Here is a 144179-nt window from a genome sequence, read left to right as displayed (position 1 = left end):
AAAGGGATCCTATTCTGGCTGGCTGCCGGCTAGCAGTGGAGTTCCACAGGGGTCGGTGTTGGGACCTCTGCTTTTTACAATGTATGTCAATAATTTGGACTATGGGATTAATGGATTTGTGGCTAAATTTGCCGATGATACAAAGATAGGTGGAGGAGCCGGTAGTGTTGAGGAAACAGAGAGCCTGCAGAGAGACTTAGATAGTTTAGGTAAATGGGCAAAGAAGTGTCAAATGAAATACAATGTTGGAAAGTGTATGGTCATGCACTTTGGTGGAAGAAACAAACGGGCAGACTATTATTTAGATGGGGAGAGAATACAAAATGCAGAGATGCAAAGGGACTTGGGAGTCCTTGTGCAGGTTAAAGGTTAACCTCCAGGTTGAGTCAGTGGTGAAGAAGGTGAATGCAATGTTGGTATAGAATATAAGACCAGGGATGTGATGTTGAGGCTCTATAAAGCACTCCTGAGACCATATGTGCAGGATTGTGCGCAGTTTTGGGCTCCTTATTTTATTAAGGATATACTGACATTGGAGATGGTTCAGAGAAGATTTACAAGAATGATTCCAGGAATGAAAGGGTTATCATATGAGGAACATCTGGCAGCTCTTGGCTGTATTCCTTGGAGTTCAGGAGAATGAGGGTGGAGTCATAGAGACATTTTAAATGTTAAATGGCCTGAACATATTCAATATGACAAAGTTCCTTCCCATGCTAGGAGAGTCTACGATAAGAGGGCACGACTTCAGAATTGAAAGACATCCATTTAGAACAGAGGTGCAGAGAAATTACTTTTGTCAGAGGGTGGTAAATCTGTGGAATTTGTTGCCACAAGAGGCTGTGGAGGCCAAGTCATTGGGTGTATTTAAGACAGAGATAGATAGGTTCTTGATTAGCCAGGGCATCAAAGGGTATGGGGAGAAAGCAGGAGAATGGGGATGACTGGAAGAATTGGATCAGCCCATGATTGAATGGCAGAGCAGACTCAATGGGCCAAATGGCCTACTTCTGTTCCTATATTTTATAGTTTTATGGTCTATGGTCTTATTTTTGATGCAAGATTGTTCCTGCAACAAAAATGTGTCAAAAAATCTTACAAGTGGCATCATGACCAGATTAATTTGTTCCAATGCTGTTGATTGGCAGATAAATAAAAGACACAGCTCTAACACAGCAGCATTCCTTTACTTTGAAAACCACCAGTGCCCCACTGGGCTGTGTCTGCAACTGCTGCTCTTCTCCCTGTACACGCACAACTGTGTCACCAGACTCTGCCCTGACTCCAGCTACCAGTGTGCAGATGTGGGCTGTACCCCAAATAATGAAAGCAGATAGCACATATCATGACACGGGGTGGTGACAGCAACCTTTCCCTCAACGTCAGCAAAACAAAAGAGCTGGTCACTGACTTCAGGAAACTGAGGGGGGCAGGACAAGTGATTCACATGCTCCTGTTTACATTAATGGTGCTGAGGTCAAGAGGATTGAGAGCTTCAAGTTCCCAGGACTGAACATCACGAATAGCCTGTCTGGTCCAACCATGTAGATACCACAGCCAAGAAATCTCACCAGATTCTCTAATTCCCCATGGTGCTGAAAGAAAGTTGGCAATGTCCGCTTTGTCCAGCACCAGTTTTTATCAAAGCAGCCTATCAGGATGCATCACTGCTTGGTAGGACAACTGCCCTTCCTGTGACTACAGGAAATGCAGTGTTGTGGATAAAACTCAGCACATCACAGAAACCAGCCTCCCTTCCGTGGACCCTGTCTACATGTATCACTGCTTCAGCCGACATCATCAAGATCCCACACACCACAGATGCTCTCTCTTCTCTGCCCTTCTATTGGGCAGATGATACAAAAGCCTGAAAGCACACATCACCAGCCTCAAGGACGGCATTTATCCCACTGCCAAAAGACTATGAATGGTCCCCTAGGAAACCGAATAGACTCTTGACCCTACAATCTACCTTGCTATGGTCTTGAATCATTGCCTACGTGCACAGCAATTTCTCTGCAATCATAACACATTCTGTTATTGTTTTACCTTGTACTGCATTGTTGTAATGATTTGATCTGTATGCACAGTATGCAAGGCAAGTTTATCACTGTACCTCAGTCCATGAGATAATAATAAACCTATTTAACAATTCATGTGCACACAATGTACGTTCTAGACCCTCCATTAACCAAGAAGGCTCAGCAGCATCTATACTGTCTGAGCAGATTGAGGTGTGCAAGGCTCCATGACCCCATTCTAATAACTTTCTATAGGAGCATCCTCGAGCGTGTCCTGTCTGGCTGCATCATTGTGTGATATGGTAGTTACAAAGCATTGAACCACAAGACCCTGCAGAGGATAGTAAAAGTTACTGAGAGGATCACCAGGGTCTCCCGCGCCCTATTGGTAACATTTACTGGGAGCGTTGTATACGAAGGGCCCGAAGTATTGTTGAAGATCTTTGCCACCTATCCCACAATCTCTTTGGCCCACTACCATCGGGGGGAGGTACAGGAGCATCAGGACTAGGACTGCAAGACTGGTTAACAGCTTCTTCCCTCAGGCTGTGAAACCAATGACTACCCTGTCACCACTGAGGTCTCATCACGAGGACAGTGAGCTGTTTACTGTTACTGCACTGTTTATTGTTCACCTGTGCTACACATTTCTCAGGCATTTTGAATTATATTTTATTAACTTAATTGTGGTAATATTTTTGTTTTATGTGCTGTGTGTAATATATGTATTGTTGGTGCATCGTGGTCCGGAGGAAAGTTGTTTCATTTGGTTGTATATACATACAGTCAAATGACAATGAACTTTAACTTGAGGTTAAGATGATAGAGAGCAGCTACAGTACCCCAGCAGTGGATGACATGAATGTTTAGGGTAATGAATGGGTTGTTATCATTGCAAACTGTTTTGTCCCAAAGACAGTGTTGAGCTTACAAACTATAATTTAATAAATTTGTTTAAAGTAGGTTAATGTAGTTGAATCAGCAATAACACATACTGGAGAATTTGTATTGGTTGGGCAACACAGCAGTCCACATATTGCTGGAATTATTGTCCATTGGAAATGCAACAGGAATCTGCTGGCCTCCTTCAGAAAGAAAGCCTTTGTCCTCCCAACCCCAACCCACCACCATTCCGCACCCCCCCCCCCCCCCCGTGTTGTCTGTTGTTCAGAAGAGAGCCTTGCTGTTCTTCATACATGATCTTGATGGTCTTCTCCGTGGATTGTCACCTTGTCGTAATGGAGAAGATCCCAAGAGCGATGCCGCCTGGAGCTATGCTCCTGGTAGGGTCACCCATGGCAGTAAGGTCGAGGGTGAGGTCCCTGACAAAGAACAATCCAACCAAGACCTCAACCGTGGAACAGGCAAACAAAATTACTTCGAACTCAATGGCTGTGAAGGCGGATGAAGGCTGCAACAAATCCATCAGCTCCAATTGTTGTGGTTTCCATGCCATTGGAATCAGTTGGTTGATTTGTGAAGTATCGTGTGCTTCTTGGAGGGCAACATCAAGTACACGTTAGACAAATAGGTGTCTTCGCTCTGCAATAGATCAACGGAACGATGACCATCATCCTCGACCTCAAGGGATAGCCACGACGACTAAGATGGTGCGGTCAGAGCCCAGAACTTCTGGGCCACAAGCTGCTCAACTCATCCTCCGAAACCACCTGCAGTGTCCTCAACTGAGTCAGAAACCTTCCAGCAGCCTTGCTAATCCACACAGAGAGCACTCACTAGCTCACAAGCAATGTACAAAGAAAAAAGCTCAAGGTTAATTAGTTGGCTCTTGCCAGGAATATAGCACAAATCAGTTTATAAAATTATTTTGGAATGGTCACGGTATGTTTGACTTTTGGATTGTAGGAAGTCTAAACATAAAACAACTGACAAGGAATCATCTTCCTTTGAATTCCTCCTTGACCTGCCCCTCAGCTGGGTATCATTGAACACTGAAATGGAAGACTGATGTTAAAGCGTTGTATATTCATTGATATCATAATCTCCTGACGCTGCTTTCTTCAGAGCCACATTCACATCAAAATAGTGTACGTATAGTCATGGATTTTGTTTTGCAGGTACACGTTCACCCACCATTCAAAAAGGGCACTCCCAACAAAAATTTCACATCAACAAAATCTTCAAATGTAATGAAAACCCATGTATCTGCAAAGTGTTCTCCAGTGTGACTAAGCTACCCTAAAGCATTCATCATTTGGAAGCTTCTATTAACTGGAGCAATACAGAGGTGATTCAACTTTGAGCAATATGGGAGTGCCCAGCTCAACCTCCGCAAGATTTGGCTTTGATTGAAATACCTTTCATCTGAATCTAACAGAGTTCCCTCCTTTCCCTTTCACAAAGATGAACTTGTGCATCTGACAATAATTAAACTTTTCAAAATATAGTTTTTTTTCTTAAATTTCTGAGCACATTATTTGATTTGGAAGTTTAATACTTTCCTTGTGATTGGTTCAAAATCTGGGAAGTTACAACCAAACATCTTCACACTGAAACTGCAGTAATTCGTGAATGTAACTTCTCAAGTACAATTAAGACTGGACAATATATGCTGGCCAATCCTAACAAAACCTATGACCTACGAATCAGTAAAACAATCAAGAATAGTGATTGCACTTTCCAGCCTCATAAGGTAAGAGCACATTTCAAATGATCCCTGAAATTCCTGGACTTCAAGCTTAATTGATGTTGCTTTCCATTTTGCATGCTTTTGCTTTCTCCCATGAGGTATTCCAATGTTGAAGACATGGTTAATACAAGTGAGGATACTGGCTTCTTACTCAAAAGTTTCCCCAGATAATGTGCACTTGTAAAGGAATGTATTTTCTGTGTGATATGCTGTTTGGACAATTGAAAAAATATACTGGAATGGCAGGGTGTCGAGATGGGAGGCAAGAGCCGATTTCGCTTGCTCTCCCGTGATCTTCACTCCTCTCTCCATGGGCTCAGGTTATGAAGACTGCCTCTGGTTCCAGTGCTCCATGCCTGCTAGTATGATGGACTGATACCAAAGCCCGGGCCTACTCCAGGCTGCTCTGGGGTTCAGATCCAAGGACTCATTTTGGTTCAAAATGTTGTTGTTCTCTTCTACTGTTTGCATGATTTGTGTTTTTCTCTCCCTCTTTCTCTGTACATCGGATCTTGGTCTTTATGTTTTTTTTAATTATTGGGTCCTTTTGGGTCTCTTGCTTTCCTGCTGCCTGTAAGCAAACAAATCTCAAGGTTGTATAATTTCTACATTCTTTGATAATAAATTACTTTGAAATCCTTTGAAGTAGTGGTTTGCATAAGAAGAAATGATTTTAAAACCTGAACAATTCTGCTAAGGTCCCTCTATTTGCAATCAGTCAGGGAGATCCAGTGATTTGGCTAAGGTAGATAGTTTCAGTGAAGTTGGGGAAAGAATCACTGTAGTTACTCACTTGACAGTAAAGAAGAGAATCAGCCTGGTTTCTCCCTTCCACAAAGGATGAGGACAGCGCGTTTGCAACTTGGATAACGTGGAAGGAAATACATGGTCCAGACACGTACCAAAGGCAAGCAGGTTATCGACGGTCACGCTGAAATTGGACACCTGATTAGCTTAGGCAGCTCACTATTCTGTATTATAGTAGCACATCACTGAGGGGTGAAAGTGGAAGAAAATAATCACAGGAGGTGAAATATCTACACAATCTACTTCCAGATTCGAGATTGTTTGATGTCATCTCCTGTGCAAAAGTGTACCGGGGCACAAAATAATTGTTACTCCAGGTGTGATGCAGCACAAAAAAAACACAATAAGATAAAGAACACAATAAATATAAATACCTAGGATAGCTTATCAAGTCAAGTCAAGTCAAGTTGCTTTAATTGTCATTTCAACCATAACTGCTGGTACAGTACACAGTAAAAACGAAACTAAGTTCCTCCAGGACCATGGTGCTACGTGAAACAACACAAAACCACACTAGACTACGTGAAACAACACAAACCTACACTAGACTATGTGAGACAACATAAACCTACATTAGACTTCAGACCTACACGGGACTACATGTGCACAAAACAGTGCAAGACAGTACAATAATTAATAAACATGGCAATAGGCAGAGTAAAGGGCAAATTACAATATAATAATAAATGATGTAAATGTAAATGTAAACAATGTTTTAGCAGGAATTGAGAAAGAAATGAGCAAAAATTGCAAAATTAGTGGAGTGGAGTATTTACATAGATTGACTGTATGTCCATCAGTGACACTAGGCTCAGGAGGGTCTGTACATAAGGTGAATGACAAGAAAAAAATAAAGTTGAAGTGATTAGGGCATGGAGGGGTGGGTTAGTAGGTGGAGGCTTTACGCTTGGGGGTAGTAACTGTTTCTGAGTCCAGAGGTCCTGGCGTGGACGCTACATCGCCTCTTCCCTGATGGGAGTGAGACAAACATTCCATGAATAGGGTGGGTGAGACCCTTCAAGATGTTACCAGCACTTATTGTATCTGTATATATGTCCTTGATGGTGGGTAGGCTGGTACTGGTGATGTGTTGGGCAGTTTCGAATGCCCATTGTAGATCCTTCCTGTCCACTACAGTGCGGTTTCCATACCAAACAGTGATGCAGCTTGTTAAAAGCTCTCAACTGCGCATCTGTAGAATGACATGAGTATAGATGCATAGAGTTCAGTTCTCTTCAGCCTCCTCAGTAGGTAAAGGCATTGGTGAGCTTTTATGATTGTATAGAATATGTGCTAGGACCATGAGAGTTGGTGCAAGACCAGCACTACCTGGAGTTTGAAACTGCTCACAATTTCCACTGTGTGCTGCCGATGTAGAGTAGTACAAATTCTCCTGAAGTCAATAAGCATCATTTGTCTTGTTGACATTGTGGGAGAGGTTATTTGCATAGCACCAGGCCTCAAGCTTTCCTATCTCCTTAAGAGCCGAGAGGTAATGTTACAGCTATATAGGACCCGGGTCAGACCCCAATTGGAGTACTGTGCTCAGTTCTGGTCGCCTCACTACAGGAAGGATGTGGAAACCATAGAAAGGGTGCAGAGGAGATTTACAAGGATGTTTCCTGGATTGGGGAGCATGCCTTATGAGAATAGGTTGAGTGAACTCAGCCTTTTCTCCTTGGAGCAACGAAGGATGAGAGGTGACCTGATAGAGGTGTACAAGATAATGAGAGGCATTGATCGTATGGATAGTCAGAGGCTTTTCCCCAGGGCTGAAATGACTTGCATGAGAGGGCATAGTTTTAAGGTGCTTGGAAGTAGGTACAGAGGAGATGTCAGGGGTAAGTTTTTTACACAGAGAGTGGTGAGTGCATGGAATGGGCTGCTGGAGGCAGAAATGACAGGGTCTTTTAAGAGACTCCTGGATGGCTACATGGAGCTTAGAAGAATAAAAGGCTATGGGTAAAGCCTAGGTAGTTCTAAGGTAGGGACATGTTTGGCACAGCTTTGTGGGCCAAAGGGCCTGTATTGTGTTGTAGGTTTTCTGTTTCCTCTCTGTAGACTCATATCATTGTTAATGATGAGCCCACCACGGTCATCGGCCCAGTCATCGGCGAACTGATTACTTGGGAGTTTGGCCATGTCACCTTATGTGATCAGAGCGTACAGCACTGGGCTCAGCACACAGCCCTGGGGACACCTTGTTGAGGATGATGGGGAGAGAGGAGTGATTGTGCATCCTCACTTTCTGAGATCTGTTTGTTAGGCAGTCCAACACCCCATTGCACAATGGAGTATTTTAAAGCAAGGAATAGGAATTTGTTCACCAAGGTCTGTGAGGTCATGGTATGGAATGCCGAAGTGAAGAGGATTTTGCTGAAATCCAGAAACAGCATTCTGACATTGGTGTCATTTCTTTCTAGGTGTGTCAGGCCCAGGTGCAGTTCTGTCAGTAAGCATTTTGGTAAGTGTCCAATGTGGCTGGAATGGAGATTTTAGAGTAGACAATGAAGCTACAGAAAATAAGGTAAGGCCTTACAGTTCTCTGCTTCTTCCTTGATAAAAGGATCAACCTGTTCCCTTCCACCACACCCCTCCTCCGTTTTGTAGAACTGGTCTCCACCCTCATTTTTTTCTTCAGCTCTTCCCACTTTATCCAGACTCCAGGGGCAGCCTTGTGCACCTGCATGGGCCCTAGCCATTCCTGCCTTTCATTGGCTCTATAGAACAGTCCATGTTCCAAGTCTTTCCTGGTAATTCTCCCCTATTCTTCCTTGACTACACTGAAGACAGCATTGGTGCTGCTTCATGCACCCATGATGAGCTCATCAATTTCACCAACTTTGCCTCTAACTTCCACCCTGCCCTTAAATTCACTTGGTTCATTTTTAACATCTCACTCCCCTTTCTCAATCTCACTGTCTCCATCTCTTGGAGACAAATTGTTGGCCGACAGCTTTTATAAACCTACCAATTCGCATGGCTATCTTCACTACAACTCTTCCCACCGTATTCCTTTTTCTCAGTTCTTTTATCTCTGCCGCATCTGTTCTCAGGATGCAGCTTTGCTTTCCAGGACATCAGAGATATCCTCCTCCTTCACACAACAGGGTTTCCCTTCCTCCACCATTGGTGCCACCCTCACCCACATCTCCTCCATTTCCCGAACATCCAAGCTCACCTCATTTTCCCAACACCCTCTTGTCCTTACCTACCAACCCATGAGCCTCTGCATTCAACACATCATCATCTGCACCTTCCATCATCTCCAAAGGGATCCTACTATCAAGCATATCTTCACCTCCCTCCCCCCACCTGCTTTCTGCAGGGATCGCTCCCTCTGTGATTGCATTGCCTATTTGTTCCTCCCCACTAATCCCCTTCCTGTCAAGCGGCCCACGTGAAACATCTGCTCCCTCACCTGCATTCAGAGCCCCAAATAGTCCTTCCAGGTGAGGCAGCATTTCAACTGTGAATCTGCTGGGATCATCTATTGTGTCCAGTGCTACTGATGCTGCCTCCTCTACATTGGTGGGACCCATCATAAATTGGGGGCTGCTCCATCAAACATCTCCACTCTATCTGCTGAAAGCGGAACTCTTTGGTGGCCAAACTTATTAATTCCAATTCCCATTCCCGTTCCAACATGTTGGTCCTCAGGGTGGAGGAGAAGCATCTTTTATTCCATCTGGCTAGCCTCCAATCAGATGGCATGAATATCCATTTTTCCTTCCATTTAAAAAAATATTCCTTCCCCCCCTCCCCCTTCTATTCCCCACTCAGGCATCATACCTCTTCTCACCTGCCTATCATCTCCCACTGGATCCCCTCTTCCTTCTCCTTCTCCTGGTCCACTCTTCCCTCCTGTCAGATTCCTTCTAGTGTCAGGGAGCAAGAGTGAGTGCCATTGCTATTACAAAGGAAAAAGTGATAGGCAAACTCAAAAGTCTTAAGGTGGATAAGTCACCCGGACTAGATGGACAACTTCCTAGAGTCCTGAGAGAGGTTGCTGAAGAGATAGTGGATGAATTCATCATGATCTTTCAAGAATCACTTGATTCTGGCATGGTCCCAGAGGAGTGAAAGATTGCAAATGTTACTCCATTCTTTAAGAAGGGAAGAAAGCAAAAGAAAGTAAATTATAGGCAGGTCAGCCAAACCTCAGTGGTTGGGAAAGTGTAATATTAAGGATGAAGTTTCGAAGTACTTGGAGAGTAAAGATAAAACAAGATAAAAAGTTGGTTTCTGCAAAAGAAAACCTTGCCTGACAAATCTTCGAAGCAGTAACAAGAAGGGTGGACAAAGGATGTCATTTACTAGGATTTTCAGAAGGCATTTGATAAGGTGCCACACATGAGGCTGCTTAACAAGATAAAATCCTGTGGTGTTACGGGAAGTATGTTGGCATGGGTAGAGGAATAGCTGGCAGGCAGGAGGCAGTAAGTGGGAATAAAGGGGGCCTTTTCTAGTTGGCTGCCAGAGACTAGTGGAGGTCAGTATTGGGGCTGCTACATTTCATATTGTTTGTCAGTGTTTGGATAATGGAATTGATAGCTTTGAGGCAAAGTTTGCAGTTGAAACAAAGATAGGTGGAGGGGTAGGTAGTGCTGAGGAAGCAATGTGATTGCAGCAAGACTTAGACGAATTGGAAGAATGGGCAAAAAAGTGGCAGATGGAATGCAGTGTTGTGAAATGTACGATAATGTATTTTGGTAAAGGAACAACAGTGCGGATTATTATCTAAATGGGGTGTAGGTTGAAATATCAGAGGTACAAAGAGACTTAGGAGTCCTCATGCAAGACTCCCAGAAGTTTAATTTACAGGCTAAGTCTGTGGGAAAGAAAGCAAATGCAATATTGGCATTATTTTCAAGGGGAATAGAATATTTTTAAAAAGGAGATAATGCTAAGGATTTACAACACTAGTCAAGCTAAACTTTGAGTATTGTCAACAGTTTTGGGCCCCATATCTCAGAAAGGATGTGTTGTCGTTGGAAACAATACAGAAAAGGTTCACAAGGATGATTCCAGGAATGAAGGGGCTAATATATGAGGAGCGTTTGACAACTTTGGGCCTGTACTCACTGGAATTTAGAAGGATGCTGAGGATCGCATTGAAACCTACCGAATGTTGAAAAGACTAGATAGGGTGGACGTGAGAGGATGTTTCCTACAGTGGGGTATCCAGAACTCGAGGACACAGCCTCAAAATTGAGGGGCAGCTTTTAGAATAGAGATAAGAAGGAAGTTTTTTGGCCAGAGAGTAGTTCATCTGTGGAATGTTCTGCCACAGACTGCGGTGGAGACCAAGTCTGTGGTATATTTAAGACAGAGTTAATAGTTCTCTGATCAGTCAAGATTTCAAAGGATATAGCGAGAAGGCAGGTGTATGGGGTTGAGTAGAATCCAGGAACAGCCATAATGGAATGGCTGAGCAGACTCGATGGGCTGAATAGCCTAATTCTGCTATGTCTTATGGTCTTATGGAGAAGGAAACGCATCCTTCTTTCACGTCACATATAGACAATAGTAAAATTTAGTCAATGACAAGCTGATAAGTACAATAGAAAACAAAAAATGTTGAACTGAAGGTGCTTGTTATGTCTTTGATATTTCAGGGTGACTATAATCAGTTTAAATCAGGGGTTGCTAACCTGGGGTCTTGTACCCCTTGCTTAATGGTATTGGTCCATGGTATAAAAAAGATTGAACCCCTGGTCTAAATACTAATCAATATTTGGAGTATTGTGAGAAGTTTTGGGTCCCTTATCTAAGAAAAGAAGTGCTGGTTTTGGAGAGGTCTGAAGGAGGTTCATGAGAATGATCCCAAGAATGAAAGGGTTAACAAACGAGAAGCGTTTGATAGCTCTAAGCCTCTAATCACTGGAGATTAAGAGAAGTGGGGGGTGGGATCTTTGAAACCTATAAAATATTCAAAAGCTTAGAACGAGTGGATATTGAGAGGATGTTTACAATAGTGGGGGAGTTTGGGACCAGAGCGCACAGCCTCAGAATACAAAACTGTCCCTTTAGAGATGAGGAGGAATTTCTTTAGCCAGAGGATGGTGAATCTGTCGAATTCATTGCCACGGGAAGCTGTGGAGGCCAAGTCATCAGATATAATTAAAACAGAGGTTGATAGGCTCTTGATTAGTAAGAGCTTCAAAGGTTATGGGAAGAAGGCTGGAGAAGGAGGTTGAGAGGGGTAATAAATCAGCCATGATCAAATGGTGGAGCAGACTTAATGGGCCGAATGGCATAATTCTACTCCTATGTCTTATTGTCAATACATTTAGCAAAGTTTTCCAGAGAGAAAATGGGGGAATAGAAAGCCTTGCTCCACCTGAAGTAATTAAGATCTCAGAAAGGAACTGGGATAATATCAAAAAACAGATGTATTTAGTATTTCACTCAAAATTACCTTGGATATTTTGAGCTACTTAAAAAGCCATCGGGAGCAATAAATAATTACAAATTGCTTTGCGATGCATTACCTGTATATCTGAGTCAAAGGAAATATGATCCATCAGGAGTATTCTGTATTTATGAGCAGATGATTGCAGTTTACTAAGTTAATATCAGCAGCTGAGAGTATTGCTGTAAATGCTACGCAAAGGCACCTAGCAAAATAGCTCTAATTGCAGAGAGCTGACGGATCACAGTAGTAGTGAAGAGAAGAGTCACCCAATAAAAGGGGAGAAAAATTATACGTGGACACCAACAGAGCTACAGTGAGGCAGTGGGAATCCCCAGATACTGCTCCGAATCTGCGCAAGTGATCTCGGTGAGCTCAGCAGCAGAATTACAATGTTTGTCTTTGCCACAAGTATGCATGGGAGGGAGGAACATGTAGCAGAAGCAGATATTAGTCCAGCAGTATCTGGAGAGCCTCAACAGTTGTACTAATGAATGGCAACTGGCATTTAAAGAGGGAGCCTAACCATTCAGATCGCTTTTAAAAAATAGGGTTACAATAGGCGAAAAGATCACATTAACATCTTTTATTTTGCTTCTGTCTATTTCAGCCTGATCCTAAAAAATCTGTTTAATTTGTCTATATGGAATTATTGTTGAGAGAACCAAATAGAAACAATTATACAGTCCACCAGTGTAAGAAGTTGCATTAAAACACAGATTAAATGGCATAGTAAGTGTAACACTTGGAGTTAATGATTGTATCCCTGCTGATAGTAATTCTTTTCCCCAAATTCTGATAATTCCTCCAAGCCATGTACAACAGGAATGTCAGAGCATAAACAGAAATATTTAACAGCGGCAGACAGAAAGAAGCAAAAAAAAGGACATAAAATTAATTAGAATCTCTGTAAATATTGCTAGTTAAAAGGAGTGCTGACGGTGACTATGCCTCTTTTAAAGGGGTGTCAACTTGATAGAAGAGTGTCTGGCAAGCATTCAATTGTTTAGATCTGTACAATGCACTAGTTTAAACCTTTGGTAAAAATGTCTCACCATGTAACTCATGTCATGTCATTACGATGGAGATGACAGCGAGTAGTTCTCCCTTTGAAATAAAAGGTTAGCACAGTCAACCAGTTAACAGCACAACATATTTATTTATATGTTCGTTATCTTCTTAGGCTCTAAGAAAAGCTTTGTATGCAACCAAGTACCCCATAATTGTGCTTTAATAGACTGAGTATAATTTGAGAGGGTCACTGGCCTCAGGCAAATAGAGCAAGGCATCCTTATTCTTAAACTAAAACATGGTACAATGTAGGAACCAATGAGGCAGATGAAGGAATTTAAGACATTTGATGCTTACAAACCAAACTTCATCAAAATGATAACACCATTAATTGCAATGGCAGCGCAACACAAATTTGATGTTTCACAAGAAATTTTTATGTAACCAATATTTCCACTTAAATGATGAAAATAGCATCTCAGCAAAATCATTCATAGAAAAGGAGAAAATCTTGATTTATTCATGACATTCTGGCTTCCCTGAAATAGTCTGGCCAAGGCACAGAACATCTCCATTGAAAATGAATAGAGCAGAAATTATTTCCAAGAAACTTATTAACTGATTCATTTAAATGGTACATGTCCCACATTGACATATTTGAAAAATAATTATGGATATTTTCAGAAGTATGCAAATCCATAGATGTAAAATAGCTGTGTTCATTGTTCTAATTCTTAACTTTCATAAAATTAGCCATGTCTGAAAAAGCAAAATACACAAAATTAATCAGTTAAGCCAAACAAATGCAAATGTGTAACATGCACCAATGTATGTATTTCCATAAATCTATTATCTGAAAATCAAATTATACAACTATTATTTTGATGTAGGCATTTATGCAGTTTCACTTCCTAGTTTGCAATTAAAAATTGTGCATTGGCTAGAGGATGGAGATCATCTTCAAGTACAGACACCTTCTCTATACTGCAGCTCACACAGGAAGACCACCACCAGGTTAGCATTAAAAGGAATTGCATTGCCCATATTTCCCCTTCATATCATTGTGAATAAATAGTCCACTTTTCTGTCACTATTAATGGTGTGCTACTGTCTTGTAAGAGATAATCCCTCAATGGATTTTCTAATCTATTGGTGAATCACCTAACTAAAGCTGAAGGAACCACTCACATTTAAAGTGCAGTGCAGCCTGTCCCCTGAACTGTTACAGAAGATGTACCTACACTGTGAGGCAAAAATTAAAGGCCAATTAAGTATTCACTGTGCTTATACAGCTAAATGTGTCTTTACTTGCAAGCAGTAAACGGTACTTCTGTTAATGTTTTAAATATCTCTATTTGATGGATTTTGATGAATGTGAAATTTGAACTAACCAACGTATGTACAACGCACACACACATACTGCAGATATTTTATCAAACTGTGCTATCATGTTGAACATATGCCAGACACAATACATCAATTATATAGCTAGGAGAGTGAAAGTTATTTTATTTATAAATAATTTGTTGATGGAGTTTCAGTATTAATACATTAATGATAATTAATATAATTATATTGCTGTAAGATTAGATTTCAAATGTTGTTCATGTGAAATGTAAGAATTGCATTGTTTATGGGATTAACTTGTCATACATGACTCTTGGTGCCATTCTTATCTCTTGGTCTAAGTTTGCATTTTCATGTCCTACTCCAATAGAGTTGAGCATCAAATTGCAAAATAGTAAGACAACATGTCAGTGCAGTAGCAAGAGGGTATTACAAACTTGAGGTGATGCTTTTCAGATGAGATAGTAAATCATCATTCTATATGCTTTTTAGTGGAGGAAGGCGCTGTTAATGACCCCCATGGATCAATTTCAAAGAAAATTAAGAGAGTTTTTCCAAGACCAACGAATACTATTTATCTGTCACTCAACATTATTTAAAAACAGTTTATGTGGTCATGGTCACAATGTTCTTTGTGCAGAGATGGGGGTTTCCTTAATTACAACAATAAATACAACTCAGAGAGAATGTCATTGGCTATAACCTACCTTGAAGTATCCTGAAAGGGACTGGAGTATGAAAGGGATAAATACAAGTCTTTATGGAATATTGTAGGAAAATAGATGAATCATGTTAATAAATTGACTTGTCATTTTGATTACTTTTGTTATATTGTTATCAGTTTAATTACATGCCGCATAGCTTAAGTTTATATATTTTTCAAGATAAGCTGTTAGTATTGAAGTGTTTGATTCTATTTCTCTTAAATTAATGTACCAAACAAGAATATGTTTAGCACGTTATATTTATTTGTTTTTAAATTATTTCTTTATTTAGACATACTGCACAGTAACAGGCCCTTCTGGCCCAGTGAGCTCATGCTGCCCAATTATACCCATGTGACCAATTCATATACTAACCCGGACATCCTTTAGAATGTGGGAGGAAACCGGAGCACCTGGAGGAATCCTATGCAGTCACATGGAGAATGTACAAACTCCTTACAGACAGCAGTGGGAATTGAACCCAGGTCACTGGCTCTGTACAGCAAATACTACCCACTACGCTACATTGCAGTGCATTATAGGCTTTTGACTAATTTTATCTTTAATTATAATGCTATAGTGTACAGAGGTACTTTTATCATGTATTCGACTCACAATGTGTTTAATCAGGGAGCATCTTATAAAATGGTTTGGGGATATATTGCTCTTGGTCTAACTGAATCGAAATTGTGTCACTCTTAATCTGAAGGACTTGATTGTATCACTTGTCAAAACTATAATGCGTTCTTTGTGCCTCTGCTAGGTTTTTAGAGCACTTGAATTGGTTAATTGTTGTTTAATAATAGTTATTAATCATTTAGAGTTCCTTGTGTTTTTCTCAAGTGACTTGCTCTTTATAATGTGGTCACCTGCTTCCTTCTGTTTAAGTTTGTTAAGTTTAATTTGATGGCTTAGCGATTCCACCTTACATGTATTATATAAGCGGATACCCAACTAGTACTAATCACGGGGTCCTAGTTTTGAGAATATTACTTCTAGCAGTGTTACTCGCCTGAGCCGCTGATGTTCTTTTGGAATTATTATGAATAAACTCTCGTCGCCGTCTCAACATCAGAGTCTGTTGTTCTTCTGCACTTGGGTTCCAATATTCCAATATAGCGAGTGTGACAGAAAACGGGGATTAACAAGTTTGAATGTTCCAAGCTAATTTCTTGCACGTATAATTTTTGCAAATGTTTGAAGTTCCTAATATAGATTTCCTTATAGTTTTGATTCAGTTTGAATCAGTTAAGTGGCTTCCACCCTTAACAAAACATCCTATGTATAGAATTGTGACAATGAAGCCCTCTTTAGCCATTTTAATCTGCTAGAATGTTTTGAATACTTTCCACTGATCCCACTCCCCTATTGTCCATCTGGAAGAGACTGCCAAATTAGTTCCATTCACATCAATCCAGATATAGCACCATCTGCAATTCTTCATCTTCCTGGTGTTACAGAAATTACCACTGGGGTCACCCAAGATTTATGCAGACCACCAGTCCCACACCACCTTTTTATTTATTGTGATCATTGCAAATCCATCCAAAGAATCTATGGGTTCCACATTTACAGATCTATCTCCTCATCACACCTGGACCTTCCATGGTCTCTGATTTGTTGTGCTCTTTATATAACTTCTAACCAAGCCAAGTACTGGAAAAATAACATCCTTTGCCTTTGGTTCCTGCAACAATGTCCCTTCACTTCCACTGAATCCATTCCTCTCAAAACCAGCTCCTCCAAAACTGTGCTGTCCAAATCTCAAAGCAAATCCTATTCAGTGGCTTTAAACATAGTACGTTACCACTGCACCGCTGCAGTTAGCATGGCGCTAGTACAGCTCGGGGCTTCGGAGCTCAGAGTTCAATTCTGATGTCATCCTGGAAGAAGCTTGTACGTTCTCTCCATGATCACATGGGTTTCCTCCAGGAGCTCTGCTTTCCTCCCACATTCCAAAGAAGTACCAGTTAGTAGGTTAATTGGCCATTGTAAATTGTCCAGTGATTAGTCTAGGGTTAAATAGGTGGGTTGCTGGGTGTTGTAGTTGGGTTGGAAAGGCCTGTTCTGTGCTGCATTTGTAAATAAAAATGCTTAAAAAAAATAACCTGTCAGTTTTACAACGCGCTCTGTGTTGACTACTTCAATTCCTCCTCCAGTTCAACAGTTCTCAGAAACATGCCAATACTGGCTTCTTGCACACTTTGAGAGAACCAGGAGTACAAGTAAACAGTTCTCTGGAAGTAGCAAGACAGGCAGGCAAGGTGATGAAAGAAACAAAAGGCATACTTGTCTTCATGATGCTAAGTACGGAGAACAAGAGATGGATGTCACATTACAGCTGTACAAGACATTGGTGAGACCAAACGTGAAATAGCTGCAGTTCTGGTCACTATATAATAAAAAAGACGTGAATAGAAGTACGGAAAAGATCCACAGGGATGTTCCCAGGACTGGTGAGCTTGAGTTATGAAGCGAGACTGGTTGTTTTTACTTAGAGCAAAGGAGACTGCGAGGTGAAATAGAGAACTTAATAAAATCATAGATAAAGTGGATGGTCACAGTCTTCTTTCAAGTGTATAAGTCTTAACAAATTTCCATAAACATTAGGTGTAAACTTTTTTGCAAGGTATTCTACTTCAGAGGTTGGCTTTGCCAAGACATCTATCCCACTCTTATTTGAACGCACAATTCAACCTTTTTCATTCTCTTATTAAAGCGGACTCTTGTCTGCTTTGCCGTCTTATTTGAAAAGTAACACCTCTTCTCAATGCAGCGCTCTCTGTGATAATGAGTTCTTACTTCTGGCTCAAAGAGGAGAAAGAGCTATAATTGACGGCTATCTCGTTCTAAACATCATATGTATTATCTATTTTTCATATATTAATTTCCTTTTGAGGATATTTGTGCGTATAAAGTTCAGTAGGCAGTGCAGGTTAGGAAGCGTGTGAAAAGTCACTCCGCGACCATCTGGAGAGTGTGAAGAAGCTCTGTGTAATTGTGCTGATGGGTACACAGCTCTGCTCTCTACTCGCGCAATTTTTAAGAATCCATACAAAAGCGTTAATGTCATAAAAAGGAATGTTTAAGTTTTGTAAGAACACAGAAGGTCCAGGGAAATAACCGGAGAGATTTGAAACATACGAGACGGGGCTGCTGGAATTTTGCTTCATACAGCATTGAGCACTGAGCTTGCTGCTGGTATCTCAAACTACTTGTTTTTTCGATGTTTACAGTGGAATTAATATCTGATGCTGAAGTTAAGCAGTCACTTTCGCAAGTTCAAACACCCTGTGACCAGGAGTGGCAACTGAACACATGCGAAATCAGTTCAATGGTCAATGAGATAAATTAATGAAATAGGGTTTATCATTAACCAAACGTATCCAGCAAATATATGAGGACTTAAGCAATAAGATCGTGATTGTGGTTTGTGTTTGTTATATAAATACAACTCCCTTCGGTCTTCATCATGTATCAATATCCACGATGTTCTTCAAGAGCACCGACAGTGAATCATTGCAGAACCAGAACATTGTCCCAGGATTTGAGGGATGAAGGTTGCATTTACAATTTGTCCCTTTCGCCCGATTTTTAATCCAGCGGCAATGCTCTATCTCGGATGGAAGGGAACGGTCATCTCGCTCGCTGCCTTTTACCTCTCGACGACTCAATAGAATCCATTTAAAAATAAGTTTCCCATATCTCGTCGGTCACAACTTGAGTGCGCCATTTCTAGGAAAGGGATTCGCGATACCTGAATTGCGAGAAGGGAACGTTTCCTTCCTGAATCGTTATAAAATAAAACGTTCTCCAGCCTTACCATGCAGTGGCTGAAACATCAGTGACTGAAGTGCATCGTCTGGATACACATGAACGCATGCAATAAAAATAGGTTTGACCTTTTCACGAAGGTGTCTTATTCGTTTGTGCAGCCCTAGTTTTCTAAGAGGTTATCAAGGTAACATTTCAATTTAGCTTTAAACAAGGCGATCATAAACAGATAAAAGACATTCGCGCTTCCCACGGGATTAAAATAGTTAGGATATAACTGCAATAGCTCTCATTAACGATGTGGGAGGAGTGTGGAAGTTTTCATTAAACCTGCTTTGTTTCCAGCCCACTGATGGTGGTCGGTTCTGAAGAAGTGTTTACCAAACGCTTGGACTGTACTGATACTCTCGTTTATAACCGTGCAATCCTGCCCCTTACAAAAAAAATGGCATCCAGCTTTCTTGCTAAACCTGTGCTAACTGGGAACGGAGCCATGTCCCATGGGAGGGGAGAACTGACGTCATATGTCAGACAGTGAGACAGCTGCCGACCTGGAGCAGTCAGCCGTATGAACCTCCGACTGAATCCCGATTCAGCACTAAATCCAAAGCGGTGCAATAACAACGGTTATGTTTTTTGATGTTGTTTTCACTAATGTGGAACGGTGCGCTTCAAGGATACCAACGCTTCAACAGACTCAGATGAATGGTGAGTCCCGAACTTACTCCCGAACACATAAAGGAGGAAATGAAACACGTGCGTTTGAACTGGTGTTGCAATTTCGTGGATTTAAAATGAATCAATGCGTAATCACTGAAGGGAAACAAAAATAACCACACTTCAAAATAATGTCATACGAGGATTTGCTTTCTCGATGTCGTTTTAGGGGTGTAAAGAGAGCAAGAAAATCAAGCTCAGATCTATTCAGCCTTTACTTCTCTTTATGTGTTTAAGATGTTAGACTTCGCAGATGGTACTTTGTCAATGAAAATGGTTATTTTTAAAGTATAACATTTTAGGCTATAGCTCTGCCACTAGACTGGCGATGCCCTGTGAGATTCCGACTCGTTTCGCACCGTGTATAAATCACACAGAAACTCGCTAATCTGCGCTGCCGCAGACACAAAGTTGAAAATACTATCCCAGAGGCTTAACGTCATAGAGAAGCGGACAAGACTCTGATTAGCAAACAAGGGGAGTAAATAATTTCTTGCATTGCTTTAACCATTTTTTAAAAGTTAAACTTTGTTATTTACTGTTTTACATAATTTGTTACAGACCAAATCGGATATTCCGGGATCAAACCTGACCAAGATAAAATCAGACTTGTAGGGCTGATATCATTATTTAAGAGGTAGACAAACTTCTCCAAAGATCCACATCCACATTATAGACATTCAATGCGTGCTTGGAGTCAACCTGCGAAGCTTGGCATGGTTCGCCATGCGCTTCCATTGGTAAAATACAAAACGCAAACAGATAAATTAACTTCCTGGAATAAAAATATAGAATGCCTATACAGATGACAGAGCAGATCGGAAGCAAAGAGAGATTCTGATACAAAAACGAAAAAAGGAGAATGTAGTTATAACCCGAGACAGGTCCAACTGAACAGGGGTTATTTTTAGGCCATTGGAATTCTAGAGCTTTACCCCGCTCGGAGAGAGGAATGCTGGTTCTATCTCCACAGGAGGCAGGTCCTGCGTATTTCTTAAACCAAGACAACTCCTCGGTATTGAGATGAAGGGAACTTTATTTGGTTATAAATTTCTATATAGATGTAACCCGGGTGAATGTGGCTATCCGAGAAAACCCCTCTGTTTGATCTCACGTTGATGCCATTTATTTTGCAAATTTATGCTGAAGTACGCGTTCAGTTATTTTCAGTTCCCCACGACCAAAGCTTCTGAAATCGAGTGTTCTAGAACTGACACGGGAAAATTGTTATTTCAGTTTCACAGCACTTAATGGAAAACATAATTTACCTGTGTAAGACGTGTTGTACACTGCGAATTGCATCTTGCCAAGTCCCAACTCTGAAGCAGAGAAGTTGATAATGGGCGACTTAAAGTTATTCAAAATTTGCCTTCTTAAAACACGTAATATACAATTAATGGGCTGATCTTATTAAAGTTTTCCCAGTAGGGCTCGTTTAATGATTTTGCTTTAATTTATATTTTACAGTATTAACCCATGTATTTCAGGTACTTTAAACATTGTCGTTTAAAAGAAGCAAGGGTCTTTATTTTCTGCCTCCGGTTAAAAGAAGGCTGGTCATAGCACTTCTTTTTTAAAAAACTAGTTGTTTTGGAAGAGTACATAAGACTCTGAGCATGTATACATTTAAACCTACAACGAATTATAAGTGACAGCTTTCATAATTTTTTAAATCGTTGCTACATTTTAACATAACAAAATAATTTTATACATTGAAGGTATGCATCCTTAAGACCCAGCAATAAACGACGGGGTAATTTGATGAAAGTGCTTGCAAAATGTGCAGCATTGGTAAAACACCAAACGCGAGGCACACAAGTAATGATCAGATATTTTTGTGCTTAAACGACTGCAGTTTTACGCCACAAGACAAAATATACTGCACAAAACTATAATTTTAAGCTTAAGCGATAACACAACCGATCGACACAATATATAAATTATTTAAATTTGATTAGTAACAATTATGAATTTAAAATTTTAAAGCACTTGGGAAATTGAGCATACTTCGATTAGGTACAGTTTCAAAAACTGCAGTGTTGTTTTAAATTATATTTGCAAATTATCGAATGTACTCACAAATCCAGTAACTTCGTTTTTTATAGATTTTACATAAAAAGAGGAGTCAGTACATTTTAAACGATCAAACTTGTTATATAAGTTTTTTGATATCAAATGTTGAATACATGATTATGTAATGATAACCGAAAGTGATAGGGTGGCGTTTGTCAGCTTTCAAATATCGTTTGGGTCTTGACAACAATTCTGTAATGAAAAAGGGTGCAAAAAGATTGATTATCAGACAACTATCTAAATCTTGTGGCCAGTTTCTTTTTGCAGGACGTGGGGTTAGATCAATTTATATTTAAAGTTCATGACTGGGTGAATGCATTCTTAACTTCCTCGTGTGGAGTCACCAAAACAGATAAAATATATCGGTGCTCTTTCTACCGTTTCTACATAGTACATGGACGAAGCAAACTTGGATCTGTGCAATCAGCTGTATAATCAGCTGAAGAAAATAATCTGATATTGTGAAATTCGTTTGGATTATTACTGCGGCTTCGTTATGCTCCTCCTTACATGGGAACTCGGGGCAAACAGCTTACGATATGACTGCACGATTATTGAACCGTCATTCGTAAGTTTCGGAGAGAACGGCTGTGATTTTGTTCTGTTTGTTGCTCGGAAAGAGGAGTTTGTACCGTCTGAGCTGAGAGGGAACCAATGAGCAAAAATATATTTAAGAAATCGCAACGAAATGAATAAAAATCGGGATCCGTGGACAATATTCAGTGTTGGAGGCTTAAAATCCGACCAAATACCCACAGGCCCTTTTCCCGATAAGGTTAAAAACTAATCTAGTCCTCCAGGTTGTCGGCCCAATGTCCACTGTTTATTCCTCTCCGTGGATGCTGCCTGATCTGCTGAGTTCCTCCAGTATTCTGTGTTACTCTGTTAAAAAATATCATTACACTTATCTAAACTAAAAGAGATTTACTTCCACCTAAACATCGTTTCCTTGTAGATTAATTACAGTCTTCTCCGTCCAGGAACCTCTGTCTCCACCCGGTTCAAAATATATTGATAATGTTTCACAGAAAAATGATTGTAGCTATGTCATACAGGAGGAATTTACTGAATAAACACTTACATCGAAACCTCGATCGAACAAGAAATTAATTAATTTGCTGTTTCTATCTGTGAATTAGCCAGATTGAAAACACGAATTGATGCTACAGAATATTTAATAGTATTTCACGTTTATGTTTGAACCAAATGATAATCATTTTATTGTTTTAGCAGAGATCCAAATCCCGGGCGAGAGCGAGACCTCACTGGAAACTTCAGGCCTCTGGCGCAGATTCAGGTAAGAAAAACGGTTTCAGGGGCGCTTAATATGTCGGGAGTAAGTTCATTATCGTGTGGCTTTGAGGGAAATTTTAAAAACATCCCTGACTGGCTTTGATTTTAAAGGGAAAACGTAAAATATTATTCGGGAATTAAGTGAGGTGAATCGATTTCTTTGCAACTAGAATTCAAAAACGGATTTGTTTGCAGGTCGCCTTTCCGATTCACGGCTTGGGCTTTAACTGCTCATTGTTCGTAATCAGTGGTATCTGTCGATCTTATTTTGTTCAAGTTACCGACATCTACACTAAGTATTCCTTTGGAATATTTTAAATCTGGCCCACAAACGTGCAGATAAATTATCCCGATTTCATCTGGCAAATTAGACGTTAGTTCCCGCTCTGCTTTCACGATATCCAAAGTTAACTGGAACGTGAACATAACTTCCTCACGCTTCTTTTACGTTTTCGATGTGAAATGAAGATTTGGGATACACGTAGGAGAGTCAATGACTAACTGGCATCTTTATGGAATAAAAAGTAAGATCATATGTGTTGAGGCACTGCTATATAATCTCTCTCGATCAAAGCATAAAAACCAAATCAGATAACTCGCTTGTATAAATTGAACTATAACTTCTGGATAATCACTCCTGGATAAATCCTGAAATTTGGTTCTGACAATATTATTTTACTGCTGCACAGATCGATCCATAATATTAATTATTTTAAAAAATTAACGACTTCATTCTAATTTGAATAACACAAACAGTTAATTCTTTCTCTGGTTATGGTAACTACAGAATTACTGAGTTACACATATCTGCCTCTGTACAATGGAGGATGTTTTTTTTAAAAAAAACAGCTTGAAAAGTGAAATACAGAGGAAAGTTTGCGACACCAATTATATTTTAAAAAGAGAGAATCCAGTCTGTATGTTTTCAGTTATTGCAAGTAATGAAGTTCACTTCATATGTGTGGCCATTCATGTCTTATGTGTTCTGAAGTTTTCAAATTGCATTCTTGGGTTCAATAGTAATCACTTTCACCATGCACTTTGCTATAATGGTCACAGCTGTAAAAGTGCTTGAAGATCAAAGAAGCCAAACCAAATCAGGTATCTGGAAGAATATAGCTTCCAACTCGAAAACCAAGAATTTCAATAAACAAAATTAAATTGCTCACTACAATTTACATACTAACTAAATTGCCTGTCATAGTCAATCAGCTGGACTCTTAACCAGTGTTAGGCTAGAATGAATTAAAATTTACAAAAAAAGCTGGAATTGCGAAGCTCCAATGCAGATGTAAAATATATTCATACTTGCTGATACACGTTTTCCTCATGTGTATGTTTATCGTACTTTAGCCATAAATAACTGACAACTTTTTTTATGCTGTACCAAAATTCTGCTTCATCTTATTAAATTGCAGGTTATTTTAAAGGACAAAATATTCAAGAAAATTTCAGTTTGGAGCATAAGATGTTAGGTGTTGTAAATCAAAATGGTATTTGTGTAGATTCATATTTTAGTTAGTTTTCATTTGCATTCAATGTTTCCAAGTTAATTAAATGACAAAGATCATATGAAAAGAACTCAGAAGAAAAGATTATCCAATTCAACTGACAGTGTCTGTGAGTTTTGTGCTCCCTTTCTTCCTTTACAGTTAAAGAAGTTTATGCATTGCAACTTTTGAAATGCAACTGACAACAGGTTGCATCCAATTATGTCCTGCAGATTTTTGTGAAACCTGTCTGTCGTTTAAGCTTTTTGATGAAACTGGGAAAGTAATACGTTTTCCAAATTCAACCTAGACTTCCTGAAAGCGAGTTGTGTCATCATTTCATCTTTCAAAAATACAACACCCATTTTGATTTTCAGGTCATAAACTTGTTTTCCTAACTTAAGATGGAAGGGAGACAAGGATGGGAGGAGTTACTGGGCTTAGCTGTGTGAGATAGTTGAATGATTATCAGGAGATACTCAAGAGTTCTTCAGTTATGACATCATTTGACATCTGTGCATTAATTTATCTCCTTCACACTGCCAGTTGCAGGATCTCTTCCAATGCAATGGACACATATAATCCTCCTTCTTTATTTTCAGCAAAAGTAAGATATCAGTGTGCTTATTGATATCTTTCAGTCACTCTTGCTAACCAGACTTAAATCTTTGAAACTGGTGCTTTTAAGCAGCCTAGAAACTGGCACCTGCAATAGAACACCAAAAATGTTATCTAACCCTGATAATAAGTGAAAACTGCAGGGGCTTTTTATTTTCAAAACTGAAGAGTAAAAATTTCTAAACATGCCTGAGTAACACCTATACAAAATTACCACAGGTATTAATCAAAAGTATAAAATACAGAAAAAGGGATGCATTTTTACATTTTGATAGCTACTTTGACACAGTCTGATCTTGGGTGGGCATCGGTGGAAACAGCAATATAAAACAGTCTTACTCAGTGTTTAGAAGACTGCCAAATCTCCTAAATCCCTAAGGTGTGAGAACCCCAACCAGCTATCTTAAACCTTTTGGAGCTCCCAGGGAACACAATATAAATTCAGTCTGAGAGGCACCGTCCTGAGTGCATACATTTTATAGCATTTACAAGCATTTTAATGTTTTGGTTCTTCAACTCCGTTTAGTTCAGTGTGACATTTTATATGACTTTTCTTTCTTTGTTTTCTTTGGGTTTTTACCATAATACTATAGCACTGACAGAAATGAAATAAGGTACCTATTTTAAATTAAGCAGAGTTCGGGAAAGACTGCCATAGATTAAAGATATTGCATTTTCAATCCCCATTCCCACTGCATACTCTAAAGTAATGAAAAAGAGCAAGTGAATGACTATGTAGGTCCATTGGCTACCTAACACCAAATACATATAGTTGTGGCAGTTTAATTAGTGTTATGATTGGCACAGTCTCAAGGTGCACTCAGTTGGAAAATCTCCAGATGTAACAAGCTATAGTAGTTTTGTGACTACTTGATAAAGTAAGGGTCACGTTATCATTAATCAATGCAAAATGCAAACAAAATACAACCCAAAAGCTAGAACTAAAGGTGTGGAATTAGCATGTAGTCTGGATAATAGTTTTATTTCTATTTGAAACTGTCTGTATATTTTGAGACTCATAATAAAATGAGTTAGGGCATAATTCAGTCTAGTTCATGGTGAATATATACAACAATGACTACCCAAACTTTAGGCAAAGTATCTGTTAAATTGGAAAGTTCAATCACAGAGCTGGTTAATGCAAGAAATAAGAATGTTATACAGGTTCTGTGAAGGACTACTCTCCTAAAACTGGGTATAAGGCTCACCAAAGTTATAATGCTCTGGTTACTGTGTATGCTGATCTTGTAAAGGCTTTTCCCCTGAGTTGCATAGCCAGCACATGTGGTAACTACGCTCAGTGGACACTTCAATAGGTACACCTGCACATCTGCTTGTTAATGCAATTATCTAATTAGACAATCATATGGCAGCAATTCAGAGCAAATAAAAATGTAGATATGGCCAAAAGGTTCAATTGTTGTTCAGAACAAACATCAAAAAAGTGATCTAGGTGACTTTAACCATGGAATGATTGTTGGTGCCAGATGGGGTGGTTTGAGTATCTCAGAAACAACTGATCTGGGATTTTTGCGCACAACCATCTCTAGAGTTTACAGAGAATGGTGCAAAAAGAATCCAGTGAACAACAATTCTGTGGGTGAAAATGCCTTGTTAATGAGGGAGGTCAGAGGAAAATGGCCAGACTGGTTCAGGTTGACAGGAACAGGAAAGTGACAGTGACTCAAATACCCACACATTACGACAGCAGTGTGCAGAATAAAATCTCTGAATGCACAACATGTTGAACTTTGAAGTGGATGGACTACAGCAGCAGAAAACCACACTGGATTCCACTCCTGCACCTAGTAAATTGACCACTGAGTGTATTTCCATAGTGATTACTGGAATTTTATACATGACTGTAGAATACTTAATCTGGGCACACTTGGATCTCTATGTAAGCATATGTATTTTTAATTTGGTGGCCTACATGCCTTGTAGAAGTATCTTTAGTATTCTAACTTAAAGAACTTCAGTTTAGTTTTGTCTGTCACTCTATTGACAAAAATATTTTATTGTTCTCATTCCCTGCGGCATCTCCTGACCAAAAGCATGGGTCAGCTGCTGAAGATCCAGTAGTATCCAAAGACTTCGTTCATTCTCCCATGTGCTGATAATATCAGGGAAAAAGGCATGGAAGACATTCAGAGCAAATATTAAATTTTAAAACTGCAGCATATGCAAGTTGGAAAACACAGAGGTGAAGGTGCATGAGCATCCGGAGCAGCAGAGAAATAAGTATGATCAATTCAGGGGAAAGAAGATGGTCGGGCAGATGTCAAATATAGTACTGTATAATGATTACAAAGATGTAGTGATATTCAAAAATTATAAATGATGAAATTCTAAGCTGGCCCTGAAACTCCAAGTTGTTGAACTATTTCAGCATCCAGTAGTTGTTTGATCCTATTCAGGAAAGAATATAAATACTTCTATGACCTATTCCAAAACTTCTGTAAATATTGTGATTAACAAAATCTATCCATTTAATATAATTGATTCTTTACATGGAAATCTCCCGTGGGGTGTCTCTCTCTTAATAAATAATATTCAAAAATATTCAAATATATTAATAAAATGGAGAGGATGATTACCTTGCTCCCATTTTATATGTGTAAAATCTAAGCAGGCTTTGTTATCCAAGTTCTTATTTCAGCTTTTCTTTTGCTGCGGTATTTTGCTTTTGGGAAAGCCACTCATTTCATAGAGATACAAAGCACAGAAAACTGGTTCTTCAGCCATCATATCTATGCTGAATATCAAGTGACAACTAAATGTATGTTTGTGGTTTTATGCTGCTGTAGCCCATCCACTTAAAGTTTCGGCATGTTCTGTGTTCAGAGATGCCCCTCTGCACATCACCGTTGTAATGTGTGATTATTTCAGGTACAGCTTGAGCCAATCTGGCCATTCTCCTCTGATCTCTCTCACTAGCAAAGCGTTTTTGCCCACAGAACTGCTGCTCACTGGATGTTTTTTTTTGTTTTTCATACCATTCCCTGTAAACTCTAGAGACTGTTGTGCCTGAAAATTCCAAGAGATGAGCAGTTTCTGAGATACTCAAATCACCCTGTCTGGCACCAACAATCATTCCACAATCACTTAATCACATTTCTTCCCCATTCTGATGTTTGTTCTGAACAACAACTGAACCTCTTGACCACGCCTGCAAGCTTTTATACATTGAGTTGCTACCACATGATTGGCTGATTAGATTAGATATTTACATTATTGAGCAGGTGTACAAGAGGTACCTAATAAAGTGGCTACTGGGTGTATACAATCCATTTACCTGAATGCTTCATAACCACCTTTGCCCTGTCAATTGACGTGTTTGCGTGAATATTTTTTGAATGTTGTGAAAATGTATACCTCTGCCATTTTCTTAGGCAACACCCATTGGGGCGCAAACACAAAATGGGTTGCAAACACCCATAGGGACGCAAACAGTTTCCTTAGATCTCCTTTAATCATCATATTCTTCACTTTAAAGCAGTGCCTTTGGATTTAGGCTTCATCTATGGTCACTTGCGTTCAGAAGCCATAGAAGTCACACCATCAAAAATGATTTATTATGTAAAATCAAATATAAACTAACACATTTAGGAAAAGCTAATATCACTTGAAAGTATGGAATAACTTCAATAAATGTACATCAAGATAAGTACATGTAACTGACCTTGCACTTCTCCCATTTCATTGAACTGAATGATAATTTTGATGCATCAGATCCAACATGATACATAATATTTTGGGCAGATTTTCTGCTATACTTGCTAGTAGACGGTTGCAACTCTACTCTCCAGTACTTGGCCTCCCCCTCAGGAATTTGCTAACGAGCAGTGAGCAGGATTGGTTGCCAGTTGCAAACTCAGAGGTGCAACTACAAAGCGGATGGTTAAGCAGGTGAGAGAAGATGAGTTGGGGGGGAAATAAGTGGGAGGATGGAGCTGGAGGACTAGCATAGACTTGGCGGGATGAATGGTCTTGTTGTGAGAAATGTTAGAAGTAAGTGAAAATCCAGAACATTGTGGCAACCACATGGAGAAATGTTGACAAGTCCATGCAGAACTGCAGCACTTCCCATCAAATTGTAGATTATTAATCAAGGAATAGCATATTAAACTGTACCAAAAGATAACCTGGTTATATTTATAACAGAAAGAACTTATTGTGTGTCAGCAGTATTAATCTTATTGGCAATAATAAGGCATCAGAGAAATGAAAAGGAACAGTATAAATTACACCAATTTCTTCTCTTGCATACTTTTACACACAATGTAGAAGCCACAGCCAAATACCTGGAAGCAACTAATCATCAGCTTAACTTCTCAAAGTATAACATTGTGAGGAATTCATAAACTAGGCTTCATAAATACACAATAGGTACTAATAAATCTGGCAGGCTTACAGGGAGAATTGTTTTTAGCAAAGAGTTGTTAGAATGTTAAACAGCGTGCCTAAAGAATTGTTTCTGCTAAATAGCTAAGCTGTTTCTGAAAGGTAGTTGGAAAAGGCATGAGAGAAATGAAAGATGCACTATAAAGCAGAAGAAATGGGCAGAGAATCATTCTGAGTAAAGCATTAACATAAAACTTTTTGAGTAGGATATTAAATGCATGTATATCTTGACAATATGTAACATGGGAAATAGGATTAAATATACTCAAAGTGCTCAACATTATTTGACTTTTACGATTCCCCATTATGCATGAGATCATAAATCATAGAAGCAGAATTAGGCCATTTGGCCCATTGAGTCTGCATCACCATTCTAGTTTGGCAGATTTAATATTCCTCTCAACTCCATTCTCCTGCCTTCTTCTCGTAACCTTCCCCTCCCCTTACTAATCAAGAACCTATCAGCCTCCACTTTAAATATACCCAATGATTTGACCTCAAAAGCTATCTGTGGCAATGAATTCCACCAATTCACTACCACCCAGCTAAAAAAATTCCTCCTCACCTCTGTTCTAAAGGAACATCCTTCTATTCTGAGGCTGTGCATCTGGTCCTAGACTCCTCCACTATAGGAAACATCCTCCCCACATCCATACTATCTAGCCTTTCCAATATTCAATAGATCTCAATTATAATTACCCTCATTCTTCTAAACTCCAGTGTATTAGGCCCAGAGCCATCAAACGCTCCTCGTATGTTTACTAAGTGGGTAAGATACCATGCTCATTTAAACACCACTATTAAGCAACAGTACAGTCAAGCCATTGCACTAATAATCAATGCATTCATTTTCAGTACATTCTCTTTGCTTTCAATCTGTTCCATATCACCAGTTACAACTGTTGGAAAACCATCTGACCCATTGGCGGGGACATTCTCTCAACTGTTCAATCGGAACGGCAGAGCAGGCAAAGTAAATGGCCACTGGCATTTACTGCAGCGACAGCTGACATCCAGCGCTCAAGGGACAGCTACATGAAAGCAAGCTTTCAATTTCCTTACAGTATAACATTGCACAAGGACTCCACAGCTCTCATACCAAGCCCTGCCAAACATTCTAAAGATCGCCCAATAACAGTTGTGCTAAAATTAATTAATAATCAAAGGTTTTCCGATCTATTACATATGAAAAACAGATGTTGATTTTCCTGATTGCAGCTTCAATAAGTATGTTCTACTTTGCTATCAAATGTTTTTGTATCTTAAAATCATGCACTAAAGTGAGCCTTATGTATCTGCTGATCATTATACAGGTAATATTTAAGTATATCTTAAAAAGTTGTGGCTTAGAATAAAATTTCCAAAATGTAAATACTTTATAACATTGAAAATCCATCAGGTGGAGATGTTCATTTGCCAGAGAAATGTGCCTGTTGCAGTTTGATATAACATTGAAAACAGAAGTATTTTAATTTGAGTGCATTTTGTGCTATCTATGACAAAATCAATTTTGTTTAAATGGCTTTTAAGAATTTCAAACTTTTTCTGGAATGGATCCGATTATAGTAACCAATTTACTAGCAGCATAATATTGTTCATTCATAAATTTAAAAGCATAGCATTGTTTTCTATCAAAGAATCTGTTTAATTTTTAAGTTCTGTAAGTGAGTATAATTAGTAAAGGCTGCCAGTGATGGCTAACTCAATCCAGAGACATGGTTAGATTTATCGACTGTGACTACTTTTATCATAAAGACTTTTTAAACAAATGTAGTTTATGCTGTTTCAATTGAACAGCTGCATGGATATCCCCCAAACGGCCCAGAAAACCACAGAAACCCAATTCTTGCTGGGCATTTATTTCGTGCCAGCTTCATCATTTCTAGATAAATTGCGTGGAAAAGTAGATTCAAGACCTTATTCTCACTCAAAAAGAATCCCACATCTTTCCTTCAAATTTGCTTTTTCTCATTTGCGTTTGTCCCTATTAGGATCTTTTTAAGGAAGTGTTGTTGAGGTGGAAATTCCCTAAGGACTTCTTTGCCAACAGTGCTTTGTTAACCCTTTAAGAAATCAATACAATCATCACCACTGTTTATAATGCACCATAGATGCAGACTTGATGACAAGCTTGGCCTTTAAGAGTATTAGCATTCCACAAATGTGCAATTTTGAGTGGAAATATGGATGTTCCTTTTTTATGATTTAAAGATTTTTAGTATGAAAATTCAAGCAGCATGAGAATATTAAGCCCACTATTGATGGGAAACCATATCAATGAACAAAGGAAATGGAAAAAACTAGAAAATGTTGCAAATATTTTACCAGTGTCCAAATTGCCAGAAAAGGCAAATTGTGTATCCCTCTTGGTGTTCACATTTGAAGTACTGAGTTTCTCCTTCATAATCAGATTGATGCAGTGGACTAGCTTTTGAGATTCTGACTTTCAATGTATTACTAATGATTTAGGGACCAAAATTATTGAAAGGAAGGGAACCAAATTAACTTTTTATTGAAGAGAAGCAAATTAGAGAAACACATTATCTGAGTTTCATGGTGCTGAGAAACATCACTGCATTTATTTCATTATATTACTGAACTTAATATGTTTGTGGTTTAGGAATCATAGATGTGAAATTAAACTTAAAGTGAAACAGGAAACTGAAGATTTTTTTCCTTATCTGTAGAATTATAACATAGAGAATTATAATCTCTATAGAACAGGCCTTTCAGCCCACAATATTGTGATGCTATTTCAATCTATTCCAAGACCAATCTAACTCTCCCCACCCATATAACCCTCCATATCTCATTCATCAATATGTCTGTCTAAGAGTTTCTTAAGTGTCCTTAATTTATCTGCCTTCGATTACCACCCCGGCAGCATGTCCTCGCATCCACCACCCTCTGTGCTTTAAAAAAAAACAACTTACCTCTGACATACCTGTTATACTTTCCTCCTATTGTATTAAAATTATGTCTCTTTGTATTAGTCATTTCCGCCCTTGAAAAAAGTCTTTGGCTATCCACTCAGTCTATGCCCTCTTTTCTTACACCTCTATCAAGTCACCTCTCATTCTTCTTTGCTCCAAGGAGAAATGCCCTCGTCCACTCAGCCCATCCTCATAAGGCTTCCTCTCCAATCCAGGCAACATCCTGGTAAATCTCCTCTTCAGCCTTCCACACCCTTCGTATAATGAGGTAACAAGAGCTGAACACAACATTGCAAGTGTAGTCTAACTAGAGTTTTATACAGCTGCAAAAATACCTCACAGCTCTTGATCTTAATCCCCCAACTAATGAAGGCCAACACACAATGCATCTTCTTAACCACCCTATTAACTTGTGTAACAACTTTGAGGGATCAATGGGCTTGTACCTCAGGATCTCTCTGTTTCTCCACACTTCTGAGAATCCTGGAATTAACTTTATATTCTGCCCTCAAGTTCAGCCTTCCAAAATGTATCACTTCCCATTTTTTCCAGACTGAACTCCATTTGCCACTTTTCAGCCCAGCTCAGTATCTTAGCAATGCCCTGTCGAAAGCTATGACAACCTTCTACACTATCCACACCATCAAACTTCATGACATCTGCACCCATACTAACCCACCTCTGCACTTCCTCATTCAAGTAATTTATAACCCTTTGTAGTTTCTTCTCATATTAAGTCTAACTATACTTGATGCTTTCTTTTAAAAACATCTGGTTAAATATTTGATCAGAATAGACTAGTAATAATAAATGCAATGAATAGTTGTCAATTATTTCTTGGAACACCATGATTATATATTATTCTGAGAACAGAACTGCCACATGGGAAATAAAGTTGGTCTGGGTCACCAAATACAGACTCAAAGGTGGAAAAATTGTCCTGGAAGTTCCCCAAGAGTCTTTATAACTCCTTGCTCAGAGATGTGTGGAATTTTGAAAACTGAGCCCATTATTGATTCTCAATTACTCATTTTGATTAATTATATAGTTCTGTTTGATTTCTTTTAAGCATCAGAAATTTATTACTGTAAGTAGGCCCTTCACACCCTAAATATTAGTTGTGGTTGTTTAAGTACTTTTCTCATTCCATACTTCTTCAGATGTTATTGTAAGTTTGGGTTAATACTCCTTCCATGAACAATTCCTTTTTGTGTTATTGAATGACATAATAATATCGATAAGCAATAGAAATTAGACTTTAGGCATTTTTGGTATCCCAAGGGGGTGCTGTATTGGTCATTGGTCGTGACCTTTTCATCCAATTCCTGTCATTAAATAATCAAAACAAACTCACATATGTTGATCATATCCGGGTACAGGCAAATATAACTTGTTATAGAGTGGATGTGCTTTGAATTGCCCTGTCCAATTTTCAGATAAGTGGGCACAAACATTTCAAAACAACTGAATTTTACTTTAATGTGTCATTAATTCAGAAAAAGGAACACTTATTAAGTTTTAGCCATATACTTAGACACAATGCTGATTAAATTATTTTTGTGCATTAATTGAAAGGAAAACAGCAAAGTTTATTTGTTAACGGATTGGAATATGCTCACTTCCAGAAGAAGTCCCATCCAGCAAGACACTGGATTGGGCATTTTGAAACACTTCCACCCTCTCTCCGGCATCATCAGAAAAATAGGCAACAATGAATTTAACCAATACTTTTCTGTTAATGTACAGATACACAATCAAAAGATATTTTCACATATTTAGCATATTATGTTTTGTTCAGCTTGCCAGACAATAGTAATCTTGTGCTATGTTATCTGAAAATCTTTCAGATTAAGAAAGACTTGTTTAACATAATGGTTTTTAATATACTTTTAATAACTTTTAAAGTTCTGGCAATCACAGTCAAGGCCAGAGTTCCCTACCTATTTCTCAATTTGACCTATCACATTGGTGGGATTGAGTCACACACAGGACAGTGCTGATAAAAATGGCAGATTTCCTCCCGGGGGGTATTAAAGTTTTTACATCGATGGTAATATCGTGGTCCTCTCCACGAATGACTAATATTTGTAGATTCTAGTTTATTAACTGTATTCACATTCACAACTGCCATGATGAGATTTAAACTCTGATCTCTGGAGTATTAGGCCAGCAGACCCCGTATCTCTACACTTTAACTTACTGTCATATATGCCTTATAAATGAAAATCCTTACTTTTTAAAATTGACATGTACATTTATGATTGCAGCAAAGGATATGCATTATTTGATATAAAGTTATGATTTCAAAATTGTTGTAGTAGTCTTAGGATTTCAAGAAGGTGGTATCATTATTACCGACCAGTTTTAACATTAATCTCTGTTCTTTTTCATATGATGGCTACATATTTAGAGAGAGGAATTCTGGCCCCTGAAAATGCATTGATTTTCTATGTTGGGCATTCAGTTTATCCAGACTTATCGCTCGGTTCATGCAGAGCATTTTCTAAAATAAACATTTTCCAATGCTCACAGCCAAATGCAATCTTATTTATATGAAGTTAAGAGCTGATGTAGCAATGCTAAATAACTTTCTAAAAGGTACTGAGGCAGCATTGACCTGCTGTAAGGTATTCTGCAAGCCTCCTCAAGTTGTTCCTAAACTAGCCAGATGGGTAGTTGAGTGTGGTCTCACCTTAGCATTTCTCCTTGCTCTACCTGTTACTGGTTCATATTTCATATGTACACCTACCACAATAGCTGCATAAAATTAGCTTTCATCATCAAAGACCCCCACCATCCAGCCCATGTCCTCTTCTCACTACTACCATCAGGCAGAAGGTACAGCAACAGTAATTGCCCTACAACCATGTTTAACAAATCTTATTGAATTTTTTTAAGAGGTTACTAGGAAAGCTGATGAGGGTAAAGCAGTGGATGTTGTCTATATGGACTTCAGTAAGGCCTTTGACAAGGTTCCACACGGAAGGTTAGTTAGGAAGGTTCAATCGTTAGGTATTAATATTGAAGAGGTAAAATGGATTCAATAGTGGCTGTATGGGAGATGCCAGAGAGTAGTGGTGGATAACTGTTTGTCAGGTTGGAGGTCGGTGACTAGTGGTGTACCTCAGGGATCTGTACTGGGTCCAATGTTGTTTGTCATATACATTAATGATCTGGATGGTAAATTGGATTAGTAAGTATGCAGATGATACTAAGATAAGTGGCGTTGTGGATAATGAAGTAGGTTTTCAAAGCTTGCAGAGAGATTTAGGCCAGTTAGAAGAGTGGGCGGGAAGATGGCAGATGGAGTTTAATGCTAATAAGTGTGAGGTGCTACATTTTGGTAGGACTAATCAAAATAGGACATACATGGTAAATGGTAGGGCCCTGAGGAATGCAGTAGAACAGAGTGATCTAGGAATAATGGTGCATAGTTCCCTGAAGGTGGAATCTCATGTGGATAGGATGGTAAAGAAAGCTTTTGGTATGCTGACCTTTATAAATCAGAGTATTGAGTATAGGAGTTGGGATGTAATGTTAAAATTGTACAAGGCATTGATGAGGCCAAATTTGGAGTATTGTGTACAGTTCTGGTCACCGAACTATAGGAAAGATGTCAACAAAATAGAGAGAGTACAGAGGAGATTTACTAGTATGTTACCTGGGTTTCAGCACCTAAGTTACAGGGAAAGGTTGAACAAATTAGGTCTTTATTCTTTGGAGCGTAGAAGGTTGATGGGGGATTTGATAGAGGTATTTAAAATTATGAGGGGGATAGAGTTGACGTGCATAGGCATTTTCCATTGAGAGTAGGGGAGATTCAAACAAGAGGACATGAGTTGAGAGTTAAGGTGCAAAAATTTAGGGGTAACATGAGAGGGAACTTCTTTATTCAGAGAGTGGTAGCTGTGTGGAACGAGCTTCCAGTAGAAGTGGTAGAGGCAGGTTCGATTTTGTGATTTAAACCACCAGGATCCTGAATGGGTCATGATAACTTCATTCACCATGACTCAAAACTTACAGAGCAATGCACTCAAAATGCTGGAGGAACTCAGCATGTCACAGTGCGTCTATGGCAGGGAATAAACAGATGAAATCTTGAGCTGAGAAACTTAATCAGTCCTGCCTGGCCTGTTGAGTTCCTCCTGCATTTTGTGTGTGTTACCCCGGATTTCCGGCATCTGCAGCAGCTCTTGTGTCTATGACTCACTGTCATGGACCCTTTGCAACTCATGTTCTCAGTATTGTTTTTATTCGTATGGTTTCCTTTTTGCACGTTGTTGCTTGTCAGTCTGTGTTGAGGTAGAGTTTTTCAATAAAATTCTATTTTCTGTAAATGCCTGCAAGAAAATGAACCTCAGGGTAATATACGGTAATACGTATATACATATTCTGTTAATACATTTACTTTGAACTTTCAGCAGTGTGTGCTGGAGAGAGCATCAATGGAATGTGTCTTCCTCCAGTCAGGAATAGTTGTGAGCAAGAGAATAGTAAACAATGCGGTGTGATTTCAGAATTATAGAGAAATAATGCCATAAAAGGTAGAGTTATTTTGAAACATCAATACAAAAAAAATGTAATGCTGAAAGCCTCATTTAGAAATAAGATTCTAGACCCGCTGTGCTGCCCAGACATTCTGCTTGTAATCCCTCCTTAACCACAGTCGTATTTGTTGAATATGCGTGCCCAGTGAAATCAATGGGCTCGAGCGGCTAGTCGACCTCAGACAGTGCATCCTCACTATCTTCCAATGAAGCACCTCAAAGGTTACAACAGAGTTTTGTAGTTGTTTTCAAATGCATCGGTTAGTCAGAGACAGAAAAAAAACAAAGTAAGTTTAAATAATTCAAACAATAAATGTCATTTTTAACAAAATGTCTAAAAATAACAATATGTGAATGTAATCAAAATACATTAGAATAATAAGTAATTAAACATAGTGATGTATTTAAAAAAATAAAATAAGTACCGGTAAGCCACTTATCTTCCCTTAGCTACCTCTGCAGGGTCACCACCCCAGTTAGATGAATGGAACACTGTTTCTATGAGAACCCTTCCTGGTACAAAATGGTAGGTCATATCTGAACGACATCAGTGAGTCAGTGAATCCACCAATGAAGCAGGCAGCCAGCTACGCGAGCATCAGTCCTTCTCAGCGAGTCTCAGACCTCTACTTTCAGTCAGAGGTTCAAGGCTTCCTGAGGCACGTGTGGCTGATGTCCACAAGTGTCATTTCAAATAAAAGTTGAATTGCTTCCTTTCCATTTGACTGCCAGGAGGCCCGCAGTAGAGCTCAGTGCTGACTCCTCCTGGGGCTTGGCTAGCCCTATGCTATACATTGCAACAGACGTGCAGCTAAAACAGTGACAACTAATCAGGAGCTGAATATTTACCCAGCTTCTTTCCAAGGCAGAGTATATTAGTGTTTCCACATAATACACTACTTCCCATTATCTCATAAAAGTCTAGCATCTACAAAGATTCAAATAACAATGTTTGTACTTTTTACAACCCAAAATTGTTACTTTTTCATACATATTTTGTGTAAATATCATGTAGATAATATAATTAACATAATAAATTGAATGAACTGAACCCAAAAGCATGAGAGAACTAATTGGCCAGGTCGTGACGTAGTGGTGCCTTAAGGTTGCCTTAGCGGGGGTGGGGCGGGTAGTGGGGATAAGCTCCCACCTTAGCGGGGGTGGGGTGGGTAATGGGGATAAGCTCCCACCTTAACGGGGGGTGGGGCGGGTAATGGGGATAAGCTCCCACCTTAGTGGGGGTGGGGCGGGTAGTGGGGATAAGCTCCCACCTTAGTGGGGGTGGGGCGGGTAGTGGGGATAAGCTCCCACCTTAGCGGGGGTGGGGCGGGTAATGGGGATAAGCTCCCACCTTAGTGGGGGTGGGGCGGGTAGTGGGGATAAGCTCCCACCTTAGCGGGGGTGGGGCGGGTAATGGGGATAAGCTCCCACCTTAGTGGGGGGTGGGGGCGGGTAGTGGGGATAAGCTCCCACCTTAGCGGGGGTGGGGCGGGTAGTGGGGATAAGCTCCCACCTTAGTGGGGGTGGGGCGGGTAGTGGGGATAAGCTCCCACCTTAGCGGGGGTGGGGCGGGTAGTGGGGATAAGCTCCCACTGTATATTAAATGCTCCCAGTGGTGTGCATCTCAAAGAGGCTCTGACGATCAAGTCCAGCTCCTGGCCTTCAGATATGGCTTAGCTTGTAAGCCCTACAGAACCGTTCCTACTTCAGGAGAAGGGGCCATAAAACCAGTTGCTTCGAGCAGATAAGGTTCATCAGCCTTAGTCGTCAGCTCACCTAGGAGAAGGAAAACTCACATCTCAAACCTCCACTGCCTTATGACAATGGCCACTCATGGGGAAGGCTTTGGGAGTAAACCCTGAGCTAGAGTCCCGAAGGCAACCCTATTCTCTGTTGAGTTCAATGCTGACTGGCAACTCCGGTGACAATCTGTGTCGGTCTCTGCCGTTCCTTTGGATTCATCGGCTGCGTGGGTAACAGCTTGCTCTCCACACTGTAGTGCCCTGGCAGCTAGATTGCAACATCCATGCTCGACTGCCCAACGGAAACCTTGGAGGGACACAGTTGTAAAATCAGCAGTGCCGTATTAACTGGCCTTAATGTGAATTTAGTAACTTTTATGAGCCCATTCCCTTGAAAATATCATTGGTATGTTCTTTTAAACAAACATATCTAACAACTTTTTAAGTTTGTTTTTGTCCTCTCTGGTACACTGTATTTAAGCTAATTTTCCAATGTTACTACAGTAACTGCTTTCATTATTACTGACATTTAATCCTTGCAAGCTTTTCTAATAAAAATCATGCTGTAAAGTTGACTTGTAAATTTGTTTTGGTTATAAAATAAAAAGTCAAATTATCAAAGATGCATAAAATGTTTTCTGTTAATCACAGGATGCATCAAACTACAGGTAAAAGCTCAGATTGACTCATAAATCTGTGCAGCAGAATGTTTGGAGACATTTTTTATCGATCTGTTGTCGCAAGTGCAATCTTCTTTGCTGCTTTATGTTGGGGGTGGGCAGCATTAGTGCTGGTGGTGCAAAAAGACTAACTAACCTCATCAAAAAGGCTGGATTTGTCCTTGGCTACAACTGGAACTCTTTTGAGTTAGTACTGGAGAGGAGGTCACTGAACAAACTGTTATTCATTATGGACAATCTGGCACATCCTCTCCATGACCTACTGAATAAGCAGCAGAGCACCTTTTCGAACAAACTCATTTAGCACTGCTGTCATAAGGATCATTACAGAAAATCTTTCCTACCAAATGCAATAAGCGTATACAACAGTTCATCTCTGTGCGACAGGAGAACACACTTCACAGTACAATAGTCTCTGTCTTATTATTTCGTTCATTATTATTGCACATTGGTAAACTATAATTGTGTATGTTATTATTCTGTACATTATTATTAGTTAAGTCTGCACACTGCTAAGTGCGTTTTTAAATGTTGCTCCTGTAATGAAAGAACTTCCCACTCGGGATCAATAAGCTACTTCTTCTTCTTATTATTATTATTATTATTATTATTATTATTATTATTATTATTATCATCATCATCATCATAAAACATAAAATATGAGAAAATAAACAGGCCTTGCCATTTCAGAGTTGTGCCTGAACACTACCATTTCAACCACATTGAATTTCATAAAAGTTTTGTCTTATTTCATTACAATTAGAGAAATAAATTCCTCAGTATACTGTATTTAACCTCCATCTGCATGGTTTTATGTAGAGGTCCTGGTCACTACTGTGCATCTCTATGCACTTCAATCAAAACCACTCACTTCAATCACATCATATCCATTTGCTACATGTTTGTTTATGCATTTTGAGGAAGCAGATAGCTTAATCACAACTCGAGTACAATTATAAATATTGTGGTTTAATCCAGATGTCTTTTCAAAAAATATTGCAGCATTTCCATTGATTAACCAACATGAGCAGAATTAATGACAAAATGATTGTTAGCTTCAGTAAAACTTCAGAAACATTGATCTGTGCATTAAAACATTCATAGACTTTTATCAGTTACTATTTACATTCTAAACTTACCCAAAACGTTGTCTCTTTATTCCTCCCCATAGATACTGCCTGACCTGTTGAGTTCCTCCAAACATTTGTATGTTGCTTTACTTCTCTTGTGTTATCCCACACCTTGCCACCTTCTTTCATCCCCAAATTTCAACTAGTATTAGGCCTTCCAGCATTTTCTTTTTCAAAATAGAGAATAGTTATCTCTTCCAACAAATTAAAACTCTCAAATTAAGTTATTTTACACATTTTCAAGTTAATCACATTATTACCTGCATCAGAGACTGTGATGACAATGCTGTAAGACTATTTCTTCCTAAACTCTTGGCCAGATCTAACTGATATTCGAAATTAAGTCATCAGTTCTAAACTCAGCTACTGACCATTAGCCATGTATATCGCAAGCGGTCTCCAATGTCTACACACGTAGCATAATGTGAAGCTCAAGGTGTCCTAACAGGTGAGAGTCAGGTGCAGCTGACTGTCCTCTCCTTCACTGGTGTCAGAGTTAGCCCTGTAGCAGAGCAGTGACTCACAAAGAGAGAGAATGTGGATACACTCTGAATTTGGCTTTAAATCTGGGAGGACTGCCCAGTGAATGGTGATGCATGAACGAGGTCAATGACCTTGAGGGAAAGGTAAGTGTAAGTCAGCTCATTAATTGTCTCACTTTAGTTGACCTTTTTAAAACTAGCTTGCCATTTTAATTCTTTGTTTAAAAATGTTTCAATTTTATTACATATTTATTTTATTTGAATTACTTAAATTCTATTTAAATTATTTTATTTAAAGATCATTAGAAATGTGTCAGGAAGACTTAGGCAGCCTGTGAACAGAGTGGGCATTCCAGAGGCAGGCCTTTAAGGGCACTGCCTGTGCATTCAAATTGCAAGCAACCTATTGTCCGTTTCTTAGCGTTCTATGGTTTTATTTTAAATTCACCAGTGGCTTTCTTTCATGAATATAATGCAGCTGCAACTCATCTGAAAAACATGGAATCTTAATCAGGAGAAGAAATTTTCTTCATACATTGATATATTATTGACACATGTATTGCTGTACAGTGAAAAACTTTGATTTGCATACCATCCATACCGATTGTTCCATCACATCAGTACAACGAGGGAAAAGCAACAACAGAATAGAGGGTTACAATTACAGAGAAAGTGTAGTACAAGCTGACAAAGTTCAAGGCCATGACAAGGTAGACTGTGAGGCAAGAGTAGATCTTAGCATACAAGAGATCTGTTCAACAATCTGATCATTGCCCGATAGAAGCTGTCCATGAGTCTGGTAGAATATGCTTTCAGGCTTTTGTATCTTCTGCCGATGTGAAGTGGAAGAGAGAATGTCTGGGGGAGATGGGACGTTTGATTATGCTGGCTGCGTTACTGAGACAGTGGGAACTGTAGATGGAGTTCACGGAGCAAAGGCTGGTTTCTGTGATGTGCTGAGCTGTGTCCACAACTCTCTGTTGTTTCAGGGAGATCAGTTGTCTTACCAGCCATGGTACATCCGGATAGGACGCTCTCTAAAAATTCTCTCAAACCCAGTTAAAAATCTAGGGTCTTAGAATAACTTACCTGTAACATTATCAAGGCTTGAGAACTGAACAAGCAGGGCATTACAAATTTACTGAAGTTGGTCAATTGTTTTTCAATACCCCTAGTCCTTTTTAGATGGCAACATTGTACCAAACAATAGAGCAACATGAACTTACAGATTTAGGGGAGAATCTCAATTATAGCTTTCAGATGCCAGAATGATCAGTACCATTTGTTTTTTAATATAAATATTCTTAGCCAGAAGTGCATCTGTGAGAATTAATCATTCAATTAATCTGTTTTTCTATATCTTGACCTAAAATTATGATATGGAAACATGGGAATCATGGTATCCCTTTTCTTTTAGAACTATGTTTTCTGTAAAGTTACTGAGGTCTATATTAGTGTTAATAAAGAACACTTGGTGACTTATTTTCTTAGGTTGTTAATGTTCTATGTTGAGAATGATTGTATGCCTATTTAAGAAATCATGTTGTTATTTATATTGACTCTTCCCCAAGTTTTAAAAATTAACAAGCTGGATTAGTTCCAAGAAGCAATAACATTATGTTCTGCAGGTCCAATAGCAACCCACTCTCTCACACATTATCTCTCTGTCTGCCCCCCCCCCCCCACTCTCTGTCCCTTCCTCCCCTCCTGCTCTTGGATCCTCCCCCCAATTCTCTGTCCCTCCTCCCACTCTGTTACCCTCCCCCCTTGCTCTCTGCCCCTCCACCAACTCTGTGTCCCTCCCCCCATTCTGTGTCCCTCCCCCCACTCTGTGTCCCTCCCCCCATTCTGTGTCCCTCCCCCCACTCTGTGTCCCTCCCCCCATTCTGTGTCCCTCCCCCCACTCTCTGTCCCTCCCCCCACTCTCTGTCCCTCAACCTTGCTCTCTGTCCCTCCCCCCTCACTCTCTGTTTTCATTCCATACTTTATACTATCAACTTCTGTTAAGTTTATATTAACATAAATTTGTTGTATAGGAACCCAATGAACCAATTGTTTATCAATTAAACATCCCTAAAAATATTTTTCAACAGGGACATCAACAATCAGAATTCTACTGAGGTGCTCCTGCCATTCTATACAAAGACAGAGGGATTGAATAAATATTGATAGCATGCTCATTGTAAATCAGGCTGTGCAAATAATCTTGGCCCTTTGAAAGCAGCCAACATCATCCCAATCTGAACATATGAAAAAAAATACACAACATATGCATTCAACACATTCAATTATATTAACCTTGGGGCAAGTGGAGACAAAATATTTCATCTACCCCTCTGCTCATGCCATACCAGTCTTGAGGAGTACTTGCAAACATGTGAAAAAATGCACACCTGATATACGATATGTTATTTTCTGTGATTCTTTTGCCAGCCTGTCTTTTAGCAAGATATTTTGAGATACTGTACTTAGGAACAAGCTTTTACCTGGATAGTGAGAGTATTGAAAATATCACTGAACAACAGAATAATAGTTCTGTCACCAAGTGTGACCACTGAGTACACAACATCCAGTACAACGAGTCCATCTTCAATTAAACTCTCCAAATGTAGAATGGAAAGAGTCTGTGGAAAGAACAAATCTACTCATGGATGAGGATGACAAGTAGGAACAGATTATGCATAGAAGAATGGCAACTTCCTATCTCTCCGTGTTTGGATGTTAAACTGTCATCAGCTCACTTCAATAGGATAAAGATCATTGTCAATTAAAGTACAGTTGCAAAGTTTTAGATAAGCTGTAATCATATGTAGGAGTAAACACATGAGCAAAAATGTGAAAGCAAAAAGTATTTTAAGCCCTAGATTGATACCAAAAGTTACATTACAATCTATTGTTTACTGAAAAAATATAAATCTGTTTAACAGATCCCAAAAGGTTTGGTTCTTAGCTTGCTAAAACTAAAAAAATAAGTAATTATTCCTAATTATAGGAATAATGACTTATTATGTAAAATCCTTTATTATAGATAATGATACTAAGAAATGAAAAAGGAACACAAAGGAATACTGGCAAGGAACACATTTGAAACTGGCTGCATACTACTTTGTCAGTGCCACAGGCAGAGGATGTCAAGGGTAATTGTTTTTTAATAAAACCCATGTGTATTTCACTGAAAATAATTGAATATCCTTCCCCTACATCTTTTCAGTTTCTATTATCTTGGAGTCTAAGAAATGCTGAACCATTCAGCAGTGTCTTTTTTTCTAAATCTGATAGAAGAAAGCTTTGCAAAGTTTCTAACTACTGGGTCATGTTTAATTGAAAAACATTCACTAAGGGCTGGTCTGATTGTACACTATGTTCCATGATGGAATATGTGGTTGAGAGTCATGCATAGAATGTTATTACCCCAGGATATTACTGTTAATCACCAGATCCTACTTTCTTATCTCTGCTGACAAAAGAAAGCAAGTGGTGTTATATTTAAATCATTGTGCAATTTTCACAGCACTGAGTTCATTTGTACTCTCAAGAAAGTGAAAGGTAGAATTAGACTCTAAAAGTAAACAGGGACTGTAAATATGTTTTCATAGTCAATTTTCAAAGGAAGCATATTACCACTTCATGAATTCATCATCCTTTATTGAGATACAGAATGGACCCGCTGTCTTGGTGATATTAAATAAAATTATGCTGCTTAATTTCTTATACCTGCCATTGACCTGCATCCCTCAATACCGATTATCTCAGAATTAAGGTTAGACCAGATCCAATGCAGCCATCCTTCCAGGCAGAAGTTTCCAAGCATGATGGCCACTTTTTAAAAAATCTGATTATATATTTTACAATATAATGCCCAGTCCCTGACACACACATCAGCTGAAGTAGTTCTAGTCTGTTTTGCCAGTTTCTTTTAATTGCCTGAAAACTTCAATCCATTCTACTGTCCAACTCACAGTGAATATGTCCCTCAATTGTGTAATGTCTTCTTGTAACTAATATCTTGGACTTCAAGGGTCATTCTGATAAATCTAAACTCTGCAGCTCAATTCCATTTTATCCTTTCTAACGTGTTCACAGTTCTCTAAGTATGGTGCAACCATTGCTTTCAACCTTTAGTTACATCACTTTATATTCTAGTCTTTTAGATAAAGAGTCTAGTATTCCATCAACTTTTGTGATTCTTAAACATCAATTTTCATGATTTTTAAACAAACCCGAAGTCTCTATGATAATTCACTCCTGATGAAGGGTTTCGGCCCGAAACGTCGTTATTACCTCCTCCCATAGATGCTGTCTGGCCTGTGTTTTTTATATATTTTTCTCTATGATAATTCGTTTTTACTGACTTTTGACTGTTGTTTGCTGTGTCTTTGATCATATTTGCCCATAGTGAGATTCACTTGCCACAATTTTGATTATTTGTCCCATTTGCTAATATCATTTTGCAACGTTATGCTTGCATTTTCACTAATAGTGAAAACTATTTATGGGTGAATGGAAAACTTAAAATGCTACAATGAAATTCAGTGGCTCCCCCAAAATATTCCTGCTGGAGACCTATCAGGTTCTACTAACAAGAGCACCTGTCCATTATCCCAATTCACTATATCTGACCACTCAATCTCCATAGTTGCCTTTAATTGCCTTTAATGCCGAAATAAATGCGCATTGGTTTAACTCCATGAAACCTGAAACTGTCAGACATCTGAGGCAAACGTAACTTACATACTATTTACCAAGAAAACAGATTAAGTAGCCAAAATGGTTGCAACATAGGCAGTTACTAAATACCTTGGATTTGAATAGATTCCCCACTATGAGGGTAAAACTATCAGTTACAAACAACTATAGTATATGAATTTCCTATGAGGATCATAACAGTTTCCCTGGAATGTGAGGGGATAATGAAATATAAGGTCTTCTTGTTCACTTGCACTTTCCCTGTTTCATAGATTTATTGACATGACTCCAAGCTAATCAATCATGTAAACGTTCAAACTGTGTAAGTGACACTCCAAAATGAATGCAACTGAAATTTTTTACGCACTATACAATAGCAAGTTATATGTATTGTATATATTAGTTTTAAAACCGTGAAGTCTAGGCGCACGACGGGAGGGCTATCAATCAACATCTCAATGGGGCCGCAGAGGACATTCCAGAGAAATAACCAAAATTTTTGACAAAGCGGCAGGTTTTAAGAAGTAGCTTAAAGATGGAGAGAAAAAGAGAATGGCTCTTAGGGGGGAGTGGAGGTGGGGGGGTGGAATTCAGAGCTTAGAGACTAACCAGCTGAATGCACAAAGATGTCAACGGGTTAAGTGGAGACCAATGTCCAGGTTGATGGTGAAATTCTAATTTGTAGTTGGTACCGAGTAGCATCCAAACGGTGGTGCTTGGAGCGGGATTACTCTGAAGTACTGCCAAAGTCTTCGCGTCTATCAAATGCACGCCCCTTGAAAACTTATACAAAAATAATAGGTAAAGTTCTTTAAAATTGTGTACTGATTCCAAGACAACGATTGAAACAACTCCGAAGGTTGGCTTCGTGCTTTCTGATACTGCACTGTCCCAAGTGAACCGGCTCGAGAGCAGCGGCAAAATGGAAGGAATGCTTATGGCCCGCGCGCGCAGATATTGCACATAAAACATAATGTTCACTTGATGACTGGATTTAATCCTCATTGTAATAGTAATGCTCCGTCAATTTACTGAGCCCAAACTATTGTTACATGATAATTCAATGGGGAATAAAAAGCCCTTCATCGGGATTTTGCTTAGTAAAATGAGCATCAAATTTCCCCAACAGTCAGGTGGCAATGCCTTCGCTCCCGCCGCCTATACCCTTGTAACGATAGCTAACAATTAAAGTGCAGTAAATGGGAGCCGCCAGCTTACAGCCCTGCTTATCGCGATCGCCTCAAGATTTGAAAATAACAGGAAAACAACTCTCCGCAACTCTGACAAGAAAATTACTACATAATTTACTCATTTGCTTATTTCGCTGTTTGAGACCCAATTTAGGGATTTAGACTAATTTGACTCCCCGCTTTTCCAAGCCGAAGGGTCAAATATCATCGTAAAGCTATCGGATTGCAAAACCTCAGTTGCGTTATTCTGCGTATAGCCCAACAAACATGTTAACTATTAATTAAACAGCTTTGATGTCTTATTAAAAGGAAGCAAACACATTTATTTATTCTCCTTTTCAACCCAGATCATCCGTAAGGCTCCTCCTTGGTAGCACCTCTTGGTCCTTTTCTCCGGCAGACTGCTGCCGCGCCCTCTAGGTCAGAGGTTGGCCATTTACTATCAACCGGTCAGCAGTCGAAAAGGCATCAATTTTATTTTTGAAAGGCGTGTTGGTGAATTAGTGAATTCGAGATAGTTAGATCCGCCTTTCACAACGTAAATCAGAGCAAATGACAATGCAACAGAAAAGTACCCGTGGAAGCTACATTTTCTAACTGGGTAGACAAATTAAATGATCACCGAGACTGTAAGGTTTTGTTACATTTTCCGTTATGATCAGAACGGCCGATTATACTGTGGTGCAAGAATATTACTACCTCAAATTCACACCTATCTTTATTCCAGCGTAATCCCCATTTGTGTACAACTTTCACAGCTAGATAAATACTTTGAGCATTTAGAAACTTTAAATACAAAAACCTCGAAAAAGAAATATGTCTATTTCCTTGAAGTTCATCGCTAAGATTGTCCTGCGTAGGAAACAAGCACTAATGTTGATGTCTTTTAAGAGGCAATTTCTTTGATATTATTGGAATTCATACATTAGAAAAATATCAAGAGGTTACAGAACATTTTGTAAGTTAACACGCAATCTTAGTAGAGTTCCCTGTTTTACGTTTAATATTTCTACAAATGTTGCAAGCAAGCTTTCTACTTCTATAGAGAAAACCTATCACCTTGTGCCTTGAAACTTGTGTGATTTCGATGCTAAACTTTGTACGCGAATTGTCCTTCCAAATTCAAACCCCACATATTTTCAATAATGCAATCGTGTATTCTTCATCTACTTTGCTTTATGTAACGTGTTTAAATTTACATGCTTTTTAGCAACTTCACCTCCAACCTAAAGCCCCGGTTTTCAGGAATTTTTTTTTAAAAGTCCTGCCGTTTGCTTGCAGCGTGGGAGAGTGGAACGTGCACAGTAAGGTTTCTGGACACAATCACGTGACCACGGGCAGGCACCTGGAATCAACAGCTTTAGATTAAAAACCATCTGGGTCTGAAACTGTTTTATGACAAATACCAAAATATATCTAAAAGTCAGAACCTTAAATTGATAAAACAATGCAATAACGAGAAAGCAACTATTACTTTTTCAACTCTATTTAGCTCAACATAACGATTTACTGTGTTTGTTTATAACTTTCATTAGTTGAAATACTTTTGCATAAATTTAAATTACTTTGAAACAACTTTACATGTCCAATCAGACTCCCTAAAGCATGCATAGATAATAGTAATGAAACATACATAGTAGGACACGGAGCGATGGATATCAAGAAGATCCAAGTTTACTGATGATCTCTGTTAGAATGATGTTGAATCATGATCTTGATGTTATGGAACAGGAAAGCCGGCGTAGCCAATGTCCTGGCTTCTAGCGTAAGTTAAGAGTAACTTTGGTTTATAAATCGGTGGTATGTATAAATCATTTTCTTTTCATTTACATGTTTGTTCCGAATATATAGGTAACAATGGAAAGGCTGTATTGAGAATTCACATTTATAAACCTGAGCAGATCATTGTGAGGCATCTCACGCAGTTACTCAGAACTGTAAATGTTATTCCTTTACGCAATGGTAGCTTGAACGAGGAATGTTTTGCTACCGAGGAGCTGGGACAAAATCTTTTTATCCTATAAGGGAAAGTTGCATCGATGTCTGTGCCAAATCATAGCAAACTACGGGAAGAAATCAGTCTAGATTCCATCAGCTATGCAAACAAATAACGTCACCTATACACAAACAGTATAGTTTTATAAGCATTGTTTATTGATCTCTGACCAGGCATTAATTAAATCGTTAGTTAAATCTTTATTACTGTTTAAGCTCACTTTTGGTGAGATACTTGAACAACGTTTTTGGCTTTGAGGCTGGACTTTAGCATAAACTGATACCATGTAGATATAAAGTGGAAAATTTGCGGGAAGATAGTAAACCAATTTCAAATATGTTTCACTTCCTTGATGATATAATAAATGTAATGATTATTTTAACGGCCAAGTGTTCAATACGTCCTATTTCCTGAAAAACTAAACTGAGCTCAGGCATTTAAAGATAAATGCAACAGTTGGATTATGAATAATCATACTGTACGTTATTTCGTATTTTGTTCATTATATGAAGTATTTAAAACTTTATGAAGAATAATTTAATTATACGAGGGGTGATCGATAAGTTTGTGGCCTAAGGTAGAGGGAGTCAATTTTAGAAAACCTAGCACATTTATTTTTCAACATAGTCCCCTTCTATATTTACACACTTAGTCCAGTGGTCGTGGAACATACGGATCTTGGACTTCCAGAAAGTGTCCACAGCATGGGTGATTGATAAGTTCGCGGCCTAGGGTAGAAGGAGATGAGTTATACAGCTCTCGTTACATGCACATGCAGTTCAACTCTTTGAGTGATTATGCAGAAAGTTTGAATTTAATAACTCATCTCCTTCTACCTTAGGCCATGAACTTATCAATCACCCCTCGTATTTATTAGGGAGAAAGAAGAAAGATAAGTTAAGGAGACATTATCAAAATTGGATTCATCATAAGTTTTTGAACAATATTGATATACTTCCCCAATCTAAGTTTCTCTCCAGAGTGGTTAAAGAATTTCTTGGTCAGTTATAAGCTTCTGTACATAAGCTTCATTGTCTTTTAATGCTGCAAAGAAATTGATCTAATGAAATTTAAACATTGATTGTGATAACTAATGGCACAAGATTATATATAATTTTGTAATAATTGTAAAGAAATCCATAAGGACAATATACTTGGAAAAAAATAATATTGCAGCTCAGAATAGTGCGGGGAAAGATGATTAAAGGAGGTTCAAGGATTATAGTTATTTGCAAAACTATAAATAGAATTTGACAAGGAGCCACATCAAGCAAAATTACTATAGTTCAACAAAACCTTGGTCAAAAAGATTGTTCAAGGGGAATCTTCAAGGAGGAAAGAAAAATAATAAAATTACTTCCGAGTTTAGAGTTTTGGTAGCTGGACGTGAAGCCATTCATGGTGTAATGATTAAATTCGGATTGAACAAGATGTTACACATTGTTAATGATATAACTTGTTTTTAAATAATTGTCCTTATTATATGTAAATACAAAAAAATGAAAAGCCTTTCATATTCATAATAGTATGATCATTTTAAAACTCTCATACCATTGTAAACATTAAGAAGTCGATTCTGGTGCTTTATTATCTTTCTCATTGATGAATTAAGTTCTTTCTAAAACAGTTTTAATCTTGTCTCTGCTTAATTTGCCATAGTTTTCATTTTGGTAAATACCATCTGTGTGCAAGTTTTGTTCATATGATTTCCACGGGATACTGATAGAATAAAATATCATCTGGCAGTATTGAGGTTATCAGCGATGATATTTCTATGCAAACCCTTAAATATTTCATGCTACAGAATATGAATTTGCAGAAGATAAAATATATTCACTTTTCTCTACTATCAACTTTTTTGTTATTTTATGTACATTGGATAAATAAACTTAAAATGGTTGTGAATATTTGCTTGTATTGTATCAAAAAGATTATAGAAGGGAGAAAATTATGATATAGTAATTTTGTTAAATTGTACGGGTGGATTGTTAAATGGTCAGTGAATGTAACTTTAAAAATGATTAAAATGATTGATTACAGTATCAAAATCCCACCCTCCTGTCTATTTTTTTCCAAAGAACTCCATCAGTTATTCATGTTGTTATGTTAATAGCCCTTTCTTACATCAATTTGTCTTAAGTACAATTTATGTAATCCCTGTGGGTCAAGTGTTGCGACATTTGCAAAAATAATACATTAACTGATGTTTGCCATGTCCTTAATGCCAATTTATTGAAGAAAGAATTGATATAGATTTGTGAAAGATTTTGCAACTGGTATGATTTACTTGAAAAATTACAGCTCCAACTGATAAGCAAATGAAAACCAATTTGAATATTTAGTCATAAATTTCTAAATCAATTACATTATAGTGTATCTTATCCATGACATAAAGTAAATGCTGGACTCTGTATAAAATCAGTTAATATCACGTCTAATTTAATGCCTCATTAATATTATAATTTGTGTAATTTCAAAAATAGCAATGTCCAATTTAGGTGTTGAAGTAATATCGATAAAATGTTGATTACTTCATTAAATTCATATTAATCTTTCCATTGTTTATGTTATAAGGTAGAAATTTGTGTTCAAAATTATATTTTCATACTATAAACACTATATGCCATGCCTGCAGTTTGTTGACTGTCATGTAATCACCACTATAGGTTCAAATGGTGTTCAGAATTAACTTTTGAAAATCATTATTTAATCTGAAAGCCCTGACCATTCTGATTCCATTTTACAGTTGTGCCTTCACTATCAATCAATCATTCTCATTCTGTGCAATGCCAGATGAGAGTACAAGATGATCCATCCAACTAGACTAATTTTCCCTATGTGTTTTGATATTTGTTAGATTTGCTTGTATAATTTACAGCACTCTTGTATAACCTTCTTCCCGGGTTATATTTCGACTGCCAATAAAAATTCATTTGAGGATTGTACACAGAACACTTTCATTGTTGATCCCCAGCAAAAGGCTGATAGAATTCCAATTTCTTATGCAGATCTCATCCTTTACAGGGCACATTTCCATTTCCTCATATAATTTTCTATTTGATTCTGAACTTACCCAAAGCAAATTGTGTCTGTAGTTAATAATAAAATTATATCCAGCTGCAAAAATCGACTTGCATTTTACCTGTAAATAGAACCTCACTGGCACGCTATCAAATAGAATTTAAGACCAAAACTCATTGAGTTTTCGTGCAGTTGAATTGTTCAAAGAGATCAGGCAATGCTTAAAGGATGATTTTTTTAAAAATCGGCGTTTGAGTGTTTGACCGCAGAAAAGCATAGCAGCTTGTTTTATAGCAACTACATTCAAGATGTATCGAGATGTCAGAATTTGAAGAATGCAGATAGTTCAGAATAAGTGTTAGTGAGAGTCAAGCCCATGGAGTGATTCTTAAATATGAGGATGGAGAATAAAAACAAGGACATGTTTAATTGGAAGTCAGCAAATACTTAGGTGATGGGTAATCCGGTGCATGTTATGATACAAGAAGCAGAATTTATAATTATCTGACAGCCACCTTCTTTACTCAACCTACATTAAAATATACTGTAACTGCTCAGAAAGAAAGGACTTGTGTGTATCAACTTCCATTCTCTGCAGACTCTTCAAATTACTTTTAAATGATGGAGTACAAAAAATGTAAAATATTGCCAATTTTACATCAGAAGTTGTTTGTGAAGAGATAAAATTTGCTCTAGAAATCATGAGAAATTCCCTAATATTTTTCAATTTTGGCACACTTTGTACTCAAATGAGAAGACATAAAATCTTTGGTTCAACATCTCATTTGAAAGATATTATCTCTAGCAAAGCACTGCCCATTTTGAATTACTTATTTGAATTCAAGAGTGAGGTTTAACAAAGAGTTGACAATGTTACAGTTGAGAGAAACATGATACATATCTGAGAAGCATTTCTTCTCAAATACATATTTGTTCGAATTTTAAATTTGTATTCAACATTAGTATATCGTCAGAAATATTGTTACACTAATGAAGTAATCTGATCTTCAGCAGCCGCAGTATATTTATAAAGGCTTTATCTCAGAAAAAGATGCATTTGACAATTTGCACCACTTTTATGCAAATAAGTGAAATTGCATAAATTCTGCTGTAAGTCACTAATTTATGAAGTCAATGAAGTATATTAATTACTGTATCAGAAAAAAGAAAACCATAAAACAATGTATGAATTGTGATATATAATCCTTAAAAATACAGCAATGCTGCAGATTTCTGAATGGGCAATGAACCCATCTACCCTGCCTCACTTTTGTTTTGCTCTCTTTTTGCTCCACATATATACATGTAGTTGTAATTTATAGTTTTTTTTAATTATTATGTATTGCTGCTGTAAATAATCAAATTTCACAACATATGCCAGTGATATTAAACCTGATTCTGATTCTCAATATTGTGTAATTTTAGAAGCCAGTAACGAAACTTGCTCAGTGATTCATACCCTTGGATTCAATTTAATGAAATCCTAACTGTAGTTATTCAGAAAAGAACCATAGTAATATAAAGTTTTGCAAAACTAAATTTAATGCAGTGGTATTAGCAATCAAAACTCCAGAATTAAATGTACTGTTGATGGGGTTATATTAATGAAACTTGAATTGACCCGCTCTTCAAAGAAACACTCACTGAAATAAAACTATGATTCCAAGAATCCAACTATATGACAGTTTGTTCCCGAATTACTTAGAAATTGGTATTCCAAGCATTGGCAGTGATATTGATCAGGTACAGCCAGGTATCTGAGTGAAATAAGTATCTATTCACCCAATCAAACTGTCAATTCAGAAAAATCTTTCGAAACGTTGAGCACATGAAAATTAAATATTCAATTTAAAACTGTGTTGGAAATGTCTAGTAAATTATTTGCACTGGGGTTAGTGATTAGTTGGTTAGTCAGATATTATTTATGGTGACCATGAATTGTCCTGACAGGTTCCATTTTACATAGCCATGCGGCGATGGAACTTGTGAACGGAATGGAAACGAATAAAGATTTCAGCGCTGTTGCAAAACAAAACATGAAACTTAAATAGTCCCAAGGCTACAAATAGCTCACCTCACGCAATAGATATAGAAAAACGCGATGTTTATGATTGCGATGTAATGCAAAGTCCAAATTACTTGACGGATCGTTCTCCTGCTTTGTTCGTGCGGTTCCAAGTGCCATTTGAACCATTTGTAAAATACGTTCAGATATCAGATATTAATTAAAGGACTCCAATTAGTTTCTGATACTTTTCTTGACTTCTCCCAAATCCCTGTTCACTGGGTTCTCTCGCAACTTGAACTACCCAAAATAAATACTTTTAAGCAGCGGGAAACCATCCTTTCTCACTGGAATAAATTGTACCCATATAACTGCCTACTTAAACCGGTACAGCGCACTGTAGCTAAACCACTTTTTGTCCCACAGGAGGCAATAATTTAGCCATTTCTAGGTAAAATAAAAGCCTACAATGGATGTATTTTGAATATATTTGTTTTACAGGTACAGGGGGAAATTTTGATAATAAATACGGTATGTCCTGCCTGGCTTCTCTATGTGCCTATATTACACATGAGGTCCCGAAGTCTGTGGGAATGGAAATCATATTTTCACACGTATGAAGTCATAGGTATATTCAGCTGCAGAACAGGGATTACTTTTTGGCTAATTCCTCTGTCTCGCTAACTAGAATTTAGTCCACACCGCCAGCTCCCTTTTGCGGCAGATGCTACCGTGTGTCCCGTCCTTGTCCAATCTCACCCTGCATGTACTCCTCGATTTATTCTGTGGCCGCGCACAGAGATTTGCCCTAGATGCCTGAGTTCATTGGCCATCATAAAAGATAAATCAATTGAATTTAACAATACAAAGATTGCAAGATTGAATAATTCTATTGAACTAGGGTTTTTTCGTTATATTAAGCCAGAAATCGGTTGCTGAAAGCCAAGCAGAGTGAATTATTACATTTCAGCGATCTTGATTAATTGTTTCAGAAGGGCAGCGTAGAAGATGCTGTATAATGACGGTGAGCGATGAAGTCTACTAAATGCTTCAGATAATCCCCACCCAATTCCTATCAAGTCTATGTTGATTTTGGTTTTGCAAACAGATTAGGTGATCATTGACTGCCCAAATCCAGGATTATTCCTAATTGAACTTCTAGTGTGATATATTGTATTATAATTCACGGTACAATAATTTTGAGCAGGGAATATAATTGCAGGAAAAAAGAGCTAAAAGATGCCATGCTCTTGAGTATTTATTACATCGTTTCCAAAATTGAATTGCAATTAATGGCAACCCAACGTTCTACAGAGTTTGAGAAAAGAATTATTAATCACTGCTTTACAATCGGATTTTACTTAACGGGTCCTATTGAGTTGAATCTTGTGCTTCGGCGAAGCCTACAATTTTGTTTCCCCAGATTAGCTCAGTGCTGGTCTGATGTTTTGTGGGTGGTGACTCATCAGCAAAAGCAAGGAGGAATCTTCTAGCAGTGGGAGGAGTTCTATAACAGCTCCGCCACTTTATCCAGGCGAGTCATTGCTGCTCTCGGCAGTTTACAAATCCAGCTGCCGCCTCTCCAACTATCCAGCAGGCTTGAAATGTTAGGCTGGAACACCCAGCCTGACTGTTAGAAAGGGCATCATGTTTCAGTGAAGGAACCATATATATTTCTTAGAACTGAACTTTCGGATCTTATCCTGCGGATTTAAATGATCAATGAATTGAATCAAGCTTAAAGAACGGTGAACTATTTTTAAAGGTGCGATGAATGTGGAGCGCCTCGCTGAAAGCGGAAGACCACAAGCGAATTGTGACATGGCTGCTTCCAGTTTCCCGTTGCTGAGGGCGGCGGAAAGCAGAGAGCGGCTGGAAAACACGGCGAGCGACTCCTCTGACACCGAGGCTGCAGGTAATGGATGAATCGAGTTGCTTTTGCTGATACAATAAGTGCTGCGAAGGGGGAAACTAACCTATGAGCTATTTCTGGTATCAGCTTTTCCGAATAATGTCTGTCGATAACTAGTGCATGAGGAAAAGTAAAACTCACATTGAACTGAAACTGCTTTCCCCCGCCTCGGATTCTTCATTGCATAATGAACCAAGATAAAGGCATCATCGAAAGATAAAAGCTGTCATAATTAAACCTCTTAAATGTTAATATTTAACACAGGCGTGGGTAGACTGACGGAATAAAACACGTTTACGTGTTGCCTATCAGACTGCCTTTTCCGGCCTGTTTATGAATGGATTATTGATCAAGGTATTTGCCTGTAACAATTGTATGACAAATTGACAAGGTTTTGTGCTATAAGCACTCAGCATACAAATTGATGTTAACTATTTATAAACTAGCGTTAACTTTACGTGACATATTTTCCCCTCGACCATAATGCACGCCTGTCGCAAGCGTAAAACCAATATCAATAATATTGACAGTTAGTCAATGAAAATCAATGCCGGTCACTCATTACTATTACCCACCTCGCGCATGTGTCACTCTTGTACTCCTGGTGCGACTTGTTTACCATAATAAATTGTTCTTAAAAATGCAATATTGGACGATTTTGACCTTATTATAAGTAAAGACATGTTGCCGGCTGGTTCAGTGTGCTGTGAAAAAGTTACATACTTTGATCGTGTTTAACAGATAAAGATAAATTGATGCAAAACAAAACGGAAGATTGTGGTACCGATGACCCATCCAAGAAGAAAAGGCAGCGGCGTCAAAGAACGCATTTCACCAGTCAGCAGCTGCAGGAGCTGGAAGCGACCTTCCAACGGAACCGCTATCCCGACATGTCAATGAGGGAGGAAATCGCCGTTTGGACGAACCTTACCGAGGCCAGGGTCAGAGTGAGTACTCTCAATTTCTTCATCAGTCCTATTTATGTCTATTTTTAAAACTACCGAATAAACTGCATGTACTACAAATTCACTTCCATGACTGATGCTACACTTCATTGTAAACACCTCACGTGTTTACTTGTCATCCCGCATTTATAGTGTAGCTAAACAGTCACGATGGGTGGAACTACGAACTTTAGAACTGGCCTAATCCGTACTTGATGAAATTGATGTCACTTAGATATAAGCAAGACCAACTGAGTATTCAGACCTTCTCTTGGGAATGAAGATCGATGAGCACCAATATTATAATCCACATAGAATAATTACACCATGCATCTCGCCTATTAAATGAGCCCGTGTGTTTGCCGCTGGAACTCTGTTGACTGGTAACCAGACAAGTTGTAATATGTAGCAGAAGATTGCCATGTCAGCTGTACAGATGGAAGAACTGTCTGTCAGGGAATGTGTGTGTATTCCTACTGAGCTCACGGCGGTTACATCGATTGCCAGGGAAACAACCCCTGTGTGTTGCAAGCGGGTAATGAGCACCTCTTGCATTTCATGGTGTTTTCACGTGCAAGATTGACAATAACCCTCATTGTCTGGCACTTTACAGACTGTGAAATTAGACCCTAGTGCTTTGTAAATTTTGCCAACCTTGCAATTACGAAACTTTATAGAATTCCCTAAGACAAATATTTACCAGTGAATCTGAATGTCGAATTATATTAATTTTACAAGAACAGTGTAACTGCCATAGTTTTAAAATGCCATGCCTAATTATGCAATAATTGAATTCTTTTGCAAAAAAGCAATTTTCCAGAACCATGAGAAACGCTAGTACTAAACAATATTACAAGAATAGTATAATTGCTCTAGTTTTAAAAATCGTTCCTAATTATGCAATTAAATCATTTTCACTGTTTATACAACTTACTAGAAGAGCCATGAGAAACGCTAGTACTGACCAGTATTCATGACAATGACTGCCTTGCCCACCTTTCATACATACTGAAAAATTATGACCATAACTGAAAATCGGGTGGGTGATCCTAACAACTACGTTTCCTCCTGGCAAGCAACCATTATTAAAAGTAATGATTTTCTCCGGAGAATATTGATTCTCGACCAACTTTGCCCTTTCTTCCTGGAAATAAAACGCGTTCAATCAACTTGATATGAATTTAAGCAGTTGTTGCTGGGAGTATTAACGATAAATATTTTAGTATCTTTTATCAGAGAGATCAAGATTTTTTGCAGTATATTCCAGGCAGGTTTCAGAGCAGGACATTGGGCTGTTCCTGAAACGGCCGAATCCATTACCGCGTTACTACTTCCCCCAACTCCCGCCCACCCCCGTCATTTCCAGCGCGCCCGCACTTCAGTGAAATTCTGAATTGATCATTTTGAATCTTTTCACATTGAATGCTCACTATAAACTGATTAAAATCGCAAACAGTAAAAAAGAAAGCCTTCGGGATAGACAGAAAAGTGACAAGAGCGGATGGCTTAGATTTTTTCGTCGCATGGACAGTTGAATTGCGTAAAATTAAACTGCAATTACTCGACTTCTACTTACACCTGAAATTTTCAGATTGACTGACTTCTCGTGGATAATTACATTATTTTATTTTCATATATAGTATGTGTTATGTCTGTTCTTAATCCTGAAGCATTAAACGTCAAAAGGGAGCAGTATAATGTTCGGTTTTTTAACTAGCCACCTCGTTGTTTCTGCCATTTAGATAGTTTAAATAGAAGAAGCAGTTTCCCGCCTCTTGTTACTCCATGTCTGCGTGAAGCATGTATGAATGCAAACATACCCGTGCTAGTTGTTTTTAATCTTATCACTGTCTTCCACTACAGGTTTGGTTCAAGAACCGCAGAGCAAAGTGGAGAAAAAGGGAACGGAACCAGCAGGTGGATTTGTGTAAAAATGGATTTATGCCACAGTTTAACGGCCTGATGCAGCCCTACGACGATATGTACACCAGTTATAGCTATAACAACTGGGCGGCGAAGAGCTTAGCCCCGGGCCCGTTGTCCTCCAAAAGCTTCCCATTTCTCAGTTCAATGAACCCATTATCTTCTCAGTCTATGTTCTCCGCTCCAAGCACCATCTCCTCCATGACAATGCAATCTACAATGGTGCATTCGGCTGTACCAGGGATGCCCGGCTCCAGCCTTAGTAACATTAATAATCTCAACAGTTCCTCTCTCAATTCGGCCATGTCCTCGGCTGCCTGCCCTTACGCGCCACCGACTCCTCCTTATGTTTACCGGGACACTTGTAACCCAGGCCTTGCCGGTCTCAGACTGAAACCGAAACAGCACAGCGGCTTCGGATACAGCAGTTTGCAAAATCCAGGGTCAAGTCTTAATGCATGCCAATATGCAGTTGATAGGCCCGTGTAACACGCAAAAATAACTGGATATTTGATGTAGACTCACGGCAGATGAAACAAAAGGCTTCAGTGAAATGTTACTGCAATCTCTTGATGGAGCGCGCCGGTTGCCAGTTGCCACTCTCTTGGATTTCAATCATCATTCTGTTCAATTCCCAGCGAAAGAAAAATATTTAATTGCAAGATATTGAGGAGTTTTTAAATCGATTGGGTACTGCAGTCTGGTATCCGTGAAAGATTTTTTAAGCTTGAGTTTACTATTAATATTGAACATTTGAAAGTGGATTTGTGTATATATAGAAATTGATTCTATTATTGTTACATGTTGCAATACGTTGATAAATATAATTTTTAAAAAATGTTTAAACAAAAATTTGCATGTTTATTGCTGTAATCCAGATGAAGGAATGTTTTAAATTACGTCCATTCCTAACTCCACAGCAAAGTAAACCTACCTCTAGCCTGGGATTATTTCACCCCGAAAGAAAGTAGCTCCATTTTTAAGCATGCCATAAAAATTACTGTGCTTTGCATAGACTTGCTTTATCTGAATAGATTTTTAAACAACAAAACCCAAACGGAGAGTATAAATATTATCTACGTAAGTTTTTAAAACTGAACTATCTTTGCTATCTCTCCACTTTTTGGTCAATATCAGAAACAACGACCGATTTATCTTCCATGCGGCACGTCGGAAGCAGGGTTGTACAGTGTAGATTGCCATAATAAAATCTGAAAATATACAACAGGAAATTATCTGGATTAATTGATTTCTCTTCAGCCCCATCCCTTAGAAACAATGTTGAAGGTGTAGTTAATCATAATCGTGGCTGCTCTCCACTTGGCTCTGATTCAGTAAGGCCGTCTTTGATGGCACCACAGCATTAGGCTGCTTCTACTCTAACTGTGGTGAACAGTTTGCTCTAGTATCATTAAATTCCATTTATGCATTTCACAGACAGTTGTAACTTTGTACCGCATTTTACCAACAGAAAGCTTTGAAATATTTATTTCACCTCACGCCTTGGAAAATGATATCAATTTGCACATGTGTAAAGATATAGCCGTGACTGAGTAATAGCGAGTCCAATCTCAGAAATATGCAATGCTTTGAAAAGTCCACTAGTCCTTTAACAACAGTCAAAACTCCTCTCTCCCCCAGCCCACCCCAAAAAAAAGCCTGAGAAAAAAATGGGGATTACAATAATTTACTATATTAACATGTAAATTGGAATTGTAGCGAGGTGGATGAAATACACCCAAGTTCCTTGAAGCTTTATGATTGAAAATGGTGTTGAATTATTAAGTGAAGTTCAGATTACAATATGTAAGGCGCAGATCGTGCTTTGTCGTTGTAAGTAATAAAGAGAGGCCGTGTACAATCTAGTTTTAACGGCGATATCTGACAAAAAAGCACGGTTTATGAGTAGTGCTGGTGTAGAGAAATGATATGTTCCACCTCATATATCCATGTCAAATTTTACCGTGTGTAAAGTCACATTTATACAGTTCACACCAACCACTCCCTACCCCCTACCCCTCCGCACCCACCATCCTCCTCCCAGCCCCCGCCTACCATCATTTTCCCTATTGAATTCGGTTCATTAGTTTGGGGCCATGCAGACTAATATAAGCACGTTCTTCTTATTGCCGTTGTTATTATTAAACCACGCAGTTCGTTGGGTTGCTTGCTGTTTTCTAATCCATCTTATTACCATTATTCAATACAAAAAAAGTACTGGCGAATCTGTTCCATTCCCCAATCACGGATAAAACTGGCCTGAATATTATTATAGCATTAAAATTACATTTGTAATTATTTATGAAAGGAAATTTGCAGCGTGTGCTGAAAACCTTGAGCTTTGAGTATAATATATATTGATGCGTTATTTATAAAGTTGCCGTGGAGTCGCATGTATATTAGACTTGTGTGTGTTTTTTTAACATCCAGGTCTGGACAGAGGTTCTTGACTTATAACCAGTCTGGAAAAGAAACCCAAGGTTTGTTAAGATTGTTGCTTGGACTAGTTACAGGCTGCCACAGAATCCAGTAACAATTAACATGGCTAGGAGGTAAAGGGACAGCGGGCTCATTATTAAGAGGTTAAAGCTTTAAAATGGCCAAACCAAATGAAAAGTGTGGGGGTGGGGGGAGAGGAGAGGCGAGATGAGTGACATAAATCCCAAACTCCCCAGAGAAAGACACCTGATTTTTTTTTTCAGAGATTGGATTTCAGCTTGCAGTGTAGAGGGAAACGTTTAGGAAATTAAGTTTAAGGTTGTGGTGAAGTGGCGGCTGTGGGGAAAGGCTGGGGGTGGGGTAGGGGACAGCGGGTTAGTCGGGAAAGAGTTTACAAACCAGCTGTGAAGGATTACTGGCTGTCGGCGCCAGTTCGAAATGTTTCTGTTAAAATAGTGTCCGAGCGGCGTGGGCCTTCAGAAGCAGGCGAAGGATCGTTACCTCAACGTGCACACCGGGTGAGTGAACAACTTTACAGTGCACTCTGTCTCTCCCCACTCCCCCCAGAAAAGTGTGGTATAAAGCTAAGTTTTAAATTCTTTATTTGCTTTTCCATTTACTTTACATTTTAGTTATTTGCCTACAGCTTTACATAAGTTCTCCGAGTTTCCTTCTCGCTTAGTTTTCAATTCACGGACCAGCGACACCACCGCGTTTTCAATTTCAAATCGCTAACACAGGCTACTTTCTCAAATCCTGACTCCCTATAAAGTTAGATTGACACAGAGATGTGTAAAATCTTGATTACTGTACAGCGAAGGGGGGTGGGGTGGGGAATATTTTTCAAAGCGTTAAACTGGCTGCAGTGAAAGTTGGAACTGAACCGTTCAGAATCGGTGTCCACGTTAGTTTCAGGGGGGAAAAGGTTTCAGAAATAACGCCTGGCATTTTAGTGAAATTCTTCGAATTGTTCACAATGACAGGTTGTCTGAAGGACAAAACAGCCAGGCTTCCAATACGAGCCGAAACTTCCTTTGAGCTGACAAGGCCGTGTGGTTTTCCCAAGTACCCTATAAATTATGAATTTATAACAGCGTCATAGTTTGATCTTTTCGATTGAGATTATTGTTGTAAAACTTGGCGGCGTTATTTGCTGGATGTAACTGTACCTTAACACGAATCAGAACCCGCTGTTTATGTATTATTTGTGCCCCATTTCGACTGCCTCTTGAAAGGAGAGGTTTATAGTACAACTATTTTAATTTGTTTTATAAGCGTTGACTGATACTGGCATGCAGACATTTGTAAAGAGACGGATTCAGAAGCCATTTAAAAAAAATAAATTCGTAATTATGATTTATTTCTGATTGTTAATAGTTTGTACCAAACCACAATTGATTAAACGCTGTGCCTGAATGTTTCCTTCTGGAAAACGGTATTATGATTGTGTTGAACGTTCGGCAATACAAGATTCAAGTTTAGTGTTGTCACTGCGCATGACTGCTTGTTTCCATATTTCTATGTTTGCAATATTTTCTAACATAACAATCAAAATCAAACAATGCATAACGTTTTGGGATCCGCTGCTGTTAGTTCCAAATAAAAATAACACGAAAGGTGCTGTTTGTAAATATAGGTAAACTTCAATAAATCTGAAATGAAACCGTGTTGACAATATGCGGCCGTCTTTCACTTTCGCCCGTTGATTGTAACCACGATCCATCGACGCAGTACATTTAGACTGTGTTAAAAGTGAGGACTTCGTTAAATCAATTACTGGTAAAAACAAAATGCTTTTGGAAGTTACAGGAAATAATTACCAGACAATTGCAAAGTTGTAGTGCAGAGATGTGTCTTCCGCTGGGTTCACGATTTGAAAGTGGACCGGGGACATGAACGTTACATGTTCGGTAAGCATTAGTAACATTTTGCAACACGCTTCCAAATTTGGCCAGCACCAAAGACAAAGCAAAACCTGGGCAAAATTGAGGGCGTGGGTAAGTTAAAGGGTGCAAGTAAATTTAAAACGACCCAAACCAAAGTGCTCCCCCGAGGAATATCTACTTGTTTTCAAACTACGGTTATTTATTTTGCTTGCTTTAAAATCCTTTAAGCTGTATTCAGTTACGAACCCAACGTAGTTGACGTTGCAGATACTGGAAATGTTTTTGAAATCGCCTTATTCATCAGCTAGTACGTGAGAATTGAATCCACAAATATTTCTTGACATTTCTGGACCGTTTTCTCCCCCTGGTTAGTCGCTCCCTTTCTCATGATCTATTGTATCGAAACAGCACTTTTAAAATTATTTGAATTGGAAGAACCGAATCACAACTGGTTGGGATTGAATTTTTAATCTAATTTATTCAAAATTTGCGTATTAAAGGCGGGCGGGGTAAATAGTAATGCCCAAGGACTTCCCGACGGTTATACTTTGCTGTCGAAGTATGAGAAATTACCGTAATACTAAATGTGCACCCCAGAGAGATCCTGAGAATGGATCATTTTGCAGACTCTCCGCAATTTTTAACATTCTGATTGGTTAGAAAATGACGCTCTGAATTTTTATTTGGGGCAATTTACCTTTGCTGTACTCCAATCCTACCGTGATATTTATCATTGATATGGTTACCACTCAAAACAGTCATGTGTTTGCGCATATTTCTCAAGAAGCCCGTACTGAAATATTCGGTAATATATAAATATTTAACTTCTCCTCCTCAATGCGCCGGAAATAATCACGGTAACAAATTAGACTGCTATAATTGTGCTCGCTTTTTATGGAGATAATTTCATTCATATTATTAAGGGCTCAATCTTTTAAAAGTCTAAAAGAATCACGATTGTTGAAATTACAAGGTATGATGCATGCACTCCGTTACGTCTTCTGCATTGAATGCAAAAGCTGCATCTGCACCTGCCAACACCATTTTATTTCTTGGCAACACACACAAAATGCTGGAGGAACCCAGCAGGCCAGGCAGTGTCTATGGAAAAAAAAAGTACAGTCGACGTTTCGGGCCGAGTCATCGACTGTATTTTCTTTTTTTCCATAGACGCTGCCTGGCCTGCTGAGCTCCTCCAGCATTTTGTGTGTGTTGCTTGAATTTCCAGCATCTGCAGATTTTCTCTTGTTTGTCGTTTTATTTCTTAGCGCGATTTAATTTATTAAACCCACTACCAGATATTCAAGAATTATAATACATTCCCGACATCAAGCAACCCACAATCGATTTGATAGTGCAATTAAAGTTGGAACTATTAAATACCTGCACATTCAATTGATAAAATATCTCTTGTAATCCCCTAAACTAAAATTCTGTGTGTGTGTGTGGGGGGGGGGGGGTAACTAAACGATCTATTGTAATTATTTTAAGATTGCGGTGTCGTTCCTCAAAGACAAACATTTTCTGTCTTACCTTCGATAAAGCATCTTGAATGCACTGGCCACGCGGCTATATGCAGCTGTTAATACTTTTCTCAGTGGCGCGTAATAAGGAAACGTGGTCGGAATGGAAACTGGTGGAGCTTATTATCAATCCTGATGCAGGGTTTCCACGCAAAACGTCGCCAACTCCCTTCTCGCCCTCCACCTCGACCTAGTGAGTTCCACCTGCAGATTTGTTATCATCAGCACCATTCGTTGCTCTAAATTGCAAGGATATGACTTAGTATTTCAAGTGTGTAGGATGCTAACTAGTTTCAACATTGTAATACACGAATCCAAGTAATATAGTTAGAAATGGTGAAATATAACATTTTCTGTCCCCTGCCTTTCTTGTATAATGTAGCGGCCCTGCTTCCTTCCAAACCGAACATTAACTACAACTTGGATTTGTATATTAATATTAACGAAGTCAAACGCCCCAAGCCATCTCACAGAAATGAAATCTGGCAAAATTAACTGTAAGTAACTGGTCGAGCGCGTGAAAAAAAGAGCACGATTACTGTTTTAAAACTATTTTCCCTTCTAAAGCAATACCGCGTTTGAATTCCTGAAGTTTGCAGGTGTCCATTTCTATTGCCGGTGGGTTTTCACTTTTTCCCTACGCAGTTCCTCTTGAAGTAATTGACTAAAACTAATCCTAATATTTCGTTCCCTTCACAGGGACGATAGCAGTTCATCTGTGTACATATTTATCTTTATGAAAGAATCCATGATGAGACCTCACGCATGGAACGGCATTTCCAAAATATAGCAAAGGAACCAATCACTGCGTTCTACTTAATATTCAACCTTATCTATTATCATCAAGTAGTTAATAGTGCCTGCAAGGAAAAATAAATAACTAATAATTAAGCATTATGTGGAAATCTAATCACAAGGTCCTATCACTTTGCTCAAATGCAATTATGTTTAATTATGGAACTTTAAAATTAATTAATTAATATGTTTTAATACAGCTGCCATTTCATTTCAAAAGAATGAAATAATAACTTTCGGAACATAAAAGGGAAATAATTATGGCTGATAAACCTGCGCAATTAACTGAGGCCAGGAAGAAAGATGGCGTAGCAATAAAGATGAAAGCGTACGATGTTGCAACTGATTGAAGTGGATCAATTACCGGTGTATCTGGAGCTCAAGCAGTAAAGACATCAGAGCGCTGCATTATTCAGTCCCGCAATACTCGCACACATCTTGTTTGATAGGTGCATTTGAACCTCGGAAGGCTTGGTAAATAGATTTTTACTGATGTGTAAAATATACGCATAATTAAAGATGCAACATAACACAAAACCAACAAGCGCGGCACGAATTGCATCGTGCAAATATCAGCAATGCGCCTCATAATTAGTAAACTTCTAGTTTTGTGTACACCCATTCCATCACAAAATGATACATTTCCACTCTGATTCATTTCTGGTCTAAAATAACGCATTTCCGAGCTTCAGCATACTTTTCGTGTGTAAAACCTTTCCAGCTTTGTAAAGCAGCATTGATTGTAGAATCCAGCGAGTAACTTGGCTACATTTTCTCGAGGCTTCCCGTTATACTCGCAATTTTGCGATGCAAACCAATTCGTCTTATGCAAGGGCACGCGAGCGTCTGTGTAACTTGGGAGTCTGCGTCCAGTGCGATTCCCAAGTGCTCTAAAGCCAGATGGCGTGAGATCATGTTCAGTAGGTAGTCTAAAGCGCTTGGGCTTTGTTCAAGAAATGGATCAACTTCAGCCATCTTTTAAATCTGTTTCTTCACAGTCGGTTGAATCTTCTGGGAACTTTAAAAAAAAATAGCACAAACTCTTACTACTAACTTTGATTACACAAGGACGCAAGAAGTCTGAGCGGGAGTAGGCTATCAGTTCCCTTCAATGTACTCGTTGTAAAATATACTAAAAGAACCAATCACTCACTGCTTTCACAGCTTCTCTTCTGCGACAGTTCTTCGTGGCCCTCAATTCCTCCGCCTTTCATATACTTACTCATCACTACCTGAAGTATTTCTAATGATCTGGCGTCCAACGCCCCAGAGGGCAGAGATTCACTACCCTGGGGAACGAAGTTCCTACGTACCTTAGTTTAAATGATGGGTTCCTTGTTTTGTTAATTTTGTACCCTTGACGGTGAGTCTCCCGCAAATGGAAACATCTCAACATTTACCCTGAGAGGCCCCTTTAGCATCTTATGTTTGAATCAGGTCACCCTACATTTTTGTAAAATCCTAGGAATTGTAGAATTAAAATGTCTTGCCTTTCTTGGTAAGATACCCTTCCATGGAATTAGCCTGATTAATCTCCTTTGGACTGGCTCCAAACTTAGTGTATCCCGTATTAGTAAGGAAATCAAAACCATGCAAAAAAAATCCAGGTGTGAACTAACACCTTGCGCAACTGTAACAAGAACAAGACCTCTCCATCTTAAAATCTAACCCCGTCACAATGATTGCTTGGGGAAAATTTCTTCACACGGAGAGCTTAGTTTGCTCGGAGCACTCGAGACTAAGCTGGATATGTAAACGTAACACAGTGTGCGTCTCCTTGAGGCGTTAAAGGCCAATCATGCAGTAAAAAATATGTATGCATCCAAAAGTGAAAGTCCTGATCTCAATGGCAGTATAATTGACAATCACCAATTAAGAAATGTTGTTGTCAACAATATACTAATAACATAGAAAGTTCCATTAATAATGCTGTTCTATCTCCGTATCCAATACTACACTACACCTAGCAACGGTATACTCTGTACAGAGTTTATGCTCCGCCATCATTGTTTGATGATATACCTAGCACCATCCTCATCACAGTCTTTTTAAAACGCTATACGTCTTCTGTGCCGCTCAGAAAAGGATGCAGCAACGGTAACAGATTGCCAGATTCCACCAGGGTGTGTTAACTCAAGAGCCACGGCAGCCGAATCTCACGATGTCGCAACAAGTATGAGAATGCCACAGAATTCGTTCCGAAGACATCGAACAATAGTGCCTCCATTCTTGACATTTCCACCATGACGAAGGTAGACCGACGTATACCGCGTCTTAAGCATGAAAGATGCAACGGTGTCGAATTTTGTGGCGAAAAAACTCAGTTTCTTGTCTTCTGGGAATTTAATTTCTGGTGATTCGACAGCTGATCACACGGAAAGGAAATAGTGAAGTAGATCCGATCAAAAGGGTGTTGAGTTACATGTTGAAAATATAGAGTATCTACATATTAAAGAGTGAACAAGTGATAAACAAGTTCACTTTTCAACCTTTCTGATGTGTAAAATAATATGTTTCAGTCAGAGTAAGGCGGTGCAGGTCACAAATGGTGATGTGTGTGCGCTATCATCTCGTGTGTCGACAGTATTAGGATTCGCGACGAGACGACTTTCTTCTAGTTCCATTTGTTCCCAAAATAAACATCCTCTAAATGTTTTTCTTTCATGTTGTTTTTGGCGATTACTTCTAGTTCACATAAACATACTCAAGATGCCGCAAATTGATTTTATTGTATTCATTGGCGCGAGATGTGAATGTATTGCTTCGCCCCTACCTATCCTTTAAAGGGCGGAGGGACTGCAGTTCTATCACTTCTATGACGCCTTAAGCAGCGAGTTGCAGGAGTTTACCACAGCTATCAGGAAGGAAAGACAACGTGCGCGATCCGTGTTAAGGAGTACTCGGTGCTCATTATGTTCTAGCAACTCCAGTCCTTGTCTTTTTAGTAACACACAAAGTACCCTGCAGATGTTGTGGACAAATCAACACGTACAACAAGCTGGAGGAACTCAGCAGGTCGGGCAGCATCCGTGGAAAGGAGCAGTCAAGGTTACGGGCCGAGACCCTTCGTCAGGACTGAAGAGGGAGGGAGCAGGTGCCCTAAAAAGAAGGTGGGGGAAGGTGGGAAGGAGAAGGCTGGTAGGTGCCAGGTGAAAAACCAGTAAGGGCAAAGATCAAGGGGTGGGGGAGGAGATAGTCAGGAAAGGTGAAGAAGGAATGTAAGGGGAAAGCACGTGTAGTCGAAGAAGGTAGAATCATGAGAGAGATGATAGGCAGCTGGAAGAGGAGGCAGAGTGAAAATGGGATGGGGAAGGGGGGGGGGGATTACCGGAAGTTGGAGAATTCGATGTTCATACCAAGGGGCTGGAAACTACCCAGACGGTATATGAGGTGTTGCTCCTCCAACCTGAGTTTGGCCTCATCATGGCAGTAGAGGAGGCCATGTATGAACATATCTGAATGGGAATGTGAAGCAGAGTTAAAGTGGGTGGCAGCCGGGAGATCCTGTCCGTTGTGGCGGACGGAGCGGGGGTGCTTGACGAAGCGGTCCCCCAACCTGCGTCGGGTCTCTCCGATGTAGAGGAGGCCGCACCGGGAGCACCGGATGCAATAGATGACCCCAACAGACTCACTAGTGAAGTGTTGCCTCACCTGGAAGGACTGTTTGGGGCCCTCAATGGTGGTAGGAGAGGAGGTGTAGGGACAGGTGTAGCACTTACTTAGTCTTAGATTTACTTAGTCTTTTTAGTAGTAGCACTGAATGTTAGGAAGAACCCTCGCTGATTTGCATCAATGAATCTCATGAGCAACAGGCTCGAGCAACCGTTTGTGCCGCTGCTTGGCCTGATAGAGGGAGTGCAGATCAAGCGGATTGCTTTGTTTGGGTTTGAGCTTTTTCGATGTTATTGGATCTGCACTAATCCAGACAACCTCGAAAGGCTTGTGCAATGAACCTCCCTCCACCTTGCCAAGAGAGCCGGGAGGCAGAAGTGAGTGTGGTCGCCAACACCAAGGAGAAGGTGCCCGGGAAGCCGAAAGGTCTGACGGCGGATAAGTCAGCTGGACCCGAGGACGACACTGCACGGTTCTGAAAGAGGTAGCTGAAGAGATTGCACAGGCATTTCATGAATCTCTAGAGCCAGCAATAATTCCATAGGACCAGAAAATCGTAACTATCACTCCACCTTTTAAGAGGGTGGGGGCAGTGTGGCCAATGGCAAGAAATTATTGACTGATCAGCCCGACTTCAGTAGCTGGCAAGATTTTAGAGTCCATTATTAATGATGTGGCTGGGAAGCACATGAAAAAAGAAATGGCCGAAGACAGCAGGGTTTCTTTAATGGGAAGAGCTCGGCTCAAAAAATCTGTTGCAATTCTTTGAGGAAATAACAGGCAGGATAGACAAACGAGAGTCAGTGGGTATTATTTACTTGGATTTGCAGTTGGTCTTTGACAAGATGCTAAACATGAGTTTGCTAAACAAGATAAGAGTTCAAAGTAATAAAGGTAAAGAACTGACATGGATAGAAGATAGGTTGATTCGCAGATAGCAGAGCAGGAATAAAGGGGGCAGGTTTTGGTTGGATGCCAGGGACTGTGGAGAGGATGTTTCTAGTTGTGGGAGATTCTAGGTCTAGAGAGCACAGCTCAGAACAGAAGGACATCTCTTTAGAAAAGGGATGAGGAGGAATTTCTTTAGCCAGAGGGTGATGAAGTGCTTTGAGAAATTGGTCATGGTTAGAATGAACTCCTGTCTTAGCAAGACCTGGACCCACTGCAATTTGCCTATCTTCACAACAGGTCTACAGCAGATGCAATCTCATTGGTTCTCCATGCAGCCTTGGATCACCTGAACAACACAATAGGTGTCCAAATGTTGTTTATTGACTATTACAGCATTTTACACCATTATTCCTACAGTCCTGATCCAAACACATCCTCAGCCTTTGTACCTCCCTCTGCAACTGGATCTTCGACTTCCTAACCAGAAGACCAATCTGTGTGGATTGGTAATAACATATCCACATTGCTGACAATCAACACTGGCACTGTTGCAAGGATGTGGTGGTGGAATGAACCCAAGTGCTGAATACGGGCGCAGAGGCTGAGTCAGGAGGCATTACGGTCATAGCGAGCATGGAATGGGTGCCAAGGGAGTCTTTACCTGGAGTCTTGGTTTTAGTAGAGAATTCAGGAATGATGCTAGACTTAGAACTGATAGTCCTAAGAACCATGGAACGAGGTTACTCGTACACGAGTCGACCAATGAACTGGCAGCTCCTTGTTGTGATCACAGGGTCTTTATCCTGCAGTTCCTAATGGGAAGCAGGTGTGTGTAGTTTAGTGGAATCTGGGAATGATTGGAAATTAAAGGAGGTGATTGAGGCCCAATTCCTGAGGTAAATAGCAAGGTGCCAGAAGGGACCATGACAAGCACACCTCAGGAGTGTGTGCTTAGCCCACTGCTCTACTCTCTCTACACCCATGACTGTGTGGGTAGGCATAGCTCAAATGGCATCTATAAATTTGTTGATGCCGGCAGAATCACGGATGCAAATGAAAGGGCGTACAGGAGTGAGACATACCTGTTACTTGAGTGGTGTCACAGCAACAACCTTGCACTTAATGTCAGTAAGATCAAAGAGCTGATTGTGGACTTTAGAAAGGGTAAGATGAGGAAACACAGACCAAATCTCATGGAGGAATCAGAAGTGGAGAGAGTGAGCAATTTCAAGGTCCTGGATGTAAATATCTCTGAGGACCTAACCTGGTCCCAACATATAGATGCAGCTATAGAGAAGTAAAGACAGTGGCTATATTTCATTAGGAGTTTGAGAAGATTCAGAATATCACCTAAAACACTCAAAAATTTCAACAGATGTACAGTGGAGAGCATGCTGACTGGCCGCATCACCATCTGGTATGTGCTACTGCACAGGACTGAAAGAAGCTGCAGATTTGTAACATTAGTCAGCTCCATCTTGGGTACTAGCCTCTAGTCTCCAAAGCATCTTCAAGGAGTGGTGCCTCAAAAAGGCATCATGAAGAACCCCCACCACCCAGGACATGCCCTCTTCTCAGTGTTACTATCAGGAAGGAGGTACAGAAGTCTAAAGGCACACACTCAGTGACTCAGGCACAGCTTCTTTCCCTCTGCCATCTGATTTCTGAATGGACGTTGAAACTATGAACACAACCTCACTACGCTTTTATTTCTGTTTTTGCACTATTTTAAATTTAACTATTTGATATACATGTACATACTTATGGTAATTCAGATTTCTTTCTATATCATCATGTATTGCATTGTACCTCTGCCACAAAGTTAACAAATTTCACGACATATGTAGGCGATATTAAACTTGATTCTGATTCTGAGTTCATTGCCATAGACAGCTGTGGAGGCCAACACGTTAGTATATCTAAAGCAGAGGTTGATAGGTTCTTGATGGCTAAGAGTGCCAAAGATTATGTGGAGAAGGCAGTAGAATAGGAATGAGATGGAACAATAAATCTATGATTAAATGGTTGCATAGTGGCAGCCGCGCTGGACTTCAGGGCGAGAGGCCTCGAGTTCGAATCTGGCCGACTCCTTTGCACGCTCTCCATCCGTGCCCTGGGTTGAGTGCCGAGCTAGCAACTCGACCTCGTAAAAAAACCTGGAGAGGGATGGGCTCCGCCATCTGCCAGATGCCCAAGCCAAGCCGTATGATGAGCAATCACCAAAAAGATCAATGCAAAAAGCTTGTCATGACGGCGCCCCAACGACTCCACCAGGAGTTAAGGTGCGCGCGCACACGCACACACACAGCCCTGATGGACAGAATGTCCTAATTCTGCTCTTGTATCTATGGTCTTATGATGTGAAGACTTTGAGAATGAGGGCATTCTCATTCCCCATGGAATACTCAGCTTCTGGCATGATCTTGTCCTCATTTATGGTTATTTCAGTTATGTTTCAGGTCAATAGCATCACTCCCAGTATAGCGATGGTGCGAGATTTGGTGAAGGTATAACTAACTATTCACTATCAAATGGATGTAGTTAGACGGTTGCTGAAGAAGATCATTGCCTGGTGCTTGTGAAACACAACGTATATATATTGTTCATCAACCGGAGCATGTCTACAGTGTAGATTGTTGTAATGGTCTGAGGAGCTGTTCAGGAAACTTCAGACCTTAACTAGTAAAAGAAGTTCAAAGATTCCTCCATTATCAAAGTGTGTGTGTGTGTGTGTGTGTGTGTGTGTGTGTGTGTGTGTGTGTGTGTGTGTGTGTGTGTGTGTGTGTGCAATGTATACAACTCTGAAATTATTCTTCTTCAGATAGCCATGAAACCAAGAAAGAAACAAACGGCAGCACAATCATTAACCCCCAATTCCCTCCTCCCTGCACAAAAAAAATGAACTAAAACGGAGTAGGAACATCGACCTCCAATTCCCCTCCGGCACACACTCAAAAAACACGAGAAAGATCGGGTGTAAAACTCGGAATATAAAAAAAAACTATAAGACTGTAAAAAATGTCAATGGTCCAAGTCCATATCTAAAATGCAGAAGACCTGGGTAACATTCTCCAGGCACAACAGTAGGCCTTTCCCTCTCCGGCAGCAGACCGATCTTACCAGTGATCGAAAGGCAGTCTCCCATCTCCGACAACAGAGTATTCCCACCAACAATCAAAAGGCATGCAGCAAGCGCTCACCTTCCGCATTCGCCTCAATGTTTCGATCTCCCCCGTCGCTTTAACCGACAGACAATGGAAGCTCGAATCGGCGAAACGGAGTTGAACATCGGCTCGCAGTCATTTTGCCACAAGGTTCGTGCATGCCGGCTCTGCCTACTGGAATCCTCTCAGAGACTGCAGACCGCTGGAACGATCAGCGACCTCCAAACTGCAAATCAAAGTAGTATCTTTCATGATGAAGCCACATATGACTGAGCCCGGTAACTTCTAAGGAACTCCTGTTAAAAATGCTTTGAAAGTGAGATGAATGGCTGCTGCTAACCATAAGCATCTTTCCTTGGTTGAACATCACTCCAGGCAGTGAAGTATTTTGCTGCAGGCTGTTGTGAGTTCAACTGCACTGAGGCTCCTTAACGTAACAAGCAGATAAATGTTGTCTTGGTGTCAAAGCCAATAACTTTTACTTACTTCAGGAAATAAGTTCTTTTGTTGATATTTTAGCAAAAGCTCCAGTGACAGGAAGGGAAGCCAGTCTAAATTTCTGTGAGTAGGTCACTGGTGATATTCTTCAGCTCGATAGTTAATGGTTAAGAGTAGAATGCTAGGCAAGACATCAACAGGTAAGGCAAATCCATGTGGTTTTCTACTTTGTCGGGCAGCAGTCAATGTTATTTTATCTATCTATTTACTTATTTATTTAGAGATGCAGCACAATAACAGCACCTTCTGGCTCAACGAGCCAGCACCGGCCAATTACACCCACGTGATCAATTAACCTGCCGTCCTTCCATCCTATGATACACCCCCTTCTCCAGCCCTGTATCCCTTTTGCCAATCAACTTCCCAGCTCTTAGCTTCATCCCTCCCCCTCCGGTCTTCTCCTATCATTTCAGGTCTCCCTCTCCCCCTCCCACTTTCAAATCTCTTACTATCTCTTTTTTCCATTAGTCCTGACGAAGGGTCTCAACGCGAAACGTCGACTGTACCTCTTCCTATAGATGCTGCCTGGCCTGCTGCGTTCCACCAGCATTTTGTGTGTGTTGCTTGAATTTCCAGCATCTGCAGATTTCCTCGTGTTAACCTACTAACCTGTATGTTTTTGGAGTGTGGAAGGAAACCAAAGGACCTGGAGGGAGAATATACAAACTCCTTACAGACAGCGACAGGAAATTGACCTGGGTCTCTGGTGCCATTATAGCGTCAAACCACAAGCTTATAGCTATTCACTCTGAATCTCTGCCGTGTGCCTTTATAGTGTGCAGATTTATGATGTCACATGGAATCTCAGATAGATACAGCACAGCAGAGATGCAGACCCCTCAGAACATGGAGTCTGCACTGATCGTCAGATTAGGTGGTGAGGTTTATTTCATGTTGATTACTTCACCAGCCACCACTCGCCTGTCTAGCAGATACCACCTCCTTCAGAACTAGCCATCTCTAGACAATGGTAGCATTACCCCAAGCCACTCTTGTTTTGCCCCCAACCCAGAGCAAGCTCACTGCCCTTACTAATTTAAAAGAATTTCATGAATGGCATTCAAAAAGAGGAATCTGACACCCTAAAGTTTTGTGGTGTCTCTAGACAAATAATGCCATGAGCATCCACTCACAGCTGAAGATAATTATGACAGTACCTCTGATCTATTAAAATTAAGACATGCTGAAATAATGTGATGGTAAGCATATGTTACAGGCGTCTTTTTACAGGTTTTTAATTTTCATAATGATTTATTTATTTTATTTTTATGTCTTTTGGAGATAAAGTTATGACCATAAGTTACATGGTTACATTTATGTTATTGGCAATAATGATTCTGCTCCATTCCTTTTCAACAGTCTCTGCTGACAATATATTGATTCTATAACAATAATCTGACGGCTCTATTAATTAAACAGTGGAAGGTCAGAAACAAGAGAAAAATGTTTGCTGTAAGTCAAGGAACTCATAAAAAAAGTAGTGGTTGAATCCATAAACTAAGGCAGAGAGTATTGCTGAGGCACTGAAGTTTGCTTGGTTACTATAAATGACTGACAGCTCTTGTTGCTTCCTGTGAGTTCTGTGTGGTCTGCCTCAAATCTATGCCTTAAAGCATGATTTATTCAAGGCTGTTAACAAAGTCAAATGGAAAAGTGATGAAAAAATACATGGAGGGCAAATTTCTTGTCTGACTGAAGCCCCCAGGGATTGTATTGATCATGGACCCTAACTCATATAACAAGCACTTCATGAAATTCAGAAAGAACCATTTTCATTTGAAAATATAAAATCTGATCTGATGATATAACAGCTCCAATTAAACTAATAGTTATGATCTTATTAATATAGGCAGGTGAATCATCTTTAATTTATAGATCATATCATAAGTGTTATAGTATAAACTTGTCAGATCTTTCAACTGCTTTTAATTACAATCTTTTAGATCCAAGTGAGTGAATACATGTATTCCAGGAGTAATTTATTTTCTCTGGTAATTTCTGTTACCTTTTAGTACCCTTTTCAATCACTGATGAGTTGTTTAAATGATTACAAACATTCCACAAGTAATTTCCTTTCCTTCACTACCTTTCTGCCACCCTAATTCTCTCCCTTTCTTTCACTAACAGCTTACTTTGACTGCAGTTCCAGGAATGCCTAAGTTGTTAATCTTTAAAGGAACCAGCACACGTCAGGTCAGAGGGCTCCAGCAATTTAGCTTGGACATACAACAATTTCCAAAGTTATTTTCACCCTTGTACACATAAATTCATCTCTAGCAACTCTTGCTGTATATAATGCAGAACTAAATGCCTTAAGAAGTTGATTGGTAATTTTCATATTTGCTTATCTTCAACCTTGTATGAAGAGACCAGCAGAACAAACATACTGCCCAGCTTCTCAACTGGCTATTTCAGATACTAATATGCACAAAATAAAGTAAGATGTTTTCTGAAACAAGAGCCATAAATTTCAACTTCAAAACATGTTTTGAGAAAGCTTGCTTGAACAGAATTTGCTTTTTTGTTCGCGTAGAGTACAGTCCTGATTTTTTTTAAAGTATAAAACAGCAAACTTTCATTTATTTAATGCCTTTGATTTATAAAATAGCCCAAGGTGCTTCACAGTAGCATTATTAAAAATTGGCAGCAATGCTCATGAGAAAATATCAGGGCAGATACTAAAGCCGGGCCACAGAGGTAGGTTTCAAAGAACATCTTTAATAAGGAAAGAAAGGTATGGATTTGGAGCTGTTCAGGTGAAGAGTTCAGATTTTGCTGCTGTGGCAACCCAAAAAACATAGTCACCCATAATGGAAACACTAAGTTCCAAGATTATTCTGCTAATACCACATATCTAAGCTGGAGGTAGTTTCCAGAAGCACCTTAACCTGCCAGCACATCCACAGAATGTGAGAGGAAAGCCAAGAACTTGGGAAAGCCCACCTGATGCAAGTTCTGCACAGGCAGCAAACGAAGATTGAGATCTAAACTACCCCAATGAATCTTTGAGGCAGCAACACAAATTACTGCATCAATGAGCTGCCTCGAGGTAAGGGCCCAGATTTGTACACAATACTCTAGACTTGGAAATATTATATTTGTTCCCATCAAACCAATTGACAATGTAAATTGTGAAATCTTGGGATGCATGCACCAATCTCCTCAACTTTACTAGTTCTTGTAGTACAGAGAGATCTAAGGGTTACAGGTATATATCAGTCCTGATGAAGGGTCTCGGCCTGAAACGTTGACTATAATCTTTTACATAGGTGCTGCCTGGCCTCAGTTCCTCCAGCACTTTGTGTATGATGCAGGTATATAGTTCCCTGAAAGTGGCCACACAGTTAGGGCTGTGAAGAAGGCATATGCTATGCTTGCCCTCATCGTTCAGGGCACTGCTTACAAGAGTTAGGCATCACCTTACAACCAGACAACTGTTGGTGAGATCGTACCAGGGTTATTGTCTCCAGTTCTGATTGCCATTCTACAAGAAGAATGTGATTAAGCTAGAGAGGATGGAGAAAAGAATCACAAAGATGCTACCAGGACTGGAGAGATTGTGTTATAAGGAGAGACTAGATAGGCTGGGACTGTTTCCCCTTGAATGAAGGACACTAAGGGGTGACTTTACAAAAGTTCCATAGGGGGGCATTCATAAACTGGATGGTCACATTTGTTTTTCCAGGGCAGAGGAGTCTATAACTAGAGTAAATGATGTTGGTTCATGGTGGGGAGGGGGAATTAAAAAGGACCTAAGGGGAATCTTTTTCATACAGATGGAAGTAGGGATATGGAATGAGTTCCTAGAGGAAGCGGTAGAAACGGGTACAATTACAACATCTAAAAGACAATTGGACAGATGCATGGGTTGGGAACGGTAGAAGGATGTGGGTAAATGTAAACAAATGGGTCTTGCTCAGGGTAGAACCCTTGCTCTTCATCGATGAGTAAGGGCAAAGGGTCAGTTTCCATGCTGAAAGAATAACAAATGTGTACAGTGTGCATTTATTTTAAATCTTATAATATTTCTTCAAATTTTAGCCTTTACCTAGGCACCACAATGGGTGTAGTTGGGTCTCTAACTATCCTAATGTTTTCATTATTTCCTTTGTTCAGGTTAAAAACTTCAGATTTTGAATGTAACATAACATTCCATTACATTATGGTTACTCTTTCCTATATGCCACTTTACAGCAACGTTATTAATTAATTAACTCTTTCTCAGTGTGCAGTACCAAATCTAAAATAGCCTTCCCACAAGATAGTTTCTTAGCCAGAAATCCATCTCATATATATTCCAGTTCATCCCCAATATTAGTATTAACTTGATACATCCAGTCTGTTCACAGAGTCCCCCATAATTACTGTTCTGTCCCTGTTATGTGAACCCATAATTTCCTGTTTAACAAGATGGCTTATAAATAACTCCCACTAATATTTTCTGCCCCTATTGCTTCAAAGCTCAAGTAAAGGGGTTCTATGTCTATTTCACAATCCACCAAGTGAAGATCCTTTTTAACCTGTTGCCTCATTTTTGTGATGACATCTGGATACCACTGATTGCTTTCTGGCATTACTTCCTCCATTCTGTTATCGATGCAGCATGCACTTAGAACACAAGGAAATCTGCAGATGCTGGAAATTCAAGCAACACACACAAAATTCTGGTGGAACGCAGCAGGCCAGGCAGCATCTATAGGGAGAAGCCTGACGAAGGGTCTCGGCCCAAAACTTCGACACTGTTTTTTCCTATAGATGCTGCCTGGCCTGCTGTGTTCCACCAGCATTTTATGTGTGATGCACTTAGAAATAGTGTCTTTAAACTTGGCTGTTTAGCATTTTGCCCTACCCGCCATTGATTTTATCTGTGGTATTTTCCTTCCATAATCCAGTAGCCATATTTACATGTTGAGATACTCTGGTATCTTGATCATTGTCAAGTTCTTTCTTTTTCAAACTTTTTATTGAATTTTTCAAAAACAGATACATAACAGTCATAATAGTACAAAGGGAGTGAGATTACATTGTTGGCAATTAACACATGAGTAAAAACTATAGGTAACATCATATAATAGACCTCCCAAACCCTTGATATAAACAAGATACAAGAAAAAAATAAAAAGATGGAAAAAAAAACCCAAATTGAAAAATCAAAAACAAAATAAACACAACTAAACCTAAACTAAAAGATCATTGTCAAATTCAACCATTCCACCATTGGGGTCTATAAAGTCAATTGCCAAGGCCATTAGCTCCGAAATAGAACATAGAACAGTCTCCTTGGCCCGTGGTGCTGTGCTGACCATTTAGCCTACTCCAAGATCAATCTAACCCTTCCCTTCCAGATTCTTCAATAGGTTTGACAATTGTCTAATGCTCCCTCAGCACCAGCAGCTCCCCTCCTCCCTCCCTCCAATTCCACATGTGGATAAACACCACAGGCTACCACTGTCTACATCTCTTCCTTGCCTTGCACCTCCTCACACCTCCACATATCAATTGCAATCTTCCCGATCTTCATCTCCCCAGCCCGCACCTTCCACCACCTCCCCCGTCATCATGGACTCACCTTCACTACTGAGCAGGTGAGAAGGGCTCTGGGGAAACCCGGACACAGCAAAGCAGTGGGACCAGATGGTGTGAACCCCAAGGTCCTGAAGGAGTGTGCTGAGCAGCTGTGTGGAGATCTCCCGAGCATTTTCATTCTGAGTCTCAGCCTGGAAAGGGTCCTGACTGTGTGGAAAACATCGTAGGTCATCCCAGTACCCGAGGGCCAACTGAAAGTCTTGAATGAGTACCGTTCAATGGCCCTGACTTCACATATCATGAAGACCCTAGAGAGGCAGGTCCTGGCTCACCTCTGACCCCTGGTCAGATCAGCTCTCAATCCCCTGCAGTTTGCCTACCAGGAGCACACTGGAGTCGACAATGCTCTCATCCACCTGCTGAGCAGAGCCTACTCCCAGAGCAGCACTGTGAGGATCAGGTTTTTTTGATCTCTTTAGTGCCTTCAATACCATACAGCCCTCACTGCTGGGGGAGAAGCTCCATTCAATGCAGATTGGCACTTCTGTTGTATCCTGAATAATGGACTACCTGACTGGCTCCAGAGCTGTGTGTCAGACATGGCTATAAGCAGCACTGGGCCCCACAGCGTCTGTATTGGCTTCCTTCCTGTTTACCCTGTATACCTTGGACCTTAGATACAACACTGAGTCATCATCTGCAGAAATTCTCTGATGACAGCAATAGCTGGGTATATAATGGAGGACGGGAGGATGAATACAGGCCATGGTGGATGACTTTGTCAAATGGTGCAAGCTGAATCATCTGCAGCTCAACATTCGTAAGACAAGGAGTTGGTGATGGACTTTAGGAAGACTAAGCCTGCACTGCTCCCTGTTACTATTGATGGTGAGGACGTGGATGTGGTGAGGACCTACAAGTACCTGGGGGTGCACCCGGATGACAGACTTGAGTGGAGCACCAACACAGAGGCTGTGTACAAGAAGGACCAGAGTTACCACTACTTCCTGAGGAAACTGAGGGCCTTTGGAGTATGCAGGCCTCTCCTTCATATGTTCTACCAGTCTGTTGTTGCCAGTACAATCTTCTATGTGGTTGTGTGCTGGGGCAATTGCATCAACATGGGTGATGCCAACAGGCTCAATAAACTGATTAGAAAGGCTGGCTCTGTTATAGGTATCAAACTGGACACACTGGAGGCTGCGGTAGAACAAAGGACCCGACGGCAGATCCTGGTGTTTCCCACCCTCTACATGCCACCTTGCTGAACAAAGGAGCAATTTTAATAATAGACTAAGACAACTGTGCTGTTCCAAAGAGCACTATATGAGATCATTCTTACCCTCTGCCATTAGGCTCTTTAACGAGTCAACGTATAGCAGGGAAAGTGATGACCCTCTCCTGTTAGACTGGTTGTGGTAACTTACTTTTTATTCTTTCTACTTCTCTTCTAATATTTATATCTAAGCACTGTGACATTGTCATTTCCTTTAGGATCAATAAAGTATCTATCAGATAGACCTCCATTTTTCTTTCATCCATGCACCTATCTAAAAGTGTCTTAAATGTCCTTAATGTATCTGCCTCGGTCACCACCCCTGGCAGTGCATTCCATGAAATTACCGCTCTCTGTATAAAAAACAGTACCTTTGACATCCCCCATACTGTCCTCCAATCACCTTAAAATTATGCCCTCTTGTATTAGCCATTTCCACCATGGGAAAAAATCACAGGCTCTCTACTTAATCTATGCCTCTCATCACATTATACACCTCAGTCAAGCCAGTTCTCATCCTCCTTTGCTACAAAGAGAAATGCCTTAGCTTGCTCAACCTACCATCATAAGACATGTTTCCTTATACAGGCAGCATCCTGGGAAATTTCCTCTGCACTCCTATCTACCGTTTCCACCCTTCCAATAACAAAATGAACGGAACTGAGCAAAGTACTCAAAGTGTGGTCTAACCAGAGTTTAATAGAGCTACTACCTTATCTCATGGCCCTTGAACTCGATCTCTTGATTAATCAATGCAACGCACAATATGCCTTTTTAACCGCCCATTGAATTTGCCTGGCAATTTTGAGGGATATAGGATGTGGAACCCAAATTCCCCCTGTTCCTCCACACTGCTAGGAAACCTGCCAATTTTAGTATCCTGCTTAATATTATCAGCTAGTTTGCCCTCATATTTCATCTTTTCCCTTCTTATAGCTTTTCTAGTTGATTTGTTGGATTTTAAAAGTTTCCTAATCATCCAACTTCAACTCACTTTTGCTACCTTATATGCCCTTTCCTTGATGTTAATGCAGTCCTTAACTTCCCTTGTCAGCTATAATTTCCTAGCCCTGCCATTTGAGAACTTCTTCCTCTGTGAGGCATACCTATCCTCTACCTTGAAATCTATTCCCAGAAACCTCAGCTACCTCTGTTCTGCCATCATCTCTATCTGTATCCCCCTCCAATTCACCCAGGCAAGCTCCTCTCTCATGCCTCTGTAATTCCATTTATTCCATTGTGATACTGATACATGTGATTTATGCTTCTCCCTCTCAAATTGCAGTATGAATTCAATTATATTATGATCACTGCCTCCTAAGATTTCCTTTATATTAAGCTGACCAATAAAACCTAGGTTACCTCACAACACCCAATCTAAGATGGCCTTTCCCCATGTAGGCTCAAGCACAAGCTGCTCGAGAAAATCATTTCATACACATTCAACAAATTCCCTCTCCTTCAATTTGAATTATGACAATAAAAAACTTGTTAGTGTGTCACACGTTGTGTACTTTAGTGGAGTATACAGTATATAATAGAAAATTAGAAAACCGAAAGCGCAATACAGGCCCTTCGGCCCACAGTGCTGTGCTGAACATGTACTTACTTTAGAAATTACCTCTGGTTACCCATAGCCCTCTATTTTTCTAAGCTCCATGTACCTATCCAGAAGCCTCTTACAAGATCCTTTTGTATCCACTTCTACCACCATCACCAGCAGCCCATTCCACGCACTCATTATTCTCTGCATAAAAAACTTACCCCTGACATCTCCTCTGTACCTACATCCAAGCACCTTAAAACTGTGTCCTCTCATGTTAACCATTTCAGCCCTGGGGAAAAGCCTCTGAATATCCACACAATCAATGCCTCTCATCATCTTGTACACCTCTATCAGATCACCTCTCATCCTCCGTTGCTCCAAGGAGAAAAGGCCGAGTTCACTCAACCTATTCTTATAAGGCATGCTCCCCAATCCAGGCAACATCCTTGTAAATCTCCACTGCACCCTTTCTATAGTTTCCACATCCTTCCTGTAGTGAGATGACCAGAACTGAGCACAGTACTCCAAGTGGGGTCTGACCAGGGTCCTATATAGCTGTAACATTACCTCTCGGCTCTTGAAATCAATCCCACTGTTGATGAAGGCGAATACAACATATCCCTTCTTTACCACCCAGTCAACCCGTGCAGCAGCTTTGAGCGTCCTATGGACTCGGACCCGACAATCCCTCCGATCCTCCACACTGCCAAGAGTCTTACCATTAGTACTATATTCTGCCATCATATTTGACCTACCAAAATGAACTACTTCACACTTATCTGGGTTGAACTCCATCTGCCACTTCTCAGCCCAGTTTTGCATCCTATCAATGTCCCGCTGTAACTTCTGACAGCCCTCCACACTACCCACAACACTCCCAACCTTTGTGTCATCAGCAAATTCACTAATCCATCCCTCCACTTCCTCATCCAGGACATTTATAAAAATCACAAAGAGTAAGGGTCCCAGAACAGATCCCTGAAGCACCACACTGGTGACCAACCTCCATGCAGAATATGACCCATCTGCAACCACTCTCTGCCTTCTGTGGGCAAGCCAGTTCTGGATCCACAAAGCAATGTCTCTCTGGATCCCATGCCTCCTTACTTTCTTAATAAGCCTTACATGGGGTACCTTATCAAATGCCTTGCTGAAATCCATATACACTACATCTACTGCACTACCTTCATCAATGTGTTTAGTCACATCCTCAAAAAATTCAATCAGGCTCGTAAGGCATGACCTGCCTTTGACAAAGCCCTGCTGACTATTCCTAATCATATCATGCCTCTCCAAATGTTCATAAATCCTGCCTCTCAGGATCTTTTCCTTCAACTTACCAACCACTGAAGTAAGACTCACTGCTCTATAATTTCCAGGGCTATCTCAACCCCCTTTCTTGAACAAGAGAACAAATTCCGCAACCCTCCAATCCTCCAGAACCTCTCCTGTCCCCATTGATGATGCAAAGATCATTGCCAGATGCTCAGCAATCTCCTCCCACAGTAGCCTGGGGTACATCTCATCCGTCCCGGTGACTTATCCAACTTGATGCTTTGCAAAAGCTCCAGCACATCCTCTTTCTTAATGTCTATATGCTTAAGCTTTTCAGTCCACTGTAAGTCATCCCTACAATTGCCAAGATCATTTTCCACAGTGAACACTGAAGTGAAGTATTCATTAAGTACCTCCGGTTCCAAACACACTTTTCCACTGTCACACTTGATTGGTCCTATTCTCTCATGTCTTATCCTCTTGCTCTTCACATACTTGTAGAATGCCTTGGGGTTTTCCTTAATCCTGTCCACCAAGGCCTTCTCATGGCCCCTTCTGGTTCTCCTAATTTCATTCTTAAACTCCTTTCTGCTATAATCTTCTAGATCTCTATCATTACCTAGTTTTCTGTACCTTCATAATCTTTTCTTTCCTTCTTGATGAGATTTTCAACAGCTTTTGTACACCATGGTTCCTCTACCATCCTCTCCCTGTCTTATTGGAATGTACTTACGCAGAACACCACACAAATATCCCCTGAACATTTGCCACATTTCTGCCGTACATTTCCCTGAAAACATCTGTTCCCAATTTATGCTTTTCCAAGTTCCTGCCTGATAGCTTCATATTTCCCCTTACTCCAATTAAACACTTTCCTAACTTGTTTGTTCTTATCCCTCTCCAATGCTCTGGTAAAAAAGATAGAATTATGATCACTATCTCAAAAATGCTCTCCCACTGAGAGACCTGACACCTGACCAGGTCCATTTCTCGATACAAGATCAAGTAAAGCCTCTCCTCTTGTAGGCTTATCTACATACTGTGTCAGGAAACCTTCCTGAACACACCTAACAAACTCCACCCCATCTAAATGCCTCACTCTAGGGAGATGCCAATCAATATTGGAGAAATTAAAATCCCCCATCACAACAACCCTGTTATTACTGCACTGCTCCAGAATCTTTCTCCCTATCTACTCCTTGATGTCCCTGTGTGGTCTATAAAAAAACACCCTATAGAGTTATTGACCCCTTCCTGTTTCTAACTTCCACCCACAGAGACTCAGTAAACAATCCTTCCATGACTTCCTCCTTTTCTGCAGCTGTGACACTATCTCTGATCAGCAGTGCCACACCCCCACCTCTTTTGCCTCCCTCCCTGTCCTTTCTGAAACATCTAAAGCCTGGCACTCTAAGTAACCTTTCCTGCCCCTGAGCTATCCAAGTCTCTGTAATGGCCACAACATCATAGCTCCAAGTACTGATCCACGCTCTAAGCTCATCCGTTTTGTTCATGATGCTTCTTCCATTAAAATAGACACATCTCAAACCATCGGTCTGAGCGCATCCCTTCTCTATCACCTGCCTATGCTCCCCCTCACACTGCCTACAAGCTTTTCCTATTTGTGAGCTAACTGCCCGTTCCTCCATCTCTTCAGTTTGGTTCCCACCCCCCAGCAATACTAGTCTAAACTCTCTCCAGTATCCTTAGCAAACCTCCCCGCCAGGATATTGGTCCCCCTGGGATTCATGTGCAACCCATCCTTTTTGTACAGGTCACGCCTGCCCCAAAAGAGGTCCCAATGATCCAGAAATCTGAATCCCTGCCCCTTCCTCCAATCCCTCAGTCACGCATTTATCTTCCACCTCACTGTCACGTGGCACTGGCAGTAATCCCGAGATGGCTACCATGGTGGTCCTGCTTCTCAATTGCTTTCCTAACTCCCTGTAGTCTGTTTTCAGGACCTCCTCCCTTTTCCTACCTATGTCATTGGTAACAATATGTACCACGACCTCTGGCTGTTCTCCTTCCCACTTCAAGATATTGTGGACGCGATCAGAAACATCCCGGACCCTGGCACCTGGGAGGCAAACTACCATCCGCTTTTCTTTCCTACATCAGCAGAATTGCCTGTCTGACCCCCTAACTATAGAGTCCCCTATCACTGCTGCCATCCTCTTCCTTTCCCTACCCTTCTGAGCCACAGGGCCAGACTCTGTGCCAGAGGTATGGCCACTGTTGCTTCCCCCATGTAGGTCCCCCCCAGTAGTACTCAAACAGGAATTTTATTATCATTACATATTCATTTCATATATCATTGCATATTCACTTCTTTAATAAGGATTTGATATTTGCTTTTGCCAGTTTTGCTTTGCCAAACTTGCCCAGCATTTCATTGCCCCAAATTGTTATCAGCAAGATTATTAACCATCTTCCCACTGTAAATGTCAAATCGTGGAGGGAACATCTTTAAGTTGAGAGGCAGGAAGTTTAAAGGGGATGTGAAGAGAAGTTCTTTATCCACACAGAGTGGTAGTTGCCTTGAAAAGACCGCTATGGAAGCAGATATGATAGAAATATTTAAGAGGCATTTATACAGGCATGTGAACAGGCAGGGAATGAATCAATATGGGCCACATGTAGGCAAGTAGGGTTAATTTAAACAGGCATCCTGTCCTATTCCGGTGTTGTATTCTTCTATGTTCTGTGTTCTTTTTAACACAACAAATACTAGACTAAATGTTAAACTTAAAATTCATCATGAAATCCTCTACATGGGTTTTACCGTCTTGATATTTACACAACTTTTTCTCCATTCCTACCTCACCGTCATCACTTTCCAGTGGTCCAATGCCAACTCGCACCTCCCTTTTATTCTTTATATAACTGAAAAAACTTTTTGTGTTCTGCTTTATATTATTGGCTAGTTTGCCCTCGATGAAGTTTTCTTTTGTTTTTCCTAATATCGTCCAAATTAAATTTATATTGTGCAGAATTTTACATTTAAAACCCAATTCATTAATTTAGATATATTTTATAACTTTTGTGTAATACATTGCGACTAATGTTAAATAACAAGTTCTAGTGAAGTGTAGGAGTCTGTCACTTACTGACACACTCATCAGTTTACTTTCCCTCAAGGCCATGCACAAAGCTAATTCTGTTTTGGATCCCCTGGCTTAATGTGAGGGAGATCCGGAACGAGGCAGATGAAGTGCCAGGTCCCTTTTCCCTTTCTGACTTGACTCACTACTGAATCATTACTGAACTGGAAGCTGGTGCCATCATTTGAAAGTGCTTAAAAAGCCAGGAATGGGACATAAACAGATTCCGCAGGTGCTGGAAATCCGGAGTGACACAAAATACTGGAGGAGCTCAGACAGCATCTATGGAGGGGAATCGAATCAACATTTCAGGCTGAGATCCTTTGTCAGAACTCAGAGAGAACTACGTTGCTGACATCTACCTGAATTCTGTATTCTATCCTTTATCTTACTGCCTTACTTACTCCCCCTTTCCATCACTGGCCTTTTAACACATTGAGTACATTGAATTACAGGAGACCCACAGGACCTGATAATCTGATACGATTTGTTCTTCAAATGAGTTTGTTTCCATAAGACATTCAGCGGTTAAAAAACCACCCAACAGCAGATGCTGAAGGGAAAGGTTGAATGATTAAATCAGCTGCGCTTTCATGTCTGGCAAACTCCTTAAACAGGTGTTTCAGTGTGTTCTGTGATTCTAACATGATTGAGTAGCGATGAGACCTTTGCACTGTAATTGATGGAAAATACTGAGGTGACATGCTCACTCCTTACTTGGCAGAAATTCAATACATGCGTATTTGTTTTTGCCAGTTGTCTCCTCTCCCTTCCTGAAGGCTATTACCTAGATTCAAAATACAAGTCTTGACATCAATTGCTGGCAGGCCATTTCATCAATGGAGTTTCGTTGCTAAGCCCAAGCCTGTTCTTGTTTATAAAGCAGACACATCCACACTCAGTGTATGGAGTTGGAAAACAATCAGAAGTGGAAATGCTGCCAACTCTCTCCTCCCTAACCCAGGGGTGCTACAGCAAATTGTACTTCAGAAACCTCCCCAGCCACGATCAACCAACTCAGCACAGACTGTCAACTCAGCTTCCTCATCCCCGTGACTCTGTTCCTCACCAGGTTAATCAATTGAAAAAAGATTGTTTTCAATTAAAGAATTAATTAAAGAAGATTGTTTTAAATGAAAAAAAAGATAAAGCATTTCAGTTTGAAAAGTGCATAGGCAGGTTGCATGTTTGTATTTGAATCTTCATCAAATTCTATTTTTTTTTATTGCAAAGAGGCTGCAAGAGCCGGGAGATGCTGAAACACGAACCTTTGAAGATGGTAGAACAGGTTAATAAAGCAGTTATAAGCACAGGAGACTCAGCAGATGCTGGAAATCCAGAGCAACACATACAAAATGCTGGAGGGACTCAGCAGGGCATCTCTACGGAGAGGAATAAACAGTCAACGTATTGAGTTGTGACCCTTCGTCAGGAGTTAGTATAGCAAATGGGGTCATCAACTCTAAAATCTGAGACTTTGAGTAAAGGTCAGAAAGCAATGCCAAACCTGCTAATGACATAAGATAAAGTGTTTAAATTTGGATGGCACATCTTGGGGAGAAGAATAAGCTTTTTGAGGCAGCAGTGAGGCAATAAACTGAGCGGCTCTGGTATTTCACAGAACAGAGAGCTGGATGAGTTTGGATGCAGGTGTTCTGCTGATAGAGCAGTTGATGAACCAGAAGCATCGGCCAGCAGAAGAAAGGATTTACACAGTGGGGTGATTCCATGAATATGAATTATGTCGGATTCACAGACTCCAGACAACCGGCCTCCAACTTCAGACATCACCCCAGGATGCCAATCAATGGGAGCGAGTTGTAGTAACAATTACCAGAATTCACCAGCATCCAGCAAAGCTAGGGAAATGGTCACAAATAAACCAGGAGTACAGCTTTATAACAAGAATAAGATTGACATTCCTAGGTTGCAAGAAAATTTAGCACAGGTGGACCTAAAGCTCTAAGGTAATCAGTGTTTGAGGAAAGGGATTATCCAAAGAAGAGACTATAGTCAGGTAGGTCCCACTGAGGGTAAAAGGTGGGACTTCTAAATCTGTTCTCCCATTGCAGACAATGAAAACTCAATTCTGCAGAAAACACATTAGTGAAATCAAAAAATATAGCAGGAAGGTACAGAGAATGCAATGAAACAAGTGGCAAGTAAAGTCTAGAAAAATGGATAAAAGGATAAAAAAAGGAAAGTGTAAGGCCAATTAGAAACAAAGATATGAACCTGAATATGGAAACAAGGTCATGAAATTAGAAGAATATTCAAACACTAAAGCTCTGAATGAATGGGACTTTTGTTAACAGATGATGTAGTGACGGGGCATAGTAGACTTGGGGGAAGGATGGGAAATAGTAATGATCTTTGAAAGTTGAAAGGCTGAAATAAAATGTATTCAGATGGTTGATACAGTGGAGGAAATAACAGATAATCTGGCTGTCATTTTTCAGCCTTCTCTGAATGGAGGGTGAGATCTTGGAGGGTTACTTTAAACAGATGCATTTTATACATTAACATGCATGCCACAATGGGCTTAGCGATAATCAGAGTGGCCTGCAACCCTGCTGCTCACCTCACCACCATGTCCCCTATCCTTAATACATGTGGCCTTGATCTCTGCCACATGATGCTGAAAGGTTGAAACTTTGTAAATGTAATCCTATTTGTTTCAAGAAAGAGAGACTTGGTAATTATTGTCCAATAAATCTAACATCCCAAGAAGCAAATTACTGGAAGTAATTATGAGAAAAGCTTAAATCAAAATTCAGAAAGACACAGATTAATCTGCATGGAATTGAGGCACGATTGTGTCCGACTAATTGATTAATTTTTTAGAAGAGATAAGTTTGAAGAAGGTAACAATCTTGTTCCCACAATTCCCCATTTATGAAAAAACATAGGTAAAAGAATAATCAACAGTTACTTTGCAGACATACAAAAGCACATAAAGTCTTTCTCCCATCACAGAAGTAAATTCCTAGGCCATGTATTACAATAAGACTGTTTATAGCATTATTCAGGTGTGATAACATTAAATTCTACACATCCAAAATATAAAACATTTAATTTATGTGTTATCTAATTTTAATTTTATTAAGTCAAAAACTGTATTTATTTAGTATTTCTCACAAACACACCATGATCTAAAATGTGCTATTATCAATAAGGCTTTGTTTGCTGTACCCACTATTCTGATGTGCAAACTGCTGACTTCACACACAAAAGGGAAGAGCACAGGAACATAAGAACCAGGGGAAGGAGAAGATTACTCAGCCCTTGTGTAAGCTCCACCACTAAAAAGATCATTTATTTTAGCATCATCATCCTGCTCTAATCTCATATCCCTTTATATCCAAAAATCTAACAATCTCTATCTTGGCAACTGACTCTCTTGGATAAAGCACTTCCTCCTCATTTCTGTCCTCAGTGGCTGACCCCACATTCTGAGACTGCAAGTAGTTCTAGAGACATCAGTCATGGGAAGCATCAACTCCTCCAGCCACTGCAACTCTGACGTTTCTGTCAGTAGCCTCCTGCATTGTACCAATGATGCCCGGTAAAAGAGTACAAAACATGGGAGCTCACAGCACAGGAACAGGCATTTGGGCCAAATATGATGCCAATTTATACTAATCCCTTCTACCTGTACTCAATCCATATTGCTCCATTCCCTGCATATTGATGTGTCTACCTAAAAACATCTGAAATGCCAGTAACATATCGGCTTCCACAATTACCCCTGGTGGCAAGTTCCATTCACCTACCACTCACGGTGTAAAAGACTTACCCTCTGCATCCTCTTTAATTTTTCCCTTCTTGAATGCATTTGACAATTCTGCCTGGGCAAAAGACTGTGACTGTATATGCCATCTATGCCTCTCATAATTTTATACATTTCTAATAGGCCTCTCCTCAGCCTCTGACACTCTAGAGAAAACAGCTAAAGTTCATCTCACAGATTCTCATATCTGATACTCTCTAATCCAGGCAGCATGTCGGTAAACCTCTTTTATACCTTTCCCGAAGCCTCAACATCGTTCCTGTAATCGGTTGACCAGAATTAAAGTAACCCTGAGTTAAAGTATTGAAAGCTATAGTGGCTTTATCACTAGATGCGATTCTTGCAGAAGGATACAGTTGCGACTATAGGCCATCCCTGGTTTATGAACACCCGATTTACAGACACGCCCACAGATGAATGAGCTCCTGTAATATTATTAAAATTCAAAAGTTTGACTGTGTAGGTGTGTTTGTACCTATAAATGGCAAAACTGGCTTCCTCTCTCCCTCCACTTTTAGTCATTGTTGTTTCTTATCTGTGCTTCTCATGCCTTTCACATTACAGAAGAGTGAAGATAAGGTGACCATGATTTTGTGTACTTTCGAACTAAATTGGTGTCATGTGTGAAGACTTTGGGGAACCTGCAGGAAACGGTAGAAATCCCATGCCTGAAGCTGAAGGAGAAGTCAGAAGTGGTGGGTGAAGGGAGGGAGCTGAGAGTGAAAGCAGGAGGGAAGAGGTTCAGGTGAGAGTTGAAAAGGGGGTCAAAGAAGGTATGCATATTAGAGTGTGAGAGAGAGGGAGAAGGGTGTGAGAGAGATTGAAAGAGTGAGGTGTGAATTAGAGTGACAGAGACTGCATGTGTGTGAGATAGAGAACAAGCTAACTTGCCATCTAAAAGGATACTTGCACAGGCATCCTCCATTCCTCAGAATTGATCAATTGAGTGCCTGAGACATAAAGAATTGTACTTTCACTAGTTTAAGTCACTGACTATCTAGTGAATTCATCATGTTTGAGAACTTGCCAACTGGTTTTCACCAAGTTATGAATACACATTTAATACCACCACCCTTTCATTACCACCACTTCTGACGCAGTGAGCTAGTGACCAGAAAAAGAACTTCATTATCAAGCTGCCCATTGATATTATCTTTTGGAGGGGTTAGAAGGGGTTTTGCCGCTAGTTATTTTGTAGGTATGACTCAGAGACTGATTTTAATGTGCAGACTGCAGATAGATGTGGAGCAGGCAATTAGGCTGTCAGGTTGGAGGGCTTGCAGTAAGGTTTCTAGCCTGCTGGCATTTGTGCATTACCTTGTGCCCATTATCCATGACTCCTTGCCAAAACTCCATCATAATTTGATTTTGTTGTTAACGCCCAGTGTTTATGTACAGTCCTTAAAGCTATATTCTTTAGTTAAGCTAGCATGATGGACCAGATAAACAGGTTCTTCCAAAAAGGTGCAGTCTTTGTGAATTAGATAAATAGCTGTGACTGTAAAAGACTCCTCAGAAAACTTGCCTAAAGCTTTACTGTATCACTTTGTTGTTGAATTATGTTCCAAGAGCTCCCTTTATGTTCCAACCATTGATGTACTACCCTGGAGACAAATGTTAAGCATTCAAATAGATTGTTCTTGAATCAGAATCACATTGAATTCAAGCAACACACACAAAATGCTGGTGGAATGCAGCAGGCCAGGCAGCATCTATAGGAAGAAGTACAGTCGACGTTTCGGGCCGAGACCCTTCGTCAGGATTAACTGAAAGAAGAGGTAGTAAGAGATTTGAAAGTGGGAGGGGGAGGGGGAGATCCAAAATGATAGGAGAAGACAGGAGGGGGAGGGATGAAGCTAAGAGCTGGAAAGTTGATTGGCAAAAGGGATACAGAGCTGGAGAAGGGAAAGGATCATGGGACGGGAGGCCTAGGGAGAAAGAATGGGGGAGGGGAGCATCAGAGGGAGATGGAGAGCAGGCAAGGAGTGATTGTGAGAGGGACAGAGAGAAAAAAAGAGAGAGAAAAGGGGGAAAAATAATAAATAAATAGATAAATAAACAAGGGATGGGGTAAGAAGGGGAGGAGGGGCATTAACAGAAGTTAGAGAAGTCAATGTTCATGCCATCAGGTTGGAGGCTACCCAGACGGAATACAAGGTGTTGTTCCTCCAACCTGAGTGTGGCTTCATCTTGATAGTAGAGGAGGCCATGGATAGACATATCAGAATGGGAATGGGATGCGGAATTAAAATGTGTGGCTACTAGGAGATCCTGCTTTCTCTGGTGGACAGAGCGAAGGTGTTCAGCGAAATGTTCTACCAGTCTGCGTTGGGTCTCACCAATATATAAAAGGCCACACCGGGAGCACCGGATGCAGTATACCACACCAGCTGACTCACAGGTGAAGTGTCACCTCACCTGGAAGGACTGTCTGGGGCCCTGAATGGTGGTGAGGGAGGAAGTGTAAGGGCACTTTTTGTATCAATTGCAACAAAGGAAAAGATTTTCTACCTCATTGGCCAGAGAGTTTGGTCTTAATGCAGTTAATAGATTAGACCCAAATTCAGAATGACATGAAAAATTATCAATAAAAGGTAAAATTCACTGTGGTAGATAAAAATGTTGTGTAGTTATAGCATCTAAAATGAATTCACCATATAGGATAGGAAGTTTCATTATTTGTATCAGTGTATGTGAGAAAAGAAATTTGGTACTAAGTTTCAACAAGCCATTCTGAAATCTTCAAAGAACAACGGAGGTGTTTTACTGGATTGGCATCTTAGGTCAATATTTATTGAGTTTAGAAATAGAAGTGGGCTATACAACCCACTAGAGCATATATGTCAAACTCAAGGCCCGTGGGCCAAATCCGGCCCACGGTGGAATTATCTTTGGCCCGCGAGATAATATCTAATTACTATTAAAGCTGGCCCCAGTAATTGAAGCGCCTATGGTGTATGATATGGCTAATGCTGAGTTTATTCAGGTACCAGGTTTTCAGGATTTTTAGTGTTTATTCGGCAGTCTTCTTCATAAGAAACGGAATTTGTAAAGTGAAACACTTTGTAGTTATAGCAGAGACTGAGACACATGAGAGCAGGCTGAAAAAACGGAGGCAACGAAAGCTGCGTTCGCACGCGTCCGACTGATCCGGCCCGCATGAAGCTGCATTTTGCTCAATCTGGCCCGTGACCTAAAATGAGTTTGACACCCCTGCACTAGAGCCTAACATTGAATTAAATCCTGGCTGATGACGAGCTTAGCATCAATTATCATAATTTCTGGTTTAGGTGTTCCCAAGTTGTAATTCATGAAAGAACCTGAAGATCCACTCCCTACTGAAGTCTAGGATGGCAACCTTTAAAAACTGCTTAATTTTACAAAAAAAAATTGAGATACAACTTCCCTAAATCTGTCAGGGATGCCAAGAGACGATACCAGTTCAAAATCAAGTACCAGACCAGCCATCAGTTATGACAGTGCTCAGATGCTCTCACAGGCTACAAAACCAAGCCAGACTGCATCAGCATAAACAGCACTTCCCTTCCCACACGAGCTTAATGCACTATAGGCATGTTTTGAAGAGAAGAGGATTGAATATCAGCTCCCACCCTGACAACCTCCAATACACCTGATAATCATAATCGTTGCTGCGGGCATCAGACCAGTCTTCCCCAGAAAGTGAACTCACAGAAAGCATTTGGCCTGCATGGTATCTCTTGCTGTGACCTTAAATCCTTTTCCAATTTTCTGGTGAGGGTATTTGCAGGCATTTTACCCCTCCCTGGTTCGTTCTGAAGTTCTCACCTGCTTTAAGACCACTATCAGCTGATATCAATCAGTAAAGATAGGTAACAACACCTCCACCACAATTATCCTCAACAATACGGCCACCTCAACCCCTGACTCTACTTCATGCACATTCACTACTGTGTGGCTAGATTCTACTCTAACTACAATCATAGTGGGTTATATCTCAAATAACAAGGAGTTGGAGACAGAAAGGAGATACCATGACATGGTGCCATGACAACAACCTTCCCCTCATGTCAGCAAAACAAAAGAGCTGGTTGTTGACTTCAGGTAGGAAAGGGCAATACACATGCTCAACACGTACAAACAAGCTGGATGAACTCAGCAGGTCGGGCAGCATCTGTTGAAATGAGCAGTCAACGTTTCAACGGATGCTGCCCGACCTGCTGAGTTCATCCAGCTTGTTTGTATGTGTTGATTTGACCACAGCATCTGCAGTGTACTTTGTGTTTACAGTACACATGCTTCTGTTTACATCAATGGTGCTGAAGCCAAGAGGGTTACATGTTACAAGTTCCTGGAGTAAACATCACCAAAAGCCTGTCCTGGTCCAATCATGTTGATACCATAGCCTGTGAGGGCCATGGCAAAACCTTCAGCTTGCGCCTCTTGGGGTAGTCCATTGTGGATATTGAGGTGTGTTTAGGATCATTATCCAGTTGTAGAAGCCATCCTCTTTTCATCTTCAGCTTTTTACAGACAATGTGATGCTTGCTTCCAGAATTTTCTGGTATTTAATTGAATTCATTCTTCCCTCTACCAGTGAAATGTTCCCTGTGCCACTGGCTACAACACAAGCCCAAAGCATGATTGATCCACCCCCGTGCTTAACAGTTGGAGAGGTGTTCTTTTCATGAAATTCTGCACCTTTTTTTCACCAAACATACCTTCGCACATTGTGGCCAAAAATTTCTATTTGAACTTCATCAGTCCACAGGACTTGTTTCCAAAATGCATCAGGCTTGTTTAGATGTTCTTTTGCAAACTTCTGACACTGAATTTTGTGGTGAGGATGCAGGAAAGGTTTTCTTCTGATGACTCTTCCATGAAGGTCATATTTGTGCAGGTGTTGCTGCACTGTAGAACAGTACACCACCACTCCAGAGTCTGCTAAATCTTCCTGAAGGTCTTTTGCAGTCATACGGAGTTTTGATTTGCCTTTCTAGCAATCCTACGAGCAGTTCTCTCAGAAAGTTTTCTTGGTCTTCCAGACCTTAACTTGACCTCGACCGTTCCTGTTATCTGCCATTATGAACTGAGGAAACCTGAAAACGCTTTGCTATCTTCTTATAGCCTTCTCCTGCTTTGTGGGCATCATTTATTTTAATTTTCAGAGTGCTAGGCAGCTACTTAGAGGAGCCCATGGCTGCTGATTGTTGGGACAAGGTTTGAGGAGTCAGGGTATTTATAAAGCTTTGAAATTTGCATCATCTGGCCTTTCCTAACAATGACTGTGAACGAGCCATAGCCCTAACAAGCTAATTAAGGTCTGAGACCTTGGTAAAAGTTAACTGAGAGATCAATTCTCTTGGGGTGCCCAAACTTTTGCATGGTGCTCCTTTCCTTTTTTTCACTCTAAAATTGTACAAAAAAATACACTAATCTTACTTAAAATGTTGAAAAGAATGTTTTATCAACTTTATGACTTTTGGAGATCAGTTCATCTTCTACTCACTTAACTATTCACAGTAACAGAAATTTTGACGGAGGTGCTCAAACTTTTGCATGCCACTGTATATCATGATAATGATTTAGTAATGATTTAGTCTGCATTCCGTGACTGTTTAACCTTGTAGTTACCGCAGTGCACTGGTGTAATGAATTGATCTGTAGGAACAGTATCCAGACAAGTTTTTGCACTGTACTTTGGTACAGAGCCTTGAAGAAGGATTTAGCCCCCACAACTATTTTCACATATTACTGTCTTATTTTCTAAATTTTAAATATACTGAATTAGGATTTTTTAAGCTACTCTACAAAATAATGTGCAAATGAAAAGCCCCAAAACCTACAGCGTATTAAGGGATGTAAAATCAAGATTGGTAAATTGGTTTATTATTGTCACATATGTGTTGGCACGTGGCCTAGTGGATAAGGCATCAGTCTAGCGATCTGAAGGTTACTGGTTTGAGCCTCAGCTGAGGCATCATGTTGTGTCCTTGAGCAAGGCACTTAACAACATATTGCTCTGCGACGACACCGGTGCCAAGCTGCGTGGGTCCTAATGCCCTTCTCTTGGACAACATCGGTGGCGTGGAGAGGGGAAGGCTTGCCGCTTGGGCAACTGCCGGTCTCCCATACAACCCTGCCCAGGCCTGCACCCTGAAAACCTTCCAAGGCGCAAATCCATGGTCTCACGAGACTAACAGACGCCTATATATGTCACATATACAGTGCCTTATAAGAGTATTCAGCCCCCAAACCCTTGTTCACATAAATCAGTGTTACCAGGGATTTTGACTGAGAATTTTCATTTGTGGATCACATCCTCTTTTGTCACACTAGAGCCCAAAAAAAATGGAAAATTAAAAAACATTTAAAAAATCCCCATAGCATGATGCTATCCCTACCATACTTTACAGTATAGGTGCTGTTACCTGGCTGGTGCACAGTATTAGATTTACACCCCACATACTACTTAGAGTTGAGACCAAAAAGTTCTTCTTTAGTCTCGTCTGATCACAAGACCTTCTTCCACATCTTTATTTTCTAAATGATGCTTTGCAAAGTCTTTAAGGGCAAGGATATGCTTTTTTTTTAAGCCAGGGCTTATTCCTTGTCATTCTTCCATAAATACCCTTTTGTGCAAGCCCTTAAAGACTGTGGAGTCATGAACGTCATCTCCAGTTGCAGCCACTGATTTCTGCAGCTCACTGAGAGTGACTGTTGGCATCACAGTAGCCTCTCCTACAAGTGCCATTCTTCCCCAGTCACTGAGTTTAGAGGGGCGGCTTGACCTAGACAGTATTGCTGTGGTTTCATATTTTTTCCACTTCTTCATGATGGATTGAGCTCTGAGGTATGTTCAATGCCTTTGAGATGATCTTGTACCCTTCCCCAGATTTGTGCTTCTCTAGTAAAAATTTTCCTGACTTGCTTTGAATGCTCTTTTGTCTTAATTTTGGTTTGGTCTGCTGAAAACCTACCATACTGTTGGACCTCACAGAGCGAGGGTATTTATTTCTGTATTTACTCCAATTCTCTACATCAACAAATTGGTTGAGTTGGCACATCTGAGAAAGTCAGCATAATAATTACTAAGAGGATGAATACTTCTTTAACCTCACAATTTAGGTTTTTAATTTTTAGTAAATAGATCAAGAGGAGTGTCTTTTTTTATGTAAATTTTTCAGGTATTTCCTTTTCCAAGGGTAACTGGGACAATCCATCGCATTTCCTTGATTTGTTATCCTCCTGAATTCAATCTTGTAATTCTGTCTTCCAAGAACGAGAGGCCTTCTCTGCATTCATGCTGCCTCTGTTAGTGGAACACCTTTCTGTGGGTAGAATATGGATGCTAGTGGTTGATTATCAGTAACAAAGGTAAACTCTCTCAATGCAAGTAATGATTGAAATGTTTTACACCACCAATCACCCTCTCTGAATCTGTGCATGTTTTGTTCTCTGCAGCAGTAAGGGAGCATGATACAAATGCCATGGGGCGTTCACTTCCATCACTCATAACATGTGACATGACTGCACCTAAACCATAAGGCAAGCTTCACTTTTCACAGTGTGTGAGTACAGTGTCTGATGTCACCATTTCCTTTGTCCTTTGGAAAGCAACCTCACACTGCTTATTCTATTGCAATTTCTTTCCGATCTGTAGTAATGAGTTCAATGGGTGGAGCACCGTAGCCAGGTTTGGCAGGAACCTGTTGTAGTGATTGACAAATCCTAAAGAGGACAACAACTGTGACACATCCTTTGGCCTCGGGGTATCCACCGCTGCTTGAATTTTCTCAGCACACTTGTGTATCCTTGTAAGTCAAAGTTCAAAGTAAATGTTTTTATCAAAGCACATGCATGTCACCATATTCAACCAGGAAATACATTTTCTTGTGGGCATACTCAACAAATCTATGACAGTAACTATAACAGGATCAATGAAAGATCAACCAGAGATCAGAAGACAACTGCGCAAATTCAAATATCAATAAATAGCAATAAATAATGAGAACATGAGATGAAGAATCCTTGAACGTAAGTTCATTTGTTGTGGGAAAATTTCAATGATGGGACGTGAAGTTGAGTATAAATCTCCCCTTTTGTTCACGAGCCTGATGGTTGAAGGATAGTAACTGTTCTTGAACGGGGTGGTGTGAGTCCTGAGGCTCCTGTACCTTCTTCCTGATGGTAGCAGCAAGAAAAGAGCCTGACCTGGGTGGTGGGGGTCCCTGATAATGGATGCTGCTTTCCTGTGATAGCGTTTCATGCAGATGTGCTCAATGGTTGGGAGGTCTTTATCCATGATGTACTGAACCTAATCCACTATTTTGTGTATGATTTTATGTTCAATGGCATTGTTGTTTCCATACCAGACTGCGATGCAGCCTACTCTCCATTACACACCTATAGATATTTGTCAAAGTTTTAGAAGTGATGTCAAATCTCCACAAATCCTAAGAAAGTAGAGGCACTGCTGTGTTTTCTTTGCAATGCACTTAAGGCCCAGGACAGATCCTCAGAAATAGTAACAACTGGGAATTTAAAGTTGCTAACCCTCTCTCTGATGAGGACTAGCTCATGGACCCCTGGTTTTCCTCTCCTGGTCCAGAATCAGCTCCTTGGCCTTGCTGGAATTGAGTGAGAGGTTATTGTAATGACAGCACTCAATCAGATTTTCAGTCTCCCTCCTATATGTCGATTCATCACCTTTGATTTAGCCCACAACAGTGGTGTCATCAGCAGATTTGAATATGGCATTGGAGCTGTGCTTAGCCACATAGTCATAAGTACAAAGTCAGTAGAGCAGGGGGCTAAGCACATAATTTTGTGATGCACCTGTGCTGATGGAGATCGTGGAGAAGATGTTTTTGCCAATCTGAACTGGTGGGGGGGGGGGGGGGGGTGGGGGTGGGGGGGAGGTCTGCAACTGAGGAAAACCAGGATCCAATTGTAAAAGAAAGTATTGAGGCCGAGGTCTTGGAGCTTATTGATTAGTTTTGAGGGGGTGATGGTATTAAATGCTGAGCTATAGTTGATAAAGAGCATCCTGCTATGTGCATCTTTGCTGCCCAGATGCTCCTGGATTGAGTGAAGAGCCAATGAGATGGCATCTGCTGTGGATTTGTTGCTCCGGTAGGCAATTTGGAGCAGATCCAAATCACCTCTCAGGCGGGAGCTGATGTTTGATCACCAGCCTCCAAAACACTTCTTCACAGTGGGTGTAAGTGCAACTTGGTGATAGTCATTGAGACAGGTCACCACACTCTTCATGAGAACCAGTATAATTGAGGTCTGCTTGAAGTAGGTGGGCAGCACACTGCTGAAGTGAGAGATTAAGCATCTCAGTGAACACACCAGTAATCAGCACAGGTCTTTGGTATGTGGCCAGTTACCCCGTCCAGTCTGGGTTCTACCTGTGGATTCACCCTGCTGAAGGTAGCCTGCAGATCAGCTTAAAGAATCATCATCAGGGAATGCGGGAGTTCACAATGGTTCAGATGGTCAAAGCGAGAATAGAAGGCATCGAGCTCATTTGGAAGTGAAGCCCTGCTGCCTCCTGGGCTGCTTAATTTTACTTTATGAGAGGTGATAGCGTTCCAGTCCTGCCACAGCTGTCGAGATCTCTCATTGACTCATGTTTGGTCTTGACTTTCCTCTTTGCCTGTGAGTTGGTTTTCTGAAGATCATACCTGCACCTCTTATAACTTTCGTCCATCTCCAGACTTGAATGTCTCTGATCTGACTCTCAGCAGATTTCAAATCTCATGGTTCATTCAGGGCTTCTGTTTGGGGAAGACTCTGAATAATTTAGTGGAGACACACTTGTCTACAGGTGTTTTAATGAAGTCCATTACAACCATGGTGTATTCATTCAGGAGTCTGCATGAGTGCTTGGACACAGCACAGTCCATTGGCTCAAAGCAAGCCTCAGCCGCTCCTCTGCCTCCCACAACCACCCCTTTCTTGTCCTAATCTCTGGAGCTTTCCTTTTTAGTCTCTGCCTGAATGCAGGCAGGAAAGGGACAGCCAAGATATCCAATTTACCAAAATGGGCGAGGAACGATAGACATTTCTTATGTTGGTACAACAGTGCTCTAGTATGTATTAACCACTGTGTGTAATCGGGCAGGGTTTTCTTCAAACAAGCCTGCTTGACGTCTCTGACTATTGATTTGAAATAAGTCAGGAAGGGCTGTTTCTTGTATGCAGATGACATTGTGCAGTTTCCCAAGCGTTTGCTTAGGGTTGGCTGTTGGTGGTATGTAAGCTGTGGTCAGGATTATGGAGAGGAACTCCCTTGGTAAATAGAACAGATGGCATTTGATCATTAGGAGATCAAGGTTGGGAGGAACATGAGTTCGACAGAACCGCCACGTCAGAGTACCAATGAGAGTTAACCATAAAACACACACCTTTGCCTTTCCTAAGTTAGCAGTTTGGTCCATTCTGTAAATGGAGAATTATTCTGCTTTGACTGCTGCATTGGGCAGAGAACGCCACTTTTCAATAAAGCATACAATTGAGCAGACTCTCAGTTGCCTCTGGCGCAGCAGTCTTGCCCTCTGAGCCTCAGTTTTGTTCTGCAGCGATTGCACATTTTCCAACAAGATACTGGGTAGAGGAGGCCTCATCGCTCTGCATTTCAACCTGGGTTGGATTCCCCCTCTCCTGACTCACTTTTAGCCATGGCAATGAACTTTAAAGGTTCCATGCCTACCTGGTCCGGGTTCTTCAGTCGATCTTGAGATATGAGGGATGACCAGTGAGTTAATTTAAGAGTCCATTGCTTGGAGGGAAGTTAGAATGTACAGATTGCAGTGAAAGCAATTCAAAAGAAGTATATTTAAGAGATATTTTGGAATAATTTTCTACAGCCTACAGAACATCGCCAACGATCGTCTGCACCATCTTGTATTAATGGTGTAAACGCAGTAAGTGAAGTTTGTTTTAAAAGAATTCACACTTGTTGCATCGTGCTTTGTCCATAATCTGTTGGGATTTTGGAGATGTTCCTTGTTATCCTTACTGGTAACAATAATTTCATCCAGGAAACACTGAGTGCCTGGGCAGCTTGGCAGCACCTGGTCCATAGCTTTCTGCCAGAGTGCAGGTGCAGATCCTACGCCAGAAATAAACCTGTTCTAGCGATAAAGCCCTTTGTGAGTATTTACGGTGAGAGAAACTTTGGCCTCTTCTTCCAGTTCCATCTGTAGGTAGGCCTCAGCTAAGTTCACTTTGCTGAAGTGTTTCCCTGCACAAAGGTTTGCTCTATCCTGGGCAGAGGGTATTGATCTTTCAGTTCTGGATTTATGTTGACCTTAAAATCACCCCAGGTCCTGACACACCCATTCTTCTTGGCTACTGGAACCACTGGCGCTGCTCATGGACTCCATATGAAGTTGGAAGTAATTCGTTCAGCTTCCATGCAATCTTGCTCACTGATTGCTTTATCACGGATGGTATAAGGAACTGGATGTGCTTTGTAAAACATAGGTGTGGCATTTGCATTTAACACTATTTTACCCTATATATATTTGAGTTTTCCATTGCCATCTTTGAACACTGTTGTGGCATCATGCAGTAACTTCCTTAATTTACTTTCAATTGATTCTGGTCCAGGGGATGTGGCATGCAAATTGTGAATAGATCTCCAATCAAGTTGTAGTTGTCTCAGCCAAGCCCTGCCACACAATACTAACCCTACTGTTTTTATCACATACAAGTCTAATGTGGCTTGTGGTTGTTGTGCTTCACTGTAACAAATGTCATTCCCACAGGAGTTAGCTTTTCTCCAGTATAAGTTCTTAATTGCAGTATCTTTGAAATGCTGTTCAAACTCACTTTGTGGAATAACCAAAACAGCTGAACCAGTGTCCAATTCCATTTTAATTAATTTGCCTTTCACTTCTGATGTAAGCCATATTGCTTGTCTGTTGTTAGTTTTCACATTGTAAATCTCAAGGCTACGCAGTCTAGAGTCAGTCCCATCATTATCAGATTTTTCATCAACAGCATGAGGATTAACACAGGAGGTCAGAAGAATATTTTGGCTTTGTTTTTTCACTTTAGTGAGACACACACTTATGTTGTGGTGGCATAATGACATATGCCATTCACGTACTTTTACATATAACCCATAATGAATTATGTAAACAACAAAGAATGTTTAATCAAACAATATATTTACAATATTACTCAAATATTACTGGAATACGCAACACTCTCAGAGCAGAAAGCCCAGTCCAAGCTGGAAGAACAGGTGTCAGACCTCACAACAACCATACAGCAACTCACTACAGACAGCCAGAATCAGGTGGTAGCCATTATAGCTCTCACTGGTGCTATTTAGCAGCCCTCTGCCAGGGCAGCCCCACTTCCAGCACCAGCATCTACCTCAACCTTCCCGATTGCACTCTCATCAACCTCAGCCTCTAAAGCCCCATTTCCTTTGGCTGCTTCCAGATCTGAACCAAGCCTTCCTCCACCAAGCGAGTACTCCAGTGACTCCAAAAGCTGCAGGAACCTCATTATCCAGTGTGAGCTGACCCTCCAATCTCAGCCAGGTCGGTTCAGTGAGGTTGCATGTAAAATGCTTACATGGTGAACCTCCTGCTTAGCCTGTTCAACACCCTATGAGAACAAGGTTCCCCTACAGCCCCAACTTTCCAGCAATTTATAATTGAGTTCAAAAGAGCGTTTGACCTTCCAGTACGGGATTAGGAAGCTGCCCACCAACTCCTGACCTTCAACAAAGGAGCAGGTCACTGAGACACTACACATCAAAGTTCTGCACTCTTATGGTCAAGATGAGGTGGAACAAAAGATCTCTCATCACTACTGCCCAGCGTGGGCTGAGCACAGAGGTCCTGCATGAGATTGTCATGCATGATTAATAGAAGAGCCTGCACGGCCTGATAAATCAGCCCGTTGAAATCAACAACCAGGCAGCAGAGTGGCACAGAGAGAGAACGCCCAGAGCATCCTACACATTAGATCATCGCCTATCTTCACCCAAAACACAGTCCACAGAGGAGCCCTTCAATTCAGGGCCCTGCACCTAACTCGTGAGGGATGAGATTGGTGCAGAAGAACAGATTGCTGCCTCTACAGTGGCTCCCCAGGGTATTTTTGGGCATCATGTCCCAAGCACCCAGTAAAAGAGGATATCTGGCAATAAGAAAGGGAATTCTGGTGGGTCAATTCTCCCCACAAGCATCTTCCCTAATTGAGTAATGTTCCCAGCTTCCCTATCTTGGGGGTCCTAGATCCATGAGCTTCTGGCATTTATTGACTATGGTGCAGCTGAGAACCCCATAGATATCTCTCTGGCTCAAAGATGGGGAGTACCCACTCAACAATTGAGAGAGAATCTTGATATCAATATTCTGGATGTCCAATCTCTGGGCACAGCATGATCCGCCTTTCCACTGTACCCCTCCAACTTGTGTTAGAAGGCAACCACAGAAAACAGCTCTCCGTCTATCTTGTTGACTCACCCGAACTGCCGCTGGTGCTTGGCCTTCTTTGGCTCTCTTGACACAACCCACAGATCAATTGGTCTCTGAAGGTACTCCAAGAGTGGGGACCAGCATGCCTGTCTGGGTCCAGCTCAAGCCACTGTCAGTGTAGCCCCCTTCTGTGCCAGCTGCTAGTGTGGACTTGTCTGGTGTTCCTGCTGAAAATGCTGATTTTCTTGCAGTTTTTAATAAGAAGGAGGTAACCTCCCTACCTCCTCACTGGCCATACAACTGAGCCATTGACCACTTAACTGGTTCTAATCCTCCTTTGAGCTGGCTCCTTTTCCAACTTTCAGCATGGTGGCTTTATCAAGGTGTCATTGCCAGGGTTTATCTGTCAATCTACCTCAACAGCAGGGGCTTTTTGTGAGCAAGATGGATGACAAGCTGTGTCTCTGCATTGATTATCATGGTGAAGAACAGTCACCCTCTTCCCCTGCTTGCCTCTTCATTTGAACATCTGGGAGCAACCATATTCTCTAAGGTAGATCTACACAATGCTTCCAACCTGGTTCACATCTGAGAAGGGGATGAACGGAAGACAGTATTTAACACCCTCACTGACCACTATGAGTGCCTCCTAAGGCCATTTAGTCTGGCCAACAATCCTGCTGTTTTCCACGCCCTAGTCAATGGCGTGGTCAGGGACATGTTGAATCAATTTGTTTTTGTGTATTTTATCTATTCCCACTCTCACCAGGAACACGTCCAGCATGTCTGCAATGTTCTCAGGTAGCTTTTTCGTGATCAACCTTTATGCCGAACCAGAGAAGTGTGAGTTCCACAAAGAGCAGGTGTCATTTTTCAATTCCATTCAATTCAAGTTTAATTGTCATTTAACCATACATGAATACAGCCAAATGAGACCGCGTTACTACAGGATCAAGGTGCAAAGACACATTACCCACAGGGATCAGTGCTGGGTCTATTGTTATTTGTCATCTATGTCAATGATCTGGATGATAATGTGGTAAATTAGATCAGCAAATTTGCTGATGATACAAAGATTGGAGGTGTAGTGGACAGTGAGGAAGGTTTTCAAAGCTTGCAGAGGGATTTGGACCAGCTGGAAAAATGGGCTGAAAAATGGCAGATGGAGTTTAATACAGACAAGTATGAGGTATTGCACTTTGGAAGGACAAATCAAGGTAGAACATACAAGGCAAATGGTAGGGCACTGAGGAGTGCAGTAGAACAGAGGGATCTAGGAATTCAGATACAAAATTCCCTAAAAGTGGCATCACAGGTAGATAGGGTAGTAAAGAGAGCTTTTGGTACATTAGCCTCTATAAATCACAGTATTGAGTATAAGAGTTGGAATGTTATGGTGAGGTTGTATAAGATATTGGTGAGGCCGAATTTGGAGTATTGTGTGCAGTTTTGGTCACCGAATTACAGGAAGGATATTAATAAGGTTGAAAGAGTGCTGAGAAGGTTTACAAGGATTTTGCCAGCACTTGAGAAACTGAGTTACAGAGAAAGGTTGAATAGGTTAGGACTTTATTCCCTGGGACGTAGAAGAATGAGGGGAGACTTGATAGAGATATATAAAATTATGATGGGTATAGATAGAGTGAATGCAAGCAGGCTTTTTCCACTGAGGTTAGGGGAGAAAAAAAACAGAGGACATGGGTTAAGGGTGAAGGGGGAAAAGTTTTAAGGGAATATTGGGGAGGGGGGCTTCTTCACACAGAGAGTGGTGGGAGTGTGGAATGAGCTGCCAGATGAAGTGGTAAATGCGGACTCACTTTTAACATTTAAGAAAAACTTGGACAGGTACATGGATGAGAGGTGTATGGAGGGATATGGGCCAGGTGCAGGTCAGTGGGAGTAGGCAGAAAAATGGTTCAGCACAGCCAAGAAGGGCCAAAAGGCCTCTTTCTGTGCTGTAATGTTCTATGGTTCTATAGTTATACACAGTAGGCACACACAAGATCACTATATATATATATATATATATCGATAGAGTCCAAACTCTCCCCCCAGCCCACTAATATCATCTGTTGACCAGCCCCAACACCCACTAGGTGACACCACGGGTTTCAGGCCCAGTTGTCGTCCTGTCTTCAGCTATGTCCTCACTCCTTCCAGTGTTCAAACAGACCCATTTAAAGTTTAGGCAGTCACAGAGTGACCCAAGCCATTTACAGTCAAACAGGTGAGGAGCTTCATGGGGTTTGCAAACTTCTAACGCAGCTTCATCAGAAACTTCAGTTCCATCCCTGCTTCCATAAATGCACTCACCAAGAAGATCTCTGCAGGATCCCATAGGACAAGTGAAGCAGACTAGGCCTTCTCAAAACTAAAGCTATGCTTCACCACTGCCCCAGTACTGCAACATCCAGCTCCATCTCAATCATTCATCATTAAGGTTGATGCAGCTGATATCAGCATCGGAGCTGTCCCCCCCCCCCCCCCAACACTCTTCAATAGACACTTGGCTGCACCCCTGTACTTTTCTTTCCCGTCACTTCCCGTCATTGGTTCCCAGATGTCAGAGTGTAACTGTGACATCTGGAAACCAAGAACTTCTGGCTGTCAATGGGACCTGGAGTCACGGTGACATGGACTGGAGGGAGCAAAGCTGATGGACCGATCACAAAACCTTTCCTACATTTGTGATGCCAAGAGACTCAACTCCCATAAAGCCCATTGGGCTTCCATCTTCATCCACTTTAATTCACCTTCACCTACTCTTCTGGCAGCAAGAATACCAAGTCCATTGCTCTCTTCCACCAGTATGACATCACTGAGGACAATGGCTATCCCGAGCCCACTCTTTCCCGTACATGCATAGCTACCCAGTGTTTTGGGGGATAGAAACAGAGTTGAAGGCTGCCCAAAGAGAAACAGAGTTGAAGGCTGCCCAAAGTCAGATCCTGGCCCAGTTGAGGGGACCTTCCAAACCAGCTGTTTGTCCCTGCCACTGTGTATCCTAAAGTGTTAGTGTGAGGTTAGAATGAAGTGAAGCATTTTACGTTTAATGAAACCTGAACACATTTTATTGAACTCCAAACCCTAAACACCAGAGCGCACTAGAAAATCTTTATGTCATCATGTCAGACCAGCCTCTTAAGGTGAAACCCCAACTCAGTGTCAGTGGTTGTGAATTATGTACATTTCTCCCAATTATGTTACCCTAAAGGGTCAATTTTCCTGTCCGGTTGGCCATCCAGAGATTCAACAGACCCTCAGATTTATAAGGAGATGAATTTGGTGGCTGTCTGTCTCAGGATGGCCACAGCTTCATCTCTCCCTGTCTCACTGGTGTCCAAGAACAAATCATCATGGCAGCACCCTGCCGGTCTGCTCTAACTGTTGCCTGTCTCCCACTGCTCTTGGTAGCATTTCTCAGTTGTTTTCATCACTGGTCTGCCTCCATTAGATGGGAACACCACCATTCTGGTAGTTGTGGAGCAGTTCTCTAAAGCAGCCCTGTTTATTGCTCTCCCCAAGCTTCTATCAGCTCGTCAGATGGCCACCTTTATGGTTCAGCACATGCTCAGGCTTCATGGCTTCCCTCAGGACATAATATCTGATCGAGGGCTGCAGTTCACATCTCATTTTTGGAAGGCTTTCTGTTCTCCTTTGGAGGCCGAAACCAGCCTCTCATCAGGTGTCCACCCACAATTTGAGAGAGTGAGAAAAGAATTGGAGACAACCCTACTCTCCCTTGCCTCTACCAACCTGGAGCTCCCAACTGGTTTGGACAGAGATTGCCCACAATAAATTCTACTGGCATGTCATCCTTTGAATGTCAAAATGGATTCCAGCCACCACTCTTTCTGACCAAGAGATTGACGTGTGTGTCCTTCCTTCTGGACAATTGGTCCAACGCTACAAGCACAAATAGAGACGGGCCAGGGTTTCTCTGCTGCACATCTAGAAACAATATGCCCAGCAGACTGATTGGCTCCGCTGACAGGTGAGGCCTCTCAAACCAGAAGTAAGAGCCTGGCTGGCATCTAGAGATCTTCCATTGAGAGTAGAGAGCCACAAATTGGACCCACGCTCATTAGCGTTGCTACCCTTGGAGGGGCCGCTGGTGTCGCTGCCCTCGGAGGAGCTGTTCGTTCATGTCACTACCTTCGGAGGGGCCTCTGATTCATGACACTGCCCTTGAGAGGGCACCGGTTTGAGTTGCTTCCTTTGGAGAGGCCACTGGGTCCCCATGCCCTTGGAGGGGCCACTGGGTCCCAATGCTATCGGAGAGGTTATCGAAATTCTGAGATTTCCGGATTGGACTGTAGTTCCTATTGGTCTCTTTCAATTCGATGCTTTTTTCGTGTTCACGCCCATTCTTTCTTGTTGCAATTGGCAAGCTGGGGGCTCGGGTGATCTGTTAGTTTTTGTGCGATGGAAGGTTTTGGGGGTTTGGGGTCTGCAAGTTTTTGTTTCTTCTTCTTTTTGTGTGTGTGTGGGGGGGGGGGTTAAGTCTATCTTTCAACTACTATGGTTTTCTGTATTTTATGGCTATCTGGAGAAGTAAATCTCAGTCGTATTTTACATGCATACTTTAATAATAAAATGAGTCTTTGAACCTTTGCTACGTGGGACCATTTGTTGAGGAGAAGCTTTACAACACCCCTGTAGGCTGCACCTACCACCATCCATTAAGATTCACCCAGAATTCCATGTTTTCCAACTCAAGCCAGTGACATCCTTCCCAATTGCTCTAGTCACCCCCCACCCCCAAAACACTTGACGGATGGATCCCTGGTCTATTCTGTGTAGTGCAAGGTCCAGTACCTCATTGATTGGGAGGGGTATGGTTCAGAAGAACATTCTTGGGTTCTGGCTCAATACATCCTGGACAAGTCTCTCACCTGGGACTTCCAGCGGGCATAGCCCTCTGGGAGCTGCAGCTAGGGAGGGAACACAGCCACAGACACCACCACAGAGACTGGACACTCAGTTGAAAGAGAACGACAACCATGCATGTGATAATGCACCCACTCGAGCCAATTAGGATTTCTGATAATTGTATTTAACTCACTGTCAGTGTTGGTCTTATCTAGTCTTTACAAAAGTACAGCGAAGACAGTGCTCCCAGCTTATCTTAGCCCAAGGAGATTTGTGATTTGGATAAACACTGTTAAAGGAAAGTATTAATTTAGTTCAAGTTTAATGCTTTTGAATCACAGTGATGGTGTTAGATTTTAGTTAGTTTGAGAGCATTTAATTAATGACCCTGTAGGCCTATCATTTATTATTTTCCTCTGTTCTGTACAGTTCTTATTAAAACTGAGTGAACTGTTCATTCCAAGTCTGCGTCTCTCTCTGTGCACCTGGGCCATCACTGAACTCCTGTCAAACTAACTATTGGAAATATATCAATAAAATTTAAAGAGTACAGAGAAAGTTTACATGAATGTTGCTAGGACTTCAGGACCTGTGCTATAAGGAAAGGATAGATAGGTTAGGACTTCTTCCTGGAGCGCAGAAGAATGAGGGGAAATAAAATTATGAGGGATATAGATAGATATATGCAAGCAGGCTTTTTTTCTACTGAGTTGGTGAGTCTACAGCGAGGGTAAAAGGTGAAATGCTTAAGAGGAACTGCTTCAGGCAGTGGTGCGAGTGTGGAACAAGCTGCCAGAGGAAGTGGTGAATGTGAGTTTAACTGCGATGTTTAAGACAGCTTGGATAAGTATGTGAATGGGAGGGGTATGGAGGGTTATGCTCCAGGTGGAGGTCAAAGGGACTAGGCAGAATAACAGTTTGCAGTGCACTGGATGGGCCAAAGGGCCTGCTTCTCTGCTGTAGTGCTCTATGATTCTTCAATATATCTAAGCTATTTGGGATTAATTATTCCATGTGCTTGAAAGTACCAGCAATGACAGAGGAAGAGTAGTTTTTGTCAGAATTAGGAAAGCTGGTGACTTTTAGGCAACTTGAATATGTGGCGCTCCCATGTGCTGGGTATCTTCATACTTCTACATCATAGGTTTCCATGTGTGATATATATATACTCACCAAAACATACAGGGCATCTTTTATTGGTAGGAGAACCAACGAGAAAGAACTTCATTTTATCAACTTCAGAAAGGGAGTAAATTAGGGACTGGAATGTTACCCTCAGATAAAGTGAACAAATATACATTGGAGACAGTTACTAAAAATCCCAACAACTTGATATTGTGCTTTTATCAATCCTTTTAAAATTTCATATTAAATGTTGTAACAAGAAATTATTTTTTCACTGCATGTATTTCCATTTCCATTAGAGAGGAGTTTACTTCAGAGTCCTTTCCATTTTGATGAACAGTTCTCAACACATTGCCCAGTACGTATGAAATTTCAAAGTAAAGCTGTTGTAATCTAGAGGGTGGAGAGCATAAAAAAAATACTGTCGATCTTTAAAGAAAACATAATGGCTCAGAAATTCAGTTGCCTAGCATATCATTGAACAGATGCCAAAACTTGGTTACACAACAGCACAGATAGAGTGCAATGCAACACTTTTTTTTTTACACCATTCCATTGCATTATACATTTGTGCCCAAATGCAGGGCTGACATTACTCCTTCTGCAATGCTCACTTGCCTCTCGCATTCTCCGCTATATAACTGATACAAGTATTTGCAACTAACAGTCATTGAAGCCTGCCTCAGACACTGGAATCATAGGGACCAGTTCTGCAAACACATTACTTAAATACTGTAGATCATTAATTTGCAGTTGAGTGATCTGGACCTCAGCACTTTGAGCTTGCTCCACCATTCAACACAATCATGACTGACTCTTTATCTCAGTGCTATAATCCTTTTCCTTCCTCAATCTACCTTCTTCTTAAGTATAAGTAGCCATCGTCTGTTTATAATCATCTTTCTCTCATGGAATTGCTTCACTTTCACTTACACTTTTCTCTAGAACTGCAGCTCCTAAGATACTGAAGAATGAATACTCTACCTCATTCAGCAAAACCGGCCTACTGCAGGATACTCCGATGAACATAACCTTTCACTGCACTCTGACACCATAATCAAGTGTACAACATTGGTCATTTTCCAGCTGGATGGCAGAACCTTCCTTCCCACTGTCACTTACCCAGAGCGGAATCATTGTCATCTGTCATTGAACAGATTGTTGGACCATCTGTGTCACCCTTCGGCACTACTGCATACTGGTAATTGCAATCATGATGACAGTAGTCTAAGACTGCAGCTATTTGAACTTTTACAACATCCTATTATTGAGTGCTTCAGGATGTGCTACAATGAATCATCAAATGCCTTTTGTCGATTGTGTCCCTGGGTGTGCTTTTGAAATTTCAAACCTGAGGTGGGAAGGATATTTCCAAGTTCTCCATAATCCTGTGCAAGATTGGTGTTGCTCCATGCTCTTTTACATCATACACCTTAAAGCAGGCTTGCTAATGGAGCTAGCATTTTATTTTTGCATACAGTTCATCCTTTTCCTCCAGCTTGATCTGTCAAAGCTCTAATATGAATTCACTGCATCTAAAGCTATGTGCAACTCTAATCTCTCTGTCTGTGGCCTTCTTCACTGTTACAACAAGACCCAACCCAAACTTGAGGAACAACTCATCTTCTATCTGGGCACATTGCCATCTAGTCTTAACCCCAGGTTCTCTAATTCTGGATAACATGCTCTTTCTTTCTGTTCTGCAAGAATCATTTCCACACGCCTTTCTTGTTTTTCTTTCTTCTCTTTGTATAGTCCGGCCTTCTGAACATGTCTCAGTATGTCAGAACCACATCAATCATAAGGTACACAGCCTCATCCCATATGTCGCATGCCTTCATCAGAGAAATTCCCTTCGTTTCACCCACATTCTCCTGATACATCTCACTGCTTCAGTAAAGCAGCAAGCAGAATCAAAGACCCTGCCCACCCCAGACATGCTCACTTCTCCCTGCTTGCATTGGGCAGAAGCTATGAAAGCACGTACCACCAAGCTCAAGGACACTGTTATCATGTTTGATTGGATCACTGGTACGATAAGATGGACTCTCGGCCTCACGATCTAACTCATAATGATCTTGAACTTTATCGTTTACCTGCCCTGCAATTTATGTTGGTTTTATACTTCATTCTGTATTGTTATTGTTTTACCTTGCCCTACCTCAGTGCATTGTGTAATAGTTTGATCTGTGTAAACAGTATGTAAAACAAGCTTTTCACTGTATCAGAAAGGATGTGCTTTGGACAGAGTTCAGAGGAGGTTCACAAGGAAGATTCTGGTAATGAAGGGGTTAACATATGAGGAGTGTTTGACAGCTTTGGGCCTGTACTCACTGGAACTTAGAAGAATGCAAGGGGATCTCATTGAAACCTACCAAATGTTGAAAGGGTTAGATATTGTGGATGTGGAGAGGATGTTTCCTGTGGTGGGGTATCCAGAACCACAGGGCACGGCCTCAAAATTGAGGGGCGACCTTTTAGAACAGAGGTAAGGAGGAATTTTTTTAGCCAGAGAGCAGTGAATCTATGGAATGCTCTGCCACAGACTGTGGTGGAGGCCAAGTCCATGGGTATATTTAAGATGGAAGTTGATAGTTTCCTGATCGATCAGGGCATCAAAGGATATGGCGAGAAGGTAGGTGTGTGAGGTTGAGTGAGATCAGGCATCAGCCAAATGGCAGAGAAGACTCAATTGGCTGAATGGCCTAATTCTGCTCCTATATCGTACGGTCTTATTGCGACAATAATAAACCAATACTAATACCCATACTAACTTGTTTCACTCTTCCTCAAAGAGGGACTGGGAGACCTTGCAGAAAAAAGAATCAGCATCTTGTTTAGTATCACTGTCTTTGATGATGTGAAACTTGTTTTGTAGCAGCAGAACAATGCAAAGACATTACTATTAAATTACAAGATAAATAAATAGTGAAAAGTGGAATAACGAGGTAATGTTCACGGGGTCATGGACCATTCGCAAATCTGATGGTGGAGGGGAAACCTGTTCCTGAAACATCGAGTCTGTGTCTTCAGGTTCCAGTACCTGCTCCCTGAGGGCAGTACCAAAATGAAGTCAGGTCTCAGATGGTGAGGCTCCTCGATGATCGATGTCGCCTTGCTGAGGTACTGTGTTTTGAAGATGCCTTCAGTGGTGTGGAGGATTGTGCTGGCTGAGTCTACAACCATCTGCAGCCTCTCATCACCCTGGGCATTGGAGGCTCCATGTCAGTCTGAGAAGCAAGCAATCAGAATGCACTCCAATGTACATCTATAGAAATTAGCAAGAGGCTTTGGTGACATACCCAATCTCCTCAAACTCCTAACAAAATAGAGCTGCTAGCATGCCTCCTTCATGATTACATCAATGTGTTTGGGCCTAGACAGATCCTCCAAGATTTTGACACCCAGGATCTTAAAGCTGCTTACACTTTCTCCTGCTAGCCCTTCAATGAGGACTGGTGAGTGTTTTCCCAACATCCCCTTCCTGAAATCCACAAATGGCTTTAAGACCTTACAGATGGGGATGGCGAACTAGAAAGACAGGATCTCCGTAATGAAGGTTGTGGTATTGGAAGTTGCAGGTTGGTGGAAGACATGAGGTGTTGGGGATGTAGTAGGTAGGAAGAGACTAGACAAAGGGAGACAAGATAAAGTAAAGTGTGAGGAGATAGGGCAAGAGCAGGCAGGACTAATGGGCCTACCAGGACAACTTTGTTTTGTGGACCATGGGTAAGAGATAGAAGTGAGAAACATGGGGTTGGTGCACTATTATTTTGGAGGTTGTTGAGGGGAGATCATCCGATGTGATTAGCTCTGTGATGATGTGAGAGATGGTGGCCTGGTGTTTGTTTTGTGGGGTCACGGTCCAGGAGGTTTCATCCTTCCTTAGTTCGGATGAAGTGCCCCTCACTTGAAACATTAGTTGTTTCTATTTCCGCAGATACAAGCTGACCTGCTTAGTTTTTCTGGCATTTCCCATTTTCTGTTTTCCCTTCCCACCAACAGTACACGGATCAAGCAGCTAAACTGCACTGATAACAGTTCCCAGTTATTAATTTCAGCCTACCTTATCGCAGACTCCAGTGGTCACCCTTGCATCCGTAAAACTGGAATGGCAACAGGTGAGAGGGTGCCTAAGAAGAAAGGCAGCCATAAGATCAGGCGCATGCCATCTTGTAATTTAGAGGTTAGCAGTGAGGTGGGGTGTTGTTCTACACACCCCTGCCCCACCTTTCCTCCAACTGAAAACCTACTTTTGCACTTCTGATGAAGCATCGCGGACCTGGTACATTGACCATTTCTCAGTCAACCATTGTTGCCTGATTTGTTGAGCTTTTCCATCATTATCTAGTTTTTCTTTCAGGTTTCCACAAATGAAGTTTCCATTGACTTTCATTGAATTTAACCCTGTCCTCCGACTTGCTGGCACTTGCATTACGCTCTCCCCCTTTGCTGGGTGTAGGTCATTCACACCCATTCTGTTACCATGTGCAAATCCCACCTCACTGCTAACCTCTAAATTACAAGATGGCATGCGCCTGATCTTATGGCTGCCTTTCTTCTTAGGCACCCTCTCACCTGTTGCCATTCCAGTTTTACGGATGCAAGGGTGACCACTGGAGGCTCCAATGCACAGGGATGGAGAGTGTTGTGGACTCAGCCAGCTCCATCATGGCAGAAACCTCCCTAACATTGAGAACATCTTCAAAAAGTGAAACCTCAAGAAAGCAGCATTAAGCACTCTCACCATTTGCGACATGCCTTACTCCCATCAGTGAGGAGGTACAAGAGCCTGAAGAACCACACTCAGTGTTTTAGGAACAGCTTCTCCCCTCCACCATCAGATTTCTGAATGATCTATGAACCCATCAACTCTACCTTGTTATCCCTCTCTTCCGCAGATGGGGAGATTGTGAGGTAATGTGCTCCTTCTGTCATATACACTGGGTTTCTGATGCATGGCGTCAAAGTCCTCAGTGTTATCCTGTGTGAATTGATGAACGCAATGCAGTAACTGCAAATATAAAATCCAGTAATGTTAAATAAAGACACTACAGATGCTGGAATTTAGAACATGAACAGAACACTGGAAGAACTCGATGGGTCAAGTAGCATCTGAGAGTCCTCATGTAGATTCTTGACTCCAAACATTGACTGACACCCTTTGCCTCCACAGAAACTTTTGACTCACTGAGTTCTTTCAGCATCCTGTTTTTAATTGACAACGTGCCTTCGCTCTCTGTCTCTCCCAATTCTTCTACCATTGACTGGCCAGTTTGAAGTTCTAATGAAGGGTCTCAGCCTGAAATGTTGACTGTTCATTTCCCTCTATAGATGTGCCCTGGCCTGCTATATTCCTCCAGAAGTCTTTGTCCACAGATTTCCAACATCTGCAGACCCCTTTTGTCTCTTGCTTGAAGTGATTGACTGAAGGTGCTCCCAACTCCACCCACACTTTCCTCCCCTACTTGGGCAACCTACTTTTCATCTTATACCCCTCCGTCCACTAATAACCTCGGACACCTCTCTCACTATCTCCTTATCTCCCTTAAACTTGCCATCTTGCATCTCCTCTCTCAGTGCTGATGCAGGGTTTTGAAACAAAACATTGAAAAATTCCTGCCCTCCCTTGAACACTGATGAGATTGGTGTTATAGTTTATGGAACTGAATTGAGTCTCTCCAAATCCATTTCACATAAGATACCTACAGATTACAAGGGAGATCGCTCAAAGGGAGCTAAATTTGAAGTTGAGTATCAAAAGTGATAGATCATTTTCCCTGTGGTTGAAGGATAAACCCCAGTTCCATTAAATACATAAATATTGAATCAATTTGTACTTCAGCCCATGTAATAATTATCATTGATAACTGTTCTCAGTTCTATCTCTTTTTATAGGAAAGAAAGAATGGATATGGTGCCTCCACACTCAATCAATATAATTTTTGTTCATTTGTTTCTATTTTGTTTTACATCAGATTTCTCCCATTATTTCTTCTTTCTCCAAATTAATTTCTGTATATTGTTACAAGAAAGTAAGAACGCCTTTCCCTACAGAGTCAGAGGCAGCCTTGGGGAGGCTGGGCACAAATGGAGAGGAAAATTGGGGCTTTCCATATCTGTGTGGTATAAACAAAGACCAAGTCACTAGGTGGCTCAACCTGAGAAAGTGAACAGCAGGAGGTCATCAGTCTGATCCAATCTTTGTATACAAACTTCCTCTCCAATGAAAATGAAGTACCTTTATAGGCACACAAGTCTGCAGATGCTGGAAATCCAGAACACACACAAAATACTAGAAGAACTCAATAGGACAGGTGGCATCTATGGAGAGGAATAACCAGTATATACACGGAATGATCTATAGTGTCTTTATTCATTGTCACTGGATTTAATATTTGCAGACCAATGGACCACTCTTAGTCTGGCCTCTACCCTTTGATCTGTTTGGCATGGGTGACCCTACCAAGAGCCAAAGCATAAAGCCCTGAATCCAGCCAGCATCGCTCTCTGGGTCATTGACACACACAAGCCTCCAAACCACAAGGTTGTGGTCCACTTGGAGGTTCATCAGAACTAATCAGGTCCTGATGAAGGGTCTCAGCCCAAAACCTGAAAATGCAGTTTTATGCATGTACGCTGAGCCTCAACTGGCACCTTAGTAAGGTCACTTCTTACTCACTTGTACAATGTATCGTCCTGTTCATCTAGGCTCGAAAGGTAAATATCTATGAATGTCAGACTTGAACATATATCATCCAACATAACAAAATCATCATGACGAAGGGTCTGTTTGAACTTCCCAATCATTTCACTGAAGGTTTCAAATTGACTGGTTTTCTGGAATGTAGAAAACAGACACAGTTTCATTCAATCCCATTGCGATATAACTTTAATATATTTACTCTTTTTCTTCTAATATCAAGTGAAAGGGTCATTGCTGTTCTTAATTTGATCCAAGGATACATCCAGTCGCTTGACTAAAGATATTCCCATCATTCACAAAGGTTCCAATGTCCAGTATCCATAATCTGTCCCAGCTTTCAATAATTAATAATTAGTCAAGTTGGAAATACAGCAGCTATGTAAAACTTTGGTTAATACTCACTTGGGAGTATTCTGGTCATCCAACACAGGATGGATGTGGAAGTAGTGGAAAAGTTACAGAACAGGTTTAAAAGAATGTTCACTGCATGAGCTATAAGGACAAACTTGGGCTGTTTTTCCTGGAGCATCAGAGACTGAGGGGATACATAATAGAAGTTTATAAAGTTTATAGATAGGGTAGAGAGTCAGAATGTTTACCCCAGGGGGGAAAAATATCAAATACTCGAGAACATTCAATTACAGTGAGAGGGAGAAAGTTTAAACGAGATGTGAAGGACAAGTTTTATTTGTACATATTGAGTAATGGATACCCAAAATGATCTGCCGGGGTAGTGATGGGAACAGATATGTTAGTGGCATTTCAGAGACTTTTATACATGAGTATGCAGGAATGGAGAGTGAGGAATTTGTGCTGGCAGAAAAGATTTAGACTAATTTAGTGTCATGTTCAGCATGGATATCATGAGCAAAAAAGGCTTATTCCAGTACTGTACTGATGTATTACATAGTTTGAGAGAAGTTCCTTATGGAAGCCTAAAATGAGCTTTTGCTGGTTCAGTTAGTGAGCATCCTCCTACGGTCAGCTCTGTAGTCTATGCAATGAGGCAGAAATCTGGTAGGTAGTTCTCCAGCCACACTCTTCATTTTCTTACATTAATAAACCTAATTATAACAATTTTGTTCTTTTGAGAAAGGCAACAAGAGAAAACAGGGTTAATAGCCATCAGGAGAATGAAGAAACTTTCAACTTGAGTTTAAATCTTTTCATTGTGAACACAAATCAGAAACACAGCAACAGCAGTGGACCTACGAGCCTGTTCCATCGTTCAATGGGATCGTGTCTGAACTATGTCTCATAGTTGCACAACTGTCATTGCTTATTTTACCACCTTTCTTCGAGAAATTATTAATCTGTATAAAATTAAGAGTAAGCAGCAACTGTCATTAACAAAGATATCCAATTTTTTAATCCTTTACATGATTTCTTTAACTTCACACTGAAAGGTCTGGCCTTAATTTTAAGAGTTTTCAAGGCATTAATCCTCCTTCCACTACATCTTAAATCTGAATCTGAGGAACTCTGTACCTGTTTTTCCATTATCTCTGTGATATGAATTTGTTGCCTTTGTAATATAGCTTGCTTCTTTTCCATCAGTGTTGATTCTCTTTCAGCTTGGATCCCTTTATTAAACTCTCTAGCTGTTTCCTAGGAATAAACATATAATTTATTTTAACAATTATCAAAAATGCTGTAATGTGCAGTGGTGTAACCAAGTGCAGGCATACCCGTATATTTATAATGATAACTCCAATGAAGAGGTTGACAAAGAGAAAGACTCCCAGCAAAATGAAACACATGATGAAAAGTCGACTTGATTGGAAACCAAATTGATGCGTTTCTTCTTCAAGGTCGCTCCAGCCATCCAACTGCAAGGAAACAGAAGACTGTTAAACAGATCTTTACATAAAAAAATTTCAAAAGTTGCTCAGTTTTCCACATAGCAGTTCATTACATTTCACAACCAAAATTATTTGTATCATTCTCCAAGCAATGTTGAATCTTTTATCCTCTCTGTACAGAGAGAATCTTTTACTGATAAGTGAAGATACAGCCATGGACCCCTAGAATATGCAGCATGTGCATGTTTACATAAATACTGGGGAAGGTCAAAGGCTAGCCCTCTGAAACCTCCAGGCTCATGAATGGCATTAGCAAGTATTAATGGTAAGACTCTTGGCAGTGTGGAGGATCAGAGGGATCTTGGGGTCCGAGTCCTTAGGACACTCACAGCAGCTGTGCAGGTTGACTCTGTGGTTAGGAAGGCATACAGTGTATTGGCCTTCATCAATCATGAAATTGAATTTAGGAGCCGAGAGGTAATGTTGCAGCTATATAGGACCCTGGTCAGACCCCACTTGGAGTACTGTGCTCAGTTCTGGTCGCCTCACTACAGGAAGGATGTGGAAACCATAGAAAGGGTGCAGTGGAGATTTACAAGGATGTTGCCTGGATTGGGGAGCATGCCTTATGAGAATAGGTTGAGTGAACTCAGCCTTTTCTCCTTGGAGCGATGGAGGATGAGAGGTGACCTGGTAGAGGTATATAAGATGATGAGAGGCATTGATCGTGTGGATAGTCAGAGGCTTTTTCCCAGGGCTGAAATGGTTGCTACAAGAGGACACAGGGTTAAGGTGCTGGGGAGTAGGTACAGAGGAGATGTCAGGGGTAAGTTTTTTACTCAGAGAGTGGTGAGTGCGTGGAATGAGCTGCCAGCAACGGTGGTGGAGGCGGATACAACGGGGTCTTTTAAGAGATTTTTAGATAGGTACATGGAGCTTAGTAAAATAGAGGGCTATAGGTAAGCCTAGTAATTTCTAAGGTAAAGACATATTCGGCACAACTTTGTGGGCCGAAGGGCCTGTATTGTGCTGTAGGTTTTCTATGTTTCTAAGTCAGTAGGAGCACATCAGGAGCGCCAGTCATACAAGCAAAGCTGAAAATTCCAAATGAAATTATTAGGAGAGTTGCTGTGAGAACTTCAGAAATCTTTCTGCCTTGGCCAAATAGATGCTTTGTTTCCCTCATGGATATACAACTCAAAGTAAATTAGAACCTCTGAAATGGTTCCACGGGAGCCAGTTACTGGGGAAGCATTCCACATCTGACAAGTGCCACTCAGTCATTAGGGCAGAATGGAAGCCCTACTGTCAGCCATCTTACATTGATGACTGTGTTTATGAAGAGCAGAATCCCTGCTCCCCAACAAGCAGACTCAACACATGTTAGGCAGCCAGCATCTGATATTATTGCTTTTCCAATCTTGTCACCAGACATTTTGAATGTTCCTATCAGTACAGTGAGGAGGAGCCGGTGAGCTATGGACCTAGAAGGACAATCAAATCCCAAATAATCTCACTGGCCTTAGTACCTGTGACTTGTCTGTTCACTTCATTAGGTTGAAGTTAGAAGACCATTTTGTAAGCTATTGTGCTCCCAGACCTATCTTCTGTTTGATGAATGGGTGCAGAATTTAAAAAGTGGAACAAACTTACATCATTTAAAGAAAGACTGCATTTATCATTGACGAAGAAAGGTAGGAAGGTTTCATTTAATAGAGAAGAGTGTTTAAAAGGATCAGGAAGTACGATTGTAGGGTAATGTAATGAGTGACAGATGACAGATGTTGTTCATTATAGAAACTGTTCTACATAATTCACAAACACCGTTATTGAGTTGTTCTGTTCACTTTAAGAGACGGTGTCTGACGTAATGACATCAGGGTAAAACAACGGGTTTTGGTTTGGTCGTAATGGAAATAAAGGGCTGCGGTTTTTGTTAAGCACATAAAATGACTCTCACATGTTTCATTCACAAAATCCTACCTAACCATCTTTTGCAAAGCCATTTCTGGGTATTCAAGTCAGAGAAAGGTGTTTTCTTTTATTTGGCATAAATTTCTGCAATAGACACTTTCATTCCAGTATGAAGGAGGTTAAACCGTAAAAGTCACACCCAGGGCAATCCAAAAAAAAGATCAATGATCTTAATAGAATGATACAGATAAGAATCTTACTTCTTGGCTCACACACTCCGTTATTCATGAGGTCCTTACCCTTCTCCCCGTCAGTTTTCTAATATTACTGCATCACACTGTTCACTCTGCATAATCTAGAATGATTTTTTTTTCTTTAGGAAGGAGATGCAAGTGTTCCTCATTACACAGGTTAGATGTTCTAAAGGTCAACAAAGTTACTTCACACATAATGATGTACTTCGCCACAGATATTATAGGCAAGCTCTGACTGTGATCTGGTTTGAGATTCCATTCAGATAATGGGGCAGATGATCAATTACACAAGAGGATTTTGTAGTGAGTACTGGGCTTTTATTTGGAGTCTCGAATGGGATATTTATCATTACTGCAACATGCTCCAGGTTGCTGCAGAATAACAGATCTGATATGGTCTGCTTGTGTTTCGAAAACAGGAGTAGCTCATACACACCATAATTACATCATTAAAACAGGCACAGTACAATCTAAATTCTATATTCTTATGTCTAATAATTAAGCATTTTTTATCTTAGTGAGTGAAAATATACACCCTAGTCTTTTTACATCTAAATTAACAATAACATTTCTCAGACTTGAAAGCTGACTGAAGTTCTCCAATTACCTAAGCACAGTTAAAATATTTAATTGGATTATCTTTCAACAACAAAACAAATCTCCTGAGAATTTGTCACATAAAGCCTACAGGTTAAGGTAATTATTTCCTTTGGTGCTTATTAATAAGGAATGACTGCTAAGAATTTTGATAATTCAAATTTTGGGCAGGATTTTGTGGACAGCTGTACAAAAACAAGCCTTCATTCATGTTGTTTAATTAGTAAGTCAGCTCACGATCTTCAAACAAAATCCTTCGGCTTTCATTGTAGCCTTGTGAGTGGTTGAATCTGAGCCAAAAAGACCAGGAAAATTACAAGTTCAGTTGTCGGTCTGTGCTCAGTTATTGGTGTTACAATCAGATTTCCTGTGAACTAATAATTTCTGCTTTGATCTCTGTTACATCTTGAAACTGAGAAGGCCAGTTTCCCCAGTTACATACACGTATTTCATGTTGCAAAGCACACCAATAAGAGTCTGAAGCCCATTAAGTGGTTTCTGTCCCCTTTCTTAATCTCCAAAGATTTCCCAGTGGTCCCCTATAGAGCCAGGGAAATGAACAATTATATCAAAATCAGGTTGAGCAAAATAATTCCATGTGAACAAAGTGAGAGACTTCTAAGGTGCAATGCAGAATCTGAAAAATAAGGACATTTCTTATGATAGCTAGAGGCCTTCTGGTTGTGATATTTGGTTCACAAATGAGAGAGCTTTAAATTTGGTATCTGTTAACTGTCAGAGCCATCAGCAGCTCGAATCCCATATTTACGTTCAAAGACAAAGGCCTAAGGGATACATCATGGGAAGTAAAAAATAACCTTCACATAACGCTTTTGAGAATAACCTTAGTTCATTTAAGGTAATATACTGCATGATCAAGGTTAGAACACATTGTAAAGTAACGCCTAATTCACACCCAGCAAGACTCATGAGAAGCAATTACGTACTATAAACAGGTTATCTGTTTTACTAAGGGGGTAGGTACAAAGAATCCAGAAAACTGGAAGAATCTGCAGGAACTCAACAGTTCAGCCAGTGTTTATGGAGGAAATGGACAGTTGATGTTTCAGCTCAAGAACATTATATAGAAGCAAATTTCATTATGTATATTGTTCCACCAGGGTCTGCAGTCTCTTCAAAGTTCAAAAGTTCAAGGTAGATAGAATCAATGGAAGACTGCATCCAACATGGCGGACAAACAACCAATGTGCAAAAGACAACAATCTGTGCAAGTAGAAAAGAAAAAATAAATAATAATAATAATAATAAACAAGCAATAAATATTGAGAATATGAGATGAAGAGTCATTGAAAGGTTGTGGGAACATTTCAGCAATGAGGCAAGTGAAGGCGAGTGAAGTTAACCCAACTGGTTCAAGAGCTTGATGGTTCCGGGGTAATAACCTGGCAGTGTGAGTGCTGAGGGTCCTGTACCTTCTTCCTCTTGGCAAATGTGAGTATGGTCTGAGTAGTGGAGGTCCCTGATGATGGATGCTGCTTTCCTGTGACAGAGTTCCGTGTAGCCATGCTCAGTGGTGGGGAGGGCTTTGCCCATGATGGATTGGGCCATATCCACTACTTTTGTAGGATTTTCTGTTCAAGGGCTGTGATGCAGCCCATCAATATACTCTCCACCATATGTCTATAGAAATCTGTCAAAGTTTTAGATGTCTTGCCAAGTCTTCGCAAGCTTTTAAGGAAGTAAAGGTGCTACCATGCTTTCTTCATAATTGCACTTGCGTGCTGGGTCCACAACAGGTCCTTTTAAATGATAACAGCAAGGAATTTAAAGTTGCTGAGACTCTCCACCTCTGCTCCCCTGACCTCCAGTTTCCTTCTCCTGCAGTCAATAATCAGCTCCTTGGTCTTGCTGACATTCATTGGTGAGCACCACTCAGCCAGATTTTTAAGCTCTTTCCTATATGCAGATTCATCACCATCTTTAATTCAGCCAACCACATCAGCATACTTAAATATGGCATTTGGAGCTGTGCTCAGCCACACAGTAGGTGTAAAGCGAGTAGAGCAGGGGGCTGAGCACGCTGCCTTGTGATGCACCTGTGCTGATGGAGATTGTGAAGGAGATGTTTTTGCCAATCCAATCTCCAGCTGTGAGAACCTCTCTGCTCATCTTTAATGTCTCTGCAATGGAATCTTTTACATCTATCGCGAAAGGATTGCAACTTTTAATGATTTCTCAGACAATTGTATATTAGGAAATGCAACTCTCCGTTTATGCAGTAGTGGAGTGTCAGCCTCGGGAGATTGCAGTCATCGCTGGAGAAGAGCTACAACCCAATACTGTTAGATGCAGAAACAAAGTCTGTAACCAATGAAGCCATCTTTGCAACTTATGTGGAAAATAGACAATATCTCAATCCAAGACAATATATCAGTCTTTTTAAAAATATCTACTACTTAGTTTTATGAACATTGAGAGAACTAATTGTTAATTTGACTGTTCTTTTAATTAAATAAAGCTGAAATATTCCAGTACCGTCACTAAACTGAAGAGTGTGAAGTATGCAGCTTTAAGGCTACCCCAGTTTTTGAAGTCACCAGTTTTTGAATCTCCATAGAAATTATTGGCAATCAGTGCAAACGCGGTCATCAGCAGGAAAAGGAGAAACAGGACAAAAATAGCATTTTTGATCGTCCTCACCAAGGCACTGACCAGAACCTACAAGGAACGGAAGATAAAAGCCGATAAGTCAATCCAGTAAAAAAAATGGGCAGCTGAGAAATTTAAGTTCTGAACATCATTTGAACTACATTGTTATGATTAACTTCCACTTATAGATTTGCTCAACCTATAGCATTATTCTGCATAATGCATCTAATATAATTTACCTGCAAGCCACGAATAAGTGAGATTGCCCTGAGTATTCTAAGGGGCCGCACTACATGAAACCAGGACATAATGCGTGAATTTCTATTGATGAAGATGCGCTGAATATAAGATAACATCAATACGATGAAGTCAAATACATTGAAACCCGTCTTCCAGTATCTGATTGGATCAACATAAATCTTTGCTATGAACTCCACAGTGTAAACTGCTAAGAACAGCTGTTCAGCCACCTAACCAAGAGAAACATAGAAAATAAATTAAATGAGATTGAAAAATAACTAGAAAAAAAGACTCACACTATCCATCTAGCATTTGAGCACCAAAGACAAATATTTTCAATTATGGGAGTACCCTATACTCTTTCATAATTCATGTGTATTTTTCTTTCTTCATTTAAGTGTTTATCATGGATTCAGTTGCATTAATCCCAGTATGACATGATAACTTTTCAACACTACAGTAGTTAATGTAACTTTTGACATGAGCTGATTTCTAGTCAAACCCAATTACAGTCAACACTGCCGCCCTGATGATATTTAAAATTCAGTCAATGATCACCAAGTTCAAGTTACATTTAAATGAATAAGACGCTCGGAAGCAAGTTAAAATAATAAATTAATCAGTCAAAAAACTGGCAGTGTTAAAAGTGGGTCCTGAAAATGTGGAGATGTTCAGGTTGTGAATTCTGGATGGGTGTTGATTCAGATATCATTGGTAGAGTGACGGGTGTGAGGAATGCACAAAGGGTTGGAAGTAAGGAACTGCAGGAGAATGTTTTAGAGATGAACTATGCTGGGGAGGGATGAAGCATTTTGAACATGAGAATAAGAATTTGAAAATCCCAGTGCCTCTATATTTATATTTGTTGCAATCCATTTTGGGGAAGTAATGGCTTGGTTTATTTAATGCTAATTATAATTTCACTTGCATTTCATTCCCTCTATATAAGAATGCACTAGAATATAAGAGTGGGATGAAACCTTCTGGCCCTTCAAACTGTCCTACAATTCCATGTGTTGCCCATTAATATGCCCAGATTACAGTTCCTAATCTGTGCTAGTTCCACAAAACTCTCCATTCCTCAGTTTTTCATTAACTCAGTTTTGAACAACTCCAGTCATCTGTTTCCACATAACACAAACACACTCCTTCTCTGTGAGGGGGAACTCCTATGGATATCAGTTTTGAATGACTGTACTTTCCCCTTTTTGTTTAGCTATACCCCTTGTTGAAGCCCTACTCTCTGGTGGCAACTTCTCATAATCATTCTATCCCCTTGCGATCTTACATGTTTTAATCAGATCACCCTCCATTCTTCCAAACTTCAAAGATGTTGGAATTTTTTTGTCAGTCATTCATCCCAGGAAATAGCCTAATCAATTTCTTCTGTACTGCCTCCAGTTCTGGTACCATGGATTCCGGTTAATTGGGTCATTAGATAATCGAGGCAGCCATTTATTTGGGACAACTCTTATAGAGCAAGAACAAATGGAGAAAATAGCCAGGATTCTCTTTGTCTGTTTGGGACACTCTGCTGGAGGAGATGATTAGACACGTGCACTCGTGCGTCTGTTCAACACTACACTGTACTTAGAGCAAACAGTCAAGTCAGTTTTGTGTGAGAATTTACACAGTGCTGCAGACAAGGCCTCGCCAATATTCTATATATTGTCACAATATTTCTCTATTTCTAAACTTCAACAACCCCAATCACTCCTGCAACAAAAGCCAATATGGCATTTGCTGTCCTAAATACTTGCTGCATCTGCATTTTGACTTTGTGTTTAATGCACTAGGACAACTTAATCTCACTTTACTCCACTCATTTTCAATCTCTCACCATTTTGCTAAGTCTGCTTTTTGCTACTTATGAACAATGTGAAAACTATATATAGTTATTTAGGATATCCATAACTCACCCTCATTCTTACCTCAACCTGGAATTTTAGGAGCTGAACAGGGACTGTACATGCATAGTGTTTCAAAGGAATTGGGTGCTGTCAGGCTTCACTTATGTGGTCCCAGCGTTCATGAGAATTTATTATTAGATGGTATTAAATGTTAATCAACTGAAGAATGTAATTATCTGTCTTCAAACATTTTTGATTGGTTCAGGGTGATATCAGCAACCTAATTCAACAGCTAACTAAGGCAAGAGGAAGTCTGCAGATGCTGGAAATCTGAGCAACACAAACAAAATGCTGGGGAACACAGAAGCCAGGCAGCATCCACGGAAAAAAATGTACAGTCGACGTTTTGGGCCAGAACCCTTCGGCATGATTGGCTAAGGCTTTCATCAACTGATCATAACCTATGGTAACCTCTGGATCCAAACTATTAAAACAATAGCATATTCAAATGTTTAAAGATGCTTTTAAAATACTGTTTTTCTTACCTCAAAGAAAGCAAAAAATTCGAAATCCACTTTGCGATCAGTCTCCAATGCCATGAAAAGGGAATTTGTGACAATTACTGTGAAGATGCCGCATTTGAAAATCCAAGTCTTCAGAAGCTTTTTGACATAATTATGAAACACAAAGTCTCTCCTAGCAAAAGAAAATCAGACAAAATGTAAGAATAGTCTATTTGCACAGAGTATGTAAAGCTCTGAATCTTGCATTTACTTACCGCCTTTTTTGGGAATATCTGTCGTTGAATGGTTTATTAACAGGGATGTTCCCCGCTGAGGTATGAATTCGAGTGCCTAAAGCCATCGCTCAGCTAACAGTGTGCTTCCTTGCTCAAAAACTGGTAATTATGATGAACTAGTTCTTACTTTAATTTGTTAATGTATTTCACTCCAAAAGTTAAATGTTTTCTTAAACCTTATGTAAAATTAAATTTCATTTGCAGCAAAATGATCACTCAGCATTACAAAAGATGAATAATGTATGTTATGTTTAAGGCAGTTATAGAATACAGCATATGTCACAGAATATTACATTGAGAAACTGTGAAATCAATTATGATGTACAGGCATTCCAGAATGGATAGACAAAAGGGAAAGAGAACATCTTGTAACAATGTAGTGCATATCAATTATCCACAAGAAATTATAATACCCTCAATGTTGTTTTCACAGAGCAGATGAGATCAATATTAGCCAGAAAACATGAATTTCTGAGACATTGGTTCATTCACTGGATAAAAATATAAAGTTAGTTACATATTTCAGAATTTTAAGAAAGCTAGTGTCAATAAAGTTGACCATGAAAATACTAGATTGTCATGAAGATCTATCTGATTAACTTACATCCTTCAGGGAAGAAAACCCATAGGGTTTTATTCTACCACAAATTACAATATAATGCTGTTAACTGTTCTCCGAAATAACCCAGAACACTATTCAATTGTAGTGAAGTTCCACCAAATTCGCAAAGGCTAGATTATTCTGGGTGTTACCAGGTGATCCGCTGTGAATCTGACAGTTTGTTCATGGGGATTTTAGCTGCCAAGCCCAGTCTTACTGGGATTTTTGCAGCATCACTCTGGTGAATTTATCCCTCGATCGTATACTGTCAGACTGAATGCAATGACTTCCACAGGGATTCAAAGGCTAACAAGAGATGAACTTTTAAAACCAGTTGTTTACATTTATTGTTTTTAATTTTAACAGATGAATATATTTTAGTTAGCTTTTACTTTTCAATGAAATATAATCATTTTAATGTTTAATTGCTTCTTTAAATTTTAATATTGTTAAATATCTCTGTGCATTAGAATCAAAGATAGACAAAGAGCCATTCAAAGCTGGCAATCCAAGCTGTCAAAGGGCCATTTGTTGTCAAGGGTGCTATGGGGGAAAGGTCCTCAAGTTCTATCATTTTTCAGCCCAGGTACGTGAGCTGTGAGTGGTGGCACATTGCCTAACTGATGTCAGGGTAAATGATGTCACAAATCAAAGGACATCTTAAGAGGTAGGGTGAACAGCCCAAAGCTGTGGTCCAAATCAGTATTAAGAAAGAGAGGAAGTGCAGGTAGGCTACAGGGAAAACAGGGTGGGGGGTTACGGAGGGAAGGGGTTGTATTTTAACATCAGACATAAGAGGAATGTGAAAATGAATGCATGTCTGAAGAGCTGTTGCAGGCTGGAAGGCTTTGAGATTGGTCTAGGAGAGGTGGGAGCTTACCAGGATCAGAATCAGGTTTATTATCACCGGCATGTGACATGAAATTTGTTAACTTAGCAGCAGCAGTTCAATGCAATGCATAATATAGAAGAAATAATAATAATAATAATAATAATAATAATAAGTAAATCTTATTCAGTATACTTTATACAGTATGCATATATTGAATAGATTAAAAATAGTGCAAAAATCATAAATACTATATATATTAAAAAGTGAGGTAGTGTTCAAGGGTTCAATGTCCATTTAGTAATCGGATGGCAGAGGGGAAGAAGCAGTGCCTTCAGGCTTCTGTATCTCCCACCTGATGATAACAGTGAGAAAAGGGCATGCCCTGGGTGCTGGAGGTCCCTAATAATGGACACTGCCTTTCTGAGACACTGCTTCCTGAAGATGTCCTACGTACTTTGTTGGCTAGCACCCAAGATGAAGCTGACTAGATTTACAACCTTCTGCAGCTTTTTTCAGTCCTGTGCAGTAGCTAGCATGGCTAGCACAAGAGGACACAGTTTTAAAGTGTTTAGAAGTAGGTACAGAGGAGATGTCGGGGTAAGTTTTTTTACGCAGAGAGTAGTAAGTGCGTGGAATAGGCTGCCGGCGACAGTGGTGGAAGCAGATACAATAGGGTCTTTTAAGAAACACCTGGATAGGTACCTGGAGCTTAGAAAAATAGAGGGCTATGGGTAATACTAGGTAATTTCTAAGGTGAGGACATGTTCGGCACAGCATCGTGGGCAGAAGGGCTTGTATTATGCTTTAGGTTTTCCATGTTTCTATGTATTTGTTGACATACCAAATCTCTTCCAACTCCTAATGAAGTTTAGCCGCTGTCTTACTGTGATGAACTACATATACCTGTCTGGATACGCCCCCTGCTGACTGCTCCTGTGGGCCCTCCCACTGACCGTGGCTCCTCCCACAGGCCCCGGTATAAAGGCGATTGAGGCCTGAGCTCGGCCCTCAGTCTCCAGGATGTAGTATGGTGGTCAACCACTGCTTGTTCCTTCTTCCAGTCAATAAAAGCCGATATCTCGCCTTTACGTCTCAGAGAGAGTTATTGATGGTGCATCACTTACCTTCTTTATAACTGCATCAATATGCTTGGACCAGGTTAGATGCTCAGAGATCTTGACACCAAGAAACTTGAAACTGCTCACTCTCTTCACTTCTGATCCCTCTGTGAGGATTGGTATGTGAGCCATGTCCTGCGAGGAAGTTTGCAGCAACTGTTGAGGAGGGTCAAAACAAGTTTGGCTATTTCAGAAGAAAGAAAGTTATAATTACATCCAGAAGGTGGGGATCTAAGGAAAGAATTTTAAAGGACTGGGAAACAAAGGCTAGAAAATGAAGGGAAAAAATGTATATGCACAAAGGCACAGGAGGAACTCAGTAGGCCAGGCAACATTAATGGCGGGAAATGAACAGCCAGCGTTTCAGATCAAGATCTTTTATCTGGAAAGGAAAGAAAGAGGGGGAAGGAATAGAGATGGCGGATGATAGGTGGATCAAGATTAATAGGCAAAGAAGAGAATGGAAATAATGTTAGAAGCTGTGAGATGATAGGTTTGTGTAATGTACATACTTTGGTGCAAACAGGTGAGGAAAGAAAGGCAATGAACTGAGAGTAGAGAAAAGAGTGAAGGAATTTTATATCACAATCATGAATGAAATACATCTTAAAGATAGGCAGAAACAGCACCTTGTTGATCCTAGTTTAGGATTTGGAGTGAGTTAAAATATAGAGGTATATAACTACAAGAAAACAATTACAGTGCTGAGAAAGGATGATAAGATAAAAGCATCAGCCACATGGGGTTGAAGTGAGGAACAAGGAAGAAGCAATCACATTGTTGAGAAGGTACTATTGCCCAAGCTGTTTAAAAACAATGACCAGACAAGTTTCTAAGTAGTACAAAAATAACAAGGCAGCAAAAGTAGGAAGTTTTGACTATCGTCCCCTTAACGGTGACAGTAGTAGGGCAAATAGTGCCGATATCTAGATTCTTGAAAAAACTAATTGAATAGATCTTTGTAATCAGCAAGTTCAAAAAGTGAGGGCATGGTACAGGACTGTGTTGTAGAGCTCGAACCTGGGCAAATTGTAAAGAACATAAGAAACAGAAACAGGACTCAATTGACCCTTCAGATTTACACTGCCATTCAGTAAGATTAAGCTTATTTTTTTAGCTCTGCGCTATCATAAATACCGTGACTCTCTTGTGATCTAAAAATCTGTTGATTTTTGTCTCGAGTACCCTCAGTGACTGATGTCAGAGAATTTTTTAAAAATTCAAGTTAAAGATGGCATTTTTTCTGTTCTCCATCCTCAATGGACAACTTCATAACTTGAGACAGTGTCCCCAGCTGCAGGCATCAGAACAAGGAGAAACTTCACACCCACTTCTCCCACATATACAAATTAATACATTTCAATGAGATCACCTCCCTTACATTCTTCTAAGCTCAGAATAATAAGCGTCCAATAAATAATGCACGTAAGGAAGGATAATATATCAAGGGAAAATATGATAAATTAAAATATTCTAAGTGAAGAAGAAGCATGATCTTTGAATACATGTCAATAAATGAGTTAGCAATATTAAGTAACACACACAAAAATTGCTGAAGGAACTCAGCAGGTCACCAGCATGCATGGAAATGAAAAATCAGTTGAATCTTCAAGCCAAGACTCTTCTTCAGGACTGGAAATGAAGGGGAAAGATGCCAGAATAAGAAGGTGGGGACAGCAGAAGCAGGACTAGCCAGAAGTTGATAGGTGAAGCCAGGTAGGTGGGAAAGGTTAAGGGTTGGAGAGAAAGGTGTCTGATCGGAGAGGAGGGTGGACCATGGGAGAAAGGGAAGAAGGAGGGGCAACAGGAGGAGGTGATGGGCAGATGAGGAGATGAGATAAGAGTTCAGAGTGGGGAATTGAAGAAAAGGGAAGGGGGAGGGGAAAAATTAGTGGAAGGAGAAATCAATGTTCACACCATCATGTTGGAGGCTACCTAAACGGAATATGAGCACTTTCACCCTGAAGGAGGCCTCATTCTGGCAAAAGAGGAGGCCATGGACCAACATGTCAGACGAGAATGGGGATAGGAATTTAAATGTTTGGCCACCAGAAAATTCCACTTTCAGTGGATGAAGCAGAACTTTTTTTAGCTAAGGTACATAGTATACAGTAAGAGCAAGTAAAACCGCAAGTCTACAATACTGGTTAGATGACAGAAGCATACTTTCTGCCCATTACACCGCTGGCAGCAGTGAAGGTCTTCCATCTCTGGTGGGAAACAGGGCTTCCTTCACTGCGTCAGTAGCTTCCTCTCCATTTCCAATACAGTCAGCCACGAGTGGTGACTCAGGAATACTGTCACAATCTGATGTAGAAGGAGTCTTCATTGCTGTTTCTGCACAATTTTGTTTTACCAGTCAGGGTTGTTAGCCTGGAGAACTGATGGACCACTCTTAGTCTGGCCTCTACCCTTAGACCTGTTTGCCATGGGTCACCCTACCAAAAGCAAAAGTATAAACCCTGACTCCAGCCAACATAGCTCTCTGGGTCATTGAGGCACACAAGCCTCCAAACCCGACAAGGCCATGGTTGTCTTGGATGAGATGACAGAAAGTTATCTAACATTTCTTCCGATTAGTTCCTTGAATGTTGCTTCCAATCAGTGGGAGATTACAGTATACAGTTCAAGTCACCATACCTTCAGAAAGATGTGCTAGCATTACAGAAGCTGCAGGGAAGAATTACAAGATGTTATCAGAATTGGGAATTATAATTATGAGTAGAAACTGTCCGGTCTGATGTTTCTTTCTTTAGAAGAACGGAGACAGTGCAGAAATTTAATTAGGTTATGTGTGGGCCTAGAACTCTCATCTTAAAAGGGCGAAGAGAGAAACCCTCAAAAACATTTATCTGGATCAGTACTTAAAGAGCCTTAACGTACATGATCAGAAACCAAGTCTAGCAAATGGAAGTAAACTAAATACCATGTAGGTAATGGGGAATGACTTCAGTGCTGAACGTTTCTATGATTCTATACTGGCAGAGAGACCCTCAATGCATTGCAACCCAATGGTATACACTTGGGGAAAAGTGATGCTGAGAGTCTCCAAGTCAGCATTACTCCTCATGAAGTGGGCCTCAGTCAAACAAAGGAAGAAAACCTCCTCCTGACTGTAAGGACCAAAAACCTTAACAGCATCCAAGACAAAGCAACCCAACTGAATGATATGCAATCAACCATCGTGGAGATTTAACCCTCGAGACAGTGCTGTACTTTCAGTTTGTGTGGTCCTCAAGAAATATTTCAAAGATTTTCAAGGCTTCTTCGACAGCAAATTTTGACCTCCACTACAATAACTGCAGCAAGTGTAAAATTGCCATAATTCCTGCTCTAACTCATGTGCCAACTTGATATGGAAATTCATTATTCCTGGATAAAAACTCTGAAGTCCGTTATCAAGCATCACCCACGGGCCTAGAGCAAGTTAACAAAACAACTCATCACTGCTCCCTTCAGCACAATTGGGGATTGACAGTTGATGCTGACTCTTCCAACAAATCCCATATCTATCGCAAGGAGGAAAATGTTCATGTAAATTTGCCTGACGACTGAATCCTAAAATTATGATCACAGAGTCTTCAGATACTATCTTGCCTTGGCCTTGCCTGATAGGAGCCATGGTGGTGACTTTGCAGATTATTTTGTTCCAGGTCATTTGAGGCACAGCAAATTCTTCCTCTTTCTAACAGTGAAAATTATTTGTTTCTAAATAATTAATCATCAGTGTGGGATGACTTAATGAGTGTGACATAAGCACTTGAGGAACCTGATCTTGTGAAGCTGTGCACACATACACACTCTGAGGCGAACCTTGAATGAATTGGAGCTCGGTTTCAACGTTTCTTTACTCTGCACATTTCTCCACTGGAGGTGAGTAAACCTCAGGCATTTTTGTTATGGTGGTGGTGGTGATGATAGAATAGAGGTAAAAGAACTGAAGCTGCGTGAAATAGCAAAGTAATCAAACACACTGAGTGACAGTATTCCCATGGTGGTAAGGTAACTTCAGTATGCAGACATGAAATAAGGGCACCTGAGGTAAGAGCTGAGGATGAGGAATAAATATTTGCCGATCATTATTTGAGCAGGTACGGTGTAAGGTAGCAGCTCAGATCCAACCTGACCATAATAGGAACCCTGACATTTATGATCAAGTATCTAAGTCCTCGAGTTATTGGAGTTGATGGAGATGTTCTTCAAAGCATACAATATTGTTGAACTTGTTCAAAATGAAGGGATTTGTATGTGTAAGGAAGAAGTCTTGATAGTGTTGGGCTCAAATAGCTAAGATATTTTAGCAGAACTTGTGGAGCCAGTAAGGCAAAAGATTCTACAATGAGGAATAGAACTTTTGAAAATTGTGGGAAGTCTCACATATGGAACCAGAAGATATGTTCAAGACAATTCTATTAGGATTTATACAGGTGTGTGAAAAATCCTCCTTAATACTATAATTTTAATATGTTCCTTGATGGGACACTTGGGACACATTTGCATTGGGTTCAACAGATGACTAAGTTTCATGTTAATTATTACATTTACAAGATTTAAACTAAGTGTGTATGTAAACTTGTCACATTAGTATTAAAACAATGATGTCAGTTGAGTAGTTTCTTGCTGCATGAACATGACATAACAGAAAGTCATAAAAGAAAAGCTTGTATAATATTGGAAGGATTGGTCTGCAGGAAAAGTTTAAACAGAAGAGCAACGTACACAAAATGCAGGTCAGGTCATGTCTAAGGAAATGAATAAACAGTCGGCTTTTTAGACAAAGACCCTCCATCAGGGCTGGAAAAGAATGGAGAAGATGCTTGAATAAGATGTTGGGGGAAGTGAAAGGAGGACGAGCTAGGTGGTGATAGGTGAAGCCAGGTGGGTGGGAGAGGGTAGATGAAGTAAGAAGCCGGGAGGTGATGGGTGGAAAAGACAAAGGGCTGGAAGAGGAATCTGATAGGACAGAAGAGTGGACAATGGAAGAAAGGGAAGGAGGGAGTTGTAGGGTAATGTAATTGGTGGAAGTGTACATAATTCACAGCTACCAACATTGAGTTGGGGTTCACTTTAAGAGGCTGGTCTGATGTGATGATGTATTATGTGAAATTCTGAATTTCATGCTCGGTAAATAGAGCATCAAGCATCTGTTGATCTTCCACAGAAATTTGAGGAAATTTAATCTTATGTAAAAAAGCCTTCATTTTGGAGGAATCTGCAGGAAATTGAGATCTATAAAGATCAGAATAAAAATCTTGAAAAATGTTATTAATGTCTTCATGGTTACTTGCTATATCTCCATTATTTTTACAAATCTTTAAAATTTGTCTTTTAGCTCTAGCTGCTCTTAATTCGGAAGCTAAGAGCTTATTATTTTTATCCCCAAAAACTTAAAATTAACTTTTCAATTTAAGCAAATATCCTTCAATAATAATGTTAATAATAAATTATATTGTGATTGTAATTCTACTCTTCTTTTAAATGAAACAACACTTGGAGAGATTGCATTGATGTTATCTAATTCTTTAATTTGTTTAGAGATTTTATCTAATTCCATTTTTGTTTGTTCCTTCAATTTAGCTATATACAAAATAATCTGACCACGTAAATAGGCTTTTAATGTATCCCAAATTACTAACTTTGAGATATTTCTTGTATTATTAAAGAGAAAAAACTCTTTTATCTGAGTTTCAATAAACTCAACAAATTCTGAACTTTGTAACAAGTGTTCTGGAAAATGCCAAAATGGTCTGGCAGAAGCAACATCTTTCAGTTCAAATATTAGGTTTAAAGGAGCATGATCAGAGATAACAATTGCATCATACTCACATTTCTGATCATTAAATAAAAGTCGAAGGTTGACTATAAAATGGGCGATTCTCGAATATTTATTATGAACATCTGAGAAAAAAGAGTATTCTCTATCACTAGGATGCATATGCCTCCAAATTTCAATTAAACCATAATCAATTAAAAGGGAATTAATAAGTGATGCAGAATGATTAGGGAGTTAATGTTTGGATGATAACTTATCCATTAAAGGATTTAAGCAAGTATTAAAATCACCACCCATTAATAACATATATTCATTTAAATCAGGTAATAGAGCAAAGACAGCTTTAAAAAATGAGGGATGATCAACATTTGGTCCATAAATATTAACCAAAACCATTCTCCTATTATAAATTATTCCTTTAACAATCAAAAATCTGCCATTAATATTGACTATAATATCCTCCTGATTAAAAGGGATATTGAAATCAATAAAAATAGAAACACCTCTAATTTTACTCTGAGAGTTTGCATGAAACTGAGTATCCTTCCAAGATTTAAAAAATTGATTTTTATCACATAACCTGGTATGTGTCTCTTGAGCAAAGATTATATTAGGTTGGAATCAGTTAATAATTTTAAATGTTCTCTTACGCTTAATAGGATTATTCGAACCAAGGACATTTTAACTTAAAACATTTAACTGTTTAGATATCGTCATGAGACTTTGTATCTAAAAAGAGTAGTTAGACGCATGTCAGGATAAAGTAGTCGAAAATGGCGGAGATGAACAACAATAATAATAATTTGCGTATGCTCCGGGATTCCATAATGGAGATTAAAAAAAGAAGAAAAAGAAACGCCCAAACTACAAAGCCCGGAAATAAGTCAATATCGATCGACACAAGCACCAAGAAAAGCATAGAAAGCAAATATAAACTCCACCTACCTGAATAAAAAAAATATAAAAAGTAATCTCTGTCTCCCTCTATCGAGCATAAAACTCGTTACAGTTGACATATATCTCAATATAATTAAATTGGAAGGAACTGGTTTTTTTTTGTAAAACAAAATGAACTTCAATTTTGAAAGTAAGCTTCATAATATTAGATAAGGGAAGAAAAACACATCCAAAACAATTCTTGAAATATTTGCACAAAAGAAAAACAATCGCCATCTTTAAATTATCCAATCTATCTTTAAAACATAAGTAAATCCAAATAATTACTTAAAAGATCTTTACAAAAGCATATGGAACAAAGAAACCAATTAGTTCATTTAAATGCTGCAGAGAAAAAATTCTAGATGGTTCAAAATTATCTACAGTCTTTCAACAGTTCTCCCGCTACGTCTTCTGAGGTTAAAACCATCCAAACCAGTCTTTTTCAGAGATAAAAATACATTTTAAGGTAAAGACTTTCTATAACCATCAGATCTTCCAATTTCATCACTCTTTACGCCGCAAGACAATCAAACTTCAGGCTCAGACTCGTCAGGCAAAGAGTTAATAAAATGCAATGTTTCAGCTGGGTCATCAAAAATACGAGCCCCAGATTTTTGGCAAAAAGCCTTAATTTAGCTGGATATCGAAGTGATGGAAAAAGCTTTTTTTGGTAAGCTAATCTCATGGCCGAGGCAAATCCAGCACGCTTCTTAACAATTTCGCGTGGGAAATCCTCAAAAAAGTGAATCTCTGAACCTTGAAATTGAAACAACCTTTGTTTTCTTGCAAGCTCAATAATACGGTCTTTGTCTCTAAAACGGAGAAAACGCACAACAATATGCCTGCTTTTACCTCAATCCAAAAGTTTTAAAGCACCAGTTCTCTGAGCCATTTCAATATCCAGAGGTTGTGAACAAACCTCCAGAAATAAAGACTGAAACATTTTAGCAAAATAATCCAGTGTGTCGGCAGATTCTGATTTCTCTTTTAATCCAAAAATTTGAATATTATTCCGATGTGACCGAGCTTCCAGATCGACGATTCAATGTTGAGCCTTTTCCAAATGAGAAGAAAGATCAGCTGCATTTCACTAACTTCTTTAAGATCGAGGCTCAGAGAGTCAATTTTTTCTTCAAATTTTTCTTCTAGTTGAGTTATTCCAGTACTGATACTGCTGATTTGAGACCCTAATCTTTTCACCCAAGGGGGTTCCTCCGAGAACTTGTCAGCTTTTTTAGGCTTTCCGTTGCCTGGGTCTGGGTTCCTTTTGGTGCTTCTTAGAGTAGCCATAATTATAACTGTTGCTCTACAAATCCAACTGAATAATGTTGAAATTTCAAAGTTTAAGTCTGAAAAGAGAGAGATTAAAGGCGGACAGAAAGAAACTATGTCTTACATGTCCGTGAACGGAAGGCGGAGTCCTAAATTTCATTAAAAGTCATTAATAAAAAGCTGTTTTATTAATGCAATCAGGTAAAGCTCCTGGACTTGATGGTTATTCGGTAGGATTTTACAAAAAATTTGAAAGATTACTTTCTCCATATCTTTTGGAAATATTTCATGAATCCTTTGAGAAGGGTAACTTACCTTTTTATGAAGCATCTATTTCCTTAATCCTTAAGAAAGATAAAGACCCTACTGAATGTTCATCATATAGACCTATTTCGCTATTAAATGTGGATGCAAAAATTCTCTCTAAGATAATGGCTAACCACTTGGAAAATATTTTAACTAAAATCATCTCTATGGATCAAACGGGCTTTATTAAAGGCCCTTACTCTTTCTCTAATGTTCGGAGATTGATGAACATTATATATTCACCATTATCTAAGCAACCTCAATGTGTTATCTCTCTTGACACAGAAAAGGCATTTGATAGAGTTGAGTGGCCATATTTGTTTAACGTATTGGAAAAATTTGGATTTGGTAATAATTTCAAGAGGTGGATTCAAATGATTTATAAGAATCCTATTGTCACGGTTATTACTAATAATTTCAGGACCTTTTTTTCACTTTCTCATGGTATTAGACAGGAATGTCCATTAAGCCCTTTATTATTTAATCTTGCATTGGAGCCTTTAGCCATAACACTACATGAAGCTAAAAATATTCATGGTGTCTATGAATGGACCCATACATAAGATTCCTCTTTATGCAGATAATCTTTTGGGATTTATTTCAAATCCTGAGGAATCAATTCCTAATCTTTTGGAAACACTAAAAGATTTTGGTAAATTTTCAGGATATAAACTTAACTTGAATAAAAGTGAATTGTTTCCATTAAATGCCCCTGTTTTTATATATAATGATATTCCTTTTAGAATTGTTAATACTTTTAAATATTTAGGTATTATAATTACTAAAAAAATAAAGATCTTTATAAAGCTAATATAGTTCCTTCAATGACCTCCATGAAACAACTATTTTCTAGATAGTATCCACTTACTCTCTCTTTAATAGGTCATATCCATGCTGTGAAAATGATGATTTTACCTAGATTTTTATATATTTTCCAAAATATACCTATCTTTTTAACTAAAATATTTTTTGATCAAATTGACTCTCTTATTTCTTCCTTTATTTGGAACAATAAGAGACCAAGATTAATAAGTATCATTTACAAAAATCTAAAAAAGATGGTGGACTTGCACTTCCTAATTTAAGACTGTATTATTGGGCTGTTAATATCAGACAATTATGTTTTTGGCTATATTGGCTTGACAAGAGCCAAAAACCACTATGGGTTGATTTGGAATTAAAAGCTGTTAAACAATTTCATTTTTAACTTCAATATTAGGAGCTCCATTACCTTTACAGCTCTCTAAAATTCCAAATTTAAATCTTTACCCTGTTATTAAACAGTCCATACAGATTTGGTTTCAGTTTCATAATTTTTTAAATTTTAAACAACTTAAGTTGTATAGTTTTTTATATCGAAACTTATTATTTAAACCTTCAATAACTGATCCCATTTTACTCCTATGGAGAAATAAAGGGATCCATTCTTTTACAGATTTATTTTGTGATGGTCGATTGATGACATTTGAAGAGTAAATTAACAAATATTCTCTCACTCATACACATTTTCTGCAGTATCTTCAGGTTAGACATCTTTTACAACAATATTTATCTAAGTTTCCATATTTGCAAGAATCTGATTTGTTGGATACCATTTTGAAGTTGAATCCTTTAGTGAGAGGTACCATTAGCAGTTGAAGTCTGATGGTACTATCTTTAACAGTATTTATTAGTAAAAATACACAAAAATAATATCAATGCAAACATACAGATAATATAAGTCGTCAATACTAAATCTAAAAGCGCGGGTATAATAATAATCAATAAGAAATAGCTCTATCGTTGTCTAGGGGATAATGTATTGTCCAATGGAAATATAAAAGTCACTCAGTTCATGCAGTTCATACAGGCTTCAGCCTTTGGGGACCGCTGGGTTTTCAACTGTTGGAGAGAGAGAGAGATTTTAGAAACTTGCCAGCTTTTCCTTTTTATGATGTCGATCCTTCAAAATTTCGTTGGTGGCCTCTTCTTTAGCTAAGCTGTTCTTCCATGGTAAGGCCCCAATCCCAGGCAACAGGAAAGGACACATGCGAGCCCTCCACCGGCTGTCACTATTAAACGCTGTCACGGGATTTCTAGCGTTTCTCCTGGTGCGTCTGAAGGGGTTGTTCCCCAGACCCTCTTTTATCCTTACTCACGGGGTCTCAGATGTCAATCAGGTTGGGGGTGATGCAATCCCTCAACCAGCCCACTCTGGTCATTCCGAGGGCTTCAATGAATAGTACAGTACTCAATACACAATTCCGTCTCCAAGAGACAATAGTCGTTATCAATGGTTCTGCCTTTCTGGGGGCCAGGACACATTCCAAACCTGTGTATTCTGGACGTCTCTCTCTCATTTCCTGGGTCCCAGACCCGAATTAATAGCGATCTTGCGATTCTCGAAAAGGAGGGGGCTACTTTGTACCCTTCGGCCCCTCAGAGTTGTGGCACATTTGTAACAGAGGTACCATTAGCAGAATTTATAATTTATTTTGTTACAAAAAGAGAACCTCTCACTAAAGATTAAACAAGATTGGGAGAGAGAACTTAATATGACCTTCATTAATGAAGATTGGCTGCGAGTTTTGAAAAACGTAAATTCTTCTTCTATATGTGCTAATCACTGTTTAATTCAGTTTAAAATTGTTCACTGTTATTATTTAACAAAGGAGAGACTATCTAAAATATTTTGTAGTATAGACAACTATTATGATATGTGTAAAACTGAAGTAGCTACTTTGACACATATGTTCTGGTCATGTTCTTCATTAAAATCATTTTGGAAATCTTTATTTTCTACAATTTCTAAAGCTCTGAAAATCAATTTACAACCTAATAGATTGACTGTTCTATTTGGAATAGTTCCGCATCATATTCAGGGTATTTCATCTTCAGATCAACATGTAATTGCATTTGTTACATTATTGGCAAGAAGGGCTATTTTATTAAAATGGAAAGATACCTCTGTCCCTACACTAATTGAATGGTTTTCTCAAGTAGTGTTATGTCTCAGTTTGGAAAAAATTAGAAGTAGAACTTTTGATCCCCGGTTCGATTTTGAGAGAAGATAGGGCTCTTTTGCCAAATATTATCATTTAATTTGAATTATTTTATATGGTTTCCTTCCAATCATATTCTATATAAATATGAATTGTCAGTTGATGTTTCTTTTTCTTTATATATATAGATGATGGTAAGATGTATTGCTCCGGGGGTTGATTCCTAATGGCTTTTTTCCCCTTTTTTTTGTAGTTAATGGGGGTTTTTTCTTAGTTAGATGGGGTTCTTTTTTTTTCCTTTTTTTCCTTTTATGTAACTTTTTTCATTTTAATATATTACGATCAACTTTTTTTCTTCAGCTTTATTAATTGTATACATATTGTATACATTGTTGAAGTTTTGTATCATTTTATAGCTGTAGAAGATTATGTACCAATAAAAGGATTCTAAAAATGAAAAAAAAATTCTGTTACTGTGCTTTTTGTGTTCAATACAATAAATGAGTTGTTATGGTTTTTCTTAAACATAAAATGCTTCACACAGTTTTATTTGCAAAAACCTACATTGGTAACCCTGATGCTCTCAGACAATTCCAGAGTTATTGAATATGTCGTCCAATGCAGTCGCTTTGAAACTGCCAGAGTTTTGGGAGTAAAATGCTGTTGCTTGGCTTGTACAAGCCAATGCCCAATTCGTGCAGTGAGAAATCACCGCCGACAACAGCAAATATTTCAATGAGGTAGTGTCGCTCAGCAACTCCACAGCACCGAGAGTGTTGAGCCTACTAGAACACGATAAATACCGATCACTGATAACCCCAGCACAAGAACACCCGTGGCTGCAAAGCAGACAACACCAGGCCTGTGTCTTTAACCACATTCTCTTTGGTACAAACGCTGGGAAGTGCCGGCCGCTTTGCAGTTTTTTTCTTTCTTTTTTTTCCAATCTTTTTATTATTATTATCAATATATATTGGGATTACAAACTTACAAATTTATACTAAACATGAAAGGATACACAGGCAATAGTTACAATATAATTAATTCTTCGCTTTGCAGTTTTGACAGTGCTAGCGCACCGGGACATGAGAAGACCGTGAACACTATGGGTTCCAGTTGCCAGGGTCGTCTACAGTTCATTCTGGACACCCTTTCGGGGCGATGCTTCTCGTGTGACACGAGTGCTCAAGTGAGTCTGCTGCCAGCATCGCCTATTGAAGAGAAGACAAAGAACGATGAAAGCTCGCTGGAGGCCGCCAACGGCAGCGGGATTCAGACATACGGGACACAATGGGTGACGCTCTGCTTCAGTGGGTGACGTTACACATGGGACTTTGTCCTGGCTTAAGTGTCTAGACCTCTGCTCGGCGCAGATTTCCTGCGTGTCCACGGACTGTTGGCCAATTTTAAGAGCTGCTGGCTTGTGGATGTCAGGATCTGTTCCCCCGGTAAACACTTCACAGTGACGTTGGCAAGTGCATGCACCACTGCATGTGAGTTTACTCGACTGCTGGGCGAATTCCCAAACCTCACCAAGCCCACAGTCTCCACTATAGTTACAAAACATGGGGTCGAGCACCACATTTCCACAACTGGCCTGCCAGTCCATGCCCGAGTGTGTGTAGTCTGGACCCAGAAAGGCCTTTAACCGAGAAAGATGAATTTGCCAACGTAGGAAGACTGGGCATTGCATGCCAGTCGAATAGCCCCTGGGCTTCCAGCTTGCATATGGTTGCTGTCCATGTGGTAATTACTGATGCCTTAATGAGGTCACCACCCCCAATCATTACCCAGTCCCACACATCCAAGACTTCTTGGTAGGTTTAGCCATAAAATTCATTTTTTTCAAAGTCCACTTAACTAGGGACTACTATCAGGTGTCATTCCCAAAATCGGCTGTGATAACCCCACTTGGCCTTTTTGAGCTTCTGAACATGCCGTTTGGCCTGAAAAATGCAGCACAGACTGTCCAGCAGCTGATGGACTCTGTATTAAAAGGCTTGCACTTTCTTTTTGTTTACCTGGATGACATACTTGTCACCAGTGCATCCAAATCTGAACATATATCTCATCTCTGCACATTTTCCTTCCACTTAAACCAACACAGGTTGATTATCAACCCTGCTAAATGCCAGTTTGGGTTGTCAACCATTGACTTCCTCAGTCATTGCATCTCTGCAAATGGTGTGAAACCCCTCCCATCAAAAGTAGCCGCTACTATGGGTTTCTCACTGCCCCACATTACTGAAAAAAATACAGGAGCTTTTAGATGCAGTGAATTTCTATCACCACTTCATTCCGCAAGCTGCTGAACTTGTTCTCTCCCTGTATAGTATGCTTACAGGCAACACCCCTAATCACATTGTGGTAAACTACATATACCTGTCTGGACACGGCCCTCTGCTGACTGCTCCTGTGGCTCCTCCCACAGACCCCTGTATAAAGGCGATTGGAGGCACTGCTCCTCCCTCAGTCTCCAGGATGTTGTGTGGTGGTCTCTTGCTGCTAATAAAAGCCTATTGTTCGCCTCCTATCTCTGAGAGTTATTGATGGTGCATCACACGTAACACACACAAAAATGCTGGAGGGACTCAGCAGGCCAGGCAGCATCTATGGAAAAGAGTACAGTGGAGGTTTCAGGGTGAGACTCTTCAGCAGGACGGCCCGAAACGTTGGCTGTACTCTTTTCCATAGATGCTGCCTGGCCTGCTGAGTCCCTCCAGCATTTTTGTGTGTGTTGTTTGCATTTCCGGCATCTGCAGATTGTCTCCTGTTTGTGATTGGAGCCCTAATCATGTGTTTGACTAGTCCACAGACGTGACCAGAGCATCTGATGATACCAAACAAGCTCTTTTCAACATGCTCCTACTGCGCACCTGCTCCCAAATGCACCCATAGCTGTTGCTACTGATGCTTCAGACTACGTTGTGGGCGCTGTGCACAAGAAGTTTGTCGGAAGCGTGAGGCGGCCACTCGCCTCCTTCAGCCGCAGCTCCGTCTCCATTAAAGAAAGTGCAGCGCATTGACAATGAGCTTCTCAGTCTGTATCTAGCTGTCCGCCATGTTTGTTTTCTTCCAGACGGTTGCCATTTCACAGAGTTTATTGACCACAAACCCCTCGTGCACGTGATGACCAAAACATCAGACCCTTGGTCTCCACAGCAGCAACACCACCTGGCCTATATATCCACGTTCACTATGGATATACAACACACCAAGCGGAAAAAATAATGCCATGGCTGATTGCCTCTCAAATAGGGGTTGACTATGCCAGTATGGCAGTCCACCGAGCCACTGACCCAAAGGTCCAGGCCTATTGAACAGCGGTCACAGGCCTGTGGTTGACTGGCATTGAGTTCGGAGAAGCAGGGGTTTCTCTCCTGTGCAATGTCTCAACTGGTTGCCCTCACCCCATGGTGCCCGCAAACTGGAGACGGACTGTTTTTGACTCCTTACGTGGCCTGTTGCATCTGGGCCGGAAGGCCTCACACAGACTGGCTGCGCTAAAGGTTGTGTGGCTCAGCATTAGAAAGGATGAGCATGATTGGATGGCAACCTGTGTGGAGTGCCAGCAAGCAAAAATTAACCGTCATGTTCAGGCACCATTGGCACCTTTTGAGGTCCCTGAGCAACAGTTTGACTGTGTCAATGTGGACCTTGTTGGTCCTCTTTCCCCTCCTGTGGTTTCACTCACTGCCTTACCATAGTGGACTGTGCCACCAGGTGGCCAGAGGTCACCCCTCCAGCACAGACGTGGCTTGGACATTCATCAGCACCTGGGTTGCTCAGTTTGGCACCCCGTCTGATATTTCCTCTGACCGTGGTCCCATTCCATATCAGATCTCTGGGCTGCGATGGCACAGAACCTTGGCGTTAGGCTACTTCACCCCACGGCATATCACCCGCAGTCCAATGGCGTATGTGAGTGGTTTCACCGTCCCTTAAAGTCTGCTCTGAGTGCTTCTCTGCCTGATGAGTGTTAGTATGATCGTCTCCCCATGGGGCTCAGAACTGCTCCAAAGAGAACTTGCAGTCACCTGCAGCTGAGTTAGTATAAGGGCAGCTGTTAAGAGTGCTAGGTGATTTTATTCCTGATGCCATAACCGCCTGGTTGGCCTCTCAATAGCGTTCCACCCTCCTCAGCAAATTCTATTCCTTTGTACCTATTCTTACCTCCCATCATGGCATACAGCACTCTTGGGTTCCACCTCGTTTATTTTCGCCCACCATGATGCACACCAACATCCCCTTAGGCACCCTTCCAATGGCCCGTTCCATGTTTTGGAATGCAGAGAAACAACTTTTATCATCAATAAGA

General features: G+C 40.2%; 2 protein-coding genes across 7 annotated transcripts; one reads left to right on the top strand and one right to left on the bottom strand.

Annotated features, from left to right (window-relative positions):
* Positions 1-19273: 19273 nt before the first annotated feature.
* Positions 19274-62622, top strand: pitx1 (paired-like homeodomain 1). 3 transcript variants are annotated; one of them, XM_073067439.1, is made up of 5 exons: positions 19274-19437; positions 22753-22816; positions 55502-55651; positions 56390-56595; positions 58456-62622. In XM_073067439.1, exons 1-5 carry the CDS (start codon positions 19435-19437, stop codon positions 59002-59004), a joined length of 972 nt encoding a protein of 323 aa, XP_072923540.1. In that variant the 5' UTR covers positions 19274-19434; the 3' UTR covers positions 59005-62622. The 3 variants fall into 3 exon arrangements, with proteins under 3 accessions (XP_072923540.1, XP_072923539.1, XP_072923538.1); XM_073067438.1 differs by having other exon boundaries at positions 22750-22816; XM_073067437.1 differs by lacking the exon at positions 19274-19437 and adding an exon at positions 21816-22087.
* A 1802-nt stretch (positions 62623-64424) lies between these two features.
* Positions 64425-134438, bottom strand: LOC140739284 (cation channel sperm-associated protein 3-like). Of its 4 annotated transcripts, XM_073067441.1 has the most exons (9): positions 134417-134438; positions 128597-128774; positions 125786-125936; positions 123390-123620; positions 123037-123219; positions 117662-117802; positions 117462-117581; positions 115950-116107; positions 109205-109660 (listed from the first exon to the last, which is right to left on the bottom strand). In XM_073067441.1, the coding sequence occupies exons 3-9, from the start codon at positions 125837-125839 to the stop codon at positions 109531-109533; spliced, it is 1017 nt and encodes a 338-aa protein (XP_072923542.1). In that variant the 5' UTR covers positions 125840-125936; positions 128597-128774; positions 134417-134438; the 3' UTR covers positions 109205-109530. The 4 variants fall into 4 exon arrangements, with proteins under 4 accessions (XP_072923543.1, XP_072923542.1, XP_072923541.1 ...); XM_073067440.1 differs by lacking the exon at positions 134417-134438 and having other exon boundaries at positions 128597-131972; XM_073067442.1 differs by lacking the exons at positions 109205-109660; positions 128597-128774; positions 134417-134438 and adding an exon at positions 64425-64602 and having other exon boundaries at positions 125786-128586.
* Between the last annotated feature and the right edge of the window lie 9741 nt (positions 134439-144179).

The sequence above is a fragment of the Hemitrygon akajei genome, chromosome 15, assembly GCF_048418815.1.
Source record: "Hemitrygon akajei chromosome 15, sHemAka1.3, whole genome shotgun sequence".
Taxonomy (NCBI): domain Eukaryota; kingdom Metazoa; phylum Chordata; class Chondrichthyes; order Myliobatiformes; family Dasyatidae; genus Hemitrygon; species Hemitrygon akajei.
Note: the sequence above shows the minus strand (reverse complement) of the source record. Positions and strands in the feature narration are given on the sequence as shown.

What these genes read in the sequence shown, in the direction of transcription:
- pitx1 (XM_073067437.1), top strand. Translation starts at nt 22,016, where the DNA reads ATGCTCCTCCTTACATGGGAACTCGGGGCAAACAGCTTACGATATGAC. An exon ending in CGATTATTGAACCGTCATTC is followed by an intron (nt 22,088 to 22,752) that starts GTAAGTTTCGGA and finishes TTGTTTTAGCAG; the next exon opens with AGATCCAAATCCCGGGCGAG. An exon ending in CTCTGACACCGAGGCTGCAG is followed by an intron (nt 55,652 to 56,389) that starts GTAATGGATGAA and finishes CGTGTTTAACAG; the next exon opens with ATAAAGATAAATTGATGCAA.
- LOC140739284 (XM_073067441.1), bottom strand. Translation starts at nt 125,839, where the DNA reads ATGGCATTGGAGACTGATCGCAAAGTGGATTTCGAATTTTTTGCTTTC. An exon ending in TTATCATTATAAATATACGG is followed by an intron (nt 117,582 to 117,661) that starts GTATGCCTGCAC and finishes GTTTATTCCTAG; the next exon opens with GAAACAGCTAGAGAGTTTAA. An exon ending in CAGGACGATACATTGTACAA is followed by an intron (nt 109,661 to 115,949) that starts GTGAGTAAGAAG and finishes TCCACCCTCTAG; the next exon opens with ATTACAACAGCTTTACTTTG.